This window comes from Desmodus rotundus, chromosome 3, assembly GCF_022682495.2.
Source record: "Desmodus rotundus isolate HL8 chromosome 3, HLdesRot8A.1, whole genome shotgun sequence".
In the NCBI taxonomy this organism is placed as follows: Eukaryota; Metazoa; Chordata; class Mammalia; order Chiroptera; family Phyllostomidae; genus Desmodus; species Desmodus rotundus.
Window position 1 is genome coordinate 14,836,098 of NC_071389.1, and position 121,896 is coordinate 14,957,993.

Genomic DNA, 121,896 nt, shown 5'->3' on the forward strand with positions numbered 1-121,896 from the left:
AGGGAGGGGGGCTATCTCAAAAGCTGCTATAATAATTGAATTTCAAGGAGCAACACATAGTTGTTCTGATCACATTTAAGTTTTCAGGTTAGACACAAAACAGAATGGGGACGGGCAAAATTTTGACTATATTTTAATGAATTTAACATGTTCGGGATTTCTAATAAGCATTCTTATTATGCTTATAATAAGCATAATAAGCTTATTCTGTAAGCTTATTCTGCTTTGCCTGCCTCTCCCCACCAGCACGGCACTGTATTCATATCCAGAAGGGCAAATTTTGCTGCACCTGTTTTGAACTCTGTTACGGTGAGATATGGAAGATAAGTTGTTGGAGTGGAAGGGGGATAATAGAAAACTGTTAAGAGTATGTGTAGATTATTTTCTGAATTTTAACAGGTTAATTTGGTGATACATAATTAAATATTATATGGTCATTTCTCTTGAATTAGCTCTGCGGACCTAGACAGTGAGCTGGATAAGAATAGAGACACCTTTAGGTTTTCCAGGTTCAGATGTAATTTAAGTATGGGTGGGGGTCTTAGATCACTTATTTTTCATGCCCTCACTTCCCATGTTACTTTTTGTTCAAGACTGGAAAAATTTCACTCTGTCCATAGTTTCTGTCCATCACTGTGTCCAAGTCTGATGCAGTTGTCCTGACCTGACCTATTTTTTTCTTTCCTATGAAGTGTTGGGACTCCTGAATATTTCCTTTTATCTGGAGCCAGAAAGCTCTCTAGTGAAAAAATACTGTAAATGCTGTCACTTTCCACTTTGCAAAAACACATCCACTTAACAGTTTTTCTGTTCACGTTGTATAGCCAAAGGGTAATAAGTTTACCTGGACAGAAAGACTGAATCGCTGTTAAAATAGTTTAAGAATTAGTAGTGACCTTTTGAAGACTTCGTAGGTACCAACTGCTTGAGTTTTGATGTATTGTTGGAGGAAACAGGTGGCTGCTTTTCAGAAACTAGTCACAGTGGAGATAAGCCAGGGTGGGTGGGACACAGGGCTAGTGCTGTACCTGTGGATTCTGGGGTTGATCTCTCCATGTGCAAACAAAACCCAACCAAAGAGATGCAGTGTGATCCGTTAGCCGGAGGCTGCCCTGTGACCACGGAAGCTAAATACTGGTTCTAACAATTTGGAATAACTTATTATAGTGAAATGATCCCAGCCATCTGTGATGAAATTGCAGAGCTAGAAATAACTTTAGAAATTGTCATCAACAAACAAGGTTCTCGGGTTAGGGGATTTGGTCAAGGTCAACCAACCAGGACTAGAATTTGGGTTCTCATTCCCATTGAAAAATGTATACTTGGTCTAACTTTCCTATTCCAAAATGCCTGTTCTGATTTCTGGAGGAGGGAAATAGCAGGGTGAAACTCTTTAGCTTCTGTACCTGGTAGTATGAGTTCAGGGATTCCTTTTTTTTTTTTTTAAGTCTTCATGCCTGATAAGAACAATGACATTGAAATTCAGTAGACTTGACTCTTGTAATTCATGTAGTAGTTGCCAATCAGGGCTTTAAATAAAGGTTCTCCTGTTGATAGTAGGCAAATGGAGTGGGAGACAGGCGAGAAGAGTATTCGGGGAGATTGAAGAGGTAAATTATTTGGAGTGTAATACGCATTTTCACTTGAAAGGGTCCTTAGGGAGCATTTTGAAATCAGTGGCATGTCATAGTTAAGTTGGTATTATCTTAGCATACAGAGTAATGCTTTGAAATCAGCCGGATAGTTAATGAAGTTTGTTTACAGAGCATCTAACCCTCTAGTGGTGGCAGTTTTGAGTTTAGATCAGTTTACCATATACATTGTACTTGTGGACACTCAGTGATTTTACCAATTCCAGTCACAATGACTTAATAAGTGATCTTTTGGGCAAGTCTGGGGGATTAATACTTTATAGAACTGTTGAAAATACTGGTTTTTCTGTTGATTTTGAAGATTTCTGACTTCATGCTACAATGATTTTTTGCCCCTTGAATACAAAAAATAAAAACATTTGGATGGGTAAAATCTTCCTAGGCAAACGAACCTCAATGAAACATTAACATTATGTTAATGATGCTATGATTCAGCCAGTCATTGAACTAGAGTAGGGGTATATAGTGGATGCTTGTCTAATGGCATAACTGTAACATTATAGTTCAACTGTACTGTTTACTAAGTAGGCATTTGCCAAGCCATCTTGCAAATAAAAACTCATTTTTAATGTTTAAGGGAAAATGCATTCTGACATCCAAACACATTTTGGAACCCAGCTTTCCAAGGCGCGGTAACTTGGACATGTGGGTTTACAGATAATTGAATGCCTATAAAATCTTTTTTTTTTTTTTTTTTTTTTTTTAAGAATTGGAGATGAACTGCCACTTAAAAGTGAGAAATACTGATGGGGGTGGGTAGTGCCTCAAATCCTTAAAAATTTAAAGCCTTTCTATTTTATTAAAAAAGACTTTATTAAAATACAAGCTTTAAATGCATTTATAGTGCTCCCATATTTCATAATAACTAGGTGTTAACCGTTCTTTATCCAGTTTGTCCAAAAGGCTTATTAGGTAGTATCATTAGTAAAATGTTGGTTGTTTCATTTTTTATTCATTTATATTTATAGATTTAAAGAGACATAGGAAGTGGGGGTAAGGGGAAGAAACATCGATTTGTCGTTCTACTTATTCATGCATTCATTGGTCGAGTCTTGTGTTTGCCCTGACCGGGGATCAAACCTGCAACCCTGGAGTATTAGGACTATATTCTAACCAACTGAGCTAACTGGCCAGGGCTAAAATGCTGGCTGTTTACAGTGGTGAATTCTCCAGTTTGACTACTTTAGCAAAGATGTGATTGCTGTTTCAGATTGCTGATTCTTTTACATTAATGTCCCTTGAATAAGCCTGTATAGAATTCTGAATATAAGTGTCTCTTAAATTAAAGGTATATACATTCTAGATCAAATATCTCAGGTAATTGCTTTAATGACTTAAAACAATTGTAAAGATCCTGAGGGGAATCATATTGTCCTTTTTTTTTTTTTTTTTTTTTTTAATTTATTTCTAGAGGGGGGAGGGAGGAAGAGAAACATCAATGTGCAAAAGATACATGGATTAGTTGCCTCTCACATGCCCCCTACTGGGGACCTGGCCTGCACTCAATCCATTGAGCCACAGCATCCAGGGCTATACTTTATTTTAGTTGAAGCAATGGGTAGATATTAATAGGCACAACTAGTAATTGTTGGAAATTAAAGCCTATACCCCAGAAATAGTGTTGGGGTCAGATCCTACCTAGATCACTTAAAGTATGTGTGACTTTGTGGTCACTTCTGATTAAACTTACTCAGGTCTCTCCTCTTGTAAAATGGAGGGGCAGGGGGGTGTTACTAGCAATAGTACTCAACATGCCAGCATACAAAATGTAATTGTCATAATTTGCATGCAATTGTGAAGAGAAGTTAGATAATTTATAACTTACTCCAGCTCTCCTGCCTCAGGTATATTTCAGAGCTGCTGCTGCTGCTTTTTTTCTTCTTTTTTTTTCCTCTAAGCTTTGGAAAGACTCTTCCAACCTTAGTATTTAATTACGTTTACTGTTGTGAAAGTCTGCTTTTTTGAAAGGTAGTTTAAATCCCTCGTGCTGTTGTGAAGGTTGCGCTCTGCATAATGAGAGTACAGCCTCTTGGGTGGCTAGTTCATTCCTCCTCTTCAGACCAGGATCTTCCTCTGAAAATTTCAGCAGATCTGATTTCTTAATCATTTGTCATCTGTTTTCTTCACCTACCCAGTAGTGGGTATTTCTGAAAGCTTTTATGCTGATGAGGCCTCCGTAGGCTGTTTTAAGTTGGGTAGCACGCAGAGGCTTGCTGAGCGGGCTGTTAGACACAGCAGCATCAAGCTTGCTCTACTCAGAAACAGCTCCTAATTTCTCTTAACTGTTGTTTCTTTCGGGTGAATCTCTAGATTCTAAATCATTAGAGAACTTTTGAGACTTTTCATTCAGCATTTAAAAATTCTTGCTTCTACTTCAGGTACGATTCAGATGATGACAAAAAGGTCTTACAGAATTTTGTAACTCTCTATAAATTCTTCATGAAAATAGTCGCGCCTATTTTTATATTGTTAAGATATCTTGTTAAGCTTTATTTTGCTTTCTTCTTGTAAGTGGGTTTTTTTTGTTTGTTTGTTTGCCGTACTCTTCAGTGACAAAACATAAAGGTACTGAGAAAAGAGAGTCCCCTTCACCAGCACCAAAGCCCAGAAAAGTAGAGTTGTCTGAATCAGGTAAGTTCTGTGTGTGTGTGTGTGTGTGTGTGTGTGTGTTTTAAGCTAAACTAGACCCGTAGCACATCTGATCAGACCCTCTGGTTAAAGATTAATTATGGGCTGTGGCTTAGTGGTTAAGAGCTAGGACTCTGAAGTCAGACCAACCTGGTTTGAACCCCAGGCTCCAACTACCTAACTGCTTTTTGTTTAATTACTTAATTTATCTTAGCCTCATTTTTGTCATCTGAAATGTGGATAACAGTGTTGTCCTTTAGGTTTTTGTTAACTAACTGAAATAATGTTTATAAAGTGCTTGGCACCTAGCCTGACCTGTTGTAGCATGTGCTTAAATAAATAAGTTTATTTTTATTACATTTGGTGGTGGTGATTTAAGTTGGTATTTTAAGCTCCTCCTTCTTTGTAAAAAGAAATATATATATGTATACATGTATATACATACATGTATGTGGTAGTTGCATTGTTTGACCCAACCAGATGAAAAGTTCAAGAGACCATTTCCCAATTCAAATGTTGCATTTTCTGTACGCATAACTAGAGAAACAACTCTCTAAATGCATCCGTCTTTCAGAAGAAGATAAAGGTGGCAAAATGGCTGCAGCGGATTCTGTGCAGCAGAGACGCCAGTACCGACGACAGAACCAGCAGTCTTCCTCTGGTATGGGCACTGATTCAGTTTTTTCTACCTGCGTTTTCTAATAAAAAGTACTTAAGGTGTGCCTCTCTATCAGTACAGTGAATAACTTAGGAGAAATATGTGCCTGCGTGGAAGTAAAGTAATTGATCCTCAGAGGGCAGCAACAAAAAGGGGAATGCGTATGAAATTAGAAAAGTATCATTCTTTTCCCAGCCTCCACTCTTATTTCCCAAAGCTTTATTCAGAAATTTTTTTTGTTTGATTTTTTTTTTTTTTTTTTTTTTTTTTTTTTTTTTAAGAGAAGGAGGGAGAGAGAAAGAAACATCGATTTGTTGTTTTACTTAGTTATACATTCATTGGCTGATTCTTGTATGTGCCCTGACCGGGAATCAAACCCGCAACCTTAGGGGGACAACTCTAACCAACTGAGCGACCTGGCCAGGACTATTCAGACATTTTCTGCACACATGTAAGCATCTTAGGTATGAAAAGAAATAAATAAAATTAATGAAAAAAGAAAGAAACAAGCCCATACAAACTCAAATTGTAGGTTATGTTGTCTGCCTTTTTAATGTAATATATCTAGACATCTTTCCCTGTTCTTAAAGATTTACTATATATTTTTTTTTTTTAGGATTTTTGTTGTTGTTGTTACCATACTACTTAAAATTTTTTTTTATTTATTTACATTTAGAGAGAGGGGAAAGGAAGGAGAAAGAGAAGGAGAGAAACATCAATGTGTGGTTGCCTGTCACACACCCCCCTACTGGGGACCTGGCCTGCAACCCAGGCATGTGCCCTGACTGGGAACTGTACCAGAGACCCTTTGGTTCACAGGCTACCATCCAGTCCACTAAGCCACGCCAGCCAGCGCCCATACTTCTTTACTGTAACAATATTTTACAATTTAGTGAACCAATTGCCTATTTGTACATTTAGGTTGGTTCCAGCTCTTTTTGTATACTGTGTGGAAATATCTGTAAAATGATAATTAAAAATGAAAATTTTGAATTAGAGTGTGTGCATAGAAACCTGATTTTTAAACCAGATGTTCTGACTTTATTAGCTCAGTTGGCATTTGTGGCTGAGTCTGGACACTACCTCCCCGCCCCCCCCGCCCCTCCCCCCCTTTTATAAAATGGAAACCAAAGCACATCCCATAGTGGTATTGAGTTAGTTAAAAGTTACACACCTTTTGCAATACTTTTTAAGGTGAGGTTAATCATGGAAAGGTTTGAAAATGCTCAAAGATTTTGGGTGTTTTTGGTACTTGGAAATTGGTTTTAAATTTATTTTTTAGTATTTGGAGAACAGTTGTTAGTTATTTTTAAGTTAAGGAAGCCATGTGCCAACAATTGAAGTTTTTCTCTTTGCAGTCTTCGGTGGTTGCTACCAGGCCTGTAGGAAATGTCACACGTGTTTGCTTGATAAATGCTAGGGACATGGAAGTAAGCCACTCAAACCCTGATGAGACTTTCCATAGCCTTTCAAGTGCTTACAGTAATAAGAATCGAGTAATCGAGTGCTTTTTTTAGCTTTTGCATAGTTTTTAGATTCTTAAAAGTCATTGGGTCTCCGTGGATAGTGCTGTGGAAATGATTTCTATAACCTATTTATGTAATAATAATGGTTATGGATATTTATTTGTACTCGATTTTCAAGTCACGGAGCAGACGCTGGTATTGCCCTCGGTTAGAGGTGATGGTTTATATACGTGCCTGCTTACGTTCGTGGACTTGCTAATTTGGACACTCCACCCACTTAGATTCAGAAAGCATGGGTACTCTTTCACGGGCAGGCCTACTGTGATATTTTGTTTGCTGTGTAATTATAGATTCTGGCTCCTCCTCTTCCTCAGAAGATGAGCGACCCAAGAGGTCCCATGTGAAGAACGGTGAGGTGGGCAGGCGGCGGAGACATTCCCCTTCCCGGAGTGCCTCTCCATCACCTCGGAAGCGCCAGAAAGAGACCTCCCCTCGGTAATGGCTTTTCGTCCGTAGTCCTCGAAGCTGTTTTGTAGTGATGGCACATCATAACTTACGAGATGGGCTATGGGCTTATTTTAGAATTTGGCCAACTCCTTAATTTCAAGGACAGATGCACACGCTCACATTTTGTTTGGGGGGTTGCTTTGTTTGGTGGTCGTTAGCTAATTAATGAGAGCTTTGGGAGTTTGGTGCCGCAGTGTGCTATGTGGGCATGATTGAGAGAATACCAGTTAAATCATAGCATTAGTTCCTGAACATCTTTGAATGATTAAAATATGTATTTCCATTAATGATACTTAATGCCATTGAAGTAAATAATTTGGTGAATGGAATTCTTGACGTTTGTTTCTCTCCACTGCTCTCAGGATGCAGATGGGAAAGCGATGGCAATCGCCAATGACTAAAAGGTTGGTTAGACACTACTTTGTAACTTAGGGCTACATGTCAAAGTTGTAGTGACTTAATTTCTTGTCTAGGTAACCCTATCCAATTCCTAGGTGTGCAGTGGGTGGAGAAAGTCCTCAGGTGTTTTAGTTTAATTACATGTCTTTACACATCAAATCAACGATAGAATTGCACACTGTTCATTTTAGAATGTTACTCGAAGTTAGATTTTTATACAGTTACAAAATCTGTAGTAATAGCACCCAGGTTTAGTGGGGAAGGACTTCGGCGATACTAGGGAAGGCAAGAAGAACTAGGGAGAGACTCAAAGAGTGAAAAAGGAGTGTGAGGCTTTGGCCCTCTGCTGTGTCTCCTGTGGTAGGAGGTCAGGTTTGCATACCTTCATTAAAGCTTTTCGATGATTGGTATCTGTGTGACCCAAAACCAGCAACATTTTAGAGTCAAATCACACCTGGAAAGCTTTAAGTTAGGCCTATCTTCTGAGTTTAAAAAACGAAAAAAACAGGCCCTGAAGTAGTAAAATGAACCTTTTAGGGTTGTGGAGTTGCAAAACCAGGTCTTAAATGACATGCCACTACACTGTCTTCACTGGTCTTTTGTTGGGGGGGGGGGGGTTAGCTGCCGCTCAGTTTCTAAGTATTTGGTCTTCCTAAAACTATCCTGTTCTTATTTTTGGCTCTGTTTTTGAAGCTGTTTTATTTTAGGTAGTCTCATTAATAAAAGTGATTTCTTGGAGAGCTTCTTTGGAGCCAGTCAGCAATGTTTGTGGCGGAGCTAAGCAGTACATTTGTACCGTGCAAGTAACTATTACTTGTCAATAAAAAAATGAAAGCCTAAAAAGAGATAAATTTAGGTGTTAGTTTCCAGCTGTAATTACCCCTGGCTTCTGTAAAATTGCTAGTATAGTGGCTGAAAGATTACAAAACCAATTTAGTGGTGAGATTTCTTCCCTTTCTCCCATCCCCTAAAAAAGGTACTAAGTTGTACTACTAGCCTCAAGTTTAGTGGTTTTGGAAATTGCCATCGGGTGTCTGGGATTTAGAGATGGAGGAAGAATTATTTGGGATTATGCTTCAGTATTTGTTGTATTTGAAGAGGGGAAATCCAGCCTGGTTTCTGATATTTTCTGTGTAAAGTTTAAACATTAGAAAATGTATTTTCCATGGTCTGAAACACTTGTCTTCGGGAATGGAGCGCTCCTTAACCTAAAGGACACAAAGTACATTGATCATACTTAGTGTAGCTGATCCCGTCTTAGGTGGTTGTCACATCTGTAACCTGTCTCTGTTACCACTGTGGCTACTGAAATGAGATTGTTCTGAGGAAGTCATGGCAGAAGTAACAGTCTGGCCCCTTGTTACAAGACTTCTCTGTTCCCGGATACGAGGAGGGGCTAAGGGCTACATCAGATTGAGTCTTACTGAAGCTGGTTCTCACAATTTAGGGGACACGCTTTTCTACTCGACCATCTGAAGTCTCCACACACTTGAAGGCTTAATGTGGCTTTAATGTTCAGAGTAACTAGAAAATGCTTAGCTGCTTTTTTTTTGCTTTTTAAAATTTATTTCTTTTTAATCCCTGATATACGTGCCTTACCAGATCAGTTACAAAACTGTAGCCTTGAGATCATAGAACCACGTGGTGTGGAGACTCCAGTTCACTGAAAAGTGACTGTCGGGTTTTTCTGGCAGTCCTAAAGTTACACTACTTTGGTTGGGGTTTTATTTATTATTATTCTCTTTTCAGTTATTTTCTCACATAGAAACAAGACGCTGAAGGTCATTGCTGAAAGGGACCTTTAGCTATTTTACAAATGAAACAGGCACGATATATCTCAGGTCATTAGTGTATCATAATAGATTCTAATCTAAGTTCAGTTTTTGATGACTCTTTCTATTTCATTTAAAGTTTTGTAAACAAATTGGGAGAATATTTTTAAAGAGAAGCCACATAAACAAGAGTAATAGCCTCTTATGCTGTTATACCTACTGATAACATATTGGGGGTTCTGGCTTAAGTCACCTCATCCTCAAAGTTTGTGAATATAAACCTTTGCTTTTCTTCTTTTTAAGTTAAAATGCAAATGTCTTTTTCCATTTGAAATCTTCATTACCAATACTATAGGTAACAATTAACAATACTATAACAATACTTCGTTAACAATACTGTAGTCACCCTGTTTCTCTTCATCCCATAATTCTGATTAACCCTGATGGTAAATGCCTTCCCCTTTAAGTGTCCTTTTTTGTAATCAATACGATGTAATTTTGTAATTCGATGTCTGTATTTCATTCATCTAAAGCTAATCTGTTCTGTTATCATCGCCTCTTGTAGTTTATATTTTAAATCTATTCAAAGTGAAGTCTTAGACTCCACAAGGCATAAACAAATACAAGTTGAAAATTTAATTTAGTAATGATTTCAGAAATTTCTCTAGTCCGTTTAACAGAATTCTTGTTAGTTTTAAAGGGAAACCAAGGCCAGTAAACTTGAGAAAATATTTTCAGATTCACAGGAAGCATCAGTACTCTACTGGGCAAGAAACTAAAAATTAATTACATTATTTGGCTACTTTGTATACACAAATTTACCCAAAAGGTGGCAAACTGGCTTAGTGTATATTTTAATATGTCTGTAGGGAGGTGTCCATGAGTCAGTCTAGTTGATACAATTATACACTCCAGGTGTGCTTTCTATGTTGGTTGTGTGTTGGTAAGCTCAGAATTAAGGTGTGTGTGACCTTATCTACACTTTAACCAAATCGGTCCCAGTGATAGCTTAGTGCTCAGACAGCTTTGGTCCTTGTCTTTGGGACAGTGTTTTTAGTTAATAGTGTACAACTCTGGGACAGTGGGAATACATTTTAAAAATCAAGAATTTGGAGCTGTGACACCCAGATTTGGGGCCTTAAGCCATTGGTGACTGTTAGAATTTAAAATATCTGTGTTAGAATATTTAGTTTTTCTAGGCTTCGGTGCAGTTGTTCCTAATAAGGAATTGGAAAAGCACCTTGCGAGCCTTTTCAAAGTAGTACTTACTGGCTGGACCGCAGCCCACACCTGAGGAGTGCAAAGCTCAGGTGGTCTCCCGGGTGGTGGCGGGGCGCGTGCCAGTCTCAAAGCAGTGCCCGGGCGGTGACTTCCAGCTTGCTTCATCCTGTTATGACTACCTTATACCAGGACCCAGACTCCATATTTGTACACTGAAACAGAAACTTCATTAAAACACTCACCCTTACTATAAGTAATGTTCTGATTTTCTATTTTTAAAAAAATGGTGGCTCATACCCAGGGTCTTAACTCATAGTGTTGACCTGTGGTTTATGAAACACTGTTCTGAGAGATAGAGTAATAGTTGTTGCACTTTGGGTTAACAATGATTGCAGTAGTGTTGTCTGGATTACTTAATTATAAATGCCACTAACTCAGAATCAACTGTAATTCTTCTTTGGTTTAGTGGCAGACGGAGGAGAAGTCCCTCCCCACCACCCACCAGAAGGCGGCGCTCTCCTTCTCCTGCTCCACCTCCTCGGCGGCGTAGGTCTCCCACCCCACCACCACGACGGAGGTGTGTAATCAGATGTGCTTGTTTGAGTTCTTTGGAGCTACTTTGAGTCTTCATGACTGAGATATCGTATTAGAGTGGCATTGCTCAGCCGTTCACAAACCACCGCCTATTACGTGATCCCATTTATGTGAAAAACCGGAGCACACAAATCTGTACAGTGGATTAGCAGTGCCAGGGTGGGCATGGGGAGTGAAGATGGTTGCACAGCTGCGAATATACTAAACCATTGAAATGTACACTTTAAATAGTTGAGTTTTATGCTATCCGAATCATACCAATCAAGATGGAGGTGCCCTGGCTAGGAATCGAACCGGTGACATTTTGGTTTGAAGGCTGGCACTCAATCCAGTGAGCCACACCACCTAGGGTGAAAAAGTGGTCTTTTGAGACAGAAAATGCAGGTCTCTCTTTGAAGGGGATAGAGACACTTTTTAAAGTTTGTGTGGTGAACTCTGGTTAGTAAGAGTCCAAACACCAACTCTTAGGGTACCACAAAGGAGAATTCGTAAGTTGACCTAGTAGAGTCCTGTTAATGTAATGCCCTAGTTATTATATGATGATAAAGAACGTTCAGTTTTCTCAAAGCTGTGCAATATTCTCTTCTCAAAAAACATTAAATTGATTTCATTTGGATTGCATTAAATGACTTTTGACAAATTGGAATTCATTCTGAAACTGCAAAATTCTCTGTTAACCAGAATGTCCTGTATTGTAGTCACTTATGACATACAGGAATTTATTAAGTGATATTTTTACTTAAATGAGGATAAAGTTATAGTGTTTCCACTTAGAAATATACTCCCTTTGCCTGGTGCTAGTACAATACAGGCAAATATACCTCATTTTATTGCACTTTCAAATAACTGCGTTTTCATCAACACCAAGTCAAGATCCTCCACCAGCAGAGAGACAGCTCAGATGATGGCTAGCATTTTTCAGCAATAAAATGTTTTAAAATTAATGTACATACTCTGTTCTTTAAAAGAGAATGTTATTGCACACTTAATAGACAGCAGTGTGGTGTAAAAATAACTTAAGTGTGCTGAGAAGCCAGTAAATTTATTTGACTTGGTTTATTGAAAAGTTTGCTTTATTGCAGTGGCCTGACACTGACTGCCCTGTCTCCGAGGTGTGCCTGTGTGTAGCCATATTTGCTGGTTGGTTTTCTTTGTATACCACTTCTTATCGTGTTGGACCTTTCGGTGTAAAATAATGGTATATTTTTCCTAGGACTCCTTCTCCTCCCCCACGTCGGCGCTCACCTTCCCCAAGAAGATACTCTCCTCCAATACAGAGGAGATACTCTCCTTCTCCACCTCCGAAGAGAAGAACGGCTTCTCCCCCACCCCCTCCTAAACGAAGGGCATCACCAACTCCACCACCAAAGCGTCGGGTCTCCCATTCTCCACCTCCCAAACAAAGAAGTTCCCCAGCCACCAAGAGACGTTCACCTTCATTGTCATCGAAACATAGGAAAGGGTCTTCCCCAAGCCGATCTACCCGGGAGGCCCGGTCCCCCCAACCAAACAAACGGCATTCGCCCTCACCACGGCCTCGAGCTCCGCAGACCTCCTCAAGTCCTCCCCCTGTTCGAAGAGGACCATCGCCGTCACCCCAAAGAAGGCAGTCCCCATCTCCAAGTACCAGGCCCATTAGGAGAGTCTCCAGGACTCCGGAACCCAAAAAGACAAAAAAGTAAAAATATTTTATGCTCTTTGGTTAAGAATACTAGCTTACATAGCTCTCCTTGTGGTTTAAAGCTTTTCCTCCCTTTACTAAGAAATTACAGAAAGGAATAAGCTGTGAATATAGACCTTTAAGGCATATTCTAGTTACTGCGCAGAGATCCTTTTCTGTTTTCAGGATAGTTCCTTATGGCATAAACTAAATGCCATAGGATTTCACCTGGCTTTTAGGAGTGTCAGCTTTATTGAGGGTACGCTTCTAAAACTAACCCGAAGTGACACATGGCATAGTTCTTGCATGTCCCGTAAGACTGATAAAAGCAGTCGTAAGTAAAATACAAGGGATTGGCATTGCTGATTTCATACAGAAAGAATCATTAACAGAATGAAAGAGGATTGTGAGTCTTGAACTGTTCTCCAGGAGACTTAGATGATAAAAATTTGAGTTAGTATAATCAACTAGCAGAATAAGCGCTGTGCAGTATTTAAACTTTGTTACTTAGTTGTACAATAGTAGTTGGTTATTTCGCTTAGTGAAGATCTCCGTTCTTGGATACTAAATGTTTTGTTTTGTTTCCCCCTTGTCTAGAGCTGCCTCACCAAGCCCTCAGTCTGTCAGGAGAGTCTCATCCTCCCGATCTGTCTCAGGATCTCCTGAGCCAGCAGCTAAGAAACCCCCAGCACCTCCATCTCCTGTCCAGTCTCAGTCACCCTCTACCAATTGGTCACCAGCGGTACCGGTCAAAAAGGCTAAAAGCCCAACTCCAAGCCCGTCACCGGCGAGGGTATGTGCCTGCCTGTTTTGGGCATCCTTTATTATTGTACGTGGTTACCTGAAAGCAGAGAAGGTTTTTTGTCTTTGGTGGCCCAGAGGAGCATCATTTCTTACGGTTCAGGTGGACTTTGAGGAGGCACGAGCTAAGGGGCGGCGGTTGCATCAGCAGTCCATGCGGTGCGCCCTGGCCCTCTGCTAGCTTGTGACCTGTCTGGTACTGTCAGACTCCAGGAGCCTGGTGGTGGAGATTGGACTATGTAGGAAATCTAGAAAAACAGAAAATACTGCCCATGGTTCTGTTATCTAGGGGAAACATGCCTTAGGGTTTCTGCTATTTTCTCTGAAGTGTTTGACACATTTGGGATACCTAATTAAGGTCACACAGATCAGTCAAACTTCCGATCTTGGGTTGTGTCCATATTAATGTGATTCACGTTTTATGAAAGAAAAAGTATATATCACAAAGAAGATACCAAGTGTTTGACAGTGGGTTATGTGTTAGGGAGTAATGAGTGGCTTTAATTTTCCTTCTTTGCATTTCACTGTTCTTGTTTTTTCTACAAGGGAAATACAGTTGACCCTTAAACTACGCAGATCCACTTAACATGTATTTTTTTCAATAAATACACAGTTGATCTTCTATATCCCCTGGTTTCCCATCTTCAAATTCAACCAACTGTGTGGATCGAAAACAGGTTGGAATCCATGGGTGCAGAGGGCTGGCTGTGTGCGTTGCTCTATGGCACTTTATTTGAGGGACCTGAGCATCCATGGGTTTTGGTGTCCTCAGGATTCGGGAACCAGTCCCAAATGGATATTGAGGGATGGCCGTAATTAAATCTGGGGGGGGTCAAAAGTTATTTGTGGGTTTTTTACTTCACAGGAGGTTGGCAGCCTCTCATCCCTGCATTATTAAGGGTCAACTGTACACTGTTTCTATAATAAAAAATGAACCTTGCAATCTGTGAAGTAGTAGATGGAATGGAAAGCACTTTATTGTTGCATAAAGTCTTGTCTTTGGCAAGCTACATAAGAATGACACTCTTGTCTTTATTACATGGTCAAATTTAAATATCATTGGAGTACTAAAATATTGGGGTTTAAATCTTCTTTCCCTTTTGTGAATCATTAATCTGATATTGGACAGGTTTTCGTATTGTATAAAATTAGTGGTTAAATGTCCATCTAAACAGAGTTGACTATATTGTGCAAACTAATTGGATGGATTGGGGAATTTTAAGCAATTGCTTAAAAATATGAACTCCAAGAATTGTGGACTAGATTCAGTTAGAGCAGGGCCTGCCCTCTGCGTAAATTGGGTGTATGTGCAGTGAAGAACAGACCGCCTCCTTTCTAGAGGTAGGAGAGGTCACGGGGCATGAAGGGTACCAGCACGTATTTAGATTAATAGCTGTATCGAAACTTGCTGTGCGTTAGGCTGGTGTTGTGGGGTGATTTACACATGTGCCCATTTAGTCATCACAGCAGCTCTGTCAAGATTGCCACACACAGTTCAAGGTGGACAAAAAAGAGCTCATTTAAAAAGTCAAGCAGAATTGTCTGAGGTCAAATTGTTAATATTGGGTTGGCCAAAAAGTCCATATGGTTTTTTCTAGAAAATTTCATTTTCACCAGTAACTTCATTGATTTGAGCATGTTGGCTAGCTCCTGCGTGGCATAACTTTGATTGTTCTCAATTAATGTCTCAGTGGCTTTCAACTTCAGCTGGTCTACCCAGCCCTGGGGCATCGTCCTGCGAGAATTCTGCAGCACAAAACCGCAAACCACTTCTGTCACGTTCGATCGGGCACAGCTCCTTCTTCATACACTGCTCAAGTCTTTGTTTGCATTTCAGTTGTGTTTTTACCTTTCTTGAAATAATTACACATAATATGCCCAAGATGCTGTGTATTTTCTTCCATCTTCAATATTAAAATGGTTACACAAAATTCACTAATCCTGATAATTTTTAATGCACACTGATGATGACAGCTGTCACAATACTGTCTTAACAAAATTGTTTTGAATGAGCTTAAAAACAACTAAGCGCTACTAGAACCACCTTAGGGAAAAAATCAGATGAACTTCTTGGCCAACCTAGTAGATTCAGGAACCAGAGTTCCATTCAGCTTGGGCCTGTCAGAGCACCAAGGCTTCCTTTCTGTCGCACATGCTGCTGTTCCTGCATCTGAAGGTAGCCCCAACTTGCTGCAATCCTCGAGACCTGACTCCCCAGCTTGTGGTCGAGAAACCTGGTTTAATGTACAGATGGTTGGGTAAAAATGTAAAAACCAGTTACCTTCACAGCTCGTTCTGACACTTAATAATCTGTGAAAAATATCTTCACTTCCAATGTGGTTCCCATGTCTAGGAATATTTTTCTTGGTGATTGGCCTTGGGCCTTTTTTACCCCTGAAGCCTGATGAGGTCTTGAGATTGGTCCATTTCGTCATTTCCTTGAGGATAGAAAAAGCTGAGTTGAACAGAATTCTAATAGTTGATTTATTGCTGTTATTTATATTTCTGGGTTTCTAGAATTCTGACCAAGAAGGGGGTGGGAAGAAAAAGAAGAAAAAGAAGGACAAGAAACACAAAAAGGATAAGAAGCACAAGAAACACAAAAAACACAAGAAAGAAAAGGCTGTGGCTGCAGCCGCTGCAGCCGCGGGAGCCCCCGCAGCCGTTGCCGGTCCCACCACCACGTCAGCACAGGAGGAACCAGAGGCAGAGCCAGAGCCCAGGAAGGTACGATGGGCGCTGTCCTGCGGCTTATACAGATAGCTAAATTTTATTTTTATCTATTGTTTTAATAATTGGCCCCTTGGCTGTTAACTCTTTTGATCTGTTTCTCAATGACCTGCCAAGAACTGGAATTTGCCAAGACAGATGATAGGAATATGAACGGCTGCCAGAAAGTTTAATGTATATTTTTAAAATAACCTCTCTGAGATACAGTTAACATACCACATAATTTACCCATTTAAAATACATGATTTGATGGGTTTTAGTGTATTCATGAAACTGCGGCCGTCACTACAGTTTGGTTTTGCTCTGTACTTAGTATCCCCTAATAGTGTCTCCAGACTTGACTGTCCGACCTTTCTGGGTTTTTCCAGGAGACCGAAAGTGAAGCTGAAGATAACCTTGACGACTTAGAAAAGCACCTGCGTGAAAAGGCCCTGAGATCGATGAGGAAGGCTCAAGTGTCCCCACAGTCTTAGGTGGAAATGTTTGTTACGATGTAAATTTTATTTGGTTTGTACTCAATCCAATTTCAAAAATGCTAAAATGTGTTTGAGCTTTAGACTATAACATTTGTTGTAATATTGCTAGGTTGAAGTTCACCATGTAAAAAAGGGCATGGGTTTACATTGCAAAAGGTGTCCACAGTGTGTTCGTGACGTTCTTTCATTGACAGCCGACATAAATTCATTTAGAGTGAAATGTTTTAAGCCAAAATAAGTCCCCTTTTTAAAAAAGGGGCTTTAAATATTGTTGGCATTTTTATGGTTTGTTTAAATGCCCCTGGCTATTCCCAGAGGTTTTCTTTTCCTTTTTTTCTTTACTACTTCTCATTTGAGTCTTAGCACCCATTTAAGTTATGATGCTTCCAACCTCGGATGGTTTTGCAGTTGCCCAGAAATAAGACCACTGATGAACTACCACAAAAGTATAAATTAACGTTTTAATGCCATGATCTTTCCTGTTGCCTGTGGAGTCTCTGCTGAAATGAGTCAAGATTCAAGCTCTAGGGTGAGACAGAAAATGAAAGCGCGCTGTTTGCCAGGGCGAGGGCACTGTGGGTTAGTACTGATGTGTAGCCAGTTGATTTGGAACACTGGAATTTCCTTCTGTTCTGTTGTGTTTTTTGTAAAGGCAATTAACTAGTCCCAGGAAGGATCCTTCAGTTACATAAACTTTGTTTTAAGAAATGGTTCCATTCATAATATTGTCTTTTTCTTCCAATTGGTATATACAACTTTCAGAGCTCTTGTATTTGGAAGGCTGGAAGGGCCCAGACTTTTGAAATGGTGTCTTGTTTTCACTGTTTTTGTTTTTGTTTTGTTTTATTTTTTGATTTTTTTTTTTAAACTAAAGCTATGTAAAGCTTGTGGATTAAACAGAATAAATTTCTAAATTTAAAAACGTTGGCCACTCACTTTTACTTACTCATCTCAATCCTGCGGGAAACCTGCCTTTCTTAGAAATCTGACAGTCCCCCTTGGCACCTCGGGCGGGGTGGGGGTTGGGCGGGGGTGATAAAAAGGGGGTGAAACTGTCTTACCGTCTTCATCTTAATAATTCGAGTGGTGAGCGCCGTGAGTGGGAAGGGACGGTGCGGTGGGAACACACGCGGTGAGCTGGCGGTGTTGAGCCAGCCAGCAATGTCTGCACGCCCTGACGCAGGAGGAGCCCGGCACGGTCCCGGAAGTGCATAAAGGCTAATGGAAGGCTGGGGAGGGTGGTTGAATGTGTGGCTCTCCAAACTCAAGCCTCTCTTGCATGTGAGATTAGCGGAGCAAAATAATTTGAGGAAACTTGGAGTTGACGACGTTGAAGGAGGTAAAATAACAACATTCACGTGAAGGAAGTAAAGGAGTTGGGGCACCATGAGGAGCAGGTTGGCACGTGGGCAGCTCATTTGATTATAATTTCTGGCATTTGAAGCAAAAAGAAAAAATGCCTGCATCGTGTCTAAATCTCAGGAAAACACTTTTTTTTGTTGTTTTTTTTAAGAGGCAAAAGCTTAATGAAGATGCTTCTGCAGGGACCAAACTAAGGGGGTCTAGGGTGACTATCCATGATTGGTAATAGAATCTTACACGTGTGTGCAGCTATTTTCGAGGATCTTTGCATGACTCTTGACTTCATGGTGTTGTGGTATCGGAAAAGCACAGAACGTCCACTTACTGAGATGGTTGTTGCTCCCAGTCCCGATGAGAGCAGGTCAGCGTCCATCCCAGGCATCTACGCGTCTAGCCTGTCACTTACTCGTTTAACACGTTCACTCATCCTTTCAAATGTGAAATGGTGGGGTTTTTCTTTGTCCCTACTAAACGTAGGGTGGCTTTCCCTACATTTAGTCTCTAATCCCTAACTTTATAGACGTCATTTTTTTTTTTTGATGTGTCAGATTTATTTCCAGTCTACCACCCCTGACCTAGACCCCTCTTTAGCCAGCTCAATAACTAACTCCATCTGGATGTCTGTGGGGTGCCTCTCGCATGCCGCCAACCAGGGATCCAGCCCACAACCCAGGCATGTGCCCTGGCTGGGGATTGAACCAGCAATCTTTTAGTTCCCAGGCCAGCGCTCGATCCACTGAGCCACACCAGCCATGCAGGGCAGAATTTCCCTGATACCATCTTCTGCTCTTATCCCGTCTCATTCCAGTACCTGTCACCCTCAAAGTTGAATCAAAGCTGAATCAGTGCTGCCAGTGGCAGTATTGTCCCTCCAACACGCACACAAGCCCTTCACTCCCAACAGCCTCAGTCAGATTCTCGTATTGCTCAAAACCCTTGGACAGTCTTGGAATGAAATCTAAACTTCTTCCGATGGCCCGCAGGCCCAGTCGCACTGGTCCAAGTCCGCTTTGGCAGGAACTCCCCAGTCTGCTCACACCACACCCGCCTCCTTGCTCCGCCTTTAACCCACCAAAATTGACTTCTTTTCCAGGGCTTCCTTTCTGCGGTTCCCCTCATCCTGGGAGGCACCACCTCCCACTCTTCTGGCTGGTTTTCTTGTCTTTCCTCAGACAGCCTTCCTTACCTCCTTTATTTTCGTGTATAGCAATTATTATTACTACATGAAATGTAGTTTTGGTCCCCAGGAACTTGGTCTTGCCCTTGACTGTGTCCCCAGTGCCTGGTACATAGAAGAAGTACAAATATTTGATGAATGGGTGAATGAGTAAGTTTAATTGACCGTCGACTTCTGTGTTTGCCAGGTGCCAGCAGGGTTTGAGGCAAAGAAAATGAAAAGACAAGATGGTAGCCGCCCTCAAGGACTATTTGCCCACCAGGGCTATTGTAAACACACAGACAACGATTCGGAGTGGACAAAGCATAGTTTATAGCGTCAGGTGGCCCGGGGTTTCTACCATGGATTTCTGTTGTGTAACCTGGATCAAGTTACTTGACCTCTGAAGTGCTGCCAACCCCTCCAGGAGAAGTAATGGTGGACTTGACCCCAGTTTTAGAGGATGTGTTAGTGAACACATATAAAGCACTGAGAACATAAAGGTTTTCATGTTGTTAGCTAACAATCTAACAAGCCATGGATTCATTCTAGTCACTATGGCAAATTTTCATTCAGATGTCTAACACAGATTTTAATCAACTCTAACCCTGTTCAGTGCAATTTTCTCTTTTTTAAATATAACTCATCACCATAAAGTGTGCGACTCGGTATATTCACGACATGCAGCCGCCGTCCCTGCGGACGTCGTCACGCTTCCCGTGTTCACGGTCCCGCCGTGGCACCGCGTTTCCGTTTATTGCCGAGCTATGCTCGCTTACACAGACATGGCACGTTCTGTTCGTCCGTCCGTCAGCTGAACGTTTGGGCAGCTTCCAATAAAGCAGCCAAGAACATTTGCGTACAAGTTTGTGTGGGCATGTTTTCTCAGGTAAATATACTAGGAATGGAATTGGTGGGTCATACCATAACTCGTCAACTTTTTAAAAACTGTTTTCCAAAGAGCAGCTGCACCATTTTACCATCCCCACTGGCAGTGTACGAGGATTCCGATTTCTCTACATCCTTACCTATTTTTTTCCTTACCTACACTTCTTTTTTTTATTTATTGATTTTAGAGAGAAAGACATCAATTTGTTTTTCCACTTATTTATGCACTCTCATTGGTTGATTCTTTTATGTGCTCTGACCGGGGATTGAACCCCCACAACCCTGGGGTATCAAGATGCTGCTCTAACCAACTGTGCTATCGGGGCAGGGCCTCACCCACACTTCTTATTTGTCATCTTGTTCATAACCATCCTAGTGGGTGTGGCAGCATCTCATTGTGGCTTGATTTGCATTTCCCTGATGGCTAATGACGGGCATCTTTTCGTGTGCCAATACACCACAATGCCATTTTAAGCTTATTTGTATCTACTTGAGGAGATTTCTACAACCGTGGCTGTAGGTTTAGACCCAGGGCTATCAGGATCTCTGTAGAGCAGAGCTGATAATGCATTTGCGAAGTGCTTTGTAGGTTCTCATGGCTATTCTGGACATTGGGGCCGAGGGAAGCTATGGCCACAGAAAAATCTGTTCCCATTTTATAAAGATCAGGGAAGACAGGGAGAGTGTGACTTAAGGTAACAGGCAGATGCAGGTCTAGTTAAATTTGTTCTCATACCTTCTGACAACCCAATATTTTTTCTCAGTATATCTGTTTAATATCGTAACAATAACAAGTGAAAGGAAACAGACCAAGTGACATTGGCCAGGGGCCTCTGAAGCAGGAGTAGGAGTAGCTTTTAGTGGGTGTCAGTAACAGGGAAGGAAAAACCCCATCCAGGAAAAAGATGGTCTTTGTAAATCCCAGAGCCTGACATCTGTTCTTTCAAACACCTCGCTAGTGCCTAACCAGGCAGGGATCCTTCTGGCATTTTAAGCCTGGAGGTTTCTGCCCACGCAGAACAGTGGGGCCTACCTATTCAGCCGGGCCTGGCTGAGCGTCTGGCAGGTGCTCCAGGCTGGGTCAGGGCTCACATCCTGTGATCTCCAGTTCCATTTTCTCTTGCTGTTTTCTGCCTGGAATGTCCTCTCTTGCCTCCTAATGTTCAAATTCTTTTTGGACTTGTAAGTGTATTTAAGATGATGTTTTCTAAGTATAAAAAAAAACCCACACATGCTCGTTTTAGAGAATTTGGAAAACAAAAATAAAGTAAAAAAAATATTGTTGGCAGCCCCATCATCCAAGCCAAGGACGCCTGTCTCGGGTTAAGTATTCTGCCTCATTACAGCTAACCCACACTGAGCTCCCGTCTAATACAGGGAACAAACCAGAATTTTTTCCTATGTATTCATAAGTACATATGTATCTACAAATATTAGTGTAATTACCATATATATATAATGTGTGTTTTTTTTCATTGGGCAAATCTGGAACTAAAATTGCAGAATACATTTTAAATGTTTTCTATAACTAGGAAATTAAATTATCCCATGCCAGCATCAAACAGCTACAGTTGTCCTTTTTGTATATTTCTTTTTTTTTTTAGTTTTTTTATCTTTTTGTATATTTCTTATCTAGCCACTTTTTTAAAATGTAGTTGCCTCTCCTTATTCAAACTTGCCTCTGTAGGTAAAATGGTAATAATGGTGCCAGCTCATGGGGTTTGGGGAAGGATTAAATGAGGTGACGCTGGGTCACAACCCCCTTGGGAGCTTCCCAGCTGTTATCTGAACCAGCCCCATATGGGGAGGGCAGGGAGTTACTGAAGGAAAAGGCAGACCACCCCAGACTGGTAGGTGGTGGCACCTTTAATACACAAGGGAACTTAAGAGGCTAATCTCGAGCAACCTGAAGACAAGCAGTTTTCTGCACATGCCTGCTATTATCTTAAAAGTTCTATACAGAGGACTTAACTGGGTTTGGTCACATACCCAGGGGGCCTGAACTGCAATCAGTCACGTCGTACCCTTCGAGATAGTATCAACACATCTCCATCTCGAGGCTGTGTCCTCTGTTCCAAAACAGCTTCTGGGGGCAGAGAAGGCAAGTGGAACGCACATTCCAAAGCACAGGGGAAGGGAGTGGGCAGCCTGGTCCAGCTCAAGGGTCACACCAGTGTCACATCTTCTTGTTGACCTTCTCCAACAGACGAACAAATGCAATCCCCACCCCAGTGGACCTCATGGTGTACGGCAGGAAAGGAGGGTGGGAGCAGAGGGGCACTCGGGTAGTGGTAGAACCATATAACAGGACATTGGGTAGGAGATCGGGGTACTGTAGCAATGGGCGAGGACAAGGTTCTGCAGACAGCTCCTCAGCCAACCGCAGGCACACTGTGAGACTGGGCAAGTGACGGCCCCTTCCTTGGCCTCAGTGTCCTCTTCTGTAAATTGGGTAGGGATTCAATAAGGTAATGCACGCAGAGGGCTTAGCCCGTGCCTGGCACGTCGCAAGGGCTCCATCATTGGCAGTTACGACTCTGTCACCAGATCTTGGATGTCGGCAGTCGGAGGATGCACGGCCGTCTCTTAAACTGCATCCTGTTCATTGTAAAGACACATGATTTCAGGGAGGTTAACTATGAAAAAGAAGTCTTACATTATACTTTATGATGCAACGATTTCCAACCGGGTACTGCAAGAATTTTTAAAACATGTAATACCTGACCAGTTACGGGCACTGACCTCTTTTCCCTTAGATTGTCAAATTTAAAAAAATGATACCAGCCAACACAACAATAGCAGTCCAGCACGAATGAATCAAAATTATGCTTTTTGTTGTTGTTGTCTAATTGATAAAAAGTGTATTTTCTGCTGTGTCACAAAATTTTAGTAATTTATGTGTGCCATGAGATGAAAAAGGTTGGAAACCAGTTATAATGTATGTTCTTACATTATTCATAGTGTTGCTATGTACAGGAGGGTCGGGTCGCGGAGGAACTGGTTCTGACCCAGCCCGGGGACACATCTTATGTCTCTGCTTCTAGCTCCATTTTCTCTCCTGCTTCGGCAGTATTCTCACATTCTTCCACTAGGTGGCGCCCTGGCCCTGCCTGCCAGCGGCTTGCCCATTATCTTCCTCTTCCCCAGTGCCTCCATCCTCGTTTTTGTTTTTTGTTGGGGGGAGGCGGGGTTTTTTCCTGCTGGCAAGAGGTCCCAAGCTCAGAGGTTCTCTGGAGAATTCCAGAGCTTGAGGAACAGACACAAGGCCTCTGCCATCCACTAGCCCCAGTCCTCCCCAAGCTGGAATTCCTTCACAACCAGCCCCCAGCTCTCTAGTTCTCACTTGCACACCTTCAGGGACAGGAAACTCACTCCTTCATGAGGGTCCTGCTCTGGAAGGAACCCAGGTAATGGTTATGCTTTGAGCTCTGCAGACGAACCCAGCTGGGTTCTAATGTCTCGGCTTTGCTCCTCGCTTGTCTCCTTGGTTTATGTGTGAATCCCCAGGGCTGGCACGGAAGAGGCACCCATTTGGTGAGAGTAAATAACCAAACTCAGTTGTTCTGTGCTTCAGTTTCCTCGCCTGGGAAATGGGGTGAATAATAGCATTTACCACATAAGGCTGTGAGGATTAAACGGGCTAGGACCCGTAAACGAGCTTACACTCATACCTGGCACATAGTAAGTCCAATAAATACTTTGTTCACTTTCTCTCCTACCTTTGGATAGCTCTACTCTTATTATCTGAAAGCTCTTCTTTGGGAGAAATTGAATTCTGGTCCCACAATTTCCACATACTGACCTTGGTCTTAGTTCTGTCCCTTAAAGCCACAAAGAACATTCTCCAAATGATTCAGCTTCCGCTCAGCTCAGCATCCACATCTGCCCGTGTGCCAAGCGCGGGACTCACCAAGACACAGGTGTGACCATAGTGTCTTCCTCCCGGCGCCTCTTGCTCTCGCCAGGGCAGGGGATGATGGAACAGCAGTGGGTACTCAGTGAAGATCCGGAATGAATAAAGGACTTACTTACTGAATCTTTACTGCGCCTTATCTCTGCCTTCCACCTGCGATCCTGGGCGCTCCAACCCCATTTCATAGAGGAAGGAACCAAGGCACAGAGAGTTCACGCAGGCTGATGAGCAATGGAGGTGGGGCTCAGATCCTGGCTGACTCCAGAGCCCACACCTTAACCTCTAAGCCGTGTCATCGCTGCACTCTGGAGGCTGCTCTGGGCCGTGGGAAATTTCCATCACCACCACCACCTGGACGCTGTGGTTATTATGTGGCTTCCCAGCAGCTCTGCCCTCTAGCAGCCATGTCTGGTTCTGTTGGAAGCCATGCCATTCGGGTAGGGCAGTGGTGGGCTCCGATGGCTTGGGCCACCTCCCCAGTCACAAAACCTGACACCTCTTCAGTCAGAGATGGCGATTTAAGACAAGTCAGCAGAGCTTTCAGGGGAGAGAAGCTGCTGCTCGCTCCTGCAGGAGAACTCGGGGAGACATCCTGTCTCCACGGACAACGTTGAGGGGGTGTGAGGGCTGGAAGCACAGCAGCTCTTATTGCTGAAAGAGTTCCTTCCGAGCATGAAGCCATCATATGGAAGATGAAATAGAACCCAGTCTGTGGCTTTATTTGTTACTCTTTGTGTAACTAATCACAAATGTAAAAGCTTAAAACCACACACTTTTATTGTCTCACAGTGTTGAGAGTTGGGAATTGGGAGAGGCCTGGAAAGGTGGTTCGGGCTCAGGGTCTCCCGTGGGTCGACAGGAAGATTGTTAGGGCTGCAGCCATCTGCAGGTTGGAGGGGCCGCTCCCAAGGTGACTCAGCCCCATGGTGGCTGGCAGGTGGCCTCCGTTCCCCACCCGTGGGCCTCTCCATAGCTTATGGCTTCTACCAGAGTAAGTGATGAGAGAGGAAAAGAGAGGAGGAGCCAACAGTGCCTTGTATGACCTCGTCTCTAAAGTTGCACACTGTCATTCCCACATTTCTCTTCTCTAGAAGCAAGAGAAAGACCTGGAGGGGCTCTGAAGTCAGACACTAAGTCCAGCCCACGCCCAGGGCAGGATGGTTAGGCTTCCTTGGAAGGGAATGGCAAAGAATTTGTGGGCTTGCTTTAAACCACCACTGCTGCCATCACTTGAGCTGCTGGAGCAGCAGCTCCGAAGTCTGCGATGCCGGAGTTAGGTAATCCCCTTTATCGCTTACACCCGTTTGAGCCAGGCTTTGGAATCCTTGCAAATCACACACCCCAGGGCCTCGTGGGAAGCGCTTTCATCTTCCTCTTCTTCTCCAGACTGTGTCCCTCTTAAGTGTACGGGGAGAGCTGGGCCTGGGCTCTGCTAGAGGAAGGACAGGCCCTTCACAGCCTTGGGTCCCTTATCCCACAACAAAGTCTGCGTCACAGTCCCACGGCCGCTGGTGAAGGGAGCCGTGGGAAAGCCACGCCGTCCTGTTGACTCATGACCGGTCATACTCCTCCGTCCACTGGCTGCTCCTGCTGAGACACAGTTTCTTCATCCTGGACTTGCCCCTAAACATGGACCATCCCACGTCTCTCTGGGTCAGTCCCCTCTCAGGGAAGGAGGACAGAAGAATCACATGGCCAAGCGGGAAGAGTTTCAGGTCAGCCTCCACCCTGCCTCGCTGTGTGACCTTGAGCAAGTCTCCGTTCCTCTCTGGGCCTCAGTGAGCTCCCTTGCGAACCTAGAAGGCTGGAGTACAAGTTTGAGCATGCTTTAGGACTTTCTTAGTTATGTTGTCCAGGGAGACACGAAAGGTAAGGAGCAGCCTCACTTCAGACAACCAGGGTCTTGTGCGGCCATTCGTCCCTGAGCAGCACTGAGTCCATACACTTTCTGCCCTTTGCTATCTGCCGTCTCGTTTGATTCTCCCAGCAGCCAGGGAGGAGACCGGACAAGGCAGCGCTGCAGGGCCGACATGGCCGCCCCTCCAGGACCCGTGATAAAGCTGCTGCTGTCATGACTGAGTGTGTTCTGCTGACTGTGCGCCAAGCACTCTACGTGTGGTCACCTCATTTCATCCTCACGTCAATGCTCACGGGTGGTTACTATGACTACCCTGTTATAGAGAAGGAAACTGAAACCTAGAGGGGTGAAGCCACTAGTCCAAGGAAAATGCAGCAAAAGTCGGCAGTGGGCCTTGGCTGGTGTGGCTGGTGTGGCTTCAACACCAACCTGCAAACCAAAAGGTTGCCAGTTCGATTCTCGGTTGGGGCACATGCCTGGATTGTGGGCCAGGTGTTTTTCTCCTTCTTGTTCTCCTTCCCTTCCTGTCTCTCTAAAAATAAATAAATAAAATCTTTTAAAAAATTAGGAAGAAAGGAAGGAAGGAAGGAAGGAAGGAAGGAAGGAAAGGAGGAAGGAAGGGAGGAAGGAAGGAAGAAAAGCTGGGATTCAAACCCAGCCTGACTGTCTCCAGGGCTGTCTGTGTTTTCTGTCGCACGACACTCCCCTTTGGCTGCAACAGAAGCACCAAGGTAGGGAAAGGGCGGGCAAAGCTGGGAGGCTAGAGACTCGGGATCCTGAACAAACTCTGGACCTGCACGTGGCCGAGGTAAATCACGCACCTCTCTGAGCCCCCGTCTCCTTACCAGTGAAATGGAGGACGGTGCTCAGCTGGTTGTGAGGACCGGGGAAAGCACTGTTAATGAGGGCACGCGTGTGAGACCCCCTTGTGTGCTGCACGCGGCCGTCCGAGTATAAGAAGTCGCCGTTTTTCTCCACCCCAGTGCAGGGACTGGGGCAGGAAGTGGGCAGGCTGACCGGGGTGGGCCAAATGTCCCCAAGTGGCTGTTTCCACCCTTGGCGTACATGAAGTCCCCAGGAAAGGAGGGGAAAGGTCGAAAGGAAAGAACAAGGCCCTGGGTCCTTATCTAGAACATTCCTTTGACTCCAAGGCCCTCCAGGGCAAAAGAAACTTCTGGACTGTCACCACTGAGTTCCAAGCGTTCCAGAGGGCTCGTCGGAGAGGAAATCTGTCATCACCTGACCCGGCATCCGCCAGAGAGGTCGGGACAGGTCAGCTGTCCTCCCCTTTCAGCCTGCGTCCTTGCCCTGCCCTGATATGGCTTAGGACCCAGCCCGAGGCCCAGCCCCCACAGCCTCTCCGCCCAAGAGGAACGCCAGATGCCAGCAGTGAAGACCAGCCGTCCAACCCTCCTGAGCGACAGCTGGGGAGGGCGGCTGGGACATGGAGTTGGGGTGACTGGGCTGTGATTCTGCTTCAGTCCCTTCCCCTCTCTGGGCCTCAATGTCCCCACTGTGAACTGAGGAACATTCGCCAGAGGGAACTGGCATCCTGCTTAAGGCTTGTCCTGGGTTTAATCAATGGCCACCTGCTACACTTGTCACCAGGTGCTGCTCCCCATTCCTTCCGCCCCTGCTGGAGGAACAGCGCCCTCGCCACACACTGCCCCCCTGGTTGGTAGTGGACAGGACTCCAGCCCCGGGATTTCACACCCATGCCCTCTTTAAAATTTGTGTCTCTGGTTCTTCCTGAATTCTTGGTCTTTCTTGCTCCCAGCTAGATGGAGAGCTTCCTGGAGTCCAAGAGGCCGGGGTCTGCTTACGCCCGTGCTCCCCTCAGGGTCTTGTCTGAGGAAAATGCAGCCCAGACTGGAAGCTCAGACCCGGTTACTGGCTGGGCGGTTGGTTGGCTGGCCTTGACGTCCTCCATGAACACCCGCTCGACCCCCCGGGCCTGTGGGACAGAGCTCTGGCCCCACAGAAAGGGAGCCTCGTTCCTGTCCTGGCCTCCCCTCTACTCAGTCTGTGTGATGTTAGGCAAAGGCCTTGCCTTTTCTCAGGAGCATCTGTGGTTTCTCAAAATGTGCTCACTGGGGGCCAAGCGTGCGGTGGCCATTCCTCGGAGCTCTTCCCCAGAGAGGCCCAGGCCAGGACCCCACGCTCCGCCGCCCTGCGCTGCTCCCTCTTCACTTGGAACTTTCACACATTGGGCTTTCATGCGAGATTTTCGTTTGTTTTGTTTTTACAGTTTAGCTGAGGGAACACTGATATACAAAACAACAGACATTTTTAAAGTATCCAATTTGGTAGGTTTTCATATATAAACTCAAGAAACCATCAACACAATCAAGATAGTGAATATATCCATCACCCTCAAAAGCTTCCTCGTAGCTCCTTTTAACTCGTCCCACGACCCCCAACCACCCATCTGCGTTCTTTCCTTATACACGTTCGCATTTGCTAGACTTCCACGTAAAGGCAGTCCTACAGTACGTACTCGCTTATTGTCTGGCTTCTTTCACTCAGCATAATTACCCTGATATTCATCTATGTTGGCACATATATCAGTGGTTCATTCCTTTTTAATGCTGAGTGGCATTAACGCCCCCGCTTGTCCATTAATCTGTCAACAGTGTTTAGCTTGTTCCCAGTTTTCAGCTATTAGGACACTGCTATGAATTTTCCTTTAAGGAGATTTTATCTGAAGAAGTTGCATTCCAAAAACAAACTAACCCCCCCCCCCAAAATGGTCCAGATGATCCCTGAAGTCACAGGTTTTTGAGACGCTGGAAGCTGGGGAGCTGAGGACAAAGGGAACTTCCATTTTCGAGCCCCCCCTGGTGCCAAGCACCTGACCCCACTTGCTCATTCAATCACAGCACGTCTGTGAAGCAGCTGCTGCTGTTATTCCCAGATTACGGACAAAACAGCTGAGACAGAGAGACTTCACTGTCGTTGTCCGCGACAGACACACATCAAGGCCGCGGCAGAGCGTGACTCAGACCCGAGGTCTGGCTGCCTCGGCGCCCAAGGTCACAGCCACCATAGCCTGTGAAGAGAAACAGCTCTGGTCCCTTGACTCACGGCGTGGCCGGGTTTCTATCTGCATGGCCTCTCATGCCAGCCCACGGGGGACACCCAGGCAAGCCTAGGAGCGCGGTGGGGTGCTGGGGCCCCGGCAGGGCAGAAAGTGAGTCACCCGGTCCTGGGCAGGGCAGAGGAAGCCCAGGGGGAGCCTCATGTGATGTAGAGGCCGCTGGACTTTTCACAAATGTTCTCTTTCGTAATGTCTACAGTGACCGTGAGGTGAGAATTACCTCCATCCTACAGGTGTGAAAACTGAGGCTCAGGGCGGTCTGTCAGCATCCTGTCAGCTTCAAGGAACAGAAAAGCCAACCCAGCCTGGCTGAAACGGTACAGACATTTATCTGACAAAACAAAAAACAAACAAGTTCTGTTTGGCAAGCTCCAGTTTCTTAATCCAGGGACTCCACAGGCCCTCAGGGACCCAGGCTCTTCTCCCCTTTGGGACTCCCCTCTTTGGGGCTTCACTCTTTGTGCCTCGGCCCACCTCTCCCTCACAGGCCTACAATGGCTGCAGTAGTTTCAGGGGCCAACCATGGCACCCAGGGGCAAACGGAACTGTTTCCTCCCTTGTCACCACTTTCAAGAGGGAGGAGACCCTCTCGGTAGCTCCAGTAGACTTCCCTTCACTTCCCATTGGCCAGAATCGCCTAACCCAGTCATTGGGTAGGTGAGCCCCCACATGGCCGAGACCCACCAGGAGCCCATTCCTGGGGCAGGGCTCTGGGGCAGGACTGGGTGCGGGGGTGGGTGGGTGGTGAGCAAACAACATTGGGGGTTTGCTCCAGAGGAAGAAGGGGTCTGCTGCAGAGGAGAAGAGACTTGCTCAAGGTCGTCTAGCTTGTCAGAGGAGGAGCCGAGCCCTAAAGTACGCAGAGGTGTTTTGCCTTGCCTGTTCAGCATCCATCTTTATTTTCCTCATTCCGTAGAGCAGCGAATTGAGGCTCCAATTGTACACCCCAGGCCGGCCCCATTGTTTCACTGGGGGCCTGTGTGTAATAAAGTAATACTTTATGTGCCTGTCATACGTGGCCTCATCACCTATGGAGTAAGATGCTGTTATTATCCCCATTTTACAGGGAAAAAACAAAGAGGCACCGAGTTAATAAGAAGTTTGTCGGAAGTCACACAGCCAGAAAGTGGTGGTGCTGGTATTTAAACCCTTCTTGGTATTGCTGGATTCTATCATACCAAACGGTCAAGGGTAGTCAGTGGGGCAGCCCCAGACCAAATAGGGATTGCTGAGCTGGAACAGGTGAAGGCTAGCTGCTTAGGAAGCCCAGTAGCTGGGAACGGAGCGAGGGCCAAGCCAGCTGGCAGGCCTGCAACCTGAGTCCAGCAGCCATCACCGCCCACTCACCTAGCCTCTCCCATTCCAGGCCTCCTGCCCAGCCTCCCCCAGAAGGCTGCAGTACTGATTCAGGTTTTATAGGCAAGAAGCACTCACAGAACAGCTCAATGAGCCACAGACACTTACAACCTAGAGGAACTTCAAGGAGTTTTTTGTCATTTTTCCAGATAGGGAAAGTGAGGCCAGTCTCGCACAAACGGTTTTCTTTGTTTTTGTGTTTTATGTACTGCCTCCTCCCCATGGCAACACATAGTAGGCAGCCAGTAAACATTTGCAGAATGACTGACTGACTCAGTGAATGAGTGTGGTTTTCCTGAGGCACTTAGCCTGGCAACAGAAAGCTGGCTTCCCAAACACAGCCCCTGTCTTTAGCCCCTCAGGTCACAAGTGGCAAGGTCCAGGTCAGAGGTCACAGTCAAGGACGTATATTCACAAGCCACACAAGCTCTCGCAGGCACAACATTGAACACGTTTCCCCAACACCTAGACACACACACACACACACACACACACACACACATGCCTCACCTCAGCCACAAAGAACCCACTGAGCTGGCGTGGAAACAAATGGGCGGGGGCAGGACCCTTGTGCAGGAAACTGCAGCCAGAGCTCCCAAGGGCCCAGAAAATAAAAAGTTAAATTACCTGCTCCCCCACCCCCCTGCTCCACCCATCTGGTCTGCACGCCCATTTTTTTCTCCCTTTCTTTGCTTTCACCAACCTTCACTGGGCTCCTGGCCCAGCTACACAGGCCAAGTTCAGACACCCACCAGAGACCTGTGTCTGGGGCTCAATCTCAAGTTCTAGGACAGTGAGCCTGACTGGTCAGCTGGGGTGCAGGGCCACATGCCCATTCAGGAACCACTGCCCACCACCCAGGACTGTGGGAGCGGGGCCCTGAGAATGGGGGTGTGGGTGGCTTCTCTAGGAGGAATGCAGAGGGAGGCGGAAGCAATGGCTTCCAGTTCAGGCAGCTGGTCTAATCCCTTCCCAGCCCTCGTCTTCCCAGACAAGAAGTCCTGACTATCTCCCGAGATGGAGCTCTTACTGCCCACACAGCACAGTATCATCCATTGTCCCTGATTACTCATCATTGGCTGAGGACTCTGAAGTCATCCCTTCTTTTGAACTCACCATTACTCATTTGCTCATGTCTGGGGTTACAGATTTGTGCAAGTTTAAGTCAAGGCAACCCAACTGTTTCCTCATTCCATGGGTTTGGCTGCTATAAACAATTTTACACCTTGTAAATCCAAACACCATATTCAAGACGATCTGATTGGTTCTCCCATTTGCCAACTCGTTAGGGCTGCCCCTGTTGGCCAGAGCATTCACACCAGCTCCTCTCTCCCCCTGCCATTGGTTGCCAGCCAGCCTATAGAATGGCTGCCCGATGTCCAGAAGCCGCCCATCCCTGGAGAGTGAGAGTCGAGGTCATTTTTAGCTTTGGATTTTGCAAATGTTTTCTCTGCTTCTGATTTTCCTCTGGGCCTAGGCCAGTTCCCTGTGCTCCTATCCCCACCCCAATTATGTGTTCATTGTTTACAGAGGCTTATTCTTCTCTTTCCTGGTGTTTCCCCACCTTTTTCCTGCCGATTGCACAGTTCGGACACAACTCTGCTAATTGCAAACGTGGCCACATATATGGCTTTGGGCCAGTCTCTTCCGCTCGGTTTGAGACCCTGACTCAGTCTAGGTTCCCCCGTGTGTATTGGGGCAACTACTCCCAGGGTTATTGAGAAGAACATAGGAGTCCAGGTATGTGCCAGCTCCTGCCGCGGAGCTGAATACTAAACAAATTCAGTGTCGGTCCAGCCTTTGGCTTCAGCCCTTACTCAAAGCTGACAAAAGTCCCAGAGACAGAGCTGGACTAAACAGAAAGAAGAGGCCCGAGTTTGAGCCTTGGCTGGGCATCTAGCTTGCTGTGTGACCTGGAGAAAGTCCCTTTCCCTCCCTGGAATCAAGCTCTCCAACCTCAAATGAGAATTGGCCCAGAGGAGCATTTCCCAAACTGTACAACAAGGGCTGATTAGCACAACATGACAAAGAGACAGAGATCCCAATGCTGGCCAAACTTGTGGGGAAAGCCACTTTTAGAATATTAAGACTCCAAGGCTGTGCTATTCAACATGGTAGCTGCTACCTGCATGTGATTATTTAAATTAAAATTAATTATAATCAGTTAAAATATAAAATTCAGTCTCACCAGCCTCATTTCAAGGGCTTGATAGCCACGCATGGCTAGTGATACCATGTGGCACGGAAGTGACTGGAGCGTTCCCGGGGTTGCAGAAAGTGCTGGTCGGCGCTGCAGGCAGAGGAGGCCTGCTTCACCCGAACCCAGACTTCCCCACACACATTTGACCACGCTGCCTCTACAGAACATCTTCGACCAATGTAGGAAATAATCGTGCTTCCAGGAGCATGGTCTGGAAGACGTTGAGCTAGGGGATCTCTCAGGGCCCTTCCAACTCCAAGAGTGGAGAAGGGGAACGTTCTAGCAACTGAATTCCTCTTAGAGGAGGGAACTGCTGGTGTTCCGCAGGTCTCGTGCCAAAAGACATTGTGATTGTGGGAAGAAAGCCCCATTGGTGCGGCTGAGATGTGGGAAGGAGAGGAAGCAGAGAACTTGACCGTCGAGGGTTCTGAAGGAAGTGGAATCGGAAAGGGCAATGAAAGAGGAGATGAGAGTGACTTGAAGGCGGAAGAGGGTCTGGCAATCAGGTGGGACCAGGCAAGAGGGAGACCAGGGGCCAGGACGGCTGAAGGACTCTTGAGAGCAGAGACTCCGATGCTCAGTTTTAAGTCATCTGTACACGGCAGCATTCAGTGCAACCCCCTCACGCATCGCCCACGAGTCAGTAAAAATCTCCCACACATTGCCCTGGCCAGGCAGCTCAGCTGGTTAGCACATCATCACGATACGCCAAGGTGGTAGGTTCCACCTCCACTCAGGGCACACACAAGAATCAACCAGTGAATGAATGCACCAGGAAGTGGGACAAGAAATCGATGTCTCTTCCTCTCTCTCCCCCTCCTTCCTCTCTTTCTAATATCCATAAATTTAAAAATTTTTTAAATCTACCACATTTTTACACAAAATCTTGGGAAATCAAGAAAAAGGGGCTATGTTCCACCTTCAGGCTGCCCATGGAGTGGAAAGTCCCTCCAAGGGAGAGAGAGCTGAACGAGATCAAGAATTTGGCAGAAGCAGGCCACGTGGAAAGAGGAATGGAAGATGACTAGGAGCAATGTTGTTCCCCGAGAGATCAGGAGGTCTGATGGTCCTAGAACATCCCCCAAATGCCTTGACACGCCTCCCATTGTAACGCGGGGCTTTGCATGCCCTCGCCTTGAACACGGGTCTGTAACTGCTGGAGCAATAGCATATGGTAGAAGTGACCCACATTTTGAGACTAGTAGGTTTCCCATCCTATTTCTAGAGACATTTTCGGTTTGCGGAACAATGACCAAGCAACTGAACCACGCTGGGCAGGGCTGTGTGCCTCAGTTTCTTTATCTTCAGAGGGGGACAACAACAGTACCTGCATTCTTGTAAATATCGAAGTACATACCGAGAAAACTCTTAGGGCAGTGCTGGAGACATAAGTACATATCACACGTTAGTTTGTAATGTTCAGCAACTGATTTTTGAGTACCTACTATATTCTGGACACCAGCCTGCCGTGGCCAGACCAACACAGGCCCCAGCTCCCGAAGCCGACATTCTAGTCCTTCTCCAGCTTTTCTTTTCTGCGTATCATCCCATCTGATCCCCGGAAGGGCCCCACGGCGTTGGCACAGCAGCAGCGACCTCACCTCCATTTGACAGAGTTGGAAACTAAGGCCCAGAGAGAACCACTGATGTTCTCTGCACAGTGCCTTCATCTGCTGTCACAAATTTCTGTGTCCCTTCAACAAAGTCACCGTGACATGAGTGGCCCAGGGGCTCCATGTCTCCTGCTGGCTAGCTGTCCTCTGCCTGAAACCCCCCTAGCAAGTGAGATCGGAAAGGCAGATATAGCCATCCTCTTGCGGCTGAGCCCTCTCAGGACAGACAGAGGCTCTGGAGGCACGAGGTCAGGCTCTGTGTATGGGCTGCCCTCTCCCTCCTCGGCCTCTTAGGTAAGGTGCGTGTGATTCCACTTGTGACCAAGGCAACCCCACCCAGCCTCGTCTTCACAGATGCCTGAAATTCCACCATTTATAATTCATCCTTTCAGGTTGAGCAATTGCTCCAGGAACTTCTTTTTATCTCTAAAATTCCTCAGGGATGGGTTACTCACACCTCAGTGAGCTAAGAATTGGCCTTAAGGATGGTCGCCTTTCTTCTATAGATAAAGAAAAAGGTCCAGGAGGAAAAGCGACTCGCTGAAGGACACGTAACCAGTCAGCTGCAAAAAGCCAGGACAAGAAGCTGGCACTGTTCACACCACTTTCCTCGCTGGACAGGAGGGACAGAGAGATACACATTGCTCCCATCGCCCTGCACGGCCTGCAAAGAGCTTCCCCACCAGAGCTCACCTGACTCAGGCCAGCCTCCTCCCTGATGTGGACATGGTTGTCTTGGGCCGCCTCAACCGTCCCCTCTTCTGATAACAGAGACAGCTTTAGTATTTATTATAAGTAGCCTAAACACACTGCTCACTGGTCTGGGGCTGGATCCCTGGGGTGGCCCCGGTTTCTGGCCTTTTCAAGGCCCAGGTTGGCCCCTCCTTCCATTCTTGGTGAGCCCCAGAGCCTTCCAATGCCTTCTTTTTTTTGTTGTTTAAGCAGCCAAAATTGGTTTCTGTTACTTGCTTCTAAAGAGCTCTAGCGGACAGAGCCACTTTACAGATGAGGAGAATGAGGTGTGGAGAGGAAATGTAAATAAGAGGAGATTGAGCTGGGACGCAACCTGGGCACCCATCTCCCTGCCCAGGCGCTACCTCCCACCACACTGCTGACTCTGAGCGGCTGGGTCTGAAGGAAAGAAGGTGGAGGGGAACGCAAGCAAAGGGGCCTGAACACAGAGGGCAAAGCAGTCAGTTGAGTGCTTTTGGAGTCACACAGACTGAGTTTAAGTCCCAGATCTGTCTCTTACCAGTTATGGGGCCTTGGACAAGTCGTGTCATCTTCCCGGGGCTTACCTTTTATCAGCTGTAACATAGGAGCATGGGACCTTGGTATATATACGGCCCTGCAGGAACACGGTTGGTGAGTGGCCTCACGTACCTCCTTTGGCTGGGTCTCCTTAGGCAGTGAACAGCCTGAACAACTGTACACAACTAGACAATGCCGGCCTTCACGGTTAAATGAGATAATGTATGTAAAGGTTTTGGCACCATGCCCAACACTTAGAAAGTATTCATAAACGGTAGCCAAGGATTGTCGACACCATCACCATAGGCTTCGTCTGGCAGGTGTCCGGCAGTCTGTGGTTGAAACTGCAGATCCTAAGCTCCTCCCTTTCTCCCCACTCACCCCCAAACCCCACAACCTTTCCTGGATGGCCTCAGTACCCTGCCTCTCCCTCCAGGGCTCTGCGGCTTTAGCCGGGCTGCTGGGGAACAGGGTGCTGGCCTTGTGTAGCACACCACGGCTTTCAGTTCAGCAAAGGCTCCAATGTGTCAGGGCCCAGCTGACAAGTCCTTCTTGCTCCAAGGTTCTGAAGGTTCTAGTGGCCAGCCCTGCCCTCCAGCCTCCTCCCTCAGAGCCAAGGCAGATGGAAATCAGAAAGCAAGCAGCCTATCCTCGGGGCCCAGCTGCTGCAGGCCCAGAAGTCCCCCCGCCCCTACCCTGCCATAGCAGCCCCAGCCCTGGCAGGCCTCCTCCCTCCTCTCTGGGCAGGCCCAAGCAGCCAGAGACAGGAATGGCTGGACCCTCTAGGAGAGCCACGTGTGCCAGCCCAGTGCCTGCCAGCTCTCAGGCGGATCTCACAAAGGCTCCTTTCACCAGGGAGAGGAGCTGGCCCATCTGGAGCCCACGGGGTGATGTCCCAAGGCCCCAGGGGCAAAGAGCAAGAGGTCAGAAACTAAGGAAGGGGTTGCTAAGGCTGAGAGTCAAAGCTGCTCAGAAATCCCTCCCCCTTCCACCGTCACCATTTGATGTCAAGGTGCCTATCCCATAAGAAGGATCACAGGAGATCAGATTCCCTGGGGCCTGGGGGGGGGGGGGGGGGGCGGTGAGGTGGGAGGGGGTGGCGGGAAGTAAGTGTGGGGGCAGATGGAAGGAAAGGGTTAGTCATGGGGTTCTGGGGGGAAAGGAGCTGGGCCCTCAGCCCACGCCCTTGCTGACATCTGCAGGCCCATAGCAAGAGGGTGACGTGGTTTTGGTCCTTGAAACAGCCCTTCAAGTAACAAGTGGGGCATCCCTGCCAGGCATCTTCTGCATCTCCCCCTCTTCTCTAAGCCTTCTGCCCCAAGCCTCCAAGATCTCTTAAAGGGAATTGCATATTCCTACAAGTATCTCTGCCCCCATCCGCTCCCCCTTCTCCACTCCCAAATCCCCACTTTAATCTAAGCTGATCAGTCCCTCAATTGAATCCCTTACAGCCTCCCCACTGCCAAAGGGCCATGACCTCAAGGGCCACACTGTCACTTTTGTCCACTCAGTGCCCATTCCTTTTCCTTCTGATCTCTAAATCCCTTTACTCCTGGGAAGCCATCCTTCCCCCATTCTCAGTCCCTGTGGTTGGAGCAAGGCTTATGTCTAGGGATAGGCATGTGACCAAAATCTGTCCAATCAGAGAATTCCACCCCCCCCACCATATACACAGGGATTGGTTCAGGCATAGTCATGTGACCCAAACAAGCTGAAGGAATTCAATTCCAGAACTTGTATTTAAACATTTGGAAAAATGAATCTTTCCTTCCACTGGGCTGGGAACTCGGAGGGTATCAGCATGGAGCTGCCTCTATTTGGAAAGGGTGTGTTCCAGAGTAAAGCCCAACACAAGAAGAAGAAGAGAGATGGAACACCAGGTCCTGGTGGCATCATTGAACCCCTGGATCCAGCTTTACCTGAAGCAGATAAGCTGAATTTTTCAGTTTTTGGAGTCAATAGATTTCCTGTTCATTTAAACCTCTTGGGATTGTATTTTTTGTTTCTTGCAACCCAAGGGTTCTGACCAATACAGAGGCTCTGCTACTCTGGCCTCAGGCCACCTCCGCAGTCCTATCTGCCATGCTCTGGACACATGGCACATGCCATTCCCCGAAACACCCCATGTACCCTGTGACTCTGCCAGGCTCTCTGCCATGGAGGAACTCACTTTTCACCTTCTGCACTTGTTCAACTCTTGAATGTCAGTTCAAATGCCCGTTCCTCCTTAGAGCCTTCCCCAGCTCCTCCGAGGGGGAATTTGCTCTTTGCTCCCACCCACTCTAGCACCGTTATCCAGCTGGATTATAATGACCTGTTTGCACATCCTGCCCTCCCACTGGAGTATTGAGCTTCTTTAGGGCAGAACTGTGATTTCTCTTTCTTTTCCCAGTGCCCAGCCCCTGGTCTGGCATACAGGAAATGCTCGGGAAATGCTTGTGTAATGATCTGAATTGCCATCAGCTGGGGGGTCCTGGGCTGGGTGTTGGCACTGTGGGGAAAGGGGTCTGACTCTGGCAATGCTGCGAGGCCGCTCTGCAGCCCATGCCCACCTCTCGGCAGGTGCTGTTTTCTCAGCCTAACACGTCTGTCTCCCTTCAATCTAGGAATTCTGCTCATCCATCAAGGAGCTCAATGCCATTAGCGTGTAATGAGAGGGCTGCTTTGGAGCTGAACAGACTTGAGTTCCAGTCCTGGCTCTTCCGTGTGGCGCTTGTGTGAGGTGGGCGCCGTCATTGGACTGCCTCGAGCTTCAGTCTCCTTAACATGGCACACACGTAGTGCTTACTGTGTGCTGGGCTTTGCTCTAAGCCCCTTACATGTCCTAGCACCTCTAGTTCTTTCAGCCACCCTCTGAAGTGCAGGTACTATTACTATCCTTATTCCAGGGGTGAGAAGATCCAAGCCCAGGGGGCTTAAGTGTGGCTGGAGGCCCGGACTAGCAGGTGGCAGAGCTGGGGTTGGAACTCAGGCAGGCTGGCTCTGGACTCAATACTCTCAATTCTCCACTACCCTGCCCCTGGCAAAATGAGGGCAATACCAGGACCTTCTTCATAAGGTTGTTGTAAAGTTCAACCTTCACATAAGTGTGTGAACTGAGCCTGGTGGAGTCTAGTCTTCCCAGACAACCCTGGATCGTGGGGTTAGGCAGAGGCAGTGCGGCTGTGGCTGGTCCTGCACGGCATCCACTTGGCTCTGGCCGCACCACAGGGCTCTCTCCACTTGGCAGAAGGACTCTGCTCATAATGCTTGTTTGTCCAAACTGTGCATCTACATCTTGTGCATTCTCCACACGCGCTCCTCCAGGCCCAGAAGGGACAGGGAGGGCTGACCCAGACTCCAGCCAGGCCAGGGAAAGCTGCTGGGAATGAAGAGGTCTGGGGTGGCCTAGTTTCTAGAAACCCCAGCTCTGCCACTGCCTACTCGTGAGAACTTGGGCAAATCACATGATCTCCCGGGGCCTCCTTTCCTTCATCTGTAAAATAGGGACAGTAGCGATGCTTACTTTACCTGTACGAGGATGAAAGAAAAGGATGTATTATGCAGTATGTGTCGTGTGTACTCAATAAACAGCAGTTAATTATTAGTCTCATTCTGCCGCGTGCACGGCCAGGCTGCCTGGGGTTCGGGCCCAGCTCTACCATTTCCTAGCTGTGTGACTTTGAGCGAGTTACTCACTATCTCTGTGCTCTGTTCCTCACCTGGGGACAATGACATAACAATAACAAAACAACTATATGTCTGGCACATGAAAAGTGCTCCAGGCCCTGGCTGGGTAGCTCAGTTGGTTAGGACATAGTCCCAATACACCAAGGTTTCGGGTTCGATCCCTGGTCAAGGCACATAGGAGAAGCAACCAAGGAAGGCATCAGTAAGTGGAACAACAAATTGATGTTTCTCTCTCTCTCAAATGAACACATAAAAGTTAAAAATATTTTTTAAGTGCTCCATAAGTGTTAGTACTTGTTATTTGTTCTCCAGCTATAAGACCTTGGACAACATCCTGCCCCTCCCAAGGCCTCAGTTTCCCCATTTGTTTAGTGAGTTTTAGACTTGACTGGAGGTGCCATTTGCTAACAGATTCCAGGCTCCGCCCCACCCTAATGAATGACTCCTTCCCGCTAGGTAAGAGGCCAGGTGCCCTTCCTTTGAGAGCAGCTGCTGGGTCCTTCTCGCTCGTGTTCAGGACCCCGTCCCCAGAGCCTGGCCTGGACGTGGCGTGTGGCGGATCCCCGTAAATGTTTCCTGAATTTATGTTTTTCATGAAACAAACACTGACTTAGTGCATTTTATGTGCCCGACACTCTTCTGAGTGCTTTACAGGTATAAATGCATTTACTCCTTGTAATCTTGGGTGGAGGGACTATTATTACCCTCATTTTTTTTACAGATGAGGCGATTGAAGCAGACAGTTAACATCACGTGTCCAGGGATTCAAGCCCAGGCCCTCCAGCTCCAGGGATAACCCTGACTTTCTCTGCCCCTGTGCCCTCTGTTCCTGAGTTGGGGTGCACCGTGCAACCGTCCATCCACCACGACTGTTTCTCATCTCCTGGGAGAGGGTTCTCCCTTCCTCGGGGTGAGAGGTGGAGGCTGGTTATGGGATGTGGGGAACTGAGCCATGAGCCTGGCCTCTGGGGGATGGTTAGCCAACACCGGCCACTCAGCCAAGTCCAGAAACAGCCTGGGCGAGTCTCACAACCTGCTATTCTTCCGGAGCCCAGCAACAGGAAAGGCCAAGAGGCCTGGGTTCAGGGCTGACTTATGGAGAGGTGGGGTGAGCAGCCAGGTGGGGGAGGTGAAGAGTGTGTTCAATTCACCTTTTCTTCTCTGGACACTCACTGGAATAAGGCTGAGCCCGGGAGCGAGGGGCCTGAATCCACCCAGCGCAGAACCTCACAGGCTCAGACCACGGTGCAGGGGCGGGGCACAGAATCCCTTTAGGAAGGGGAGAGTCTTTGATAAGCTCAATATGTTGGGAGTGGCCCTGCATGTCAAAGGCATGCTCCCCCTCCCCGACCTCGGCTGAAGCCGGGAGGGCTGGAAGGCTGTGGGGAGGCCTCGGGTAAGGAAGGAAGAGGAGACTTGAGCCCGAAAGCAGGTGGAGGGGGTGAGAGTAGAGAAATAGAGCCTGAAGAAAGAGCAACCTGTCTCAAGTCCAGAAGTTCCTGGGGTGGCAATGTTCCCTGGACTTTTAAGAGCCAGGATATTTACTATTCACATTTCAGTTGTTTAGTGGTGGCTCCCTCCATGGTAACCACCAGCCTTCCAGACCCTCTGCTGCACCCAGCCTTGCGGCAGAGGTTTTGGGGGGGGTCCCGGCAAGGGCAGTGTGGGCAGCACAGTCTAGAGCTAGACTATGTGCGTTTGACAACCCTACTACACGCGTGACCTTAGGTTCCATCGGAGACCCTCTGAGCCTTGGTTCCATCTGTGAAATGGAGATAATAATATAAAGACACATTTTTTTCAGCATCTACTATGTGCTAAGCACAGATATAAGCACCTCATGCGGATTATCCTGTTTTAATACTACAACCCTATGCAGTAGGTGCTATTTTCAGACGAGGAGACTAAAGCCAAACAGCTGGCTACCTTTACACAGTAAGTAGAAGAGCTTCAAAACCCAGGAGGCCTCACTCCAGAAAATGTGCTGCCACCTATGACATAGATCACATCTGCCTACTAAGGTAGTTGTGAGCGTTCAATGAGTTTACGCATGTACAGCTCTCAGAACAGTGCCTGGCACGTAGTAAGTGCTCAACAAATTGAATGTGAGCTCCTGTGCTAGGATCAGTGGAGATGTGAACACTCAGCTCAAATGGCTTAAACATTGAGGGAACTTACCATTTCACCACCAAAAAGTCTCAGGGCATCCCCAGCCTCACGATCACTCAATTCAGTGGTTCAGTGATGACGTAAGGGAGGCAAAACACAGCGTAGGAAGAACTCTGAGACTGCGCCCGCTGTTGCCGGCCAGCGTCTAGCGTCCTGGTTGCCAGGCTATGCCTTTTAGCACTTAGGTAGGATGGATAGTAAAGCAAGGCAGGGGGGAGGAGGGAGACATGTCTCACCCACATCCTCAGCAGTCCTGAGCCTGGTCCGAGAATATTGCCAGGTGTTCCAACATCACAAGTAACACTGTGATAGCATGGGAGGAGGGCAGTCCTTGAAATTCTGTGTGTGGTTTCCACCATCTGGGAAAGAAAGCCTTGAAACTGTGTATTCATACCAAGGTCTAGAAGGGGGAAGAGGAGGCGGTCCACAGTGCCCAAAGCAGAAGCCCATAAAACAACTTTGGTTAATTGCCTACCTCTGGTCACTGTCTGCTTTCCGAGGGAGTCCCTAGTGTTTACAGAAAGAGGCCATAAATAACTTTGGGAAACTGCCTCAACTTTAATTAACTGTCTCCTGTCATGTACCTGTTTTACAGCAGGATGAACAAATGGGGTCTGGAGCAAGATAAGGATCCAGGCTAACAGACCCCCACACATACATACGTTTGAGTAGTCACACCCCCCAGGAAAGGCTCCACCTTTACCCACCAGTCACTTTGTAACTTCTTCATCCCTATCCCTCCAACTATAAACATCTTCAGGGCAAAGGACCTGGTGCTCTTGCCTCCCTGACCATGCCCTGAACCTATGCCTTTCTGCCCAGCTTCAGCAAGGCCCGTTCTCTTCCATGAGAATGTATCACTCATAAACCCTGCTTACATGCTAATAGACTTGCTGATTTGTAATTCTTTACTGCGTCCGCAAGAAGAACCAGGTTTCTCCTGTTAACAAAAGGACCTGGGAGGTTTCCGTCTCCTGTTGGGCGCATTGGCTTCAGTCCGAGGACAGCTACTCTATTAGTGGCAGGACAACTTCCAGCAACACCCAGAGTATCATGCATCTTTACTCTTCCCCTGCAACAGGAAGAGACTGTGCCCCTAGCCAGACATTTAAGGCCTTCCCTTCGGTCTGATTGGGCAAGGTATAGGGTATTGTGGAACTAGTGACCCTTGCCAGCTGGACGACCTGGGGGGACCCTGGGTTACACAAATAACTTCACTACAATGTGCTCGTCCAGTGTCCGGTGGTGCCGGATCCAGAGGAGGAAGAGGTTTATTTGGACTGAGGGTGGAGGTGTATTTCTGGGAGGATCCCTGAAGGCTTTGCCTCTGAATCCTGGAATATGAGCAAGATTTCCTCAGCCAGGAAAGGTTACGTAGAGGGTCAGCAAAGATCTGTGGGCCTCCTGGGAAGCTGGGGCTTAAGAGCAGTGGAGGGGGAGTGGATGGGGGAGGGCGGAGACAAGGCCCTCAGAACTGAGAACTGATCCTCCCCACCTCACCTCTGGGCTGGGAGGATCAGAAAAATAACTGCTGGCCAAGCCGAGTGCTTACTACCTGCAGGCACTACACGGGCATTTAATCCTCCTGACAGCTCTATGAGGAAGTGTTGTTACTCTCCACTTTACAGATAGAGAAAGTGAGATGTGTAGAGATTAAGGAATTTGCCTGAAGTCACACCGCTGGCCAGGGCAGAGCTGGGCTGTGAATCCAGGCAGCCTGACCCCAAAGCCAGTGCTTTAAACATGCCCTGAACCTCCTTGCCAATCCCACATCTGAGCAGGGAGAGAGCAGTGGGGAGGAGTGAGCGGAGACCCATCAGGCCCTGAGTCACTGCTGGGTGGGGGTGGTTGGTGGCCTCGGGTGGGTAGTGGCTGCAGCAGGGGTACCTGCAGACCGGATCTGGCAGACAAAGGTAGGAAGCCAGGGCTTTTGTCTGACGGCCAGGAAAGTGGCCCCCTCCTTGGGCCTGAGAGACAGGGAGGAGGAGGGGGAACTGCTGTGTAAAGGGGCTCTGGAGCCAGGAGATCTTGCTTCGTAGGACTTGAATTCTCTAAGTCTCCACTTTACCATCGGAAGTAGTAATAATACTCATTATTTCAAATATGCCATTAGGAGGGGGCAGCTGGAACACAGTAAAAAATGCAAAGCCGCTTTTACCATGTCACTCAAAGGTTAATTGTTTTTCTTATTAAAACAGAAACCAGGGGTTGAAAACGGTAGGGGTGATTGCCTTTGCAGCTTAGCTTTTCGTTCTGCTTTTCTGCTTTCTGGGGTTTTTTTTCCACCAGTGTTCTCGACAATAAACATATTTTGTTTTTTAATGAGCTCCCCCCCCCCCAAAAGAAGAACATTAAAATTCATTCTTAAAATTCCTCCATGGGATGTATCCACATAAACCAATGCATATATGCATAGAATGTGTTTGGAGGGCAACCCAAGAAAATGGCCAAGGTCTTGCAGAGGGCAAATGAGAGACTGGAGCGGTGGGGAGGGGGTGCCTTTGTGCTGTAGGCTCCACGGGACTGCTTGAAGTAGTGTTTATTTATCTTACCTTATGCTTGTGTAACCTCTGCCAAGAAAGTGTGTGTGTGTGTGTGTGTGTGTGTGTTAAGTCAAGAGGAGCAACCAGGCACCCTGGCCAGGTGGCCCCAATATGCCAAGGTTGTGGGTTCAACCCCTGGTACATACAAGCATCAACCAATGAATGTTTAAATAAGTAGAACAACAAATTAATGTCTCTCTCTAAAATTAATAAATAAAAATTTTAAAAAATAAAAATGAGGAATAACCAGACCCAAGCCCCAAATGCCCCCCGGTTCCACAGTTGTCATCCTCGGGATCCATCTCTGGGCTCCCCTCTCCCATACTCTGTGCCGGCTCTTTAAGGGCCACCCCTTTCAGAGAGACACTGGGCCCCACTGGGAGGTTGACCTGCCCTGGGGAGTCTCCCAGAAGTGGGTGCCCGGCAGGTGAGGGAGCAAAACTGCAAAGGTGCCCTTCTGCCTGCCCCACTTTGTACGCCCTCCCCCTCCCCCCAAAGCATTCATAATGATGAGGTTTCTTCTCCCATCAAACTGGAGGAGCAACCAGTTGAGAGGCAGATGCTCTTCACTGGCTCCTCAGGGCACCTCTGCACCAAGGAGAGAGGCCACGTAGGGTAATACAAGGCCCTTCCCAACCTGCCCACACTGGACCGCTATGAGCTGCTTTTTTAAAGACTATTTTTAAAAGATTTTTTAAAAATATTTTTAGAGAGAAGGGAAAGGAAGGAGAGAGGGAAACATCAATGTGTCATTGCCTCTCACACACACCCCACTGGGGACCTGGCCTGCAACCCAGGCATGTGTCCTGACTGGGAATCAAACCAGCGACCCTTTGGTTTGCAGGCCAGCCCTCAATCCACTGAGCCACACCAGCCAGGTTCTTTATGAGCTTCTTGAACATGGTGGCTGAAACATGGCATCCTGATGTCCACTCAGGGTTTGGTACATATTAAATAGTTCTCAAAAAATTCTTAATGAGTGTTAAATAATTCTTTAAAAAATTCTTAATAAATAAGTGAAAGAATCCATTCAAATCAGTAAGCGTTTTTTGAGCATTTCTAAACCATGTGGAGCATCCAATACTCCATACCAGACACTGGACCTCTAAGTACTTTCTACACATTATTTCATTTCTCCTTTTTTTTGGTGGTGGGGGGGGGCAGGCATCACTTGTATTTGAATAGTTCATTAAAAATTTTTTTCCATTATCATTTATCACCCCTATTTCCTCTTCCACCTCTCCCCCCCCCTCCATAGTATTTCATTTCATCTTTGTGATGAGGGCTTGAGTTAGCTGCTTGTAGTATGCCCATTTCACAGACGGGTTAACGTTCTATCCAATTAACCTGTTTTATTTTTTCACGGCACATCACCTCCTGCCATTTTATGCATTTGTCTGTCTCCTGGTGGTAGGGCCGGCCTGCCCACCAGACCGGACGTTCTGTGAGAGCAGAGCCTGTTTTGCGGTGTCCACGGGACCTTGAACAGTGTTCGGCACGTAGCCGGTGCTCAGTTTGCATGCGTGTTGAACCCCCCGCCTCCGGGAAACCTTCCCTGGCTCTCCCCCACCGCAGACGACTGGGGTAGCTGCTGCCACTCTGTGCTCTCACTGTGCGTGGCGGCCGTGTGTACTTCCCCTAACGCAGCAGTCATCAGGCTTCGTTCTATCGCTTCTAAAATTGGTGGTTTTCTTGGCCGGCCGGCCGGCTCTGGGAGGGCGGGGCCTGTGGTTAATAATAATAGTAAGGACGAACATCTGTGGGTTATTCAGCGCGCCAACTCTTTACACAAAGTGTTCCTTTCAGTAGTTTCGAGAAGCCTACGAGGTAGGGTGTTGCCCCCACTTTCCAGAGGAGGAAACCGAGGCTGCTCGAGGGGGTGAAGAGGCTTGCCGCGGGGGAAGGGACTAGTGAATTGGCAGTGCCTGAGCCAGGTGGTCTGACTTTAGCGTTGGGGTCCTTAACTGCACACGCTGCCCCTTCAGAAAAGACATTTCTACAACAAACTGAGCAGGGAGCACTTGACCAGTGTCTTCTGACCCCCTGACAAGCAGGAAACAGAAAAGGTGGTCTGATTCCACAGATTCCTAGTTCCACTCCAGACCAGGGGAGGTGGGGTGCTGGGCCGGGTCTCTGCACTGGCATAACAGGGCTTCTTCCTCCTCACTTCCCCCTCAGAGTGGGTCCCAGGGGCGCAGGAGCCCTTGCCTTTCACGTTGGAAAGACCAGGGAGTGAGCTGGTGTTTCGGTGCTTCTGAGCTGGCCGGCCTGGAAGGTTCCGCCCTGACTGCCAGACTCAGCGGCCCCAGGGAGGATGATCTAAGCGGGTGGGAGTGTCTTCCTGACTTTTAGAAGGGAAACCGACCGAGCCGCAGAAAAGTCCTTCAAAGGAGAGGTCACAGAATGAGTCCGCCACCACCGTTCCCTCCCTTGGAGAGGAGGGGGGAGTTCCCAGGACGTTAGTTGGAGATCCAGATTTGGCTCCCTCTGGGCCCCGATGATGTTTATTTTAGTTCAAAATAATTCCAAACTAACAGAAAAGTTGCAAAAATAGTACAAAGAACTGTTAAAGACCCTTTACCTAGATTCACCAAGTTTTGCACTTTGCCATGTTTGTTTTCTCGTTCTTTTTGGGTAGAGGTTCATAGATACGGATGGGTGGATGGATAGATGAATAGGTAGACACAGTTGCACCTATAATTATGTTATCATTTTTGAATTATTTGAGAGTAGATTGCAGACATCACACCCCCTTGACCCCTCAACCCTTAAGGATAAAGTTATCTTCTTACATAACTGTCGCACAGCTGTGAAATTCAGGAATCTACTATCATATTCCTATTCTGTCAATTGACCCAGTAACTTTTTAAGAAACTGACTTGAGAGAGAGAGAAAGAAACATCAATTTGTTGTTCCATTTATTTATGCATTCATTGGTTGCTTCTTGTATGTGCCCTGACCAGGGATTGAACCGGAAGCCTTGGTGTATTGGGACTATGCCCTAACCAGCTGAGCTCCCTGGGCAGGATGACCCAGTAACAGTTTTTATAGAATTTTGTTCCCTGCAGTCCAAGCTCCAGGCCAAAGGCGTGTACTGCGTCTAGTTGTCGTGTCTTTTTTTGTTTTTGTTTTGTAGTTGTCAGGTCTTTTTATTTTCCTCTAATCCGGAGCAGCGACCTGCCTTTGTTTGCCTTTCATGGCATTGGAATTTCAAAGAATACAGACCAGTTATTTTATAGGATGGTGCTCAGTGTGGGTGTGTCTGATGTTGCCTCGTGATTAGATCCAGGTTCTGCATTCCCAGCTGGAATATTACAAAACTGATATTGTGTGCTTCTTGGGGTGCCACTTCCAGACACCCCTGATGTCTGTCTGCCTGGAGACGGTCAGATTCATTTTGATCACCTTGGTTAGGTGGTGATCAAGTTTATCCATGCTATAAATTACAATTTCCCCCCTTGCAAGTAATAAGCAATCTGTGGGGACACTTTAAGGTCATGTAAATATCCTTTTCCTGCTGATTCTTGTAGTGTTTATTTCTGATCCGCAGGAAGAGGTGCCCAGCCTCCTTTCAGCTTCTTTGTCCTTGTCATCCAGGTCCTCCCTCCCCTGCCCACCCCATCACCCCCTCTCCTCCCGCCCCAACCCGTGGCGCTGGGATGAGGCCACTCATACTGTATCAGCACTATGTGGGCCTTGGACATCACCCACCAGAGCCGTGCTGGGTGACTCCAGGGACTCTGGTCTCTGCGGTGTCGGAGTGGATTTAGCAGCTGGAGGGTCTGGGAGGGCTCAGGGGAAAGAAGGACTCCTTCGAGAGCCTCATCTGAAAATGAAGAGGCACACCAGACAGGGTGGGTGGGCAACAAAAGATGAGCTCAACCCTCGGGACCCTGCCCATGTCTGTGACCGGCTCAGGCAAGGCTGTTGTCCTCCTGTCAGGGACTGTCCCCTGTGTGTACAGTGTCCACACAAAAACTGGTGGTCTGGGTCCAAATAGGACATCGCAGTAAGTGTAGCTCTGTGTGAGGAGATTGGCGACTGTTTCGTGTGAAAACCAAACAGACAAACAGACAAACAAGCCCAGCCTCCAAGTATCACCCAACCACCTCTGAATGAGGGAGGTGGACGGCCAGGGCAGGGGACGCAGCTGGGAAAACATCGCTGGCTGTGTTTCCCGTTCTTCTACTGGCAGGTCTCGCACTGCCGAGATTCCGCACAGTTCAGAGCCGGGGAACTCGTTATTCTTCTGAAGCATGAAGGACACTGCTCAGCTTTGAAAAGATACAGTTGCCTGCTTGAATTTCAAATAATTTAACGCCTCCTCTGCTACCTACATGTGATCTAAAGGGCTGATTGTTCAGGCCTCAAAGTACCAAATAAATGAACTGTCAACGCCCAAGGATGAGGAAGAGACGCCCTCACACAAATCAAACCTTGTGGCTGGAGAGGAGCATGTCCAAGCCCTACATAACGCTGCTAAGATGCTAGTGGGATTCTGCTCTGATGTTGCAGGGAAGCATCTGGGGAGTGGACCACCACCCCAAGGCTCTCCTGGGGCAACAGCTGGCTGTCCCTGCACCTTTAGGCAGTAGGAAATAGGCACTTCATCTGAGTCAAGGCCATCAGCTCTGATGGGGACGCTCTGTGATGAAAGCTATTTCTCTATGTTGAAACCCACAGTCTTAGGTCAAGGGGCGAAGGGCAGAGCAGGCGTCGGAAGGAAGACTGCTGAAGTCAGGGCACTGCCCACGGAGTGGCTATAGGTGACAGGAGGGGGCAGGACAGTGTAATACACTGCACCATCTGGAGTCAGAATAGACTTGGGTTCAAGTCCCAGCTCTGCCTGCTTACTTACCAGGTTTTTGAATTGGGCATGTGATTTAATCCCTCTAAGCCTCAGTTTTCTCCTCTGCAAAATGGGGAGCAATAATAATGTTCAGCTTGGGTTGTTCGTACATATTGAATGAGATTGTATAGGCAATGTACTTAATCAGGTTCACATTAAGCGCTCAGTACACCTCTAGTAATAATGTAAACTCTTATAATAATAATACCGCTGGTGGTGGTACTGGTCATTATTGTTATTTCGGAGCCTCCAGGCTGCTGTTAGGTTTGGCTAGGAGGTTGGAGATAGGGCAGGGAAGGAGTGGGGATGTGGCCCAAGGGAGCAGTGAGTGGCACTGAGCGGAGGCCGCCAGGCACAGTGCCATCATCCTCATTGCTGGTTCCACTAGTTCCTACCCCCATCAGCAGCTCTATTCTCAGTGTCCTTCAACTTCTGTTTTGATGACCATGTGTTATTCCACCACACATTGATGTTTCTCTCCCTCTCTTTCTCCCTCCCTTCTCCTCTCTAGAAATAAATAGATAAAATCTTTTTTAAAAAGTGTGGTTGCCTCTCACACACCCCCTACTGGGGCCCTGGTCTATAACCCAGGCATGTGCTCTGACTGGGAACCGATCTGGCGACCCTTTGGTTTCGCAGGTCAGCACTCAATCCACTGAGCCACACCAGCCAGGGCTAAGCAAATAATCATTGTTAACAGAGTATTTCAATGATCGGATGGGTCATATTTTTCTAGTATCAGAATCAGAACAGGCTTTGAAGATAGAGATCTTTGATCAGTTGGTCAATAATTTTCGAGCATCAGCTTCGGGTCAAGCCCTGTGCTATGTGCCAGTCGTACAAAGGTCAAGAGGATAGATATGGACCTGCCCTCACCATGCTGATGGTCTAGAGGGGAGACAAGCATATAACTGGACCTGAATTTAGGCCCCTGGCTGTGTGGTCTCAAACCAGCCACACCTCTGCCCCAAGCCATGGTTTCCTCATACATGGAGTCTCAATGTAGAGAGTTGCAAGCACAGTATTTGGTGAACAAACATTAGTTCTTTCTTCTAATGATTAGTACTCTTAAAGATTTTACTTATTTATTTTTAGACAGAGGGGAACGGGGGGAGAAAGAGAGGGAGAGAAACATCAATGTGTTGTTGCCTCTCACGCGCAGCCCACTGGGGACCTGGCCCGCAACCCAGGCATGTGCCTTATCTGGGAATTGCACTGGCGACCCTTTGGTTCACAGGCCAGCACTCAATCCATTGAGCCACACCAGCCAGGGTTAATGATTAGCACTTTTAAAGAGATTTTTTTTTTATTCTTTTGCCTTTACGGATAATATAGTCATGGATATCCTCCTACATGCCATCTTTCTCTTTTGGGACTGGGTTATTTATCATCATGGGACAATTTCTGTTATCCAGCTAAAGAAGTGTTTCTAAGCCCTCTGCTACTCTTTAGTGTTCATCAGGCAGAGAAGAACACAAGCGCCACTGAATTGGTGGCAGGAGGTCTGAGCAAACAACTCGCCAAACTGTCTAGACCTTTGATGCTTCCTCTGCCTCTGCACTGTTTCTCCAATACACCAAGGAAATCCCTGCCTCAGTGCCTTTGCATTTGCTGTTCCCTCTGCCTAGAGCATTATTTGCCCAGAAACTGTCTTCACTTTCTTCAGGTCTTTACTCTTCAAGAGTCATCTTACCAGAGAGGCTGTTCCTACTCCATGCCTCCAACATCCCTCTCTGTTCCTTTATTCTGCCGTATTCTTCTTCGTAGCTCTAATTACCTCCCGACATAGGCATATGGGGCTGGGTATTGGTTTATTGTGTGACTTCTCACATAGATGTATTCTCTGCGAAAGTCAAGATGCATCTGTCCTGGGTCTGGAACAGTGCCTGACACATAGTAGGACTCAATAAAAATTTGTGGCCTGAGTGAATAAAGAGATCAAATGAGACCACTCACAATACTCATAGTATTTCGTAGTGTCTGAGGACAGTAAAAAGCTGTTCAAATGGAAGGAAGAATAATAATAATTGGAAACTTAATACAGTACCTTATTTGAGTAGTAGGCCATTGAAGACCTTGGCTGCGGTGTGTGTGAGTGGGGACTGGGGTGGGGGAGGAAGTATTTCTTCTCTGCCAAGCTGCAGCAAGAGGCTAATGGCCTCTACAGGGATCCAATCTAATTAAGGCCCTGGCTCCAAGTCAACTCCGGTTCCCTTCCCAGCTGCAGCAGCTTCCAAGTGACAAAATGAAACCCGCAACTTTCCCAACATGAGACAGTCTACTGGTGAGCAGTACAGAAAGGGGCTGAGGGTTGGGTTTCTGCCCCCAGGGGAATAGATCTGCATTGCGCCCAAATGGTTTTAATAGTGTGTGTGAGTGTTTCTGTGTGTGCATGAGACAGAGAGAGAGAGAAGAGAGAAGAGAGAAGAGAAGCGAGGCAAGAAAGAGAGAACCAGGCATGGAGCAGAGGCTGGATCACCATCCTCAAGACCAGTCCCCAAGGGGAAGCAGCTGGCTGCGGTGGGAAGGAGTGAGAGGCAAAGCAAGGAGGCAGGAGCTCTTCCGTTCCAACTGTGTGACAGGGCGGGGAGCCGAGAGGGCCTGGAGGATGAGCCCTGCCCGAGGGCACATAACTTCCTACTGCAGAACTGGAAAGGTGACTGTCCACCAATTTAGACTTCATTGCACTCTGAATGCTTTCAACTGTTTTTTTCGTTTTAAAATCAATTTTTGGGGGTCAGTAATACATACCCATAGAACAAAATTTTAGAGTTATAGAACAAAACACTATATAGTAAACAAATGCACACCTCTGTCCCCAGTGACCAGTTCCCTCTCTGAGGGTAAATATTGTTACCAATTTCTTGTGTATCCTTCCAGAGAGAAACGCATATGTGATATACAGGTATAGAAAGGTGACGTACAGGCATGCAAAGATGACATAGGAGTATCATAATAAATTTTAGATTAATATAGAAACACCAAATGTCATGATGATTGAATCTCCTTATCCTAAGAATAGGTTATGTTTCTTGATTTATCAAAGCATTTTCTTTTTCTTTCCTTTTCTTTAAAGATTTTATTTATTTATTTATTTATTTTTAGAGAGAGGGGGAGGGAGAAAGAGAGGAATATCAATATGTGGTTGCCTCTTATGTGTTCCCCAACTGGGGACCTGGCCCACAACCCAGGCATGTGCCCTGACTAGGAATCAAACCGGCGACCCTTTGCTTCGCAGGCCGTCACTCAATCTACTGAGCCACACCAGCCAGCGCTCTTTCATTATATTTTTAATTCTAGTCCCATATTGGGCACGCTTCTCTTTTTCTTCCTCCAATCTGTTTAATTTTGGTTTAAAATTTTTTAATTGATTTTTTATTTTTAAATCTTGCATTACCTTTATTTATGTACTTTAAATTAAATTAATTGGGGTTCACTGTTTAAAACATGATATACATTTTAGGTGTACAACTAAACAGTAAAGCAACTGTTCTGATATGACATCTGTATACCCTACTGTACTCGCATCACCTGAAGTCTGGTCTCCTTCCATCACCTTGTATTTGACCTCCTTGTATTTGCTCTCCTCATCCTTCCCCCTGTTATATTCTGTTACAGTGATGAGGAAATTGCTTGACTTAGTAACTTGCCCAACTAGAACTTCAAGTGAGGCAGATTGCTAGGGAAGATCACATTGGCACCCTGACTGCTTTGTCGGGTGACGTAGAATCCAGACCAATGCATTGGCACAAAGAGGCTCTTTGGGATAGTGGGATATTTGACTTGGACCTTGAAGGATGGTGGAAGATGACCTTTTCCCACACCCCCTTAGTATACAGTGCAGTAAAGAGATGGTCGTGGGTTCGAATTTCAGCTCCACTATCTTCCCAGCTGAATATCTTCCCAGTTTATCTTCTCTGACCCTCACTTTCCTTAATTGTTTTTTTAAAGGAACTTCTTTAATCCTACAAAGGGTATCTTAAAAAAAAAGATTTTATTTATTTATTTTTAGAGAGAAGAGAAGGGAGGGAGAGAAGAGAAACATCAATGTGAAAGAGAAACAGCAATTGGCTGCCTCTTGTACATGCCTCAGTGGGGGTGGGGTGGGGGTTGGGACTGAACCTGCAACCCAAGCATGTGTCCTGACAGGGAATCAAACCAGAGACCTTTTGCTCTGTGGGACAATACTCAACCAACCAAGCCACACTGGTCAGGGCCTCTTTAATTGTTAAATGGGGACAGTGAAAACGATTTTTCTGAAACACCATGAGGAATAAAGGTGATTGGATATAAAACCACCCAGCTAGGTGTCTGGCAGGCAGCGTGGGAGCTCAGTGGTTGAGACTGTGGACAGATGGATATAATAGCAATAGCTAGTCCCTGCAGAGCACTTACCACATGCCAGGCACCATTCCAAGCACTTAACACAGATTTACTTATCAACGATCCTCTTAAATAGGTACTATTTTTAGACCCATTTTACAGAGGAGAAACTGAAGCAGAGAGGTTAAACAAGTTATCTGAGCTGGTAAATGACAGAGGCAAGACTGGAACCCAGGCAGTCTGACCCCAGAGTCCACTGTACAGAACACTTGACTCTACTGCCCTAATTGCAGAAAGTGGGGTTGAGACAGTCATCCAGCAGCACCACAGACTCAGGAGTGGGAGGAGGGAAGTGTGTCATCAGGAGAGGCTTTCTGGAGGTTCCTTGAAGGTGGCGTTTGAACTAAGACCTGAAGGAGGCAAGGGAGTGGGAATTGCAGGAATTCTGGGAAAAGAATGTTCCGTGGAGGAAGAAGAGCAAATGCAAAGGCCCCGAGGCAAGGGTGTGTTTGGCTGGTTCGAGGAATAGCAATAGCAAGGAGGCCACCTGGCTGGGGTGGAGAGCCAAAGGGAGAGTAGTAAGAGATTAGGTCAGAAGGGTGTGTGGCGTGCAGAGGGAGAATACATCTCCACCCAAGATTGGCGTGTGAGTTATAAAAACATGACTTTAGAATGCAAAATATGCACGCTTTTCAAAGTTCGAAGATGAGACTTGAGGCAGTGTGCTTATGGACCCTCCTCTGCATAGACATTCTTTCCCTCTGTCTCCTGGCGCAGACCAACTTTGCCATCCATGTGAATGAGCCACACAGCAGGGGAAATAGGGAAATGTTGGTGTGAGTGACTATGAACAGGACTCTAAGCAGAGCCTCCAACTGAGCCTGGGAGATCATCACCCTCTCAGGGAGGACCACGCCACTGGCTTCCTCCCAGCTAAGATCTGAGTTTAGTTGATGGGGCTGAAAAATCCCTGGTCTGTTTAGTCTCCAGACCCTGGTCGTCATCCTAGTCGTCATCACAGCTAATATTCGCTGATTCAAAGTAAATTTGATAAGCCCTCAGACACACCTCTGAAAACAGCCTTGAAGTAGTCCTTTGCCTCAGGGTCAGCCTGGGCCCTTCTTTGAGGTTCCATTTGATCTTTTAGATCTGGATCTTCCTGGATCTGCTTTGAACTGGTTCACCATTTTGGTTCCTTTTCAGGCAGCGGGGAGGAGGAAGGCTGGAAGGGAACTTTGGAATAGCTCATGATTCTGTGAGAAACTAACACTGGATTCAGTTCAGAGTCCAGCCAGGCGGCCAGTTTGTTTTTGGCTCACGTCCCCATTTAGGGGGCAGCCTCCTGGTGCTTCTTTTCAACAAACAAGCTGGTCATAGAGGAGCTGAATACGATGCTGGCCTGCAGGGGTGAGCAGGGACAACAGAAGGCCCAATGCACTGATAACAGCCATCACTGACTGAACAAGACTCAAGGACCAGTACTTGTCCTTGCCTTAGGAGTAATGAAACTGGAGCTTAGGGGTGGGTTTAGGGACCTTGAGGTTTCAGGACAGTCTGACTCCAGAGCATGTGATTCTAATCTCTGGAGTCCGCTGCCTCTTTATCAGAGTCCCTACAAAAATATGGAGCAACTTGCCTTGATCTGGAAGAGGAAGAATTTGCAGGTTGCACTGCATTTTATGCATACACTTAATTTGTTCAAACATTAAATCATCTGTGAAGCTTACTGCTATGCACTAAAGATGTGGAGACAAACCTTTGTTTGGCCATTCTGGAACCCATCATTCAACCTAACCAGGGAAGTGGCGAGGAGTAGCTAGCTATGAGTCAAATATCACAGAGTCAGAAGAGGGAACAAGTAACTGTCTCCAGAGGGAATGACATTTGCCCAGTCATTCAACAGTAGCAAACCTGGACTGGGTGCTACAGACTGGCTCAAAGTATCACAGCCCCTGTCCTTAGTGCGGGTTTTCCGGTTGGAGGACCCCTCCATCAAAATTGTCCTGGTGCTTGTTAAAGATGTGAACTTATCCCTTCTCTGGAGGAGAATCAGAGAATTGGATAATGCGCGTCTGGGAGTAGCACCCAGGTGGAGCTGATGCACACTCAAGATTGCTAGGTGACTGGGAGGGGCGGGGGAATCAGTCCAGGCAGGAGGGAAAAGCATGGACAATAGTTTGGGGGGGTCCTTTGTGGCCTGCAGACACTGGGTTGCAGTTCAAGACTAAGTTCTGGGAGGAGAGGGATCGTGTTCCTACTTTTATCACCCGAGGCCTGGAACACAGGCCTCCCACATATTTGGGATGTATTCACCTGGCAAACTTGAGTGTTCATCAGATTCACCTGGGTGCTAGGCCGGATCCCAAAGGAGAAGTGACGAGAGAGTCAAACGGAAAAACGAAGACGTCAGAGGAGGAAAGGAAATATGTTTCTAAGGGGATGAAAACTTTCCAAAAAGTTGGCCTGGAAAAAAGCAGCCCCATCTAACAGGGAGCTGGGGAAGTGGCTGCTTCAGGAAAGAGCAATGAATCGTGAGGCTACAGCTGGGGAGAACCTACTTGCCTCCCCAAGCAGGCTTAAGGTGTGAGGTCACGGGGCGCAACGCCAGCAGCAGCTGCACGGCCGCGCCCGAGCTGCCGCGGGAGGCGGTGTCAGGCTCCGGCCCGCGGGGGATCTTCCTTCCCGCCCCCTCGGGGGGGGTGGCTCGGGGTCCTGCCCTCTGCCAGCGCGTAGGCCACGCCCCCGAGCCTGGGCCACGCCCCCTAGCTACCGCTAGGCGCCGGGGCGGTGGTCTGTCTACTCTCCCGCTCGGGGCCACGCCCCCGAGGTCCGGCAGTCCCATTTCCTCTGGAGAGTTGAGACTCCGGACCTTGCCCCGCCCCCACCGAGGCCCCGCCCCTAGGTCCCGCCCAGTGACTTGAAGCAGCTCCGGCTGGGGCGGCTCCAGAGTCGCTCTCGGTGCGTGGGGTGGTGCTGAGAAGCCCGGACTGTCCAGGAAGGCGCAGCGCGGCTGGAGGCCACTCCAGAGAACCCCGGGAGCAGAAGCAGCAGCCGCTACCAGTGTCCGCGGAGCCCACCGAGCCGGTCATGGCGTTGTCGATGCCGCTGAACGGGCTGAAGGAGGAAGACAAAGATCCCATCATCGAGCTCTTCGTCAAGGTGAGCGCTCGCACGCCGTCCGTCCGGCTCCGCGGAATCCCCCGCGCCCGGCCGGCTGCTGGGGGCGGTGTCTCGGGGCGTGGGACGCTCCTCGGCCCTCGCGCCCCCGCAGCGCCCCCGCGCGGCGCCCAGCATCCGGGGATGAGGAAAGCGCTGTGCCCGCACCCCCGGCCCATTGTCTCGGGGCCACCCGCGCCTTCCGCCGCCGAGGTTGGCCCAGGGAGCGGGTGTGGGACCGGGACCGCCGAAAGCTGGCACTCCGGGGCTGTCGTCACTGCCTTCAGCCGCGCGGGGCGGGCGGGCGCCAGACGGTGGTCCTGCGTCCCTGTGGGACCAGCTGCTCCCCGGGGGCCCCGGAGTTCCTGTCACCACCCTGCGCCGGGCGCCCGGCCCCCCATCCCACTCCTCAGCCCGCCGCTTCCACCCCTAGACGGGGAGCCGAACCCTCGAACCAGTGGGGAGATGAACTGAACTTCGGACGCTTTCTGAAAGAGCATTTTTCTCCCCGCTGGTGTAGAACCGTAACTTTAATTGTCCATGCAATCTTAATTTCTTTTTTTAAAAAAGAGCAGACATTCCTGGGCTTCCAGAAAAGCCCGAGATTCCCAGCTTGGGTTTTCCTGCGTTAGGTATTTTACCACCATCTGGTTTTCTTGTTTCTCAAACGCGGAATGTTTTGTATGATGCAACATTTTGGCTGCTCCCCTCGGCGTTGCTGCCTCGGGAAGGTTGTGTGCGCTCTTTTGTTTTGAAAGAAGCTGGTGGGGGGGGGGGAGAAATTCTTAACTTGTTTGGACTTTAGAGGGTTGATTCCCCCCTCTGGTCTGTTCAATTGTTATATTCTGGAACTACCTTATTTGCTTACAGATACTACCCCTATCCCTTTCTTTCGTTTTTTTCTTCAGTAGTTTGTTTTCATTGGAGCAAATGAGACAGTAGAAAGACATCTGGATCCAGCTGCCTCCCTCAAACCTTCTTTAAAATCCTCTAGATTCTTTGAGTCACTTACTTCAGCAGACTGATTCAGAGCCGGGCTCTGAAGGGAAAGTTAACAGAACTCCAGAACGATTTTGTTCCATTTTTCCTGGGTTTTTAATGAAGGACCCTTTTAATGAAGGAAAGACATTGAAGGGTGCGTTTGAGAAAGGGGGAGAAGAACTGATCCGCAAGGGCTCAGAACAGTGTCAGTGTTAGGATTTTCTTTAGGTTATCAGTTTTAGAAACATTTTGGTCTAGGAAACTGAAACAGGAGATAGGTATAGAAACCCCAGAATATCTTAAAAGAGTCTCAGTTACTTTGGGTGCAGAGAGAGTACTCCGAGGTGCAGAGACTGTAGGAAGGAAGCTGAAATGAGAGAGTGGAAGGCAGCACGGAGAAGGGCAAAGGGTGGGTCAGGGATCAGTGTGAAGAATGTTTTACTGAGCTAGGCAAAGGAGGGGATTTCCAGAAACTCAAAAACAGTGCGTCTACTGAAAACAAACAAAAAAACATGATACTTAATGGTGGAACTTTAGAAGGAGCTTTAAATTTAGAATCTGATAAGGATACTGTCAGTAATGGTTGCTTTTCAGTATTGTACTGGAGGTCCTAGCCAATACAATAGGACAAGAAAAAATGAAGTACGTGAATTAGAGAGGAAGAGATCAATGCTTAATGCCCTGCTTACTATTAATTTAACCCTTAATTAGAAGGAGAGAGACGTGGTGCATGTGCTTCCCCCAAATGAGTCACTTGCATCCCCCTTCCCAGTTTTTCATGTTTCTGGTAGATCAGTATTATTATTTACTAAACACAACTCGCTTCTTAAAAACCGTAGCTTAGCCTTAAGTAATAATACCTGTGAAAGTATGGATTAGCTGTGGTTCTTTTAAGTATAACGGCAAAAAAATATTTGCGAACCAGCTAAAAGCATCCTGTTTACCAGTACTTGTAAGCCTTTCACTGGCCTTGGTGGCAGAGAACCAGGCTCAAGTCACATTTCTTTCCTCACTGGCTTGGTCGCCGTGGGCATGCTGTTTTCCTCCCTGAGACTGATTTCCTTGTTTGTGAAGCAAGAGGTGAAATGTTTTTGCTTGTCCTGCGATTCAGCATAGGCAAAACTTCGTACTGATGTAAACCAGGATAGTTGCTTCAAAGGGAAATAAGGGGGGTGGGAGACAGATAAATTATGGTAAAAACTATTTTTCATTTCTTCTCAAAACCTATATGCAGGAAATGCAAATGGGGGAAAATACCCTTGTCAACGTAGTTATTTCGAAAGCAATGAGTGGGCAGAGGCCATGGCCGTCCCATGTTGTATTTTAGAAACTGTTAATTATTCTGCCAAAAGGTTTCTGTAGCAGAAAACTACTATCTATACTTAAAGCACATGAGTGAAAAATATATGGAGCCTACCTGCTTAGGTAGCTTTACATTTAAGAGAAACAGGCTAGGATCCTCCCAGCTAGTGTGACTGGACTCAAAGCTGCATTTCCTTTTCTTGTGAGTATTGTTTGGGCATTACTTGCCGGTGAGTCCAGTAGCAGCTGTCCATTTAAGGATAGGGACCTTTACAACAGGAAAGAGGCTTACAAAGGCATCATACTCAACAGTGGGAGTGCTCACTTCCGCCACCCCGAGCAACCTGATAGGTGTATATTTTGATAACACCAGCCCCAGTTGGGAACCACCAACCAATCAGGTAAAGTTCAATCCCTTTAGCCTGGGTTTCTAATCCAAATTGGTCACTTATGAATCGTGTTGCTTAAACCTTTCTGTGCCTCATCTGCACAATTGGGATATTAATAGCCCAACCTCATGGGATTCAGTTGGTTACTGTATGTGGCATTGGAACAGTGACTGGTACACAGGAAGCAAGTGAATGCTAATTGTGTGTCATTTTGTGTGTATGTAGATGCAGATACCCCTGCTAGTCAGTAAGGAATTGGGGTGGTGGTTGTGGAAACAAAACAAAACAAAAGCACTTGGGCAGAGTGGCTTAATACATAAGAATAGCTGTTCCTTTTGAGATATTTGGCAGGGTTTCTAATGTGCTTGGACCCTGGAGCCACACTGCTTGGCTTACATCTGGCTTCCGGTAGTGTCAGGGAAACTTCATAAATTCTTAGTACCTTATTTTCCTGACCTCTAATATCAGGATTATAATAACAATTTCATAGGGTTGCTGAGGGGATTCACTGGTAATCTATGTGTATTAATTGGAGTGGTCTAAGCTGCTGTAATACATAATCCATGCCAAACAGTGTCTCCAATAAGATAACAGTTTGTTTCTTGCCTAGCAGTGCAGTTAGGGTGTCCTAGATGTTGGGGTGGCTTTCCTCCTTAGAGTCGTACAGGGATTAAAGCTCTTGGCAGCTTGTCTTCCACCAACCCCAGGGCATTGGCCTCTGAGCTGTCTGGGCTGGTGGCCGAGAAGTCCTGGCTCAGCCAGCAGGAGGTGGAGAGTATGGAGGAGGCATGTTTCTCTTCAGGGCCCCAGCCCAGAAGTTCTACCTGCCATTTCCTTTCCTACTCTGTTGGGGAGAACTTCATCGCATGGTTTCATCTAACTGCAAGGAATGCTGGCAAATGTGACCTAGTCACATACCACCCTGTGAAAGCTTTAGGAATAGTGCTTGTCACACAGTAAACACCTATTTCTGTTGTTGATGATAGTATATTATTCTTAAATGTGGGCTTCATTAATAGGGTTCAGGGATTCTGAAAATCCTTGAAATTACATGAAAGATTCTATGAGAGGTTTCCCCCTGCAGATTCCTAATCCAAGAGTTAAGAGCTATTTTTTTAAGAAAGTAAATGGTGACATTCTGATTATTAAGCATAATTCATATAAACAAAGTACAGAAGAAAGGTTTGGGCTAGATGATCATTAAAGTCACTTCCATCCGATCACCTGTGACTTCTGCTGGCATGAACTAAGTGTCTAACACTGAGTTAAGTGCTATGGGAGATACAAGAAATGATTAAACATTTCCAATGTTTTGGTATATAAATTTTATCGGAAAGAAAACCATACATACAGGGGTGTCTAACCTGTGGCCTGCGGGCTGCATGTAGCCCAGGATGACTGTGAGTGTGGCCCAATACAAAATCGTAAATTCACTTAAAACATTATGAGATTTTTTTGTGATTACGTGTCATGATGTATTTAATGTGTGGCCCAAGACTACTCCTCTTCTTCCAGTGTGGTGCAGAGACGCCAAAAGGTTGGACACCCCTTTCATGGTACCTGCTTAAGGCGTCAAGTGTGGTACGCATTAAATTGGGCTTAGGAGATGAGGAAAGATGAAGGTAGATGAACTTGGCCTTGAAAAAGCCAGTGAAGTAGGTGTTGGGAATAGCGAAGAATGGGAATGTTAGCTGTGACATCATTTGAAACTCCCTTATACAGGAACCAATAGGTAGATTGATAATTTTGAAAGAAGGAACCAGAAATGATTCAAATCCATAGTGCTGGGGAGACAAATTATTTAAAAGTTGAGGATGAGACTTTTAAAACTTAACTTAAGTTTTTGCTAATACATACAATTTTCCTAGCCTTGCTTGTTCTCACAACGCTTCCCTGTTTATGGATTGCTGTCTATTCAACAGCTTCCCAGTGGATTTGGGAAGGTGTGAATGGATCATACAAATGGACAAACTCTTAGCTGCTCTGCCATTAGAAAGTGGGAGTTCTCTATGTGCTGTTTCAAGGGCAGGCTGCAACCTTTTCTTTTTAAAAAACAGACAAGTGAAATAAATTTTCTATAGGAAATGATGCTGAGAACTTTGTTCTCATAACTGAACAAAAACTAACTCAACATCAGTATAGCGTTACCTTGGATGTAATTGGTTTGCCATTCATTTGAGGTTTTCAGAGGGGAAAATTCAGGAGATAGAAATGAATGTGAGAAATGTGAAATTAATGGGAACTCTGTTTTTGCCAAGTTTTGTTTGAACCGTTACTGAAGATCTAACAATGCTACTGTTAACAAAGGCCAAGGTGATATTTTGATTAGATGTAAAAATCTGAGAGAAAGGGACCCAAAATGGAAAGAAAAGAAACAAAAAATAAGAAACAGGAGACCTCTGAGTTAAGGGGACTGAACACATGAGAACCCTAACACAGTATGAATAATAATAGAGAAGAGGCAATGCAGAGGACCCAGCCATGCTGTCAGTAAAAGTCACGTTTGGTTTGACAGGATGCTTACGGAGATCCTGAGATGCCTGGAAGCCAGTTAAAGGATGATGAGCAAGACTTTCCCCCTTCCTGTTTCATTAGTGCTGCGGAGCCTCACTGGTGTCTCGGATAGGGAATTAGTGAGTCCATAAAAGGGAAGTGTGTTAGGCAGGATGGCAAATGTGATTAAGACAGGAATTAAGATTTCGTTGGGTTTGCCTATTTTAGAGGCTGCTGTAGAGAATGGAAAGGGAGTTTCTGAAGGAAAGTGACATTTAGGTCATGATTACAAACCAGTCAAATATGATTTAACAGAAATCTAAATTCAGGACATCAGTTGGTGAATTTTCTTGGAAATTTTAATCCGGTTGTCTTTTATTGAGACTTGGCTTTTATCCCTTAGTGCTCAGTACCAAGTACTGGTACAAGGAATAGCAAGTAGCCTTATTTGGTTTGTTATTTTCCTTTAGTTAAAATATAAACCCAGGAAACTTTAGTAGTCTAAATGTATGAAAATAACAACTTAATGTAGGTAAATAAGACTATCTGATGCTTATGCCAAAGATGGACTAGGAGCATCTTACATTTTAATGGTAATATTTTAAAGAAGTAATGGTATTAGAGCCAGGGCCAGTTTCATTTTTTATTTTTTTTGCTTTTCTTGAAGCTGAATACAGTGTGATTGTAAGCAAGGGGTATAACAGGTTTTTCCCCCCCTTTTGGTAATAAAATTATTACTTCTAACTTTACATGTAAAATAATTCTTTCTTATGAAAAGGATTTAGTTTTCATAATAGAAGTGTAAAAATGTCAATCAACTGTGATAATGTAAGTACTGAAATTTGCCACCATGCTGCATAGCTGCTTATCAGAATGCGTGAGAGAAGACAAAGAATCTGAACGAATGTTCGAGAATACAATATCAAGCCGTTTGTTGGAAGCTGAGGTGACATGTGAGTTCTCTGCGTGTTTTCCTCTAACAACAAGCTACTTTATTTTGGACATGGAAACCAGGTGGTAGATTACTAGGGTGAAAGTTCGTTAAACACTAAAGACAACCAACCAAATTAGCCTCTTGTGCTACTTAGGAAACTGGAAGAGTGGTAGCTGTGAGACCAGCCTACATGGACTAATCACAAGAGAAAGGTGGTTAATTAATGAAATTTTGACTTTGAATATACATATGCCCAAGACTGAATTGAAAAATTTTCAAAGACAAAAGCTTTTCATGAAGAGTGTGAAGTTCTATGTTACTTGATGTTCTAGGTTATAGCATATTTTATTGAACACAGGAATTTAAAATTTTGGTTTAGCCCTGGTTGGTGTGGCACAGTGGATTGAACACCAACCTGCAAACCAAAAGGTCGCCAGTTCGATTCCCAGTTAGGGCACATGCCTGGGTTATGGGCCAGGTCCCCAGCTGTGGACAGGCAAGAGGCAACTGACCGATGTAGCTCTTACGCATTGATGTTTCTCTCCCTCTTTTTCTCCCTCCCTTCCCCTCTATCTAGAAATAAATAAATAAAATCTTTAAAATTTTGGTTTCAAAATTAGGGCTTGTTCAGTCTTCGTTAAATCATGTAAAACTGTTGATAATCCTCATTAACATAAACTTCATTTACATTTTGTAATTGTTGGCAGGAGCCTTGATTGCAAATATACTTTTTTAAAAAATGGCTTAGTTGCCCTGGCTGGTGTGCTCATTTGGTTGGAGTGCCATCTAGTATATAGGGGCACTGGAAGGTCAAGGGCTTGATCAGGGCACAGACCCAGTCTGTAGGTTAGATCCCTGGTTGGGGTGCATATGAAAAGGTAACCAGCTGATGTTTCTCTTTCCTTTCCTCCCTCCTTCCTCCCTCTCTTCTTCCCTCCCTCCTCCCCGCCCCCCCTAAAAGCAGTGAAAAAATATTCTCAGGTGAGGATAAAAAAATAATAATAATAACAATAAAAATAATGGCTTAGCATAAGTAGTAGCTAACCTTAGTCTGTTTTAGTTTAAATGGTGGCCCTAAATTTGAAAAATAATTTAATTTCCTTTTTGCTTCCTAGGATATTTACTGGTATGTAATATGTTTAAAAATGTTTTTTTTTCCTTTCAATTATAAAAGCAACATGTTTACTGTACAACTTAGAAAACACAGAAAAGCACAAATAAAAATCACTTACAAACCTTTCTTCTAGAAGTGGCTGCTGTTACTATTTTGTTATATGTCCTCGTCTCTTTTATAAACTCGCTTGAGTTATTGAAGAGTTTATATGTAATATTTTAATGTTCTTCATAACAGCAGAACACTAGGGTGAGAGAAAAATGAAGCCCAGGTGCAGTCTAACATGTAACGTGTATTGAGTTGAGTGGGTTTAAAGAAAATTTACTTTGATTGAGCTTTTATCAAAGAAACTCAGATTGTATTTGGATTTATCTTCCTAAATAGCATTAAAGGAGCATTTACCCTGTTTGATCTTTGCTGGAGGAAAGCAAGCTGTTTTATGTTGTGATACTTGTCATCACTTAGAATTGTTCTTATTATAGATATTGATTAAATGGCTTGAATGTACACCCACCCTTTGTACTCTGTTCTGAAAATCCAAATTATTTTTTAGTATTAATTTTCCCCTTCAATATCTAGGTAGTAGGTAAGAGATGCTCATTTCATAGTTGGAGGATATAAGAACAGTTGATTGCAGTATAGGGATCATAATAGAAGCAAACATTAATTGAATACTTACTGGGCAAACTAAATAAGATAATTAACTGATTTAGAAATGAGTAAAATGTTGACAGCGTATGCTAACAGATGAAGGGTAGTTTGTATTACTGAATCTACTAAGAATAGTTTATTATCAGTTATTTAAAGAAACTTTATATTTTCCCTTAATAGTTGTGTGTCATTCTGTAATTTTTATCTATCTAAAATAAAATGCATGCTTCTTGCTTCAAATTTTAAATGGATCCTAGTTTCTCTAGTTGTTTATCGATTTAGATACAAACTTATCTGGCATTCAGAGTCTTTCATATTATGACCCCAATTTGTGTTTCCAGTCTTACCTCCCACTAGCTAGCCTTATTCTAGCTTGTTTGGTCCTGAATGCCGTGTACTCCTCTGCCTTCATGGAAGAACTTTGGTGGTCTTTCCTTTATTTGAAGTACTTTTGGCTTCATCACCCTCTCCCCCCCCCGCAAGTCCAGTTTCTGCCTGCTAGAATAATATGTATTCTTCTTTCATGCAATTGTTTAACAACAGTGAGACACTCTTCTAGTGGCTTGGGTATGTCAACGAACATCGTGGCATTCATATTCAATTGTGGGAGGCAAACAAATGTATGTTTGCAAGTGATAGTGCTATGAAGGAACACGAAGCAGGATAAAGAGTATGGAGAATGATGGGGGTGCTGTTTTCTATTTCACAGGATGTTTAAATAGGAAATTAGGAGGCCACGTAGGAGGCTGTTCAGTAATTCATGCATGAGATGATGGTGGCTTGGATTAAGGTGAGAAGTCTGATTCTGGATATATTTCAAAGATGGATATGTATTTCCTGATGGATTGGATGTGGAACGTGAGAGAAAGGAGTCAAAAGTGATTCTGAGATTTTTGTTCTGAACAACTAGAATGATGAATTTCATTAACTCAGATGGGAAGGTTGGGAAGAACTAGTTCTGATGGGGAGATCAGAAGTTTAGTTTTTGACATGTTAAATTAGAATATATGTATATATTTTAAGTTTTTATTTATTTTTTTTTAGAGGGGAAGGGAGGGAGAAAGAGAGGGAGAGAAACATCAATCGGTTGCCTCTCGCATGCGCCCCAACGGGGTGCCTGTCCTGCAACCCAGCCATGTGCCCTGACTGGAATCGAACCAGGGGCCTTTCGGGGCCTTTCGCTTTGTGGGATGATGCCTAACCAACTGTGCCACACCAGTCGGGCAAAATTAGAATATGTTAAGGACTCATGGAACCTATAGGAGAAGCTTACATTAAAGAAATACACAAAGACAGTATATAACTCCATTAAGGACAGGAACAGGGCATCTTAAGAAAGAATGACAGGAAACTCAATTTAGATGGAAGCTCAGTGGGGACTTCTCTGAGAAACGACGTGAAAGATGAATAGTATTAGGAGAATGAGGAGTTGAACATTCTAGGCTGGAGGAATTGGCATATAAAGGCTGGTGATAAATTCAACCAATTGAGAGTGTGCCTGGAATAGAGAGAACATTCCAGGTGTAGAGTGAGTAACAGATGAGCTTCATCATCTATTACTCAGGTTCTTGTATCATGTGAATTTTTTTCTCAGTATAAAGAGCCTTTCTTAACAGGCTTTAAGCAAGGAAGTGACATAGTTTGATTTGCATTTTAAGGTGAGTAGTCTGGCCACTCTGGAAAACGAATTGAAGAGGCAAGAGCGGAAGCAAGGAGACTAGCTGGAGGCCATTGCAATCAAGAAAGATGGTAGTGGCTGGGATTAGGGCGATGATGGGAGAAGAGAATGGATTTGAGATGCATTTTGAAGGTGCAGTCACTGGGAAGATGTTACAGAAGGAGTTGTGTGTGAGAAATGACGTAGGTTCCTAATTAGAATCACTGGTTGATAAGGTACCTTTTGTTGATGTGGAGGCGGAGCAGACAGAGTTCAGTTTTGGACTTGAGTTTGCCATGACCGAGATGTCAAATGGAGATGTCTACTAGAAATTTGGGTACACAGATCTGATGCTCAGGAAGAAGTCTAGGCAGGGTAGGGAAATTTGGGATTTGATACATAGTATTTAAAGCATGTGAGAGCATTCTGTGGTTGAGTGAAGAGTAGGGAAAATGCCCAGGACCAAATTCTGAGGGCATGTCAATACTTAGGTGTTGGGTAATGGAGGAGAACAAGAGGTATTGCAATAGAGCAGTAATGGGAAGGTGAAAACTAGGAGAGTGAAGTACCCAGGAAGGTAGGAGTAGGTTTTAGGAAGGAAGGAAGGAGTGACCAGCTGTGTCCAGTTAGATGAGTAGCTACTTGATTTATCAGCTTGGAGGAGGTCATTGGTGACCTTACTAGCAACAGCTTTGGTGGAATGGTGCTGGGGAAGCCATAGTAGAGTGGCTGGAAGAATGAATAGGAAGGAAGAGTAGACTCACTGTGTAAAGCCAGCTCTAATGGGAAACTTGGCTAATTAGAAGAGACAGGTTGGTAGCTGGAGGAGGATACGTGTTAAGGGAAAGCATTTTTTTAAAAAAAGTATAAGCCATTAGAGCTGTAATGTTGGAAGGAACACTATACACACCATGATGTGAGAGGGGAAAATATTTCCCACAAGTCATCATAACATTGGCTGGAAGATCTGGTTTGTGTATATTTAGAATTGTTGCTCATTCCCACTGACTTATATTTTTGTTGCATTTTCCAAATGCAGGAGTATTTCATACTAAATCAACATAACACATCCTTAATTGAAATAACAGAAACGTTTATGAGGTGCTTGCTATGTGCCAGACACTGTGTTAAGTGTATTACTTGTATTAATTCATTTATTTGTTCTTTAATAAAATCTTTGCTGAAGGAGTGCACAGCAGCTTTTTTTTTTTCCTTGCATAGGGTTGATTCCAGAGGAGGCTGGTGGGAAAAGAAGAAATAAAATATCATATGATTTGGTAAAAGAAAATGCTTATTAAATTCATAGAAACAATCATACAAGAAGCCAGAGAGATAGGCTGAGAGTGTGATGCAAGTCATTGGGTCACATACGCTGTTTTGATTTAATGTCTCAAAGTGACTCTCATTTGGGCCCTGGCCCGGTGGCTCAGTTGGTTGGAGCATCATTGTGTACACCGAAAAAACGCAGCGGTTTCCATTCCTGGTCAGGGCACATACCTAGGCTGCAGGTTCGGGCTCCAGTTGGGGCATGTACGGCAGGCAACCGATCAATGTTTCTCTCTCTCTCTCTTACTCTGCCTCCCTTCCTCTCTTTCTAAAATCAATAAAACATATCCTCAGATGATAATTAAAAAAAAAATGACTCTTAGATTGAAGTGAACAGATTTACTTTTTTTCCCCCTTGCAAAATAAAAAGGGTTGTAGGGAGAGTTCATGATGGTGCGTGTGGCCCTGAGGATGTGCCTTGACAGCCACTAGGATGCAGAGTTGCAGTCTTTGCCCTGAAGACGCAGCAGGGGCCCCTGGGCTAGACTGTGGTGCTGCCTCGTACTGCTGGTAAAGGTTCTTCCTGTCCTTTGTGATATTTGTGATCCAATATTCCAAAGTCAGCGACAGGGGGCAGTTTTTGGCTTGAAGAATCATTTGTATTCCCCGTGTAAGGCACCAGTCTGTTTCAGAGTTGAAGATGGTTAGAATTACTGTTTCAAGTAGGCAGTTGAGTTGTCATTCGGAAGTTGTTGTGTTGTCATAGTAGTGACAATGTGGTGACAGTGTTTCGATTCTGGTTCTGCCCTTTCACGAGCTACCTTAGTGTCTCCACTGGGGTAATAAATAGTATCTACCTCTTCGAATTTTGTAAAGATTAAAAGAGTCAATATAAGAAAAGTACTTAGCGTTGGACACACAGTAAACATTGTTTTCTTCTTATTATTCCTTGGGCCTTTTGGAATTCTGAGTTAAGACTGCATTGGCTCATGGTTACCTTATATATTCAACATACATGGTTTAATCTCCAGGATGTTCCTAAGAGAAGCATCTGCCAGGCTGTCCCTAGGTGGGGAACTTTCCATTCTTTATCAGAAGAGCAGGCTCAGTGCAAAAAAAGTCCAAGAGTGTACCTGAATTTATTCCTGAGCTAACTTAGTGAACCGTGGTCCCATTGGCGCTTACTGGGTGACTAAGGGACAGCCAGGTCGGACTCTGCCATCTCAGACCGTCTGCCTCAGCAGCTCTTTCCGCACTCGTAGCTAAAGTCGAGAGTCCATTATTAGTGGGAATGTTTCCTGTTTCTCCTTTCTTTCCAACTCTCTCCCTCACCCTTCTCAGCCTTTTTTATGAGAGAACCAAAGAAGTAAAGAATAATCTATGGCATATAGGATCTAGTGGTTTTGTAGAAGTTCCTTCGAATTATGGATGTTACATATTTATTTCACTTAGCTCACTGGGCTACTACTAATTGCACTATTCCTTGATTTTTGTGGTATTCACTTACAAAGTTGAATTGGTCATATATGCACTGGCATTTCTTTAGGGGAAATGCAGGAGAGATTAGGTTCTCTCTGTTTAATTCGTAGCAGAAGAAATTGACCTAGTGTAGGTTTTGTAGGTTTCATGCTTAGTAATATTTGAGGGGTAAGTGTATAAAGAGTTGAAGTCTCCTAACTCCTAATTTGTTTCTAGACCCTAAGATGAAAAACACGTTTTTCACCTTAGCCCACGGTGGAGTGATGATAAGACTTTAGAACTGTAGCATGGCTGTAGCTGATAGATAACGTAAGGAACAGAAAGCGACTTTAGTATCCTTTATTTTATAATAACATTATAAGCCTCTTCAAACTGTTTATTCCTGTGTCAGAGTACGCTGACACGTACTAATGAACAGTAGGTTTTTGCTTTTCTGTTCAAGTCAGAATAATAGCCATAAGATAATAGATAGCATGGTGGTCCAGGCACCAAAACATGGGTGCCAAGCCCTTTCCGTGTCAGCCAGTTAAGTCTCCTATAAACTCTGAAGTAGGTGCTGTCAACGCTGTTTTACACGGGGGCTTGGAGGGGCCACTGCCCGAGTGCGGTCGCAGGGCTAGTCAGTAGCAGCGCTGGGATGGGCACCAAGCTCTTCGCGATCTGGAGCCCAACTCTTAACCACTAAGAGCTTTTTAATTTGTTTATATTCCTCTTCTCTATTTGAAACTTGAGTTTTTACCCACCAGAGTTTTGTTTTTACTATTTGTTCTTTTCAGTCACCCTGAAAAATTAAAAAAATACAAAGTTCTGAGACTGTTTAAATACATTCCTAAACGACCAGTGAGCCTAGATGGTTTGTTAGGTGAGTGGTTGCTTTCAGTTCTTTTGGTTAAATTTGAAAGGAAACTGTAAAATTTCCATGACCTCACCTCTGTGCGTTTTTGGGTCCTGGTTAATTAGTATTTTATAAAGTACTTTAAAGGGGTTATTTATAAACTTGTTCAGGAGTTTACTTGACCGTCACATATTTGATTTTAGAATTATTTTCCAATTTGGAAGTGTTGAAGCGGTCCTAGTTTAAAAAGAATAATGTACTAAGATGTTAATATTTTTCTGTGTGTGTGTGTGTAACCTCTCCTTCAGAGGAGCCTGCACTAGTCTTTGCATTGTTGATAGAAAAAAAGCAAGGAAGTTTCTTTTTGTGGATGGAGGAAATGGCTGTTAGTTCGGGACTTTACCCATATTAGGTATAAACTAAATATAGATGTGTAATCCAGGAGTGAAGTCACATCTATAAAGTTTCTTAAGCAGAGTTAAGGAGATCAGCCAGTGCTTTGGGATCTGGGGTTTTTTGTTTCTTTCTTCTTCGTCTTTTTTTTTTTTTTTCCAACTTTTGGCTCACGTAAAAAATTACGAAGCTGTTTAATCCTATGGTCTGCCTTCCTTTGTCCCTTAAAAACACCCAAACCATTAACAAGGATTCTTTCTTTAAAACACAAATTAAAAGAAAAAAACCTGACTTCTGGCCAAGATGGAGGGGTAGGTAGATATACTTTGCCTCCTTATACAAACAAGAAGGACAGCAACAAATTTAAAAACAAAAAACACCCAGAACTGCCAGAAAATCGAACTGTATAGAAGTCCAACAACCAAGGAGTTAAAGAACCAGTAGGAGGGGCAGAGACAGGCAGCTGGGGCAGAGAAGACTCGGGGAAAGGCAGTGGCTGGCGGACCGGGTGGTCCCACATTAGCGTGCAGATAAACTGGGAGAAACAACTCAGGAGCTGTGCAACCCAGGCTTCCAGTGCAGGGAAATAAAGCCTTAAAACTTTTGACTGTAAAAACCTGTGGGGGTGCCAGTGGTGGGAGAAATTCCCAGCCTCACAGGAGAGTTCGTTGGAGAGACCCACAGGGTCTTAGAACATACACAAAACCACCCACCTGGGAATCAGCACCAGAAGGGCTTACCTTGCTTGTGGATAGTGGGGGAAGTGACTGACAGCAGGCTGAGAGCTGAGCAAGCAGCATTGTTCCCTCTTGGTCCCTCCCCCACATACAGTGCCACACAGTGCTGTGGGTTGCCCTGCCCTGGCAAATACCTAAGGCTCCTCCCCTTACTAACAGGTGCACCAAGACAAAGAAATGTGGCCCAAATGAAAGAACAGATCAAAGCTCCAAAAATAGAACTAAGCCATGAAGAGATAGCCAGCCTATCTGATGCAGAGTTCAAAATACTGGTAATCAGGATGCTCACAAAAATGGTTGAGTATGGTCGCAAAATAGAGGAAGAAGTGAAGGCTATGCTAAGAGAAACAAAGGAAAATGTACAGGGAACCAACAGTGATGGGAAGGAAACCGGGCCTCATATCAACGATTGTGACCAGAAGGAAGAAATAAGCATTCAACCAGAACAGAATGAGGAAACAAGAATTCAAAAACATGAGGAGAGACTTAGGAACCTCCAGGACAACTTTAAACATCCCAACATCCGAATCATAGGGGTGTCAAAAGGAGAAGAGGAAGATCAAGAAGTGGAAAACTTACTTGAAAAGATAGTGAAGGAGAACTTCCCTAATCTGGCAAAGGAAGTAGACTTCCAGGAAGTTCAGAGAGCTCAAAGAAGTTGGACCCACACACAAAGGTACATCATAATTACATTTCCCAAGATTAAAGATAAGGAGAGAATCTTAAAAGCAGCAAGAGAAAAGGAGACAGTTACCTACAAAGGAGTTCCCATAAGACTCTCAGCTGATTTCTCAAAAGAAATCTTTCAGGCAAGAAGGGGCTGGAAAGAAGTATTGCAAGTCTGTGGGTAGAAGCGTGTAGAGAGTATTGTCTCTTTCTGGTGTTGTGTTTTATATTTATTTCACAGTAAAATACCAGAGATAAAAATAGTATTCAGTTATTGAACTGAAGACATGTAGTTTGGGTTTTTTGACCAGCTGCTTACTAGATACATTGATCTAACCTGAGTAACAGATTGGTTTAGAGGTCTAGAATCTTCAAATTATTTAACTGGAAGACCAGGTTCAAGTTGTTCTCATCTGAAAAGTGGGTGTGTTTCTTAGAAGTGATGTCCAGTCTAGTCCAGATTTATTTTATGTACTAAAGTAGCCTTAGTCTTGGTTGTCTTAGGCTCAGGCAGAAAGTTGAGACCTGAGATTTCAAAGTCAGATCTCATAATTAGAAGCAGTTTAATAGACAGCAAATATAAATGGAGCTAATAAAAATTCTCGGTAATAAGGGGGGCAATTTGCCAGAAAAATGAAAACTATTTCAAGAGTGAATTCTTTGATTAGAAAATATAGTTCTCAGATGAACAACCTTAAAGATAAAGGGAAGGTTTTGTTATGTCTAAGAGAAAACAGATACAGAACTATTCTCAGTGAAAATTTGCTTTTGTCATATTTAAGGCTCCTGTGTGTTGAAACGGTAAGCAGAGCCCTGGCCCGTGTGGCTGAGATGGTTGGAACTACACCCGGTAACTGAAATGTTGCAGTTTGATGCCTGGCCCAGGCATGTCGGGTCCCCTGTCGAGGGGCTTTGGGGAGGCAACCAATCGATGCTTCTCTCTGGCGTCTGTGCTTTTCTCTCTCCTTTCCTCTCTCCCTCCCTCTCTCCCTTCTCTCTCTGAAAGCAATGAAAAAATTGTCCTTGGGTAAGGATTTAAAAAAAAAGCAATGGTAAGCAAAAATCTCAATAATAAGTAAGGTATCTTGTACTATTCAGATATTTGAAATTGATTATAGGTCAGCCAAGAAGAGAGACAAGAGTTCTGAATATTAACTTTTCACAGCTGCAATATGTTGGCTGAGTATATAATTTTAAAAGAAACTTATTTGGTAATATATTTTAACAAAAGTTTTAAACATGGATAATTCAAAATAAAATACCACAGAAAGATTCATTCTTCCATGTTTGAGTGCTAATATTTCATATTAAAATATTCCATGGCATTTTTATGGCTGCAGTTCTTTGTTCATTGTTATCATTATTGATCCACTGTTCATAGTTGTTTAGAGGCCCAGTGTGAAGACATACTCTGATGTATATATTTGGAGCCAGTTTTTTGTACGTAATCATATCATGTAATTCTGTTTGTAAAGTCCCTCACATATCTCATTTATCCTTTGAGTTCTTTATTTTCTTTTGTTTTGGATTATACCCAAAGTATAATCTCTTAAAAAAAAAACTTTCTGGAGAATTTAGATTTGTTTTACAAAGGGAGTAATTGGATTTTTGACTCTACTGGTGAACTCTTGGAATTTCCAGGTCCGGAAACTTGTTTATAAAGAGAAATAACTCTTACCCACTGAAGTTAGGTAGCTGCTGTAGCACGACTAGGGAAGAAGAGTGTTTTTTGAACACTTGATTGTTTTCTTTCACTCCCAGGACTCTTTCTGAGCGCAGTTTATACTAGTGCATGTATATTTTTTAACTGCCCCGAGGGAAAGTGGGCTGCTGGATTTTGACTTGCATGAGAATTTTACCCAGCCCCAGTATATTTGGCTTCAGCTGATAAACAAGGGAAGATTGCAGTTAGTGAGTTTATCTTTGGTTAGATGTTAAAAAAATGAGGCTTGGTGAAAACATTTGAGGTAACTGGTTTTTTTGTTGTTGTTGTTATTTTTTGTATGTGGCCAACAATGAGAATAACTAATAAAAGGCACATTTTTTTAAATGATACAAACATTTGTTAATGTTGGGTTGGCCAAAATGTTGGTTTAATTTTTCCTGTACGATGACTGTAGTTGTGCTTACTTGTCTTTAACTTCATTCAAAACAATTTTGTTAGATTCTATTGTGACAGCTGTCATTCCAGTAGGCATTTAAAAAAGACTTATCAAAATTGGTGAATTTTTGTGCAGCCATTTCAATATTGAAGATGGAAGAAAATATACAACATTTTTAGCATAGTATGCTTTATTATTTCAAGAAAGGTAAAAATGCAACTGAAATGTGAAAAAAGATTTGTACAGTGTATGGAGAAGGTGCTGTGATTGATCAAATGCGTCAAAAGTGGTTTGTGAAGTTTCTTGGTACTATTGACATTTTGGCCAAACAATTCCTTGCCGTGGGGCTGTCTTAGGCATTGGAAGATGTAGCATCGCCCCTGGCCTCTACCCACTAGAAGCCAATAGCGGGAGACAGCCGACGTACTCAAAATATCCAAATCAATAAAGTTATTGGTGAGAATGAAAAATGTCTTTTATTTGATAGAAAAAAACCTAAATGGACTTTTTGGCCACCCCAATATAATAAATACTTGTTATTAGTCTTCTGTATTACTGAAATTAACTCTTTTAAATGTCAAACATTTAAATTCTACATAGTTTTATCTGAAATTGTCTTAATTTCCATTCTTCACTTCCATCCTTTAAAGATATTTTTGTTGGATATGAGATTTAGGGTGGTTTTTGTCCTTGGTTTTATTTCAGCACTTTAAAAATGTTCCATATTTTTTGGCCTCTTGTATTTCTGATGAGAATTAAGCTGTCACTCAAATCATTTAATACTTTGTATGTAGTATGTTGTCTTTTTTCCCTAGCTACTTTAAATAAAATTTTCATTTTTTCTTTGCTTTTTAGCATTTTAATTATAAAAAACCTAGATGTGACTTTATATTACTCCTATTTGATGTTCATGAAACTTCTTGAATCTGTAAATTTGTCTTAATTTGGGAGAAGTTAGGCCGTTACTTCTTGAAAATTTTTTTTGCCTTATTCTCTCTCTTCTCCTGAGAGAATTTAACTCAAATTAAAAATATAGACCTTTTGACATTTTCCCATTAGGCTTTGAGGCTCCGTTGATTTTTTTCACTTGCTTTTTGTTTTTCCAGTCTTCAGATTTGAGTAATTTCTTGGATCTGCTTCGCATTCATAGATCCTTTTTCTCTTCTCTATTCTACTGTTTAGACCATTAGTGATTTTCAGAAGTTTCAGATAGTGCATTTTTTTAGTTTTAGGAGTTATCTTTCGTTCTTTTTGTGGGCCCTTTCTACTGAGATTTCCCGTCTTTATCGTGAACATATTTTTTCATTTTATATCATTAAGCATGGTTTATAAGAACTACCTTAAAAATTCTTGTCTGCACATTGCAGCCTCTGGGTCAGTTTGGGTTGTGTCTCTGATTATTTCCTCTCTTGAGAATGGTGATGTTTTTCTGTTTCTTCCTATGGGGGATAATTTTGGATCGGATTCTGGATATTGTGAATGTTATGTTCTGCTCATCTCTGAGCAGTCTTGGTTTTGGTTTTTTCCTTCTTATTTTTTTTCTTTTTTTAAAGAGAGAGTGGAAGGGAGGGAGAGAGGGAGAGAAACCTCGATACCGAGATTGAACCCACAACCTAGGCATGTACCCTGACCGGGAATCAAGCCGTAGACCTTTCGCTTTGTAGGAGGAGGCCCTACAAACTGAGCCACACTGGTCAGGGTGTCTTTTTTTTTTTTTTTTTTTCCTTTTTTAAGCAGGTAGTTAACTCAGCTGAACTCAAACTGCAGATTTTCGGACTCCCTCTCTTGGGCTCTTTTTTGTTACGGTGTTCTACCTTATTTTCCAGTGGGGATGACGGCTGTGAACTCTGTCCTTTGGTTCTTCAAGCCAGCAGCACTGTGAATTTTTCACTGGAGTTTTAGCTGCCCTGCATGGCACAAGGCTGAAAGATAAAAACTGGGGAAACTTGTCCACTCTGTTTCCCTCTTCCAAGTGTCCACGCCCTTCCCGCATCTGCCTGCTTTTGTTCATTTTCCAGTGTCCTCACGTGGCTTTTTTGTCTGAACTTGTCATTGTCCTGGAGCAGAGGGTTGATCCTATGGGATCTACTTGGTCTTACTAGAAGCCTCAAAGTGGTTTTTAAAAATTAACTTTATAATTTTAGAATGGTTTTAGATTTATAGAAAAATGACAAAAATAGTAGAGTTCTCAAATTGATTTGAAAAGAAAATATTTCAAAAAAAAAAGAAAATATTTCTGAAATATATTAACGGCTCCTTGATTTCTTAAAATGCTGATTTAACTGCCGATTAATGTGAGCATTCACTCTGAATACAAATTCAGTAATGTAGCGGTGGCCCCGGGAACTAGTGAGCCATGTCAGACTGTTATGTCAGACTGTTTTTGCCTCTGCGAAACGGCCTCAGCGGTTCTGCTTTTTGAACCTCGATCTCCTTTGTGTGTGCGCGTGCATGGGTGGGTGCGTGTGTTTATGTGTGTTTTCTGTTTTTTCCTTTGCCCACTTAGCTCTATTGATGCAGCCCATTTCCTTTAATTTTCTATTGTAATCCGTTGTGGTTTGCTAAGCCAGATAAGCTCACTTGTTAAGATTTGTTTGAAATCAGAATAAATAATGTCTGGGAGCTTGAGTGTTGAGTCGGTGAGTCAGGTACAGGACCTTTTTGGCACACGGTCTTGGTGACGGTGGTGCTGGTTGTCCAGAGGCTTCTTCCTCGATGTTTAATTTGACAGGCGCTGCCACGGGGCGTGTGTGGCCGATGAGTGCTTGAAAGTGTCCAGTGTGGACGAGATGTACTGTAAGTATAAAACACACAGCAGGTTTCAAAGATCGAGTGCAAGGAAAAGAATGTAGACACTTTTTTTGTTTGTTGCTTGTTGGAATGGAATGATAATATTTTAGATATATTGAATTAAATAAAATATTATTAAAATTAATCTCACCTGTCTCTTTACTTTTTTTAAAAATAGGGCTACTAGACAATTTAAAATAACGTTTGTGGATTACATTATAATGGTTGTGGTTCAGGTGATTTATTTTACTTGATAGGTGATGTCCATATAGGGAGAGATGGTGGTTGTACCATAGGAATCGTGAGACCAAGCCTTTGAGATCCAGCATCTCCTTCTTACCTTGGTTACGAAACTATAAAAGTGGTTAATAGCATGGTCCTCCGAGTTCAGACCTCACTTCTGCCACTTCTCAGTTGTGTGACCTATGGCAAAATACTTAGTTTCTCTAAAGCTGTTTCCTTATCTGAACTATGAGGAAAGAAATACCCTAACTTCATATGGTTATTTTGAGGATTAATGTATACTAATAATTTTCATGTAGTTTTCATAAATATCAAGTGAGAAATAAACCTCCAAGTTAAACAGTAGCTATTAACTTCTTTCCAGGCAATTTTGGTGACATTTTCATTTCCTGTAGTAAATCTGCTCCCCGTAGATTTTTATGGGGAATAGATTCAGGGTTGACCCGACAGGAAAAAGGTCATATGCCTTTGGCCACCTTTTTTTTTTTCTCTTGTCATTCAGTATTTTTAATTATGTGACTTATAGTTTACTCCGAAGTCTTTGCTCCTATTATTTTAAGGCTTGGAGGAGTGACTGTAAACACCCAGCAGAACTTGTTTGTATTACGGTTCTGTGGGCTTAGATGGAAAGTCTGGTCATTGTATACCTGACACTTTGTTTCAACAAAGTGTTCTGGCTGAGACATTTCAGGTTTGATTTTAGTACAGATTAGAGCCATTGTTTTCATTTGCTTCGATATGTCCCAGAACAAAAGTGTTCAGCAAAGTCTGTCTCAGCTGTCATTGTTGTTTCGGTTAGTAGTTCTGGACTACTTTGCATTCAGCATTTTTAAAAGCAATATGAAGGGAAGAGCAGTTCTGTTGTATTTAGGCAGTTTAATATTTTGGCAGTGATTAGGGACAAGAAGGTTATCATGTGTAAACATTTGGAATATTTTCTTTTAGATAAATTCTCTTAAATCTGAAAAAGAAGACAAACAAAACACTACAGAGGTGAATAAGGTTAATATCCCTGCCCCTTCCTCTCCCCAAATGTGTCCTGAGGTGTTAACAGTGCCGATTTTGGTCTGTAGCCTTTCACACCTGAGAAATATCTTCAAGCCAAGGCTACATATGTTATTATCTCTTGAAGGGATTTTCCTTTTTAATCTCCAACGAAGGGTAGGCACACTCATCCCCATCTTGAGGTTTTCCTCTACCCAGTTGTTCAAATCAGAAATCTAAGAGTTTCTTGATTTCTTTCTTTTCTTCAATTCCCACATCCAAACCACCCACATTGGGATTGTACCTTCCCAATTTAATTTAATCTATGCATTTTTAAAAGACTTTATTTATTTTTAGACAGAGGGGAAGAGAGGGACAAAGAGAGGGAGAGAAACATTAATGTGTGGTTGCCTCTCTCATGCTTCCCACAGGGGACCTGGCCCTCAACCCAGGCATGTACCCTGATTGGGAATAGAACTGGCGACCTTTCGTTTCGCAGGCTGGTAGTCAATCCCTGAGCCACACCAGCCAGGGCTAGAAAGTCTTTCTTAATCTGGCGCCCACCAATACCGCTTTTCTCAGTAGTCTAGTCACAGTAGCTCTTCGCACGGCTGGCTCCTTATCCTTTAGGTCTAAAAGATCTTCTATGACCACCTGTCTTATCTAAAGTAGGTACACCTTCTCCTCTCTCTTAGTACTTTGTTTCTCTTTGGACACTTATTGCAGTTTATAATTTTTAACTGGATATATTTATTATCTCTTTCTTCCACAGAAATCTTTCACAATGTCAGGTCGGTCTCCCTCATTCATAGTTGTGTCCACAGTGCCAGCTCCCAGTGTTTGGGAGCTGGGAAGTACGTGCGGGGTATTGGGTAGATGTCTCTGGGTCCTGGACAAGGAGGTGTTCTGTGAGTGAGGAGAGAGCCCATAGCTTGAACTGCAGTGGCAAATGCTACCCAGACCACTGAAGTCCTAGATAAAAGTCTAAATGACAGCCCGGGGGAAGTAGAATGGGTTACAACGAGCCAGAGACCTAGAGTGGCTGCATCTCCTTTGACTTCCATTGAGAGTTTTCTGTTTCCTTCCTTACTACACTTAAGTATTTTCATTCTTTCTGCTAGTCTTTTTTTTTTTTAATTCTCACTCAAGGATATGTTTATTGAATTGGGAGGTGGGGGAGGGACATCAAGGAGAGAGAAGGGAAGGAAGGGAGGGAGGGATGGGGGGGGAGAGAGAGAGAGAGAGAGAGAAAGAAAAGAAAGAAAGAAACGTGGATTGGTTGCCTCCCGTACACTCCCCGACTGGGGATCCAACCTGTACCCTTTTGGTGAACAGGACGGTACTCCAACCAACTGAACCACCTGGCCAGGGCTCTTCCCGCTCATCTTGATTGTAAATAAATGATGACATTGGTTTGGATGCTTATGATTGTGAACAGAAAACGTAACCCCTGATTGTCTTTAACCATGAAGGATGTGTGTATCTAATGAAAGTAGGGTGGCAGGAGACTGCTCTGTGTGTAGTATGTCAGGGTCTGCTTCTCTTCTTTGGGATTCTCTTGGCTTCGTCCCCTTGTAGCGTTGGCTGCAGCCTCCGGCTACTATCAAATTGGCCACAACAGCCATAGCTTTCACACCCAAGGGTTTTCTCTTCAGGTGTTTTCATCTTAAGAGCAAGAAACTTTTTTTTAGGAGAACTCTGTCTTGTCAGTGAACTGGGTCCCATGATTACGCCTAACTAAGTCACTGGCAAGAGGAATGGAATTATCATGACTGGCTTAGAATCAATCAGGATTTACCCCTAAAATTGGGAATTGGGCATCATTTCCTGTGTCAGCTGGGGGAGGGAGGAATGGATGCCTGATCAAAAATAGGAGCTATATCAGGAAAAACTAAGTGGGAGAATGGATGTTGGGCAGACACCTATCAGAGTTTGCTGTAGTGGCTTCTGTGGTTTGTTGGCTCTGTCCCAAGGTGATTTGGAGGCCTAATTTAAATTTTTGAGAAATTATTCATCAGGAAGATTTGTTTTAATAAGTTTTTCCTATACTGATAGCCTGAAACACATTCTTTGTAACTCAAAGGCTAGCAATCAATAGAAAGCTAATGAATAGTAAAGCAACTGCAACAGAAGTTGTCCTCTGAAAAGACTTTCTAAAAGTACGACATCTCAGTGAGGTTACAGTCCAGCTCAGGAGATACAGTGCAGAGGCATGAATAGTAAAGGAATAACACTCAGTAACAGTTTAAGAAATCACAAGGCAGGTCGTGATCAGTAGCATAGGCTTGCCATTCCCTGGGGGTTTGGAAGAGGTGCAGAATCTTGGGCCCCACTCCAGAGCTACCAAATCAGAATCAGCATTCTAACAAGATCCTCTGATGATTTTTGTTGACACAGCGTTTTAGGAGCTGGAATCAAAGTTGAGAGAACAGGTAATTGTTTTGGGATACAGGAATCTAGAAAGTTTTCTTAGAGATGAGACTTGAGCTTAACTGAAGGACAGGCACAGCAGTGGGCATTTCAGATGGAGGGCACTGTGATTTTAGTCATGTTAAGTGTCCACATTTATGTTGCTGTGTTGTACTGAGTGAATGGAGGGGTAATGGAGTAGTGGTGCGCACCCACTGTTGAGGAAGGTATCCTGGGAAAGGAGGAAAGGGAACTTTTGCAAAACCTCAGTTGTGAAGCCTACTGTACATGTATACAGGCTCTCTCTAAAAAAATTAAACTATTGGTTACATTAGGTTATTGAATCATATTTGGTCATCTACTAAATGAAACAGAAACAGCCTTTGCAACTACTGAAAGATGAGTTATCTCTTCCATTCAACAGATTTAGCTGTGGATTATTATGGGTAGAAGAATGTGCTTTAAAAAGTTATTACTAAACCATGACATTTGGCTAAAAAAAATTGGCTGAATTGTGAATTTTAGCTATTTCCTTCAATAGCATCCTGGTAACTGAATCTTGATGACTTCAGATTTTAATAGGTTATTTTGGATAGGTGAGTGCTTGAGTTCTGTGCATGAAGCATTTTTAAAGTTAAGTAACATTCACTAGACTCTTACCATGTACCAGGAACTGTGTGTATACCCTAACTGACCTGATGCCCATAATAAGAGGTATGTAAAGTCAGGTTTCGCAGATGTTCAGTAACTTCCTGAAGGTTACACAGCTGGTAAGCAGTGAAGTCAGGACTCAAATCCAGGATGGTCTGATTCTAAACCATGTTGTGTCCCGCATACTCTGCAGGCCCTGTAGAAGGATAACAGCTTATTAAACAAACCTTTAGACTCTAGACTTTGGCTCTAGCACGTGTGTAGCAAAAACCAAAGAAGTAGAGGATAGAAGCCAGGTGACCGCCCATTTACCATGTTGATTCGTTTTGTTTTGTGACTTGTAGGTTAATCTAAATCAAAGCCAACTATTTTGTGTATGTAGACAGCTAATTTAGGTAGACTCCACTCTAAAGGTTAAATGAGATCTTAAAGTTTTTGAGTCCATTCTCTCCGCAACACATTGTTTTATGCGTTCCCTACAAAAAGTGTGAAGGGAAATGATTTGATGGTCAGGAGCCCATTCTGACCTTAAGAGGAAGCCTCTCTTCCCCTGGTCATCACCACCCTCTCACCCCTCGCCCCACACGCACAAAGAAATAGAAAGCCAGGAAGCTGAAGAAGCCCTTCTTCTTCGGGGCTTAAGATCTAACTTCCTGTGAACTGATTAAGCTAGGTTTTCTAAGTGAGCAGTCCCGTAACCTCTAGCTAGTAAAACATTAAAATATTTATGGCATCTACTGCTGACCCTTTTTCTGCAATGTAGGAGTTAATCCAGCCATTTCTGATTAAATGCTGGTATTAGGCAATTCAAGAATTACAACAGAGGTCCTGAGGGACGGGGGTGGGGAATGTTGAGTATGCGAGCGGAACCCCAGATGGCAAGTTAAACAGAACTACCTACCCCGTTTATAAGAATAGAACCCAAAGGAATGCTAACTCATCCTTTATCTGGAAATTGGTGGTTATTTCTGTGTCAGTGGGATTACTCAAGTTTTTGCTTTGATGATTTGGGTTTTCTGATTTTTAAAAAAACATTGCAGGCATGTATTTTTTTGTAATATGAAATCATGCTTTTCAAACTGTGTACCCTAAATGGAAATCTTGTCCGGTGTGTGCATATTTGTATTTGTAATCTGCGTCTGTGTATTTTTTGAGTCAGCTTTATTGAGATATACCATACAATGAACCCACTTAAAGTGTCCAGTTCAGTGGTTTTTAGTCTGTTTGCAAAGTTGCTCAACCGTCACCACAGTCTAATTTTGGAACATTTTTACCATTTCAAAAAGAAACCTTGTACTTGTTAGCAGTTACTCCTTAATGGTATTCCCCCGTCTCCCCTACAAGCCCTAGGCAACCACTAATTTACTTTTTGTCTCTATGGATTTGCCTATTTTGGACTTTTCATGTAAATGGAGTTGTGCACTGTGTTGTCTTCTGTGACTGGCTCCTTTTATTTAGCATAATTTCGCAAAATTCATCCAAGTTATAGCCTGTAGCAATACTTCGTTGATCTTTACTGTCAAATAATATTCCATTGTATGGATATACCACATTTTAGACATTTTTAATTTTGCTTTTAAAATTCAGTACTTCTGAGAGACTTGTGCATTTGTGAAGGTGGTGAGTTTTCTTTTTTATGTTTTGTTTTTCCTTCATACATAACCGATTGGGAGATGTAGACACTGGCAGCCTGGAAACACCAGCAAGCTCAGGCAAACTCTGGCAAAGTCTGCTCTCTAACCAAAGAACCAGGAAAGGGGCAGCCTAGGCAAGTCAGGAAGCGTGTAGACAGTAGCTGCTCTGCCCCACACACCAGAGGAAGAAGAAAACTGGACCCCCCCACCCACCCATGCCAGTCAAGGCCAAATGGTTAGTCTGGACTTCTGCTCTCAGGAGGTGGTCTCTTGGGCCCTTTGCTGATAGGCATTGGGTGGTCTCCAGGGTTCTGATGTTAACAATGCTTCAGTGTTCCTCCCTCTTACTTCCCTTCGTGCATCTGTGTGTTTCTATAGAATAATTTGTACATGTGAAAATGTTGGGTTAAAAGCATCCAAGGAAGCCTTCAGAAATGATTGTTAGATGGATGACATCAAAATAGGGAAATATATAGGAAGTTTTACATTTTTGGTGTACTTTTTTCTCTGTTGTTCAGATTGGGTAATTTCTATAGCTCAATCTTCTAGTTCTATGATTGTTTCCTCTGTCACCTCCGCTTGGCCGTTGGGCCTATCCCCTGAATGTTTAATTTCATTTATTGTATTTTTCAGTTCTAAAATCTCCATCTGGTTCTTGTTTACATCTGTTTTTTTGCTGAGGCTTTTCATTTTTTCATTTGTTTCAAGCTGTTCATAATTGTTCATTGAAGGTTTTTTCTTTTTTTTTTTTTTTTTATCATGGATGCTTTAAAATCTTTGTCTGATAATTCTAACATCTTTGTCATCTTTTTTCCCCGATCCTCACCCAAGGACATTGTTTTCATTGCTTTTAGGGAAAGAGGTAGGAGGGTAGGGAGAGAGAGAAACACCAATGTGAGAGAGAAACATCAATTGGTTGCCCTCATATATGTGTGTGCCCCGCCCCCGCCAGGGATCAAACCCGCAATCTGGGTATGCGCCCTGGCTGGGAATTGAACCCACAACCTTTCAATTTCTGGGATGATGCTCCAACCAACTGAGCACACCAACCAGGGCTAACATTTTTGTTATCTTGATGTTGACATCTGTTGATTTCCTTTTTTCATTGTAATACAAGTGATTTTCAGTTTAAACCTGGACGTTTTTGTATTATAAGAGTTTGGGTCTTGTTTAAACCTTCTGTTAAAGCTTCTCTGATGCTGCTCCAGAGGGGTGTGGGAGGGGAGAAGTATAGCGACACCGCCTTGTTACAGCAAGGTGGAGATTAAAGTCCACATGCCCCACCTGGCCTCCGTGGATGCCCAAGGTGTGAAGGCTCCTCATTACTGCTGGGCAGGGGTATGAACTCCAGCTTCGTGTGTGGCCTCCACTGACACTCTGGTTGAGGGGGTCTCATTAACTCTGGTTGATGGTGTTAGTCATGACTACTGTCTCCTAGACCTCTGACCACCTAGCAGCGAGGAGGAGGGGTTCCTTGTTAGTAGGAACAGGGTTGAAAGCCCTGGCTTCCTCGTTGGCCTTCTCTGACACCATCTTGGGGAGCACTGCAGCCTCCAGCAGGTTGATTACATTAAATTGGGATTAAAATACATAAATCGTAAAAAGATATATATATATATATATATATATATATATATATATATAGTGATCATATTTTTAAAAGAAAAATATAATATGTACATAGAAAAAATCTAGATGAATAAGTAAACAGACTGTTGAATGGTTCAAGGGTAGGAAAACTGACTTGTAGTGTTTCAATTTTTTTAAAAAAAGATTTTATTTACTTATTTTTAGAGAGAAAGGAAGGGAGGGAGAAAAAAGGAAACATCAATGTGTGGTTGCCTCTCGTGCGTCTCCCATTGGGGACTGGCCCACAACCCAGGCATGTGCCCTGACTGGGAATTGGACTGGCGACCTCTCAGTTCGTAGGCTGGCGCTCAATCCACTGAGCCACACCAGCCAGGGCTCAGTTTTTGTTTTTAGAATAATGAATGTTTATTGCTGTTAGAAGCAGTAAAAGCAGGAAATTTTTAAAGGGATACTTTTCTTAGGTGCTATTGCTAGATACACCTATGTGGTAATTTCATTGTTGTTATTAACAAAAAAATGGGTATAAAATAAAATACCTTGATTTCTAGTGTACACTATGCTTTTATACTATACCATAATATCCTCCTCAGTTTATTGTAACAGTAGGTTTTATTCAATGTAGTTCATACTGAGCAGAGTAATTTTTACCATCTAACTTAAAAGACATTTTATTGAAATGTTGAGATGGAATTTTATTAGTACAACATGAATTAATGGAGGAAATTAAAAAAAAAAGATTTTCTTTATTTTTAGAGAGGAGAAAGGGAGGGAGAAGGAGAGGGAGAGCAACATCAATGTGTGGTTGCCTCTTGTGTGCTCCACAGTGGGGACCTGGCCCACAACCCAGGCACGTACCTTGACTGGGAATCAAGCCGATGACCCTTTGGTTTGCAGGCTGGCACTCAATCCACTGAGCCATACCAGCCAGGTAAGGAAGGAAGTGTTTGACTTGTGACTTCTGGAAATCCAAAGTTTTCTAGTTTCACTGTACTTTACAAAAACATCATCTGTCTGGTAGCTCTCAATTTTCTAGTGCTATTAAAACTTTGGAAAAGCTTGTACGTCCAAATTTATTTGAATTTTCATGAGTTTGGGGAGTAGTTAATGAGGCAATTTTTCAGTTCTGTCTTGGAGTAGGCATGCTTTTATTTTTGAATGCATAAAGGAAAGTACTTTATCAGGAGAGTGAGAATGTAATGACTTATTATTGATACACCTGAAAGAATTGGTAAAATTTTCTAGAAAATTATAGACACAGGAGGTGAAAGCAGAGAAGCATTGGTACCCTGACTGGAGGAGAGGATGTGCTGAGATCCTCGGTCCTACCCTGTGGTCTGCTCTGTAGACCTTCGCAGGACGTTGTGGGGTGGTGTTTTCCCTCTCTGGCCAGTGGCTTGTTATAATGTGTTTTCCAGTTTCTACATGTGACATCTTTATTACATCTTCTTCACCAACGTAATTGTTTTAATGCTGCTATGACAGGCAGTTTGGGAAAGGTTAATTTTACAGATTAAGTGAAAGGAAAAGGCTGAACACTGAGTCAGACTTGTTCTTTGTCTACCAAACTTTACCGCTTTTTTAGTCTAAGTCTCAGTTTGGTATCCTTTTCTTGTATGTATGCTTCTGCCGCTAAGCATGTTAAAACTGGGAGAGGAAAAAAGCAAAACAATGATAGTAAAATCTGGATGGCTAAAGCCACAACCTTGTGTGAAAATATTAGTCATTAAGCTATGTAGAAGGGTAACGTGTTAACTTTTTCTGATCTGTAATAAACTCACTTGTATGTTATCACTTCCCTGTGTGTTTGGATGGTGAGCATCTTCAAAAAAGCAACTTTGAGTATCAGTTTGTTACAGTGTAGAATGACTCAGTCCTGAGAACTGACTTGTGCTCTAAGGAGTAGCGTCCTGACCTTCCTGCACCACTGGTTCTCAATGTGTCCAGCAGATGCCTACCTCTGTGATCTCCTTGGGTGCCTCTCACAAAACGAGGATTCCTGGGCCTCCACCAGGAATTCTTCTGAATCATAATCTCTGGATGTAAGTCCCAGAAATATTATTTTAAATGGTTCCTTTAGGTTATTCTTACTCTAAACTTGCAGGGGTGTCCAACCTTTTAGCGTCTCTGGGACATACTGGAAGAAGAATTGTCTTGGGCCACACATTATATACATAAACACTAAGGAAAACTGATGTGCAAAAAAAAAAAAAAAAGGTTTTAAGTAGATTTACAGTTTTGTGTTGGGCCGCATGCAGCCCTTGGGCTTTTACTCAGACGGCTCCTGAGGTTTTGCAGAGTTACTGTAGGATAATAAACAGTACTTTTACAAGCATCTTCGAATGACTTGCTGCAAGTTATTTCTGGCTTTCTTCGCAGACTTCATGTTGAAGAGGGCTAGAGGGCTGGGTTGGTCCCTAGCAAGTGTCAGAATGTTCTCTTCCAGCAGCTGGCTCCCCAACCCCCATCTCCCTTCCCCTCCTCCCTCCCTTTTAAACTTGGGGCATACATGATGGAATTAAAGATTTGTTCCACTCTGGTTTTTAGGAAAATTCTACCTCATTGTTGAACTCGGGGAAGTCAACTGCTGCATTCATTAAGTGGATTACAAATAGCTCATTGTAAAGCTATGTTATTTTCTTTTCTCCCTGAAAGAATGTGTAAAACAGGATATGTAATTTTTATAATGAATATTTTTAACAATTCAGGGAGGCTGGCAATTATTTTAACTCTTCGGAGAGAGACACATCTACAAATTTCCCTTTTTATGTTGGCCTGTAAAGAATGTTATCTTGCCCTGGCTGGTGTGGCTCAGTGGATTCAACACCGGCCTGTGGACCAAAAGGTTGGCAGTTCGATTCCCAGGCAGGGCACATGCCTGGGTTGCGGGCCAGTGCGAGAGGCAGCCAATTGCTGTTTCTCTTGCACATCATGTTTCCCTCTCTTCCTCCCTCGTCTCCCCTCTCTCTAGAAATAAATACATAAAAACTTTAAAATAAAAGAGTATTATCTCATAAAACAGGAAATGGCTTACATTTTATAAAGCCCATGATGGACTTTGCTCTGGGACAAGGATCTCTGCATCTCCTGAAGACTGATCAGAGTTCTGCTGTCCTGTGTGACAGCCATTAGCCACATGTGACTGTTTAGATTTGAATTCATTAAATGTGAATGAAATTTTAAAAATTTAGTTAAGTTGAACAAGCCACATTTCAAGTACTTCTTAGCCATATGCCACTAGTGATTACCATATTGGGCAGTGGTAATAGAGATAATTTCTATCCTTGCAGAAACTTCTCTTGGACATTGCTGTGCTAGACTGGCCATTTTTATTATTGTTGTTTTTAATCCTCATCCAAGGATATGTTTATTGATTTTAGAGAGAGAGGGAGAGAAAAGAGCGAGAGAAAGGGAGGAAAACATCGATGTCAGAGAAACATCAGTTGGTTGCTTTCTGTACGTGCCTCGACTGAGGATTGAACTTGCAACCTAGGTATGTTCCCTTAGCAGGAATCGAACCCGCAGCCTTTTGGAGTACAGGATGACTCTTGAAACAACTGACAACTCAGCTAGGGTTGTACTGGCCATTTTTAAAAAGAGAATGCGGCAAATGAAAGAGGAAAATCATAAAACCCAAATTTTCACCCTTCCTCCCACAGTGCAGCGTTCCCTGTCATCTTGGACCCTTGATGAAAAATTCAGAAAACGGCCTGTTGTTTTGAGCGTCATCACGTTGACCTTGTTTTTTAATGTTTCCTTCTGTTTCCCAGGCTGGCAGTGATGGTGAAAGCATAGGAAACTGCCCCTTCTCGCAGAGGCTCTTCATGATTCTTTGGCTGAAAGGAGTTGTATTTAGTGTCACAACCGTTGACCTGAAAAGGTAAGACTTGCTTGCAGGTTGGGGTGAGCGTCAATCCTTCGCTTTATCTGCACCTGTTCTCTAAAGAAAATAGATTGTGAAGTTCAACCGAGTTTGGACAAATTTAACTTGTGTTAAGTCTTATGGTCACTTGCAGTGTCAGTAAATGGCATGTGGCCCTGCGGTCTTTTTAGGACCTTATTGTATGTTTACCTTCAACTTCAAGAGCAGCACCAGGAGCTAACTTGCAGTGTAAACATGGACCTATGAGAGGCTTTCGAAGCAGGTGTCTTGGTCCCAAGTTTGCTAAACAAGTGGCCTGTGTAACCCGGATCCTTAAAGACAAGAGGAGGGTTTCAAGAGGACAAATACTGCTTGGTCTATTTTATTTGATCGACTTTTCAGGAAATAAAATAGGAATTTTTTAATAATACAGTTTTAACCGTGGTTGGTTAAATGTAATCATACGGTAAGAGCAGTTACCCGTGGCTGTGATCGCTGTTGCTACGTGAAGAGCTGTCCCTGTCCCTGCCTTTCTTGCCGTGGACCACAGTGGAGAAGGTTGAGGAGAGCCCCTGTAAGTAGTGGGCTCGTTTTCCCCAGGAACGCCTATTCCCCCGAGGTGAAGAGCATTTATACTTGAAGAAAGAAAAGATTTAAATCAAGGGTTGAGAACAGTTGCACCAACAGAAAATCTAGGATTCAGCAGTGGAGATGTATTCCTCTTGACAGAAATGCCACAACATAGCTTGCTGCTTATTTTTTAAGCGGATCAGTTATGAACAATATTGAAGAAAAAAATATTGACTCAGTGGATGGCAGAACTTAAGTCTGTTACCCTCTGGGCGTCACAGAGTGAAGTGAGGGCTGTACTCACTCCCAGTTCTCGGTTAGTGTCCCTGGGACCTCCGGCAGTTCCTTGTAGTTTATTTTTTACCTACTGCTAGCGCACTTATTTGAAATTTTGCAGACCTGGAATTTATTTGTTAAAAATAAGCCATGGAGTCTTCCAGGAACCCCATGAGGTATGCATACGCATGTAGAGATAAGCCTTGGGGACAGTGAGAGTTGAAACTGCAGGCCCTTTCGCAGACATACCGAGTTCACATCAGACCTAGCTATTATAAGAATGAAAGAATTCATGGAGTCACCCTTTGATTACTGTTTTTTCCCTCCACACATTCACAAAGAAAGTTTCCCGACAGAACTCCTAAAAATAGACCATGCCGCCGGGCACACACCCTTGCTGTGTCTTAAAATACATGATTTCTCCTATTCCATTTTTGGATTGGAGCAAGTGAGTTGACGGCCATGCTTCCAGAAATTCTTTGAACAGCCCCATGCAGTGCTGGACTATGGAACATATTGGTGATGGTGCCATGAATAATGATAATCCCGTTCAGGAAAGGAAGTGAACACATACGGGCTGTTTCAAAGTCATCAGTTTCACTTTCGCAAACCTTTTAAGGCGTTATTCCTGTAAGTTGATTGCTATTTGAGCATTTGTGTATGTTTAAGACTAATGCACCCTACATGTCAGAAGTGACACATGGGCACTATGGTCCAAAGAAAGATTCATGGCCTCCTATTAGAAAACACTACCACTCAAAGAAAATGCGTGTTTGTTTCCTAGGGCTATGTGTAACATCAACAGAGGACACCAGTATGGGAGCCTGTATTTCTTAGTTCTCTGTAGAAATCTCAGGTCTCTAGTGTATTTAAAAATGGTTCTGAAGGACAGTTGAAAGTGCCACACAGGCAGTGCGAGACGGTGAGTCCCCGTCCACCCCTAGTCATCAGCTTCCTTTTCCCAGATAGCACTGTATTTAGGCTTGGCCTTTATCCTTCCCATCTTTTTCAGTGAGTTTACTCACTTTCAGTCTTTAGCTAGATTTCAAAGAGAAGGTCCCCCGAGAAAGTGAACACAGGCTCAGAAAGCCAGAGTAAAGTCAAGTCGTCACAGAGGAATAAAACATCCTGTAGTGAAGAATGCCTTTCATAATACATTCTTAACTTTAAAACTTTAAATAGGACTGTTTCAGAAAGCTGCGGGGGGGGGAGAAAATGCCTACAGCGTTTATTTTCCTGCTTTTCCAGGTAATTGCTTAATTGCTCAGTGAAAAGTGCTAATCCCGGAAGAAACCAGTGGTGAGCAATAGAACTCTCCGGAGAGCTATTCAGAAGCTCACTCTATGCTCTGAAAAAATTATTGTTACATGACATTTCATCCGTAAAAAACAAGCCATTCTGGCACTGTGCAACACGTTCTCTTCGCATCGCAGTTGGTGTTAATGACTGTGCTGGTGGTGCGCGTGTGCCCCCGGGAGACTTGGAACAACCTCCCGTTGCTTGCCTGCCAGTGCTGCCTGAATGCTGTAGTGGGAGTCATTTCTAACCCTAATTTTCTGTTCCTGCCACAACTGCATTATGGAACTTTTAGATTTAAAAAACTGCCTAGGCTTCAAAAGAATTTGGGTTTTCTAGCAATGATCACCATTTGAACAAAAGCTTCAGATAAATGTAAGTGAAAGTATTAAAATTTGGGGCGCCTGTTTAAAGAGGTTATCACATATCATCAAAGGGGAGCAGCCGTGCATAGTAGAAAGCACAAGCGGAGCGGGAAAGACCTGGCTCTGGGGAGAGCCCTGGACCTCGGGCAAGCCGCCTCCTGGGAGGTCAGTTAGCTCACTTTTAAATTCAGGAAAAAGGAAGGGCAAAATGAGCTAGCGTTTCTTCAGTGTCTATTGTATGCTAAACACCGTTCGGGGTACTTTTTACTAATCTTATCAAATCATTTCAGACCTGTTGCATGAATAGGAACGTTTTTATCACACTGGTGTTACAGGGCCTTCCTGGCTGACAGGTTCCTGGCAGTGATGAGACCTTTATTTGGAGGTTTCCACTGTCTTCATTATGTCCAGAAGTCCCTAGATCAGAGATCAGCACCTGTAGAGCAGCGATAAGCCTGCGAGGTAGGCACGGAAGGGAAGGAAGAAAGTATGAGGACAGGGAGAGGGAGAGGGAGAGAGAGAACGGGAGAGGAACTGAAACACTGACGTGGATTTAGCCGAATGTGGTCGTGTTCTGTCACATAGTTGCTGGGATAAACTTCTGGTTTTGAGAAATGAGAGTAACAATGATAACTTTAAGAAGTTAACTTTTTATTGTAAAAGCAGTGATATCTGTTACATTACCACTGACTGAAATCCTCCCCCCCCCCCCCCCGCCCCACCCCATGGTATTGTCAGGGAAAAAAAGTAAATCGGAGACCATTTTTTTTTAAGGTGTGTTTCCATTTTCTCATTCCCACTTTAAACACTGTAACTATCTCCTCCTTTGCACTATCACGACTGACTTTTTTCTGACTCAATGGCAACATACTAAGTGTAGCATTGTGCAAGTCAGACCCACGTGCAAGTTGCCATGTAATGGCATAAAATTTTAGAAGATGATGCTAGTTTCAACCTTTAACAATTCTGTAGTAGTTGAAGATGTTACAATGAAACGATAGAAAGGATAGTTCTGTGTATCTTAAAAGGCAGTTATAAACTCAGAACAAAATCTGATTTCCAGGTAGATTCTTCAGATAGTTTGCGTTCCTTATCATGTCTCTGTGGTTCCACCCTTCTGGAAACGGCCTCCCACAAGCTGAGAGATGGGTGATTTCCAGGTGGATCTTCAGAAACAGCCATGTGACTGGGACGTACAGGGAAACCAAACGGAATGGAACAGGCCAGCCTTTTAAAAGAGAGATCGTCCATCTCCTGCTGCTGGCCCATCAGCAGAGTACAATACAAACTCCATTCTCCCCGCTTGTAAATTTGACTTGAGTTACATGAAGCCCTGTTCAAACAGTCCTACCGATTCGAGGTGCATGTCTTGAGAAGGCGTTCTGAATCATAGGTACACTCCACACATGTGTGTGTTCGTGTGAAACAGACATATGTAGGGATCGACAGACACGTATAGTCAGACCGAGGGAGAACTTTGCTGCCACACGTCTTTATCTTCTTTTTTGAGAGAATTTCAAAGATAAATATTACTGAATATTTTTAAACCTGTCATCAGTATAAACTGTACTTATAAACTGTGTTAATAAAATCTGTTAAGAATTATGGAAGCTGTATTTGAAACCTGCAGGGCTGCTGTTTTAAAACAATCGCTCCACAAATTGACATGAAAGTAGACAAAGATGAGCAGCATACTACATTGAATCAAAATAAATGAAATCCTTTCACTGGTTGGCCTGGTACACATATACAAATGCTTAGTAACCAGGGTCTGGTGTGTGTTTCGGTGAGTCCTCAACTCACTGATTCAATTAGTGACCTTACTATTAGAATATAGCAAATCTAGTGAAGAATAATTAATAGGAGTAAATTGAAACAATAAAGGATTTGTGGTGTTACCTTTTTTTTTTTTTTGATTAGTGTGAATTAATGTTATGCCTTAAACATCAAGAACTTCAAAAGGGAAGTGGAAGTTCTATAGACTTCATCTTTTTTCCTTCATTGAGTGAGTCAAATAGTTACAGACAGGCCGTCTTGAAGAATCGGCTTCAGTGTGCGTGGCTCTGCTGTACTCCTTGTACACTAAGCGGCTGGAACTGAGCCGCCAGCCCGGCATCACCAGTTGTTGCAAGTGTACCAAATTAAATTTTAATTGCAGTTAAGCCACTTATGTTGCTTAAAGTATTAGCTCCTATAAGGTTCCTCCGTTTCATTTCCTTCTTTCCCTCTCTTTATCGTTAGTTTGTTTCTCTTTATTTCCTTTTCTTCATCTGGGAAGAAGTGGGAGAGAATGGAATATATTTTTGGTCTAAAAAGCTACTATTAAAAAAAAGGACTACTTTGATAAGTAATATTAAAAATAACAAAATCCAAACATTGAAGTACACTCATGCTCTTATCTCAAGGCATGGATTCTGTGTACTTGCTTTTTCTAGATATCTGTCACCCAGGGAAACATTTGAATTAGTTTGATTGAATTCTTGAATATTTACTGAAGGCCTTGATGATATAAACGAAAGATTCTTGAATTTTTTAGCCATTGCCTATCAGTTCGTTTTCATGTCTCTCACCCCAAGTTCCTGAAATGTTAAGTTTGTGTAAACCATCTGTAAAACCAGCCTGTGTGGGTCAAACAAAACACCCGAGGCCTCGGGGTGCCAGGTGAGAACTAGAAGTTGGAGAGTCTTGGATTCTGTTGGCTTGATGACTTGATACGCCTTCTGAGTCACCTCAGTGCTCACCACTTGTCCACTTATTTGAAGTCTACTAATCCACGCAGAGTCATTGAAGTTTCTTCTCAAACCTGTTTTCACTTGGAATAAGGACGTGACATGGTTGTCCTTCATCTTAACAGTTAATGCTGGAAAATAGTTTTATCACTTTGGTTTCTTAAAAATCGATGTAGCCTTTCAGCAGAAACAAGATGAACTGTCCCCTGGCCCCCAACATTAATGGAAAATTGGTAATCATATGTCTGGTTTCACTTCACTTACATGCTTCTGTATTAATCAGATCTCTTATTACTGATCAGTGAATGCTAAATCATCGGTTTTGAACCATCACCCTCAAACGGAGTTTAACACTGCCCATCTCGTCCCCTGCAAACCGCTTTGTTACTGCGACACCGAAAGCAGTCGGGGCCGCCATCCGCATGCTTCGGTTTAGCTCACTTTCCCCCGCGATGCTGGATTTGCTCTCTGCAGGCGAGCCAGGTCTCAGGTCCCTAGTCCAGGCGAGGAAGTCCAGACCCAAGGCCGTTGTGATTGACTTAGTCGCGCAGCTGGCGAACGGCAGAACTATGCAACTTGAGATCTGCATCAGGTTTTTAAAATTCAGTCTTTGGTTTTTTCTTTTCTACCATGCTAACTTTATTTGTCCACTAATAAATATTTTTGTTTAGAGAGCTTAAAAGCTGTCATAATTTATTATAGCAGTAATAGATGCCCTGGCTGGTGTGGCTGAGTAGATATGACATGATGAAAGAACATGCTTACTCATCCCTGGCATCATGCATGGGAGATGTGTGTGTTCTCTTTCTCTTGTGCATTTTATACAAAGCTTATTAACCCTATTTGCTTTGACAAGATACTGTTGTCCTTGTTTTTTTTTTATCCTTGTGCTACCTTTTAAAAAAACTTTAAAATGTTAAGATTTGAAAATAGAGGTGCGAACCCTAAATGGTTAGGGTTTTTGGACTCCTCCAGAGTTGAGGAGGAAGTAGATTACAAACTGGAAAAATGTGAACATGTGAGCGAAAACGTGAGTGGGTGACTTGAAGACTGAAAATGACTGTGGGCGTGGACATGCTGGACCCTTTAATGATCAAAGAAGAACAGGTGGTCAGCATGAGGATGGGAAAGGAGTAAGTAAAGAAACCAGTGAAATGAAAAATAGAAAAGGAGTCGTTCTGATTTGCAGTTGAGTGCTTCTGAAAGTTGCTGGAATCTAGAGGCGGGCCTATTTAAATAGGCGCGCACCTGGGAGACCTGCCCAGGTTTCAGGTATCCCGACCATTGTGTGCTGACTTTTCACCTGGTCAGACTAAAGAATGCCCAGTAAGAGAATCAGAGTGGAAAATCAAATCAGATTTTGACTTTTAACAGTCCTTTCTGGAGCTTAGGTTTTTCTAGAAGTTCATAGAAAACATGTCTTGCTTTTTTTTTTTGCCTTGGGAGGGAGATAGGCTCTATCTAGAGTTTGGGTAAAGGGAGGCCCTGAGTTAGAAAATTTGGACTAATAGAATAATTAAGTCTTCGTATCATTGATTAGAATGTAATAGAAAGATGGGGCACTTTCTAAATCTGAGTTGAGAGACGGATGGGAAGCGGTGGGAACGGGAGGAAAAGTGAACTGGAGAGAATGAAAAGAATGAGACCGAGGAAATCAGTAAGCTGGGCTGAGCATAGGTTTTAGGGTGCCTGGTATTTTAAAAATTATTTTTAATGACAAAATATTTCACTTTCCTGATACACTTACAGATATCCTTTATTTTATTGAAATTCTGTGCATTTGTCATAAGGAGGGAAATGCATTTTAAAAAACAAACAAATTAAAACAGGTTTTAAAAAATAACTTATATACTAATTCATTTAAACAGAACAATTAGGAATGCATTGTTTTTTAAAAGTATATTTTGTTGATTATGCTGTTACAGTTGTCCCAGTTTCTTTCCCTTTGCCCTCTTCTGCCTGGTACCCCTTTCCCTCCCTCCTACCCTGCCCCCACCCCCCGCAGTTCATGTCCATGGGTTGTGCATGTAAGTTCTTTGGCTTCTGCCTTTTCTATACTATTCTTAACCTCCCCCTGTCTATTTTGTACTTACCAATTATGCTTCTTGAACCCTGCACCTTTTCCCCCTCTCACCCTCTTCCCCCTCCCAGCTGATAACCTTCCATATGATCTCCGTACCTGTGATTCTGTTCCTGTTCTAGTTGTTTGCTTAGTTTGTTTCTGTTATAGTTTTTATTTTTTAGATTCATTTGTTAATAGTTGTGAGTTTATCATTTTTACGTTTATAGATCTTTTTCTTAATGCATTATTTGTTGCTGCAGAACATATTTTTAATATAAAATTTAAATCAATGATAAAATTACTATATTTTCTAAAAATTAGTGAGAAGAGTGGCACTTTTTTACATTTTGCATGTCTGTCTGCCTTAATAGAAGATACTTATTTTCATACCTGCATCTGTATATACTGTATCTCGCGATATCACACACCAAGTAGGCCATAGAAAACTCCACTACAGAAAACCTGGTACAGTATAGTGAGAATGTTTTTACCTCATTGGTCCTCCCTGTGAAAGGGCCCCCTAGCCTAGACCACACTTGGAGAGACAGCTGCCCAAATAGGCGTGGTTCTAGATTCGGGTTCGGCTTCACATTCTGCATCATTAAGGCGCTCACTGTATCTGGTCATAGAGATTCCAGGATTCGTTGGTGGACTTAGGTGAGCCATTTTGCTTTTTAACAGGGTGGTACCAATGTTCCTTGCTCTTAGTAGTTGTATGCTTACTAGTTTCCCCATCTTTCTCAGTGTTCTATGTATTTTCAATTTTTCCTAACTTATAGGAAGAATAGATATTCATTGTTTAGTTTTGAATTTGATAATTGAGTCTTTTGATATTTTTCCACGTGTTCCTTTATTTTATCTATTGCTTACCAAATTCTCTTAACCCATATTTATTTGATTTCTTGATGACTTTTTAAATGAATTTGGACCAAATCTTTAATATATATTTAAAGCCTTTCTTATTCATTATAATGCTTTTTCCATTCTATCTACCTCTTACCTTTGGTTATACTGTCTTACAGGTAGTGAAGTAGTTGCAATTTTAGGTAGTCAAATCTGGTGATCTTCTTCCTTGTTAAGTCCAGACTTCTAGGAAAACGGAAAAGAGGTGGCATGTGAATTCGGAATCTTATAGTTGAAAGAATTGTAGGAATCAGCTGCTCTTGTCCCTTATTTCTCTGTCTCTCTCTCTCTCTCTCTCTCTCTCACACACACACACACACACACACACACACACACACACACGGTTAACTAAGATAAATCAGGGTTTACCCATCTTTACACAACTAGTCGGTACCCAAGTTGAGACTAGAGGCTGACTTTCCCAGTTCTCAGTCTTTTCCCCCTTCACTCTACCACCATTTCTAATAAGCACCTCAGTTAAACTTGGAATGAGATGAAGGGCTTTGTTTTTTGGTTAAAAGCAAAGATTTCTCCTAATTTTCTTACAAATGATGTACTTTGTGGAGGTTTGCTTCTTACCAGAGTACTATTGCAGCAGTTATACTTAGTGGGAAAAAAATACTATTATTCATTTTTACGTACTTTAAAATGCAGAAGCACTCTGAGAATTTCAGGTATGGTTGCCTTCTCAGTTAGAGTAACAAAATGATCCAATTTTGACCACTCTATTTTGCCTAACAGGAAGCCTGTCGACCTGCAGAACTTGGCTCCCGGGACCCACCCACCATTTATAACTTTCAACAATGAAGTCAAAACGGATGTAAATAAGATTGAAGAATTTCTTGAAGAAGTCTTATGCCCTCCCAAGTGAGTATGAAAGAAAATACGCATGGAAATACTGCCATCTCTGTAAAGCTTTGTCTCGTCTGCCCCTTAGAGGCCTTTCTCCTGATGGTACTGGAGTTAAATTCTCACAATATGAAGTTGGAATGGCTAGGACTTCTCTTCATTTACTATAAGTATTGCTCCACAGATGTCAGAAGTGGCTTCTGGCCAGGCCAACAGCCACACTAGGAAAGGCAGGGACGTGCTGATGCCGTAGAGCACGCGGTGAACGTGGGTTCAGGGCAAGCGCGATAGGCCAGGAAGGGCTGGTTGTCGGAGGATGCAGGCTCCAAAGGAGAGAGAGGTTTGGGGAGGAGCAAAGGTGGGAAAGGACAAGTTCAGCCTGAATCTAGCCTGAATGTCTAAGTAGGTGTGGTCGCAGGTTGCCGGGGGATTTTCTATCAGGTCATTTTATTTATTTACTTTCTAATTATAGTTTATTGTTTATACTACTACAGTTGTCCCAATTTTCCCCCTTTGCCCCCCTCCACCCAGCACCCCCCACTTCCTCAGGCAATCCCCACACCATTGTTCATGTCCCTGGGTCCTGTGCATAAGTTCTTTGGCTTCTCCATTTCCTGTACTGTACTCTGCATCCCCCGGCTATTCTGTAGCTACCCATTTGTACTTCTTAATCCTATTAGGTCATTTTAAAGGTAACGTTCTGAGGCTGCCACCCCAGGGAACTGACTTTTAGACTGTGTCCCCGGGATTCCTTTTCTATGTATTTCTCTAGAGCCCCAGGTCCTGCACGGTTAACAGAGTTAAAGCGCTGTAGCCCGTGGTGTAAGGTGCAGTTGAGGATTAGATGAACTTTCATGACAATTACCTGTATTGCAAATATGCAGTTTTGCATCGTACTGTAATCTTAGCATAGGTTTAAAGCATTATTGATTTCTTTTAGAATTTTCCAATTTCATTATCCTGAAAACTGAAATTTTTTTTTTCCTTCTGGCCCAAGCCTTTCTTGCTAGTTAATGTCACTTATCTTCCATGTGGAGGTAAATTTCCCAGGGATGGGATTATTGGGTCAGAGTGTTTTAAAATAATTACTCTATTCATTCATTCATTCATTCATTCAGCAAATCGTTAACGGGCAACACAGCCTTGCGGACACAGCAGTGAGTAAGACACACTTCCTGCAGCACGGTCAGGTGTGAGTGGTGGGGTGGGAGAGTGAGTGGAGTTGGGAAAGGCTTCAGAGAAGAGATGATACGTGAATTAAACTTTAATTTTAAAAAGTGGCATGAGGCATGTGAGCGGAGTAACAGTCATTTCCGGCATAAGAATTATTCTGAGTTTCTTTTGGGCCCTGAAAGAGGCCCGGAGGTGCGCCTCTGTCTACAAGTAGCCCATTTTTTACCATGAACAGAGTTGCGCGCTGTTTAGCGATCTCGTACTAAGCTTAACCTTTCATTTTCTTCGTCCTGTATTATGAAAGCTTATCCTCCGTCTTCCTTCCTGTCTTTCTAGGAGCCTTAAACTTCTTTTATCCCTACTCACCAGGAGTCCACACACCTTCCTTCCCTCCCCAGTAAAGTTGCTTCAGACCAACAGTAATAAAGCTGTATCTTGACTTTTCCTCCGGGCCTTGTATATAATAAGTACAATAACAATAAATCAGAACTGGGATCTTTGTAAACATAAGTTGAAGGTTTACACACATCGGTAAGGAGCTGTTATGAATATGTATTCAATTTAGTAGCAGTAGCTTCTGGGAGATTCCTGCATCATGAAACTACTAGGTCCCTTTTCATTCTTCAAAGTCCGCCAGCTCCGAGGAGAGTTCCACATCTGCCACCTTGTCCTCGGGCAGTAACGAAAGTGATATTCCTCTTGTGTAACCGGAGACCACTGTGTCAACAGTAAAGTGTACGCAGAGAAACAGTGGGAATTGCTTGCCAGTCTCCATGAAGAAAACTGTATTTTGTCTGAGGTGTTGAAGGTGTAAATTCTTTCCAGACATTTAAGTTTTTGAAATTAGTGTGCTGATAACGTTATGTATCATTTCAGTCAAATGGACATTTTCTCATATTCTTTTCTAGCTTCCTTCGACAACAATAACAAAAATAATTTTTATTATTCCTCCTTGTTATTTTTCTCAGAGGGACTAGACATTAAGATAAATACAGCTAAAGTCAACATACTCTGGTGTCCTGATGGCCAGTCCTCTGTAAGACGTGATAGCTTCGAATTGGACTTTGAAAATAGACATTTTCAAGCCCTGGCTGGTGTGGATTGAGCACGGGCCTGCAAACCAAAGAGTTGCTGGTTCAATTCCCAGTCAGGGCTCATGCCTAGGTTGCAGGCCAGGTCCCCAGTAGGGGGCGTGCAAGAGGCAACCACACATAGCTGTTTCTCTCCCTCTCTTTCTCCTTCCCTTCCCCTCTCTCTAATAATAAATAAATAAATTATTTTTAAAAAAAGAAAATAGACATTTTCACTTTGCTTTTTGTACACAGAAGTTTCAGCCACATTTTGTTTGGGCATATTCAGAGAGAGACTTAAACCAGAGATGGTCTTTTTTTTCTGTTTAAATAATTTAAAACCTGCAGATCTTTCTGATATAAAGGGTTCACAGTGTGCTAAATTCTCTCTAAGGGTAATTTCTCTGCTCTTATGTTAGGTGTTATAATCTAAAGAGAGCTTCTAAATAGTTTTGTAGTTCATTAACTTAGAAGGCAGTATTTTTGATGTTGCTAATGCCTCTGCTGTTATGAACATTTAAGTGCTAATTACATGCCACGTTCTGTGCATCGTGGATTATTTTGTGGCCAGTCTGAACCCTCTCAAAGACTTTATGGAGAAACTGAAGATGAGTAACCCAAATAATTTGTCCGGGGTTAATGGGGGCAGAGCTGGTGTACTTTCAAAGCCAGGTCTCTATCACTTCAGAAACCTGTGTGTCTTCTTTCTCTGTCTCATTTCACTGAGTTTGACTCTTAAAAATAAAAGAGGTAAAATGTGTCTTTAATTGAGATTGTGCTTTAGGAAAGCAGTGCCCAACTTTTTTGGCACCAGGGACTGGTTTTGTGGACAATTTTTCCACCAACTGCCAGGGCGGGTGGCAGACAGGAGGCGGAACTCAGCTGCTCCCCTCCTGCTGTTCTGTCCCCGTCTTAACAGGCCACAGACAGGGACTGGCCCCTGCTCCAGGGAGTAGCAAATTGAAGGCCAGCTGAAGCATGAAAGAAGGGTAGAAGAGAAATCCAAGATAATTTACTTTACTTGATGAGCAAGTTAGGCTGAAGGTGATTGTCAAACTGAATTTAGTAAATCCTTTTTAAAAAGTAGGTGAGGTTTAACTATGGTTTTTATTTATACGCATTGCAACGGCGAGTTTGGGTTGGGTGTGCTTTCTCCTCAGGGGGCTCTGCAACCCCCAGTGTGAAGTGCTCATCAAACAGTGTGGGCTGTGCTGTGCAGAACTGCATCCAGAGGGAGACCGGGAGGCAGGGATGTGTCTGGGACTGTCACATGTGTCCCTTTCCCTTTCCAATATTGCTCTGTGGCATTCAGGGACCATCCTCGACCACGCTGCCTTTTCTCTCTAGGACCTTGACTACTTGAAGGTCTTGACTTGAAGGTCTACTTGACCTTCGGGTCCTTAACTGTGGTTGATCTTCCTCACACTCATATCGCAAGCCCTACTGTTCCCAGATAGGTGGAGGGGAAAAGGCAGAATTGTTGTACAAGAATCCAGCATTTCTAGTAACGTGCTTTTGGCATTTGATGATACTGAGAACAGAGTGCTTTTATGTGAGCACTTAGGATTTCATCATGACAAATATAAATCCAGGCAACTGTCTGTCCTAGAGTTGTTTTGACTTTAGAGACTAACGAAAAGCTTAAATCAAGCACGTTTTGCTGGTTAAGGTAAATTATAGGTTTTAAGAAGAAAGTTTCTCTTTCTTCTGTAGGGAAAGTGTTTATGGTTTTTTCGTAATTTTAATTTTAATTTTTAGTTCCCCTTGCTTGAATGAAGTACTTTGCCTCCTCTATGCCCTACCCCCGCCAAAAAAAAAAGCTTTCAAAAAGGCTTTGAAACTTGGATTTTTAACTGATGCAGGCCTATATACTTGGCTAACTTACTGAAGGGTAGAAGGATAGAGAAAGCTAGATAATTTCGGAGAAGAGCTTTCTAAAGTGTTATTAAGCCTTTTCAAAAATGAAAAATACTGGCAATGAAAATTGAATTTACAAGGGTAATTTAATGTGCTGTATAAGCAGACTTTATTTTATATTAGTATGAGGACGGAAAAATGTTTGAGATCTTTCCCAGAAGGATGGAGGTATTGTTAGCTAGTCCACCATTAATAGTCTGTGATGTCACCCAGAGTAACGGGCTAATCTGAAGCCTCAGCCCTGGATGCTCACGTCCTACTGCTGACACATAGACTTTTATTCATTATTTACCTTTCTTTTGTTAAGTGCTAAAATGAATATTCACAATAATTGAAAATTATTGCTTTATCAAGCTGCCTGCTAAAACTAATAATAATGGATGAATTATTAAAAGCCAGTGTTGGGGGGATGCAAAAAAAGTTGGCAACTGAATTAGGAACTTCTGGTTTAGAATTGGATTTCTATTTTAGAGAGAACCTGATTTGCAAAACAAACAACAATAACCAAACACTACGCCTGGGGACAGGAAATCTGGATTTTAGCTTGGCAATACTTTTAACTAATCCAGTGACTTTGGAGCCAATATGTACATTTTCTGGAATATAAGTTCCTTTTAGGCCAAATGAGAGTTGAGGTGTTACAGTATTGTATGCATTAAATTAATAATACAAATTTAATGGTTTGTCTTGGAAGGGAGGAACAGGACACACCTAGCTGCTTTTAAGAACAGTGCTTTTAAAAAATTTTAATGGTATCTATTTTCGTATGAATGAGGAAATGCTGACTGACAGGCCTTCATTCTTACCTGTTCATTAAAGTAGGTCTCTAGTAACTGATTCCGTGTGCTCATCATTACGTCCCCAGCAGTGCTAGGCCTGACACAAAACAGACCCTTAATAATTAAAATAAAACTATACGCATGAAGACTGAATATACAAATGATCTCTAATTCAGGCCTGCCTTCCTGTAAGTTATTTTGAGACTTATAAAGTTTACCTCATTAGAAAAAGTTGGTACAACTAAATATTGGTTGGGGGAAAGAAGGCTAATTTTGGAAACTTGGCTAGAGAAAGACATAGACGTATCGAAGAGGCACTTAACGTTCCTTGCACTGTTTTTCTGTTGGAGTGAATCAATGAAGGTACTGTATTACCAGTGGTGAAAACATTTAAATGGGAGGTTGGTTGTTTTTACAGCCAAGGGAAGCCCAGGGTTGTGAAACAGGGATTAACTGTTGCAGCTCAGGCGGGAAGGAAGAGGGGTGTGTGGAGGTAGAGTTTTCTGTAGATAGGAAAGATATACATACATAACACACAAACTCAGGTGAAATTCATTTACTGTAATTGGCCACTGAAAAACTCAAATAATTTTGTTTATGAGAGAAATTTTTAAGCTTCAAAATTGAGAGATATTCAAAAGATAACTCGAACATATGGATGTTCAACAGATATTATGTATTCTTCTTACCCATATAGTTCTATGTCCAGTTTTTAGAAGGTATAGCTCTTCTTGAATTCAAAATAGTAATGTGAAAAGAAAAAGAAAATGATTATAAAACTAACCTGAACCTGCACCTTACAACTGAACTAAATTTCTATCTGTAAATACCTTATCTTCATTTTTACTTTAAAGAAAAATGGTAATACAGCACCTTAAAATATACAAATAAATCTAAATGACTAGTTCAATATAAGATACTTCTCTAAAGTCTCACTGCCCCAAGCCTGTTTTCCAGCGAAATTTGGGAAGGGCCTTTTAGCTGGTGAACCTTCCCCAAAGTGGTTTGACCAGTCCGAGTTCCTTTGGCCATGAGTCCCTGGAGCTGGTGCGAGAGGAAAGAGTGAAGCGCCAAGCTTTTTTTACATGTATTTTCCAATTTGAGGAAGAAATCTATGGGTATGTGCGTTTGAAATTGAAATGTGTAAAACATGCATTTGTGTGTGTATGTGTCGTAAAGCTCTCGTGTCACTAATGACTTCTCAAAGCAAGAGAGCTTTGTAACAACAGCAGAGCACTTGGCAGCAAAATTCCCCACCTCTTACTTTTCTATTGCTCCATGTCACCCTTACAAAATTTAGTATATGGCAGATTCTGGAAAATCCTGAGTGTAGGGTGACCTGACGTGCGTGAGTGATCTGCCTCGTGCCGTTCTTGTCCTTAACCTGCTGTGGGTGAACGAGACGCCGGGCCGGCCTGGACTTTTCGTGCTGGCAGAGTTCTGTGGCCCCGCTGCGCGGGGCTGGTCCAGGGCATGGCACAGCCAGCCTCTGGGGAGCGTTCCTGTTGAAGAAGGCTCTACGGTCGAAAGGTGGCTAGTGCAGCTGAGAGAGCAAGTTTTTAACTTGATTTAATTGTTATTACTTTAAATTCATATTCAAATAGCCGCACATCACTAATGGGCTACTGTACTGGGCAGTTCAGATATGGAATATTTCCATCATCACAGAAAGTTCTCTTCGCGCCGCTCTAGGGTTCTCTTTCTCCGACGCGCATCGGCTTGGCACAAGTCTCCGGACCAAGAGTCGGTTTCCCCGGCATTCTGGCTGATGAAATGGGGGGGCAGTGCGGCTGCCTTTTGCTTGCCAAGCATATTAACATGGGAACCAAAACTGCAGAGCTTTGTTTCCAAAGGAAAAAGCACATCTTAAAAATGTCATAGAAAACAGATGATGGCCTTTTCTTGATTAATAACTGTTAAAAGATGTCTAGTAACTGTGAGCACAATGGTTTCTTGATTGAGGGAATTTATGCTAATGGGTCTTCGGAGGATCTATAATCCATTTTCACTTTTTCCACTTAGGTACTTAAAGCTTTCACCAAAACATCCAGAATCAAATACTGCCGGAATGGACATCTTTGCCAAATTCTCTGCATATATTAAGAATTCAAGGCCAGAGGCTAATGAAGGTAAAAATTAAAATAAAGAATTGAATTAATACTTGGTGGGGGGCGGGGGGACTACCAAAAAAACCCTATTATGACAGTGATTATAAATGAGTACTTTGGAATCCAGATATTCCCGTAAGTGTTAAAAACCGGCATTCAGAGTTGATGAGGGATTTGATGATAAGCCAGGATAAGTCCTTAAGTTGCTAATTTTTCTGTGTATCTAGCTTGTGGGACAGTACTTAGCAGTATAGTAGGTGTGTGATAAAGTGCTCATCAAAAGAATTTGTTACCATATTCTTCAGAGAAGTTACTGCGCAGGGAGCTATACAAAGAATTAGTGTTGCATCAGAAACAGTGGATTGATATATTTTAGTTTAAACCATTACTAAATCTTTCGTTTATCGTTGGGTGCCAGCGTTCTAATAGCGGCCTCGGTGGGTTTTTCTGCTAATTATGCTTGAAGAGCAATTTTTGGAGTTGAATTAAGAGAGCCTTTAAATTCACCAGCCTTCCAAATTTCTCTGCATTCCTAAAACAAGGATTTTAATTTCAAGTCATATTTTCATGAGGAGAATTATTTAGGTAATATGGATGTGATTTTCTTCATTTATTAAAGGACACTCTTATTATTTTGTTTACCAAACTACCATTTGGTATATTAGAGGGAAGCCTCTTTGAAAGAGGTCCCATTGAGTGAACATTGTCCTAACCACACCATTCAGTGATTTTCTGTTTTCTTTCCTTTGGGATGTTAAGCATTATTTTCTCTGGAGAAAACTGTACAGAGAGAGCATTAGTATTTAATTAAGAGTAACAACAATAACCAAAAAAGCCAGCTCCTAAAGACACTTTAATCCATCTTTCACATATATTTCTTATTTGAGGAAGAAATAATGACTGTGTGTTATTTAGATAAGTAAAATATGCATTTGTGGTTTTTTTATTGTTGACACTATACAAATGTCCCCTATTTTCTTCTCCTTTGCCCCCCTTCACCCAGCCTCCATCCCCCATACATTTGTGTGGATTTTTAATTGTTTTTAGTTTTTTTCATTTTTATTTTTTAAAAGATTTTATTTATTTATTTTTAGAGAGAGGGGAAGGCAGGGAGAAAGAGAGGGAGAGAAACATCCATGTGTGGTTGCCTCTCGCACACTCCCTACTGGGGACCTGATCCACAACCCAGGCGTGTGCCCTGACTGGGAATCGAACTAGTGACCCTTTGGGTCACAGGCTGACACTCAATCCACTGAGCCACACCAGCCAGGGTGGAATTTTTAAAAAGAAGCTATTGTGTCACAAATGTGTCTTCTCAAAGTAGAAAAACTTTGTAACACAACAGAGCACTTGTTGGCAAAATTCTTGACATCTTATTTTTCTGTTGCTCACTGCCACCCTTACAAAGTTTAATATGTGGGACAAAGTTCTGAGTGTAGGGTGATCGGAAGTGACTCCCGTTGCTGTTTTCTGTCCCGGACCCTACTGTGGATAATCAAGGTGCTTGGCCAGCCTAGTGGGGTTCTTTTGCATAGACGTTTATGGCAACAGATGACCAAGAATACGAAAGGGGGTGGGGGGAATCAGTGCTTGTTAAGCAAGAATAAACAATTTTTTAAAAATTGAAATAGTTGCTGATTTCCTTATATCATGTCACTAAACGCATTTCCAAGCTATTCAGGCTATTATTTGTTGATTATTAAAATTTAAGATTGCAGCATTTCATAATTTAGTATTGAATTTCAATGCCTCCTAGAATATTCATTGAATGAAATGTTTTTCTGCAGTGAGAGGGCAAAGGGGTAGTGCTCAGGCCTGGCTCATATCGATTAAATGTGTTCTGGAAGCTGCCTTGGTTTGGAAGCAACTTTCCTTGGGAATTGGCTTTTTGTTTTCTGACTAATATTTCTGTCTTAGTACTTAATACACTGAGTAAACAGCTCGTTACACTGGAGCCCCCCTTTCCACAGGCGGTTTCTATTCTGTTCTGCCTTTCCTTTTCGTGAAACTGTCTTTTATACTGGGGCACTCTTGCTGCATAGTTCTTCAGACTCTCTTAAAGTCATAACGTTTTTATTTCTCTTTGTGCCTTTTGGAAGCTGGAGGGTGGTTGAATTTCTTTTGACACTTGGAGAGGAAAATAAAATGTGTTTGCTTAAAAAACTCGGGGTTTTTTTTTGGTGGATGGGGGTTGCTGGGAGAGAATAGGGGAGAAAGTGAGTCATTTAAGTATATGTTTGTATTCTACTTTTTCCTTCATTTGTTACTGTTTTAGTAGCCACCTACCCTGACTGTCCTTAGAATTTTGTAACCAATAAGAACAAACAACATAGTGGATTACTCAGTGCATAACTTAGAAGGCCTTGTATTAAATTACCTATTGGTAAATAAGAATTCCAGTTGCCAGGCAACTGCTCCCCACAGGGACCTGTCCCTGCCATGAGACTTTAGAAAACAAATGTTCAAATAATTTTGGACCTCAGTGGGATCTCCCTTACCTGTATGTGTTACAGGTCTCTTATGTGACTGTTTCATGCAATTAAATGCCTTAAATAAGCCTAGGAAATGAACGATCCACTTCCTTATTCCTCCAAACAATAAATATCTTACATAGAGATGGATTTGGTATTTTATATGGTAAATCATAATAGGCAAGTCTTTGATTAGTTTTACCAGCCTATGAAATGCTTTACGAAATCCAATATTTTACAAAGGTTTGGATAATTTAAGACCTCATTCTGAGCTAAGGGATTAGATGCCTAGATGCTATGCTGTTGGGCTAGTGAAAGTGAAACAGAAGGGCCAGCCCCGGCTGGTGTGGCTCAGTGGATTGAGTGCCGGTCTGTGAAGCAAGGGGTGGCTGGTTCAATTCCCAGTCAGGGCACGAGCCTGGGTTGTGGGCCAGGTCCCCGTAGGGGGTGCATGACAACCACACATTGATGTTTCTCTCCTTCTCTTTCTTCCTCCCTTCCCCTCTAAAAATAAATAAATAAAATCTTAAAAAAAAAAGGGCCAGTGCTTAGATTGGGTACAAATAAATAAGATGTAAAGAATAAAATAAAGGGAAACACTGATGATAGCTACATTGATAGATAAATTGATTGATGGATGGGTAAATGAAATATATAATTTGTTTATTTTATTTATTTATTTTTAAAGATTTTATTTATTTATTTTTAGACAGAGGGGAAGGAGGGAGAAAAAAAGGGAGAGAAACATCAATGTGTGAGAGTTACATCAATCAGTTGCCTCTTGCCCGTCCACAACTGAGGACCTGGCCCACAACCCAGGCACATGGTCTGACTGGGAATCAAACCAGCAACCTTTCAGTTCGCAGGCCAGCGCTCAATCCACTGAGCCACACCAGCTAAGGCTGAAACATATAATTCTTTTAGAACATGTCCAAGGTGGTTGGGAGTAAGAGTTTGTCTAGTATTTCGAAGCATTAAAAGATGTTAATGAGCCCTGGCCCGGTGGCCCAGTTGGTTGGAGTGTCCTCTCGCACACCAAAACATTGTGGGTTCGGTCCCCGGTCAGGGCACCTGTTGCAGGTTCAGTCCCAGGCGGGGGCGTGTACGGGAGGCAGCTGCTCAGTGTTTCTCACATCGAGGTTTCTCTCTTTCCCTCTAAAATCAATGAACATATCCTCGGGTGAGGATTAAAAAAAATTAAAAGAGATCAATGACTAATTCCTTTTATGAGGGTGGGCTGGGCATGACCTGTCCCGGATCTCCTAAGTGTTTTGCCAGTTCTGTGGTTTCATTAATTTATATAATTTATTAACCTGCCAAATGTAACTAATCGATAATTTATTAGTCTGGTATTTATAATATTCTTCAAATATCCATGAATTTAGGAGTGATGAAAATCTGCTATTATGTGCTCTGAGGCATGCATATTCAATCATGTCCAAATTCCTATTTTTAAATGGAGGAATGGAATCTATAGGTTCTGATCAGTAGCTTTTTATTCAAGACTCATTCCCCCACCCCGCCCCATGAAGTGTTTAGAATCAGAGGATGATTGTTCATCATTGTAGCTGTAAAATCACATGATGTATTAATCATCTTTAAATACTCAATTACCTCTCCCTTTCTTACTCTAATGTGTTACCTAGCCTTTAAAAATTGTTTATGTAAGATTTTCCTTTATTAAAACAACCAGTAGCTTTAAAATATAGTTTTTCCATGTTAAGTGTTTGTTTTTTTTTTATTTAAGAATTTATTTATTTTCAGAGAGACGAGAAGGGAGGGAGAAAGAGAGGGAGAGAAACATCAGTCCGTTGCCTCTTGCCTGCAGGCATGTGCCCTGACAGGGAATCGAAATGGCAGCCTTTTGGTTTGCAGGCCAGCACTCAATCCTCTGTGCCGCACCAGCCAGGACAGTGTTAAATGTTCGTAATTTTTGTTTTCTTCTTTGTGAATTGTATTGTCTTAAGATTTATTTATTTTTTTTTTAGAGAGCAAGGAAGGGAGGGAAAAAGAGGGGGAGAGAGACATGGACTGGTTGCCTCTCACGTGCCCCTCGCCAGGTACTGGCCTGCAACCCAGGCGTGTGCCCTGACTGGGAATCGAACCGGCCACCTTTTGGTTTGCAGTCCAGTACTCAACCCACTGAGCCACACCAGCTAGGGCTGTATTGTTTTTCTGCAACAGATATGGACTTGTTATATTTCATGGTTTCTGCTTTGTATTTACTCATTTGGTAATAAGAGTAATACCTGCTTATTAAAAAAGTTAAACTAGCCAGGTCCCCAATAGGGGGCACGTGAGAGGCAACCACAAATGGATGTTTCTCTTCCTCTCTTTCTCCCTCCCTTCCCCTCTCTCTAAAAATAAATAAATAAAAATCTTTAAAAAATAGTTAAATTAGTGTAAATATAAATTTTTAATAAAAATTCAGTGCTCCTTACGTCACACAATATGTAACCTCTTCCCCTACAGCATGCATCCTTTTCTCTATGTAATTTTGCCATGGACATAAATGTGTATTTATATATTTGCATTATGCAGTTGTCTTTTTCACATTATGTGGTGGAAGTTCTTAAAAGTATAGATCTACTTCATTTTTTTTAGAAATGCTGCTTAATATTCCATCATATGGATTTTTATTTAACCATATCACTATTGGTAGACATTTAGATTGTGTCGAGTTTTTTATTGTGACAAATAATACTACCAGTGAATGTCCTTGTGCCCGATTCCAAATAGGTTAAAACATTTTGTTCTCCAAAAGTCTACACCAGTAAATATTCCCATTAACACGAACGTGGTCGTTTCCCCACACTCTGGCCCTGGTGTGTGTGTGTGGTTAGTCTTTTCAATTTTACTGAGTTCTGATAGTAAAAAAAAAAGCTGTTTTGATTTTCATGATTAATTTAAAACTGACTGTATGGTCTATTGCACTTACTAATATTTTTGAGAGCTTTTGAAAGATCATCTTAGAGATACTGGTATTGTTACACCAGGGGTATTGGAGAGTAATAGTGCTAGACAACTGCAAGACAAGGAGCTACTTTCTTTGCTGGCCTGCTACTGCCCTCTAGTGGTTAGTGTGTGCATTTTCATTATTTTAACCAACTTCAAATTACAGGGTGATGGTTTGTCTTCAAAACTTATGTGTATTGCATGGTGCTCTTTAGTACCTTTTGGTACTTCTATTTTTCTTTGTTTTGTTAGCCATTCCTTACATTGATACATAAAAATTGTATCACACTAACTCAGTATTTTTTTTGTGTTCACTAATATACCCTTTATTCTGACATTCTTAACTATGAAAAAACACCAAACATTCTAGTCAGGTAAAGCAGTTCAGCGTCATTGCAGGGGCTGTGCTAAGTCCAAAATTACAGAAAGAACAATAATTGTGATGTTCTGCTAGTGTAATTTTAGTCCGTGCCTGACACCTGGGTTGATAGGCATTGTATGGTATAAACCTTGTGCATTTAGGATATTATTTTCCTGTTGCATACACTTGAGAATTAATTCAGAAGAAGGGTTGATTTAGAATAGGTGGGAGATTACTAACTTGCTCAAACCTGCCATAGCCCGTTGCAGGTATTATTTCAGGGTTTGCATTCACGCAGTATTATCTTCCTTACAGGCCATGCTTCTGTTCGTTGTAATCATACCAAGGACCAAGTCCTTACATCTAATGTGTATTTGTTCTGTATTCCCATCTTTGGATAATAAGCACATTGGATCTTTGTTCTTCTATAGTCCTGAGAGTCTACTGCCTCTTTTTTTCCTTTTCCTTTTAAGTATAGCCTTGAAAGGTTTGCCATCATGCCCTGGGCTCCTTACCAACCTAGCTATTTCTCACATTGCATTTTCTTGTTAATTTATAAACTTTAAACTGCAGCTTACTGTGTGCATTGTACATAATTATGTACAATAATTAATAGCTTGTACATAATTAATGAAGGGTGATGTTTATTATCTTCGTATTTTTCATCTTTTATTTTTAAATGGCCCGATTCCCTGTCACTATTTCATCTAAGAAATGAACTAGTTTGGCCCTGGCTATGGCCAGGGTGACCTTTTGTTAATAGGTAGTTCTTTGATCTTGATGTTGCCTGTAACTTGACCTACCACCATTCCAATTTCTTTGATATTCACCTAAGTAAAAATTATTACCAGTTCTTCACAGTTTTTAAATGGCTATTGTGTTCTATAGCAATATGCAGTACCTACCTCATTCTCAGTTTTCCACAAAGATGTAACAGTCAAGTGGAAATATTGTCACTCATCTGACTTTAAAAATGTCTTTCCTACATTTTAAAAGTGTCTATTCTACATTTAAAAGCATCTGATTTCCTTTTGAACATTATCCATACATTAAGAAATCAAAACTTTTGTACTCACTTATTGTCCTATCTCAGTCTGGGCCAGATGTTGCCCAAGTGCCCAATACGTGCGTCGGCAGAGTGCCATGAATTTTAGGGGTGTACAAAAGTACAAAAGTGGGAATTATACATGAATTTAATAACGAACTAGAAGGAAGAAGTTCATGATTTTGTAGACTATTAGTTTAATGTAAACCAGTCTTGAGTTTAAAAATAAAAAGCCTTTAAAATGTAATAGTAATAGAAAGTGCCCATATCAAGGACTGAACATAACTAATACATTTTTTAGAGCATATTAAAAACTACAAGGTGTTCCGTTATCAGATACTGACTCTTAAACATTTTTTTAAATGCATCTGTCATTTATTTTTAGCTATCATGTCAATTAAGGCAGTTGTAATCATTATCCCAACTTTTTTTATTGTGGTGAAATTGATATGCAACGTTACATTAGTCTCCGGTGTGCAGCATAGTAACTTGGTCTTTGTATATGCCACAATCGCCACAGTCATTCTAGGTACCGCCTGTCCCCGTGCAAGTGGCCTCCTTCTCTCATTGCGCCCACTTCTCGACCTCCTTCCCCCGATACCTCCCATCTCTTCTGTGTCTGTGAGTTTTGTTTGTTAGTGTTTTAGATTGTACATATAAGTTAGATAATACGGTGTAAGTATACCTTGGAGATGTGGCGGGTTCTGCTCCAGATCACTGCGGTAAAGTGAGTGCCTCAGTAAAGTGAGTCACATGAACATCTTGGTTTCCTAGTGCATATAAAAGTTAGGTTAAAACTGCAGCCTATTAAGCCTGCAAGTCTGTTATGAGTCATCATCTTTTACTGCCGGAGGGTCTTGACTCCATATTGACGGCTGCTGACTGATCAGGGTGGCGGCTGCTGAAGGCTGGGGGGGCTGCAGCAGTTTCTTAAAACAAGGCCGCAGCGAAGTTTGTCCCGTGGGCTGGCTCTTCCTTTCGTGAACGATTTCTCCGCAGCACGAGACGCTGTTTGATAGCATTCCTCCCACAGTAGAACCTCCTTCAAAGTTGGAGTCAGTCCTCTCAAACCCCGCTGCTGCTTTACCACCTGAGTTCACGTCGTCTGCTGAATCCTTGGCTGCCATTTCAGCAATCTTCACAGCATCTTCACCGGGCAGAGATTTCATCTCGAGAAACCACCGTCTTCGCCCATCTGCTATTAGAAGCAGCTCCTCATCCGTTTACGTTTTATCATGAGATTGCAGTGATTCAGCCACATCTTCAGGCTCGCTCAACTTCTAATTTTAGTTTTCTTGCTGTTTCCACCACATCTGCAGTTTTTCTTCCACTGAAGTCTCGGACCCCTCAAAGTCATGTGTGAGGGCTGGAAGCGGCCTCCTCCAAACTCCGTTAATGCTATTTTTGACCTCTTCCCATGACTCATGCACGTTCTTAATGGTGTCCAGAATGGTGAATCCTTTGCAGAGGTTTTCAATTTACTTTGCCCACATCCATCAGAGGAATCATAATTTATGGCAGCTACAGCCTTACAAAATGTATTTCTTACATAAGACTTGAAAGTCGAAATTACTCCTTGATCCATGGGCTGCAGAACTTCAAGAAGGTTTGCTTCGTGTGCATTCACAACTTGGCTGATTGTCCGGCACAAGAGGCCTCGCTTCGGCCTGCCCTGACTTTCTACAGGCCTTCCTCACTAGGCTCAGTCATTTCTCGTTTTTGTTTTAAAGTGAGAGATGATGCGATTCTTTCTTTCACTCGAGCACTTAGAGGCCATTGTAGGGTTATTCACTGGCCTTGTTGCAGCATTGCTGTGTCTCAGGGAACAGGGAGGCCTGTGGGGAGGAACAGAGATGGGGACGGCAATCAGTGGAGTGCTTGGGATGCACGCAGCATGGGCTGATGAGACACTGTGTGGAGTGGGTGCGGCCCTAATAATCGCAATAGTAACATCGAAGAGGACTGGTCAATCACCATAATGAACATGATAATTCTGAAAAAGTTTGAAATAGTGCAGGAATCACCGGAATGTGGCTCAGAGACATGAAGTGAGCTGTTGGAAAAAGGGCACTGATAAACTTGCTCGACACAGGCTACCACAAACCTTCACTTTCTGAACATGGTACCTGTGAAGCACAGCCAGACGAGTTATCTCTGCGTTTGTCTTTCTCTGTCCGACTGACTTAAAAATCCATTCATTCCTTTTTATGTCTGCAGCCCCTTACCTAGCTCAGACCACCATCTACTGTCTGGACTGCTGGAAGGGACCAGGGGCGAGCGGGTGGGAGCAGTTTGCAGGAAGAGGTACTGGGTTAGGCCACATCCGTGTTGCCGGTGAGGTACCTCACAGCCGCATGGGAGACTTTGCCTTTTTCCACAGTGGATCCAACTTTATTCAAATTCGTAACTGCATAGATTGTCACCTCATAATATTTAACTTTCTTTTACAGCCAAGTGCTGTAATCATTGAGAGTGTAAATCACTCTCATTTATTCTGGGAGTGGGGGCGAAGGTGGCTTGGGAAGGCCACAGTTAAGAAAGGAGAACAGAAGATGTGTCTGTTGTTACTCCATATTTCTAATGACGTCACCACCTCTGTTAAGGGTCACTAACTTAACTTTCCAGATACGTAGGGGTGGCTCTGTCCCACTTCTCTGTAAATCATAACAATTACAGCATTTTAATCTACGTGCCTAGAGAGACCTCAGTTCGGCTCTGATCTGACCTCTGTTTCTCGTCTTGTTATGTGATGCGCTGCTGCTGGCGACTTGTGTCACGTGAGACAGCATAAAACTCCAGGTTTTCTGTTTGCGTTGGGGCTTCTTAGCACATTTTGTGGTGAAAAATCCAAGTGTTCTCATGGGAGTCGGACTTAAACATTGAGAGTGAAAAATCTCTTTCGGCAGGATTTTCTTCCCTGGATTTAAAATAATGGGTTTGCTTGTTCTTACCCATTTTTCCAGTTTAGGCATCAACCGTGCTGGGCCATAATGCGTTTGTATGTGGGCTGTTTAGTTATCGACAAGATTTTACAGCAGCCACCCTCTGAAACTCTCACACTGTTTTTCGATCTGTCCGAACCGATTTGTTTGCCCCCACCCCCCCCACAGGAGAGCAGGAGCTGTCTGCTCTTAGTGCTTACTGTCAGAGGACGCGTTTGACAGACATTCACTGACCAGGAGGTTCGTGCTGTGGGGCTTGGGTGGTTTTCCTTCTTACCGCATTCCCACGTTTCTTTCAGCCCTGGAGAGAGGTCTCCTGAAAACCCTGCAGAAACTGGACGACTACCTGAACTCTCCCCTCCCCGACGAGATCGATGAGAATAGTATGGAGGACATTAAGTTTTCCACACGGAAATTTCTGGACGGCAATGAAATGACACTGGCTGATTGCAACCTGTTGCCCAAATTGCACATTGTCAAGGTAGGTCTGTAGGCTGTGGCACCACATTGCCACTGGCCCCGGGCTACTATGTACTGAGACAGCACTTCCTCTGTGTGTAAACTTTTCCCATCGTCTGACGTGGGACTGGGAACCCCCGGGTGGTGTAATTAATGCTAGTTAGGCTATGCTGAAACAGCATAGAGTTAATTAAATGGGAATTATCTTAAAGCTGAAGCATATGAGAAAGAAGAATATTCTATTTTTCTGTGACTGCAGTCAGAGATGTAATAGGTTACTTTGAATGGGAGTTTGCGGCACTGACATATCATTAAATTCTGCTCTGTGGTCACCTGGCTTTTTCTCTCCAAGGCGAAAATATTTGTTGAGCATTTATCGTGTGAGACACCGCTCAACAGAGAACAGTAATAAACACTGGCTGCGTAGTAGAGATTGAGATCAAGACAAACAGATCTGAAACAGAGTGTGCGTTTGAAAGTATTGATGTGCACCCATGGGCTCCCCTCGGCCTTCTCTCCGGTGGCCACGGCAGGGCCGGCAGTCAGTGCGGCGCGCCAGAATCTCGGTGCGGTTCGCTGTCCTCCTCATTATTTAAAATTCCAGTTAGAACGAGGGGACTTCTAATCTCAGCCTCCCCTTCTCTGCTGAATCAGTGACAGTGGTACAGAGGACGCTCAGCTTACTTTCAGATAGAAGCAGTTCTTAGAGATTCACAGGATCAGTTTTTCTTAAAATCAGAGATATTCTGGTTAACCTGACAAATAAATGTTAACTTTTGATCTCTTTGTATTGCAGGTGGTGGCCAAAAAATACCGCAACTTTGATATTCCGAAAAGGATGACCGGCATCTGGAGATACTTAACTAATGCTTACAGTAGGGATGAGTTCACTAACACCTGTCCCAGCGATAAGGAGGTTGAAATAGCGTACAGCGACGTAGCCAAAAGACTTACCAAGTAGAAGAGCACTTACGAGGGAGATGTCTTCACATCTTTTCCTGATTACGAATATGCTTTTCCTAACAGACTGATTCTCTTCCTATAAAGTAGAAATTTTATTTTGCATGAACATGGCAGTTACTCAAGATTAGGATAAAGGATAGATGAGGTATAGTAGCTTTCTTTAAACATACACTCCTAAGCAGTATTATTTTAACATTTTCTACCCTGCCTACCTCCCCCGCCCCGTATCCTCCTCCCTTCTAATTGGAGACACGTCACCACAAACTTTTTACTTTAGAGGTAGTCGGCCACCTCTCCAGAGCCCTCACCGTGGTGCCCATTCACCGTGTATAGACGGCAGGACTTTTGAGGTGCAGAGGTTAACTGTTAACATAGTAACCATGACCTCATCAGTCAGCCCCAAACTGGTGCATAATGCATGGTACAGGAATATTTATGTATTTTGGGGAATTTTGTAATATTTAGTGAGAGTATATGAAAGGATTGCTACTGTATCAAATACTGTACTCTGTTTCAGTTTAGTCTGTCCTGGATTTGTGCTAAAGGGAGTCGCCACCAGGGAAGAGAGCCTTCTACCGATGTCACTAGGGATTTTGCTGTTTCACTTTGCACATGGGTTTTTACTTTTTCTAAAAGCATCTATCCATTATACCAGTTACAGCATCTAACACTATGTAGGAGCTAAAAGCTTAGAGGGAGGGATGATATTCTCAGTCTTTCTCGAGAATTTTATCCGGATAAGGTAAACGAATGGGCGCCTGAGCTCGGTCTGAATGTGGTGTCTGCTCTGTGTGTTTTGCCCGGTGCCATTCATCTAGAACGTCGCTGCTTTCTTCCTTTATTTCAAAAGGCTCCTTTTTAGGTAAACGTAGACCTTGGTGTCTGCAGGTCTTCAGAGCAACACTACGTGCGCTGGTGTTTATTAGTTGATGTGGCTGTAGCAGGACAACAATTAGTGAGGTAGAAATTAACACAGAAATTAACCTAACGAACGGAGGGTGGGTTTGTCAAACGACCAAGTGGAATTTTGTTTCTAAGGCACATTTAATGTGGGTAATGGAAAGACCATATTATCCACCCTGCATTAAAAATAAGATAAAATGCACAGATTGGCAGCTTTTCCATCCCGCCCCCATTTGCTGTCAGACGTTGGGTAGAGGGTGGCTCCCTCCTTTTGGACTAAGTTATGGTTGTTAGGGTGAGTACGTATTTACTGCAGTTTTGCCTAATGTTCAATAATTGTTTCCTTCAATGGAATTTTTCTGCAGCCAGGCTGAGGAGCAGCACTCCGCATGTTGGTTCGTAGTTTAAGTGGAAGTCCCAAATCAGGAATGACTTGTGCTCTGACAAGGGAAGATGAACTTGGGGAAAATAAAACAAAAGCTTGCTGTGAATTTGTTCATTTCTTAAATAAAATTAGACCTTTTTGAGTATTGCTCCAAAGAGGGAGTTGTGACTAATAATACATTTTTTTGGTAATTTTTTATACCTAACTTGTTTAAGAAGTGCTATTTCTCATAGGTTGTTTTGGAAATTGTAAGTCTGTTGCTTTAAGGTGGCAATGATTTCCTCCCTTTGATACGCTAACATTGAGTAAGCACTGCCTTTATGGAAGCAGCCAGATTTTTATAAGCATACTGCATTTTTTAACCTGTCAGTAATTAGCTTAGTAGAGAAAGATAAGAAAAGCTCCATATTGTATCCATTTGGCTCAGGGAGATTTGCTTTACCTTTCTTAAAACTCCTTATTGCTGATCAAAAGTTTGAGCCCCCAGCCATTTGCAATTGAACATGGGATGCTGATTCATCTGGCCCCAGGAAGAAGCGCTGTCAGGTTATCTACTGAGATACTGTAGCAGTCGCTTCAGCGGGTGAAAAACGGCACGTCTGCACCAGTACACGGACAGCCAATCAGCACTTTTCATCTCTTTTAAATAGTGGTGGCTTGGCACTCAGGTGATACTGAACCTTGCCGCAGAGCTCAAAGCCTGAAAGAGATTCAGAGGAAGGGTTCTTCCCACTGAATGGTGAACTAAGGAAGGGGTGCAGAGTAGAGGGCTGATGGGGAAGGAGCAACATTCCTTAAAATACAGTGATGAAAAGTACATTCTGAAACTCAATTGTGAAGTATTTTTACCTTGGGTATTTATTCGCTACCTTTAAAAAAATATTTATCCCCTGAGTCTCTTGCCTGTCCTTCTCAATGTCCAAAGAAGATAGGTCAGTTAGGATTTTGATGAAGGCAAAGTTATTTTTCTGTCTAGAAAGACCTTACTACTCTATCAGGGAAGTTAGTCTGATGGAATTGAGATGAGCAAATGGACAAAAGCCAGAAAATAGGATGATCCCAGCAAATGCTATTTTAGCCCATCTTATATTTGTAGGAAGTTCATAGCTTAAATCTTAGGAGATTTGGGGATAAAAGTAACCATGTAGTGTGTGGGTTCACATAATGGAAATCACCTGATACTATTTCTGCAACTACCGAATCATCTCCCCCTTCATTTAAACCAACAAGGAGGTTGGCGTCTGCATGGAAGCTCTTCCTGTCTCCCAAGGGATTCTGGGAAGTTTTGTGTTTGACAGTCAGAAAACCCTCTGCTATTTCAGTTGATGACTTCCTTAAAAAAATGCAAATGCAAATTTTTGTATACAGTTCTGTTATCTTTTACTGGGATTGTTGACTTGTGATAAAATTCATGAAAGATTTTATTTCTTGGTAACTTTGGCTTACACGGTTATCAGTAAACCCATGAGCAATCTGTATGCAATTAAGAGATTTCTGACATTTATTCTCACCCTAAGTTGGTCACCTCTAGAATTTAGGCAGTTTTACTTCTGTTGAGTTTTGAATCTCCAGAGTTGCATGTAGATAGCTTTTATTTCTATGCATTTGAGGTATCCATTTAGGAAATACAAGGTAAAAATGATAAGAAATGGAAATGTATTTTTTCATGAACATTTTGATATACCTTTCACCAAGTTTATTATCAACCACTTTCTTGCACTGGTTGTAATTGTAATTGATTCAAAGAGAGGGAAGCATTCATTATTGATATGGGCTTTTTTATTCCATTCTTTACAAATTAGCAAGATTGGGTGCTGTCAAAATTATGTTTTTATCATGGAAAAAAATTCCAACTCCCTAAGACATAATGTTGAGCAGAATTGGAGTATTTTCTTTAGAATTACTTGAAAAGGCAAATGGAAGCTTATTATAGAATGCTTGTATTTTCTGTTGTCTCTCTGGAACCAGTATATTGCTGGCAGCTGTTGTATTAAAATAAAGTATATTTTCACTATCATAAAAAGTTCTTTTTTCTCCCCCCTCATGAAAATAAATAACAACTTGGGGTAAAAGTGTTGTATTTGAGACTGCTTTTTTCCACAAGTGGGTGATTCGGCACAATTAGTACATTAAAGGAGAAAAACTAGATCTTCTCAATAGGTGCATAACATAATTTCATAAAAACGTTCATGATACTCATTCTTAGCAAAATAGGACCAGACATAAAAAAATTTTTTAGCCTGATAAGGACATCTGCCAAGAACCTACGGCAAATTTCATATGTAAATATGAAACAGAAGCCCGCTCGTCGAAGTCAGGAATAAGTCAGGATTGCCCTCTGTCACACTGTTATCCAGCTACTTTCCAGAGCTCCTGTACTAGAGGCACCCGAGCTCATGCAGTAAGATCACGGACGAGAACTGACCACTGATTGTTCTTTGCAGATGAATACATGCACGTAAAAGAAATCTAACCCTGCTGTTAGAAGTCATAAGAAAGTTCAGCCAGATTACTAGATACAAGAATGAGGAACAAAAACCAATATAACTACTATATATTAATATTTACCATATCAAAATTAATAGATAAACTAGTAACATTGGTTTCTTCTGGAGGAAAACTTGGGTGGGAAATTGTCAATGTATACTTTTTTGAGCTTTTAAAATTTGTGACAAGTGTATTCCCCTAAAAAAATAGAGTGCTCTAAAAGATAAACAGAGATTTAGGAGTAAATGTGATAAAGAACGTACAGCTCCCTTAGGGAGGAAGATACACAACATTAAAGGACCCGACAGTAACCTGTTCAGTGGGTTGGTACGCCACGTTCCTGGGTGGAGAGCTTGTAAGCGTTTCCCTTCTGTCTCAAGAAATTTGTAAATTGAATACATTTTCCAACAACATCACAACGGGTTTTTTTCCCTGGAAAACTAGATAAATGGATTTTAAAAATTCACATGGAAGAATTATGTCACCAAATAGCTAATGTATCTGGAGTGGAGGGGGAAGGGAAACTTGCCTGAAGATAGACTTGAAAGCTTCAGTGAGTAACGGGTAGGAAATCGTAGGACGCAGCAGCACAAGGCTCCGCTGCAACTGCCAGAAACAGTGAAAACACAACTAATACTTCTCATCAGAAAACTGGAAGCAATAAAGACAATGAATTGAAATTTCAGAGGAGGAAGTCTTTCTGAGGCAGACCGATGGTCTGGCCATTTTCTCCCCGGGTGGGGGGGGCATTTGCTGATTCTGGGCGTGGGACTGAGGTTTGGGTTTGGTCTGTGCAGAGGGGCTCAGCATAGAGAAAGAAAATCCCAAGGCTCTTGGTTCATAAAGCACACGGGGAATCCGAGACACCTCAGATATGTGACAGGACACTTGCTGAAGTCCAGAGCTGCACATGGCGTGCTAGAAGCTAAGCTATGGGCTTCCAAAAGGCAGAGTGAGATCTCCCACAATCTCACAGTATTTAGGAGACGAAACTGAATTGGAGGGAGAGACCTTCCCGAAATAGCAGCCGTGTGGTTGCCTGGCAATGACAGTGGGAATTGACTGCAAACGGCATGGGGGCTCTTGGCGATGATGGAACTGTTTTAATATGGATTATAGATAAGGGTCTAGTATCCAGTCATATAAAGAATTCTTACAACTCAATGATGAAAAGACATCCCAATTAAAAAATGAGCAAAGGATTTGAATAGATATTTCTCCAAAGAAGACATACAAATGGCTAATAAACACATAAAAGACGCTTAATGTCATTGGTCATCAGGAGCTGTAAATCAAAAGCACAAAGCGCACCCTCTAGGACGGCTGTGATCAAGAAGACGGACAATTGTAAGTGTTGGCAATGACATGGAGAAATTAGAACTCGTACATTGCTGGTGGCAAATGCAAAATGGTGCAGCTGATTTGGAAGGCAGTTCGGCAGTTCCTCAAAAAATCAAACATATCCAGCAGCTCCTCTCCTAGGTTTATGACCAGACTTAAACCAGACTTGGGCTGTTTCATAATAGCCCCCAAATGGAGACAACCCAAGTATTTATTGACTGAATGGATGAACAAAATGATATATCCAGAAGTGGAACACTGCCCTGGCTGGTGTGGCTCAGTGGATTGAGTGCAGGCCTGCAAACCAAAGGGTCTCCAGATTGATTCCCAGTCAGGACGCACGCCTGGGTTGCTGGCCAGGTCCCCAGCTGGGGGCGTGCGAGAGGCAACCGATCAATGTATCTCTCACACATCGTTTCCCTCTCTCCTTCCCTTCCCCTCTCTCTAAGAATAAAGTCTTTAAAAAAAATAAATGGAATACTATTCAGCCATAAAAAGTAGAAACAAGCTATAATATGATGGCCCTTAAGAACATTATGCTCAGTGAAAGATGCCAGACACAAAAGGCCACATATTGTATGATTCCACTTGTGTGAAATGTCCAGAATAGGCAAGCGTATAGAGACAGACAGTAAACGCATGGTTGCCAGGAGCTGCAGGAGGAAGGGATGGAGAGTGACTGCTAGTGAGGAGGGGCTTTCTTTTTGGAGTGACGACTATGTTGTGGAATTAAATAATGGTGATGATTACACAACCTTGTGAATATACTGTACACCACTGACTTGTATAGTCTGAAAGGCTGAACTTCATGGTATATAAATTATGTCTCAAAAAAACTGCAAGGGGACAATTCTGCCTTGCTAAAGTTTTGGATAATCAGTGTATCGTCAGGTTGACTGGCAGAGTTAGTGACGTGCCTGAGTTAAAGTTCAAATTAAATGTCATCCAAAATATATTCTTTAAAGGGAAAAAGCAAAAATAAGAATTGTGCTAATGGTTGCTCAACTCTACAAATTTACTAAAACTCATTTAGTTTTGTTCACCGAAAAGGGATGAATTCTCCACAGTTTGTAAATTATACCTCAATAAAGCTCTCTTTTTAGAAAGAGCTTAAAAGCACAAATCTGAAATTAAGAATTCATTGTTTAGCTTCAAAAGGAGGGACACCGCAGAAGACAGGACGAGCTCTGGAAGACAGGCCAACGGAAAAAAGTCCAAACCGAAGCAAGGATAGTAAAGAGATTGCAAAAGCAAAGCAATAACAAATACTACCAGAAAAGAGCATAAGAGACGTGTGGAACACAATCTTAAGGTATGTGTGATTGAACTCCAGGGCAGAAGAGAACTGGGGCAGAAACTATTTGATGAAATAATGGCTGAGAATTTTCCAGAACTGTTGACATATCAACCCACACATTCATAAAACTCAGCAAATGCGATAATGGAACAAAAACAGAGAGACCAAACCTAAGAATATCATAGTCAAATTGCTGAAAACCAGGACAATTCTAAAGACAGCCAGAGAGAGAGAACACATAAGGAGTTCTCTCCTTTTTAGAAGGAGTAACAATAAAACCAATGTCTGGCTTTTCAACAGAAACTTCGGAAGCCAGAAGACGGGAATATTCAAAGCGCTGAGAGGAAGCCTGCCAACCTAGGATTCCATATGTAAGTGAAGTATCCTCACAAGTGAAGGCAAAATAAAGGCATTTTCAGACAGACAAAAGCTGTGAGGATTTGGCACGAGCAGGCCTGTGCTATGAAAACAGTAAAAGAGGTACTTCAACCCAGAGGCAAATGACCCCAGACGGATGTCTAGACCTGGAAGGAAGAATGAAGAGCATTGTAAAGGGCGAATATGTATGTGGGCAAATGTAAAAGAATCTTGACTGTTTAAACAACACTAATATCTTGAAGACATACTCTGTTATAAAATATATAATGTGGAGTTTGTATCAGTGGGAGAGGGTGGAAGGAAGGTAAATCAAGTACCTGTATGATCCTTACGTTGTTTGGCAAGTAAAAGTACTAATTTAAGAAAACCATAGTAAATCATAGATAAATATTATAATTCTAGGATAACTACTAAGATAATTACAAGAATAAATAACTTTAAAAATCTAAGATTCAAGGGGAAAATGGAATTTTACAAAATATCTCATGACTTCAAAAGAAAAGGTAAGAGGACTGGATGAGCAAAGGGTAGAACAAGCTGGAGAAGCGACGAAAGGTGCGTTATCGACCCTACGTCATTAGTAATTACATCAGTGTAAGTGGGCTAAACAATGCGATGACAAAGCAGAGTGTCAAACTGGATTTTAAGGAAGCTAAACCCAACACGTGACATTCCTAAGACACAAG

At 43.4% G+C, this 121,896-nt stretch overlaps 2 protein-coding genes across 11 annotated transcripts in view; both read left to right on the plus strand.

The window, feature by feature from the left end:
* The window catches only part of SRRM1 (serine and arginine repetitive matrix 1), a 30,519-nt gene extending 13,033 nt beyond the window's left edge, over positions 1 to 17,486 (plus strand). For 4 of the 10 annotated variants that reach the window (XM_045190677.3, XM_045190671.3, XM_045190670.3 and 1 more), the window contains 9 exons: positions 4,203 to 4,283; positions 4,822 to 4,941; positions 6,755 to 6,899; positions 7,274 to 7,315; positions 10,770 to 10,880; positions 12,111 to 12,575; positions 13,155 to 13,350; positions 15,876 to 16,085; positions 16,457 to 17,486. In XM_045190677.3, the coding sequence (XP_045046612.1) occupies positions 4,203 to 4,283; positions 4,822 to 4,941; positions 6,755 to 6,899; positions 7,274 to 7,315; positions 10,770 to 10,880; positions 12,111 to 12,575; positions 13,155 to 13,350; positions 15,876 to 16,085; positions 16,457 to 16,561 (1,475 nt within the window). In that variant the 3' untranslated portion in view covers positions 16,562 to 17,486. The remainder of the gene's footprint in view (positions 1 to 4,202; positions 4,284 to 4,821; positions 4,942 to 6,754; positions 6,900 to 7,273; positions 7,316 to 10,769; positions 10,881 to 12,110; positions 12,576 to 13,154; positions 13,351 to 15,875; positions 16,086 to 16,456) is intronic. The other 6 variants (XM_024554390.4, XM_024554388.4, XM_045190672.3 and 3 more) reach the window with 4 other exon arrangements.
* A 38,253-nt stretch (positions 17,487 to 55,739) lies between these two features.
* Positions 55,740 to 117,742, plus strand: CLIC4 (chloride intracellular channel 4). Its single transcript, XM_024554394.4, has 6 exons — positions 55,740 to 55,970; positions 87,035 to 87,144; positions 96,069 to 96,194; positions 103,138 to 103,244; positions 113,297 to 113,478; positions 114,253 to 117,742. The coding sequence occupies exons 1-6, from the start codon at positions 55,899 to 55,901 to the stop codon at positions 114,415 to 114,417; spliced, it is 762 nt and encodes a 253-aa protein (XP_024410162.2). The 5' UTR covers positions 55,740 to 55,898; the 3' UTR covers positions 114,418 to 117,742.
* The last annotated feature ends 4,154 nt before the right edge of the window (positions 117,743 to 121,896 follow it).

Coding starts and splice junctions, on each gene's coding strand:
- CLIC4 (XM_024554394.4), top strand. CDS start 55,899: ATGGCGTTGTCGATGCCGCTGAACGGGCTGAAGGAGGAAGACAAAGAT. Junction 96,195..103,137: donor GAAGTCTTATGCCCTCCCAA/GTGAGTATGAAA, acceptor TTTTCCACTTAG/GTACTTAAAGCTTTCACCAA. Junction 113,479..114,252: donor CCAAATTGCACATTGTCAAG/GTAGGTCTGTAG, acceptor TTTGTATTGCAG/GTGGTGGCCAAAAAATACCG.